General features: G+C 40.4%; 1 protein-coding gene across 2 annotated transcripts; it reads left to right on the forward strand.

Annotated features, from left to right (window-relative positions):
• The first annotated feature begins 16,880 nt into the window (after positions 1–16,880).
• FLRT2 (fibronectin leucine rich transmembrane protein 2) lies at positions 16,881–121,151 on the forward strand. Of its 2 annotated transcripts, none has more exons than XM_042943991.1 (2): positions 16,881–17,188; positions 110,798–121,151. In XM_042943991.1, the coding sequence occupies exon 2, from the start codon at positions 111,179–111,181 to the stop codon at positions 113,159–113,161; it is 1,983 nt and encodes a 660-aa protein (XP_042799925.1). In that variant the 5' UTR covers positions 16,881–17,188; positions 110,798–111,178; the 3' UTR covers positions 113,162–121,151. The 2 variants fall into 2 exon arrangements, with proteins under 2 accessions (XP_042799925.1, XP_042799924.1); XM_042943990.1 differs by lacking the exon at positions 16,881–17,188 and adding an exon at positions 20,620–20,686.
• The last annotated feature ends 23,028 nt before the right edge of the window (positions 121,152–144,179 follow it).

Here is a 144,179-nt window from a genome sequence, read left to right on the forward strand (position 1 = left end):
CAAGGAACATAAGCAGTACTCATGTCATATGTTTGTCACACATGCACCCGAAAGCAACTAGTTCAACATGGTTTACGTGATGGCTTTAAATATTCTTAGTTCATGCAATGTTCTTCAAAGGGAACCTCTTCTAAAACGTAAATAAACAGAACAGATAAAAACAACACTGTCTAAGTAAGGTATAGCAACTCCACTATTCTCCCTCTGGGTCTCCCTCCCCAGTGACGTAACTAACCGTGATAGCTTCTAGAGCTAATTAACCGGTTGAATAGATAAGGTCACAGATGCTAAGGGAGGCTATCTTCAGTAAAACACTTCTACCTTCTGAGGGAAAATACTTCTCGTTTTCTTTTCGATTCTTATTTATTTATTTATTTTTATTTGAGAGAGAGAGAACGAGCAGGGGAGAGAGTGAGAGAGAGAGAATCCCAAGCAGGTTCCATGCTCTTGTGGAGCCAGACATGGGACTCGATCTCAGGACCCTGGGATCATGACTTGAGCGGAAACCAAGAGTCGGACCCTCAACTGACTGAGCCGTGCAGGGACCCGTGTTTTATTTTATTTTCTAATTTAGTTCCTATTTTGTTCTTTATTAATATTCTGGAAACAATTTGAGAACTTCCACATTAATTCAGTTTTACCATTAAACTGGTAAATCAAATGGAGGGCTTTTCAGTTCACACCTAAACGTTAGGGGAAGAAGTTAGAGTTTACAGCTGAGGGAACCAATGGCTGTTGGGGAGTTCACTGGCAGCGGTAGTGGAAAGTGGAGAAAACCTAAGAGAAAGATGTCTCTGTGACAGGCAGAATCTGCAAACTCCTCTCCCTGGCAATTACCCTTGCTGAACCTTAGAGGTTTTGAGATTTATTTAATTACTGGGGAATGATTTCTTTGCAGCTCCAGTTGTTAACTTAATGGTTTTGTCCTGTAAACTCGCAGCAAAGTGCAGAGCAAGGGAACATATTTTAAAATGATATTTTGTCTTGGAATCAACAGAGGAGTACTGCAAGAATAATTTGTCACTTTGACAAGCTTCAGATAGCCAATGAAATTACCAGATACCTCTTTAAAAAATATTAGATCTAGAACAAAAGCAAACCAATACTCTGTAGTTGGACATTAATTGATGGGTTTTATCTGACACATACATACCATTCTTGACAACTAAAGCAACTTAGTGTTCTCTCTCTTCCAGTTTCTGTCAAATAAACTCTGAAGGATCACAGCTAGGAGAGCTTCCTATTCAGCTTTGCATCCCCAGAACCTCACGTGGATGTGTGATCATGTGTACGAAGTTCCCAGTTATTTGCCTAGCGAAAGGCACGGCTCTCTGAGTATCTAGATTATGTGCAATGGCAACAGGCATGTGACTTGTGAGAGACTTGAACAAAAAGAGGCTGAAAAACTTCAGTCTTCTTTTTGGAGGCCTTGTAAATATCTCGGGGGGGCATAAGATGTATGTTCAACTAGATGCAAAGTCTGGGGCACATGCAAACTATGCTTTCCGCCACTTTTCTCAGCAATGGGGCCACCAGCTGCTAGGAATGTGTTTCCCTCAGTACACTGGTACACGTAGCAAAGTTGACATGGGTAGGGTCATTGGGCTACATTAGAAATCCCAATGTATAGGTTAGAAACATATTAATAAGCATACCTTAAGCAGTGAATCTCTGAAAATGCCCCAGTGACTTGGGCAGATACTTCCTGACATAGGACTTTGACGTGTTATATTTTTTTGAGCTTTGTGTTTTGAACTATCTAAAATGTATTTCGGGCACTATGGCTATGAAATGTTGACGAGTTACAGTCTTGCTCACCTACTCTGGATTTGTTTCAGCCAAAGTAATAAGTTTTTACAACTAATTGTAAATATCACCTTTCAGTGGTTTTAATGAACCTAATAAAGAGATATGGTAATTTGCCTGCTCTCTGTAGACACTTAGCGGTGAGAAAATTAAATTAGGATTAAGCCATATTAACCCTCATTACTTAGAGTAATGGATATATTAATATAACTTAAGACAATAAAACATTGTTATATATGAATCTTCTGAAACTTTCAAAAAAACATATATGAGATTCTTTTTTAGCTATATTCTACATGTGATAGAATGGAAATTTTCCTTACACTTTGACAACGGTGAACCACCTTCAGGGGCACTTAGAGGGGTACTCTGGATAGACTTTGCCTCAGGCTAACAATATGCTTGGTAGAAAGCTGGCACCTTTTCTTTCATTTTTATTTTTAACCTAGGCCCTCTTTCATTAAAATAAACCATATATTTAAAGAGAAAAGTTGAAGGATTTGTTGTTAGACCTGTGTACTTATTTCCATGTGACAGTATAACCAGAGGGATCTTTTGAAGTTGATGAAAGTTTTAAAAATAGTAAGCCTTAGGATCTGCTTTTTGGAACATAAAAAATCCATGCATTTTACTTTACTTTCTGCACAATGGATTTTATTTCCTCTGGAAATGTAAAACACTAAATATTATATATATATATACATATATATATACATATATACTATATATATGTATATATATATTCTAAATAAACAGCTTGCAATTGTATTCTCCCAAGTTCTTTTTCTAAGCAAGTTAAACAAAACCTTATCCACATACATCTGGACGTACTCAGGGCTTGTCATGTTGGGATTAAGAACTTGGGATGGCATCAACCTTGCTGTCATTGGTTTTTGACATTTGTATCAATGCCCTCTTTTAAAATGGGGCGTTTAGACAGTTCGGGGAGGGGTTCTCGAGATCTAAAGCACGTTGACGTGACTCAATGTACATGAAAAGGAAATGTTTCATTGTGTTACGGTGGTTTCCATGCCAAAAGTTTCCAGACGCTGAAGACACTGACACCATGTTTTCCGAGAATGGGGGTTGGTGAAGTGGCACGAGGGAGGGGCATGGGCAGGATATCTGGATTTTAGATGCTAAAACCAATGAAAGGTTGAAGTTCCAAGCTGTATTTGCCAAGAATTTAAAAGTTACATCTTCTCCCATCGAGGGTCTCACTGTGATAGCCCAAGAGAAGCATGCCAAAAAGGAGGGGTGGAGGGATTTCCTTTACTCATAGCATATAATATCTCCCAAATGTCTTGCAGAAACCAATAATTAGGAGTTGCCAAAATATTTTCACATCACATCGTGGTGAAACTTCCCTGACTTCGTGTTCATCTGCAGAATATGAAGGATGGGAGCAAAGATGGAGTTGGAGACAGTAAGAAAAAAAGGCATGAGAGCCCTAGATCTTGAAGATAACAGAAGTGACATTATATGGGAAATTGGTAAAATTCCCATCTTGAATGAAGATAAATTATGGATGAAACCACTCCCACAAGGAAAGAAGTGGGATACAAAATATAACGAATGAAACTTGTCGAGGAGAAAAGGCAGATTCTTCACTCGTCTTATCTCTTAAGAATGAGATATTTCACCATCTGCTCCCCAAACAGTTATTTCATTTCACTCTGGATTTCTCCTTGGTCTCCTCCCTATGTTTCTCTGAATGTTCAGATTGGCTCTCTTCCTGTGAGTCACATCCTTTCTTTAAATGCTTCCATATTTACCCTCTCTCTCGGCAGCTTACGTGTGACTCTTTGTTAAGCATTTCAAAATATTACACGTTACTGCATCGTAATACATTGCCTGTATCTAGCACCTTTTATTCTTAGAACTCTGCAGTGTTCAAACAAATGCTGTCTTCCTGATTACTATGTTTTAAAAAGTGATCATTCATTTTACAGGTATAAAGCTGTGTCATAATTTGTAATAAAGATGGAACGACTAGCTCACCTTGATTCTACGCTGCTTAATCTAACTTGCGTTTGTACGGCCATTTAAAGATATCCTCCAGGTTATAATGTCTCCTCTTACTGCGTCATTGCCTTCTTCTACAATGTTCTGCATGATACATAAATACGTACACCTTTAACCAGGCTTAGGGTCATCCACTGTAGTTATCGCTCTCACATTGATTGAGCCAGAAACTTCCCTCTCCCTTCCTTCTAGGCAGTGACTAAACCTTTGCTATTTTACCTCATCAGCAACTTTATAGTTTTGAAAACTGTGGCCTGGGGGTCAATTCCTGACAGTTGCCTTGTTTTCTCAGTAGAGTTTTATTGGAACACACCCACACTCACGGGTTTACGTATTGTCTATGGCAGAGTAAAGTAGCGAAAGCACAAATTAGATGTTAAGCATGCCCCATTTAAAAAACCTTCAAAGACTCCTTTCTTTCCATATAAAGCTAAACTTTCTAACCACAACTTTCAAGCCCTATTACTGCCTATGTCCCTTCTCTTTCCCCCCTCCTCGACAATAGATATTCCAGGCAAGGCGGACATCTTTAAAGGTTTCTATAATATTCTGTACCCTACCAGAAAGGACTTTTGATTCCAAAAGTTAACGGCCTCTTCTATGCTTCTTAATACAATTTTCTGTGTCTCCTAACCTAGCACTTGCTACAATCACACTGTAGTTTCACTCACTTGGCTGAATCCTCTACAATAATCTACTTCTTGCTGACACATTTACTAGCATCATTTATAATGTCTGACATATGTAATATATCATAGAGTTTCATAAATAGTTAATTATGTAAACAATAAAACATAGATGCCATTTGTATACTGAGGGGGAAAAAAGTACTGAGTGTAATTTGTAAAAGTACAAAGAGAACAACCAAATTTAGACAGAGGTAGACAAGACCCCAAAGTGGTAGAAAGAATATGGATTTGTTGGGAAATTAGCTAAATTTGAGAAGGTTATATGGTATAGCTATGAGAAAGCATGATGCAATAACCACACATATTTACTAGACTACGATATGCTGGGACCAGGAAACATTTCCACTGCTTTGTCCATTATTATAAATATGTTGACATCATCATCATATCCATATTATCGTGTCATTAATGATTCGAACTTACCCTCTGCAATTAGTTATTTATTTATTTTTAATTTTTTTTTTTAACATTTATTTATTTTTGAGACAGAGAGAGACAGAGCATGAACGGGGGAGGGGCAGAGAGAGAGGGAGACACAGAATCAGAAGCAGGCTCCAGGCTCTGGGCCATCAGCCCAGAGCCTGACGCGGGGCTCGAACTCACGGACCGCAAGATCGTCACCTGAGCTGAAGTTGGACGCTCAACCGACTGAGCCACCAAGGCGCCCCACCCTCTGCAATTATTTAGATATGCATTTTGATTATTATTATTCTTGGTAATTGCTTAGTTTGAATCTTACTAGTTTGAAATACGTGGAAAATATTAGTGTGAGGGGAGAAAACCTTAAGAAGATAAAAGGAGAGACAGTAGGGTCAATGACGAATCTGAGGAAAATTACGGTTATAGGTATAAGAAATGCTTTATTATCCATAAACATTATATTAATTATGATCCATCATAAGTATGTTCAATAGCTTGGGTTGTTTATATACAGGCGGTTTTGGATTATCTCTGACCCATCCATATTCTCTTCCTCTGTAGATAAATGTCATCCTGCTATGAGACTCATAAAGTTTTCCATTCTATCTATACAGAAGGAAGATAGCTTGCTTTTATGTAAACGCCAACATTTGCCTTTATTAGACCAATGTCTAGCCATCAGAGTCATGGCTTTCCCTAAGGTGTAAATGAATTGAGGGGGGCAAAGGCAAGGAAAAAGCAGACAAGAAATTAATGTTTTTACTCAATTTACTGTGTCTAGAACTGCCCCCCCCCAAAAAAAAACCTTTGAAACTGGGAATTAAAATTACCTCCTTCAACTAAATTGTAACATTAATAATATTAAAGTATACATCTATATGTTTCTGTGCAAATTTCACCCTACAGCTATTTAAATGGTCATGTTTGCATTAATTCTGCTGGGATCTGTGCTATTGTTGCTAAAAAGAACTACATTCCAACTGATAGATATGCTTTAAAACATTTCCATGAAAGAAAGCATTAATGAAATATTGACAAATAAATAATAAAATATTTACAAATGAGAGGGTTTTACAGACTTTGGAAGCGACGTGTTACCAAAATATCAAAAGTTCTAGTGAATACCAAATGTACTCTGATCCATATCCCAAAGGTGGCCTGGCTTCTTAGCTGTCTCGAGTGGCCCATTCATACATAAAAAAGACTTTGCCAATGGGACATATAAATCTGTAAGCAATAACACTTGCCTTTTCATCTCACCCAAAGTATCCATAGGAAGGATTGTCAACAATCTTTTTCTAACTACAACTTTATGGCATTAGTTTCCAAAGGCAAAAAAAAAAAAAAAAAAAAAAGTGGAATATTATGGGATTCACATAAATGATTTGACTTATCCTGAGAAAGGAAATCCCCCCTACTGTTCTTAATGGTTATGTGACTGGGACAAGCCATGTTTGTACCTTTTGAATACATATCCCCTTACTCCTGCCTGGTGGGATCCAGAGTCACCCACTAAGCAGGGTTAACTAATGACTGAAATGAAATCCAGTCAGTTAAGAAAATCTCAAAGGCGTCCTGGAGTTAGGCTGGAAAGATGTCACTCATAGAAGGGCTGCACTTTATGCTTTTGCAATGTTTACAGAACCTCTAACACAATGGAACGTGATTAGTGAGGTTCTCCGAACTCCCGCCCAAGCACGGGACTTTGTACTTGTCATATCTGAAGATCAGCCCTTTATCACCCTCATAACAGAAGAAATGTAAAACAGAACCCGATCATTTCCGAGAGGAGTTACCCTGGTTTTCATCCTCAAGTAAGCTAAGGGGTTAAATATAGCAGACATTCACATTTTTTAATAAGAATGGCACTTTTGCTTAGGGAAATGCTTTTCTCCTAGATATTTCTACATTAACCATTTTATCCTATGCTTACAAAAAGATGTAAAGCAAGTTTGCCAGAAATTATTATCACCTCTGAGATGAGACATCTGGGGCCTAAGAAAATTGAGTGGCTTCCCTACATCTTCAACTAGGCCTGCTTTTATTCCAAATAGACAGCAACATGCTCTCATACTTAAACACACCCTATAAGGAATTGGCAAAGAACCTGGCTAATTAGCAATTTTTCTTAATATCTTCAAACCTGGTCTCTACTTTTTCCCTAAAGCCTGAGAGTCATGTTAAAAATGCAAAAAAAAAAAAAAAAAATGTGATTTTCCCTCTATGATCCAAGATTTTTCATTGTGTCAGCTCAAGACGTTGATCTCAACACTTTCCAAATTTTGTTTTCCTGTCCATTTGGAGTTCACACCTCATTAAAGGTTCTCACGCTCATCCCTCTTCCATCTGGGACACCGCTGGGAATGAGTGATGGACGGCTCACAGTAGATAGAGCCCCGCTTCCGACCTCCTTTCTTCTAGCAACAATTTCCGGAGGCCTTAAAAACAAGATCTTCCTGACTGTAGAAAGGTTATTAAAGAGCACATAAACTCGATTCCACCACACATCTAGTGGGCAAACTCCTGTTCGAGAAAAAATGAGTGCCGAATACCAACCAGGGCCGACTTTCCACTGAGCACAACTATGTGACTTGTCCTGAGGCTCCTCATGTGAGGATTATAAATCTGTAGCCTGGATCCTTTGATACTGTTGAAGGCAAATGTAGATTATTCTCCATAGACATTTTCATCAGCAGTACCCAGAGAAGCATGATGCCGTTCATCCCATGGTAAATAGACATGACATGCCCTTATTCTATTTTCTTCCTTTTTCTTGTCTGCTTGAGCTAATTTTTTTTTTCCAAGTAATCCTCCTAGTAAAATGACATGTTTATCCACTCCAGGCATGGTGGTAGAAACCATGGAGAAACACCTTTGGTGGTTTTGCTTTATTTATTTTCTGGTTGCCCATAGCTCTCGGGCTGTCATCATTTGAGAAAAAAAAAAAAAAAAAGACTCTTGATCTGAGCTCCTTGATGGACAAGATGTTGCCTTTATTATTATTTTTTTTTCCCTTTGGTAACTGATACTGTGTCTGACTTTCTTCTTCACCCATCTGTCTTATGCTTTCTTATTTAGCCAGAAAGAAAGAAAAATGTGACATCCTCACAAAATGATATTTATATTGCCCTAACTGGACATAAAGAAAAAAGATTCCTGATTGATGAATATCTAAAGAACTAAGCTGTTCAAAGGCTATGTTAAAATTATTGATAATTCTATTATCAAAAATAGATTTTTATTAATAAAACATTATGCTTCCTTGAGTCATAGTAAACAAATGTACTATGTGTTATAAAAATAGAAGAATCATTTGGCAGAGGAGTCTGGTGAGCAGAGAACTTAATACAAAAGCAAAGAATTTGTTTTCCCTTATTGATTCATAGACATTTTTTAAATGTTACTTATTTCCTCCAAAGAATGGAGTGGAAATGCTATGTCAACCTGTATTTTGTTTATTTTGTTTCTAAATTTTACGGATCTCATGAGTGGATTTAATCAGACTGCAAGTGACCTTTTTTTTTGAAAAAGTAGGTAATAAGAAGAATGTTTAGACTCACATATTAGTTTATTATTTCTGCTACTGGGCATATTCCTTATTCATTACTCCTAAGATACTTCAAGTCATTTTTATTGGTGATGTAAGGGGATCTAGGAAGAATATTACCAAGAAGAAATATTCATAGATGTTGACATCAATCCTTGTAGCTTTTAAAAAATAATTTTATTTAGACGTTTTGCATATCATATAATTCACTCCTTTAGAGTGTACAATTCAATTCTTACTTTTAGTAAATTTACCAAGCTATGCATACATCACCATGAATCAATTTTAAAACATTTTAATCACTGCATTATGAGCTTTTATGCACATTTACTGTAAATCTCTGTTCCCTCTTCCCCTGGCAGTTACTAATTTGCAATCTTCAAAAACTTTGCTACTTCTATAATTTCAATAAATTAAGTCACACAATATGTAGTCTCTTGAGCATAGCTTCTTTTATAGATCAAAATTATTTTGAGGTTCATCCATGCTTTAGCATGTATCCCTGCTTTGTTCAAATAGTAGTCCATTGCATGGATATACCACATTTTAGCTATACATTCACCAGCTGGTAGACATTTAGATTGTTTCCAGTTCGGGGCTATGATGAATAATGCTGCTAAGAGCATTCATATAGAAGTGTTTGTGTGGATGTATATTTTCATTTTCTTGGGTAGATATACCTAAGAATAGAATTTCTGGGTTATGTGATAAGTTGATGTTTAACTTTTTAAGAAGCATTCACACCAAACTGGCTGTACTATTTTATAATTTCATCATTAATGCATGTGGACTCCAATTTCTCTACTTTCTTACCAACACTGGGTATTTTCTGTTTTTTGTTTGTTTTTTTTTTTTTTTTTCTAGTATAACCATTCTACTAGGAGTTAAATGATATCTCACTGTGATTTTGTTTCCCTAATGATGTTGAGGCTTCCTTAGCTTTCACAGCCTTTCTTCTATAATTTTTAAGTCTGCCTGCTTAGGACAGACATGGGAGAAATACACAGCGTCTTTTAAGCAAACTGTCTTTTAATTTACAGATGTTTAGAAATAAATTTAAATAACATTGGTTTTATCCAAAATGATAAAAAAAAATATTGCCTGCTGATGAGAGAATTAAATGTACAGCAGATGTAGCTATACTATGGACAGGTTTCTGGAGATCTATTGTCTACTACCAGTTGCTTTTACTCCTTCTGTGACCTCTGACATGTGGGTGGAGGGCAGGGAGATATCAGACACAGTCATCCATTTGAGGAGGCTGTAAGGGATAAAGGCTCTACAAATGGAGGTATTTTAAAGGATGCCTTCTTGGGTCACCTGGGTGGCTTAGTTGGTTGAGCATCAGACTCTTGATTTTGGCTCAGGTCATGATCCCTGGGTTGTGGGATGGAGCCCCGCATGGAACTTGCTTGAGATTCTCTCTTTCTCTCTCTCTCCCTCTGCCCCTCTCCCCACCTGTGCATTCTCTCTCTCTCTCTCCCTCTGTCTCTAAAATAAAATAAAATAAAATAAATAAAATAAAATAAAAATAAAATAAACAATAAAGATAAATAAAGTTCATCTTGTTTCTCTACTAACTTTGATCTGTAACCCGTATTCTTGTATCTGCTGCACTTAATAATCGAACACGATTCCATTTACAAAGCACTGAAGTGAAAAGAACAGGAAACTATACTATATAAATGTGGAAATGCAGCAGAATTCCTAGAAATAAAAATAAACACAGAATCCAAGAACAGAATGATTCAGATATTTCCACAGTTTCATATTATGTTTGAAACTCCTTAGATATCTCTTCAGAACACCAAGGAAAATGGGAAAGCCTTTCAAAATCAAGTTTTTAATGCCTTCTTCAGGGAAAAGAACATCATGGCCTTTACCAACCTATAATCCAGACTTTGATCCACAATGGCCCCTCAGTGTTTAGGAAGAAGAATTTAATTCCTGCCCTTGATGAAAGAGTAAAATTCAAATGCTAATAAGTTCATATTCATAGTATATGACTTTCAGTTGTGTCAACAAAATATGGTACAAATGGAAACTTTCAAAGGCGAGGCAGAGTGACAGAGAAAGAGACACTCTCTGTGAGCAACTTCCTCTTTAATATTTTTATTATCAAGTTTTAGTAAGAAGTTAATTTTTCAAAAATGTTTCAAGGGGAAATGTGAAATCCAAATTATGCCAACTAAGGAAGCAAATGAGATGACCAAATCAAGCATGAAAATAACGTAACAATAAAATAAAAAAAAACATTAAAGAATCACTTGGAAAACTGTAGTTATTTCTATCAGCTAAGTGGGAGAAGCACGAAAGGAAATTGGCCAACAGCAATTTTTGTGGAATTTTCAATGATACAGTGAGAAGACAACTAAGAATTCCCTATGTTGTGGGACTTTATTGTTTAGGTCATTCAAAAGTTGGTTGAAGGACTGGTACCTGAAAGTATTGTTTGGAGCAACTTTACAGGGATCAAGCAACTCTGTATCTTTGAAGCTCTGAAACTTTGTGTAAAACAGGTTACCAGAAAAGCCAGAAATGGCAATACAAGTGAAACCCGTATCTTAAGATTATACAAAGTAAAATAGTTGTCCCATTAAATTATGTTATGTAAAACACAGTAATTACACATATTATAATAGCTTATTTCTTTAAGTTTATTTTGAGAGAGAGAGAGCTCGAGCCAGCATGAGTGGGGTAGGGGAAGAGAGAGCGAGAGAGAATCCCAAGCAGCATCCACAGCATGGGGTTCCAAGTCACAAACCATGCGATCGTGACCTGAGCCGAACCAAGAGTTGCATGCTTAGCCGACTGAGCCACCCAGGTGCCCCAATAACAGTTTATTTTGAGCTTCTAGATAACCCACTTCACTTACTGTTTATTAATTGACCCTAGAAGATAGTTTTGCTTTTCCTTATTGGAGAAAAGAGAAACCGAGGCTTTAGGCAGTTAAGTGGTTTCCCTGATAAAGCAGTAGATACTTGAAGTACCATCATCCAAGTCCAAGTTCAGACCTCCCGCCACTACACATAGCTTAACTGATGTAGTGTTTGTTCTTATAATAATAAGAGTCAGGCTTCAAAACTATCTCTGACCTTCTAAACCTTCTAAAGAATGTAATTTTAGTTTTCTAATATATCAGTAGACGGTGGGAAGTGTGTGTGTGTGTGTGTGTGTGTGTGTGTGTGTGTGAATACTTGTGCACACAGTGGGAAGTTATATATATTTATTATATATATTATATATATTCTAATTCAGAATATTTTATACTCATTGATTTAAGTATGTTTTCTCAGATTAAAATGGCGCTTTCTGGGGTGCCTGGGCGGCTCAGTCGGTGAAGCGCCCGACTTCACCTCAGGTCATGATCTCGAGGCTTGTGAATTCAAGCCCCGTGTTGGGCTCTGTGCTGACAGCTTGGAGCCTGGAGCCTGCTTTGGATTCTGTGTCTCCCTCTCTCTCTGCCCCTCCCTTGCTCATGTTCTGTCTCTCTCTGTCTGTCAATAATAAATAAACGTTAAAAAATTAAAAAAAAATAAAACGGTGTTTTCTTCTTCATCAGAACTGTAATCAGATACAGAAGGCTCGGTAACATTGTCTACAGTTGTAGTGTCCAGGTTTGAATAAATCTCTGGGTAGATTTTCCATCCCTTCTTGAAATGGCTTACATCTTTATACCAACTGTATACCCTTTTTAAAAAGGCATTTCCCTCACTTATTCTTCCCCAGTGCTGTTGGAGAAGGTTTGCTTCGAGTTTTTGCCAGCTTCCCTTCGGATTCGAGGAGCAACCACTTAACAAATGGCAGGTTTATGTACAAGGAAATCTCCATGGTTTAACATGCTTTTGTTTCCTGTCGGTATGTACCTTCTGTTTGTGTTCACGCATAATCGTCTTGTAACCTCCATGGAGAGGCAAAGAAACCAAGGCTTAGGGGAAATGGATATTCAAGCAATTACTTCTACACTGATTTTTTAGTTCTTGGCCCAAAGGGATGTCCAGGAGACAGGAGACTCCAGCTGGTACCTGGGGTTGCGGTATGCAGAAGGCTGGAAGTGAAAATAATGATGCAAAGTTCATATAAAATCAGTACATTAGCAAAAGGCCTTCCCTCTACAGAGACTCTGTTTCAGTGCAGTAAAGTACTTTGCATATACCTGAGTTGTTTTATTTACCTAATGAGTGTGTAATTATTTGTCAGTGTATCTCCAATGCACTGAAGTTTTGACAGAATAGAGACTAAATCTATTCATCAAAGTTTTGCTACATGTTTTGTGTTTTCTACAAATGTTTGTTGGATAAATGGGTGAACCATGAACTGTATTGTGCTGCTTCATAACCAGAAGAGTATGCGTTTTAGTGTCACAGATTCACATGAATCAAGCCAAACCCACAAAAAATGCTTCCGTGTGTTTTATTCCTGTGAGAGAAATGAAAAGTTACCTACCCACAGTGTGTTAACCATGGATTTCTTTACAGTGGCTCTCATCTTAGAAAAAAAGATCGGCTTTTGCTCTACCTGCTACAGAAGCTTATCCATGATGTCAGCAAGCATGTTTCAAGTGTTTACCAGAATAATAGAAATGTAACAGCAACTAAATTCTTTGAGTAATTAGACTAATTAAACTAGACATTTAGACTAATGTATAGACAAACTTGTTGTTTGCTATTGTCCCTTGGAGGGACAATGAAATGAACATCATACTGTCAGAAAACCATGAATGGAAAGGAGGGATAAGAGGTCACGGATGCCATCATTTTGTAGGAAAGTTGGAATTCACCAACCAGTTGTGGCAATGAGAAGCAAGAAGGTAGGAGACATTTAAGAAAAGAACGGGGTTTGGGGACTGGGTTTGGGGACTATAAACCCTGGAATAGTTGAAGATGGGTTTAAAATACATAGCCAAGAAGAGATAGTTGAACACTTTCCTGAGGATGTAGATAATACAGGAGGAATTTCCTGAGAGATTATTCCTGGGTGAACTCAATATCTGGGGTGTTTATGAATTGCACTAAATGCTTATTTTGTGCTTTTAAAAATTCTAAATTCATGAAGGTCAGCAGGACTTGTGACTCACTTCCAAAGCACAGAGTATGGAAAAGGACAAATAGTTTGTATAGTGGAGAAACCTTGCACACGATACGTTAGAGAGTGATGATGTTATCGTGAGTGACGTCATGCTGATATCATGCACCACCTGCTACGATGAGATGAGAACAATAGTCCACCTCCCTGGTATTTTTCTTTCCCTGAACCCAGAACTAGAGTTAAATCAGACAAACCTGAACTGAAAGACAAAATACCCTGCCATTATTCTTCAAAACTCCCAGGGTCATCAAAAACAAGGAAAAATGGAGGAATTGTCACACAGAACAGGAGATACGATGACTAAGGCTATGTGGTATCCTAGATGGGATCTGTTACCTCCTGTGTTTTGACAAACGTTCCAGGGTAATGTAAGATGATAACATTAGAGGAAACTGTTCAGGTTGATGTAACTTTCCAATGTTTTGAAGGCTGGGACTGCGTGATGTAATGATAATATTGTTGGCAACACTGAATAACAGCTGAACTTTCTAAAGCATTTTCACATGCACCGACTCATACTGTGACCATACAGAGAGTCTGGTAGAACAGGTATTTTTATGGCCATTTTATTAACGAGTAAACAGTGGCTCAGAGCCGAGCTTACCCGGTATCAAAATTTTCAGTGCCTTGGGCTTAAACCATGATCTTATAAACCCAAATCCTGTGTTAGCTTTACTTCCTCAAAGTATTAGAAACACAGGCCAAAGTACATGTGCGTGTGTAGATGGGGGTGGGTACAAATAAACGGAGGGCGACCTAAAAGATTTGAAATGGCAGTCAAATTTCAATAGAGGTAAAAACCCCACTGAGGATCAAAGTCCAAACAAAAAGGAATGAGCTGATTTTTTTTTTTTTGACTTTCACAGATGTGCTTTTTCTTTCTCTACTCTTGTACCCTTTTATATTAGTGATAGTTTCTTAATAAAAATAAAGTGACCTCAAAATCCCGGTTTTGTGAGGCTGCTAACTTATTACACTCTGGAGCCCCCGGACCACTTTGACTACTTTTTTCCTTCCTCTGGCTCCTGCAGCACATATTTCTAAAGCTGATGTAGGGGTCACGTGGTTAAGAAACTCGTTGCACTTATTCTGTTCATACATTGGATGTGATTTTTTTTTGTACTTAATTTTCCTCACCCCCATTGCAATCGTCACATCAATAGTCTTTAGTAAGGAGCACATCCAGAGGATATTGTTTCCTTACCATTTATTTAGTTTTTATTTTTTAGGGTTTATTTATGAGAGAGAGAGAGGGACACTGCTAGTGGGTGAGGGGCAGAGAGAGGGGGGGGACACAGAATCCTAAAGAGGCTACAGGCTCCCAGCTGTCAGCACAGAGCTGGGTGCAGGTCTCGACCTCTCAAACCCTTGAGTGGGGGCTTAACTGACTGAACCACCCAGGCATCCCTATTTCCTTATAACTTATAAACAGCGATAATCTATAATACAAATTCTGTACACCTGCAGCTACCTTGTCTCACATTTTCAGTCTTCCTCATTTTCTGGCAGCACAAATGACAAGGTAAAACCTGTGCAGAGTTCCCTCTTCTTTTAAACCAAAATGTATTCTTAAAGATGAAATAATTATACTGTTATGTCAGGTTAAGGTTTCAGAGACAGAAGCTTATGTGGATACTCCTGTACACTTATGCACACCAAGATGAGTATTTGAAAGCAGGTAGATGAGTTATTTGTGCTAAAATGTGGTCTTCCCTGTGGATTCTGCCGCTTGACAAGCTCTCCCTAGGCTTTGCTGCCCCCTTGGCAAACTGAAAGGATTTACAGCGAAATTCTGCACCAAGCCGGCTGGAAACTGTTCCCATTTCCTCCCTGGGTCGGCCTCTCTCCGGAGGCGTTTGGAATGGCTATTACAGATTCCCATTGGTTTGGGGAGGGTGCAGAGAAAACTTAGAACATCCATCCTGTGGAGAGACACTTTTTTTTTCTTTTAAAAATAACTCCGTTTTCGCAAGAACCACGTGTTACCCTCTAAGTGATTTTTAAAGAACTTTTTCTTCTTTCTTTCTTTCTTTCTTTCTTTCTTTCTTTCGTCCAGAATGGAGATGCAGAAAAAGGGAATCTGTTGAAAATTGTCTGAGTTTGCGCCGTGGGTGACGTTCTGGCTCATTTGGGTGTGACGGTGACAGCGGAGGCGGCTGGCTGTCAGTTTCTCTTGTCTAGACTTCCATTCCCCCTCCAGGAGATGACTTACTTCCAACTCCAGTTAACTTCTTGGGAGTCCGGAACACTTAGACAAAGATGCTTACAAAACGCAAAGCATCTGGGTGGCCAAGGCTGAGCCTCCTGTATTCTCTCTCTCTCTCTCTCTCTCTCTCTCTCTCTCTCTCTCTCTCTCCCTCCCTTATTTTTTAAGAATTCATTCATTCATTCATTCATTCATTCTGCTTCCACAGGAGCCCGGGAAATATTGTCAATCCAAATCTAGGTACTTAAAGCTGACCTACTGTTTTCAATGTTGGTACGCAGATATATTTTCTGCATCATCTTTCTTGTCTGTGTTTCCCTTGTTTATTCCGTCCTAAGGCGCGCTCTCTCCCTTCCATCAGCCCATTCACATCTTAAACTCCCTCAGACTCGCCCCCTACCCCATCCTCCCGTGTCTTGGTCTTATTTGAATATGTGGTCGTCTGCTGTGGCTGACACTGGGTGAGTGGGTGGGAGACAGCTCTCCCTGCGTTTTCATTTGGATTTCGCGTGGGTGGGTGGGGACCCTCCACCATTCGTCTCGCACACGCAAGAACAGTTATAAGCTAGAATTAGAATGAGCGGCGAGTTCCACGTCTTCAAAGCGCCGCTAGGAAAGGAAATAATGCGGCGGGGGGCGGGGGCGCGGGAGGGAGGGAGGAAGAAACAGAGGAATAAAACCCAACTTTGCTGGCAACTTCAATACATCTGGTAACTGGAGGCAAAAAAATAGATTCCGAGGGCTGGGTCTGGTCCGGATGAAACGCTAGGGCTCCTTCCCATGCCGGGGCCGGGCGCTGGAAGCCTGCCACTGGCGTCTTGCCACGCGAGTGCCCGCTGGAAACGCACGTGAACAAAGCTCTGGCCCCGCGAGCCGCCGCCTGCGGTTTCCGAGTCGATTCCAGCTTCTCCAGGGAGTGCAGGGCGCACACAGGGTTAAATTAGTTCCCTCCCCAGTAGGAGGGAGAGGAGGGGGAGGGGGGACGCAGCCTCCGGTCTCAGGCTGGGTACCTTGTAGTTAGTTGTACGGACGAAACCTGTCGCTGTCACTTGTGAGTTGGGCATCTTCCATTGTCGCCGCAGAAGAACCAGCGCCTGGAGGTATCGGCGGCGGCCGCAATCCCCGCGCCAAGGCGCTGCGCTGCTTCCGCCCGGGGTGCGTCTCCAGCCCTCGGTTCCGGGTGCGAAGCAGCTGCGAGGCGGCCGCACCGCGCCCGCCGCGGTGTCCACCCCGAGCAGGGATCAGGTTGGCCGTTCTCAACGATGGGCAGGAGGGACCTTGGCGGTGACCCCTAAAACAATACCATGCCCCGGGAGCCCCGCTGCTGCCGCGCCAGCTTCTTCCCTTTCCACCTCCCCGACCCTGTCGGATTCGGATGAGCCCTCTGCGAGGAGACACGGCGGCCAGGTAAAGAGACAGAGGTGCCAGGTGGAGTTTCCAGCAACTTCCAGGGCTGCTGCTAAGCGGCTGCGCGGGGGGGTGGGGGGGTGGGGGGGATACGTGTATTTTTTGAACCAGCGCAGGGGTGGTCATCGGGATGGGATGTTTTGGGTTTTTTGTTTTTGTTTTTCCTCCAGAGAGAGCACAGGCTGCTTAACTCTCCCCCCGACTTTAGGGAGGTCTATTTGCAGGTAGAATTCACCTCCTTTAAAGAGTTTTGTAACTGAGCTCTGGGTCAAACGCAAATTTGCTAGTTTGCTAGGAGGATCCATCCCCAATTGGGGGTTCTCCAGCCATTAAGCTTGCTGGAATCCAGCTTCTCACTTCCCCCGAATGAATACGCTAACTTCTAGGAGTAACACCCCCTACTCCGCCACCCCCGCGCCCGCTCCATCTGCTGATAATGTCACCGCTGTTATCGAGCGGCTGCATCCAAAGCCGGTAGCCCGCCTCCTGCCCGAAACCCGGGACTGATTCCTGGCTAAACGCACGCGGAGGAGGTGCCTTTCCCTTCGAGGTGCATTTCCCTTCGACTTGGGGAGAAGGTTACTTTCTTCCAAAACCAAGTCTTTCTCCAGCTCTGCTGCTCTTCGGTGGCCCAGCTCTGAGCTCGGCCAGCGCGTCTTCCTGGCGCGCCAGTGGGGGCGGTGAAGGCTCAGGGAGCACACCAGGCTGAACCCGGGTTGCGTTCTCTGAGCCGCGAGCGTGGGACGCGGAGAGCCGGCGGAACACGCCACCCCGCACCCCGTGGCGCTAAGTGCGGGGGCCAGGCGGCGGCGAGGAGGGCGGGAGCAGAGCCTCGCCAGCTGCCACCGTGTCCCCGCGCGGGTCCTGCGCAGCCTGGGAAGATCCCTCCGCCGCGCTGACCAGTGTCGGGCTCGGCTCCGTGCCTTCAGCGCCGGCGCGGTCACTTCTCATTTCTAATCAGGCCCAAGATCAAGGTTGCCAGTTGAGGTCGGGGCATTAACCGGGGGCATTAAGAATCGGGGAGCAGGGTGATTGGGGCCGACTGGACTCTTACTAGATGCCCGGGAAACTCCTGGATCGCATGGGGCTCCAGCCAGCGGCAGCTGCTGGTGGAGATGGAGGCCACCACGGCTGTCCTCGCTGGCGCCTTGGTCCTGGAACCTCCCAGCAAGATGGCACTCTGTCTGTCCTAGTCCAGTTAACTCCCCCAGCCGTGCCCCCTCCTCCCGTGGATATTTGTTAGTCACACACTGAGTCTGGGGAGAGGAGCGGTTATGTAGATGTGAATCAAAGTATTTTCCTGACCACTTTGCATAACGCAACAGGAGCAGCGACCCGCGGGCACAAACCCAGGTCGTGTGTGCGTGTGTGTGTGCGCGCGTGTGAGCGCGTGTGCCAGCGTGCGTCTCGGGCGTGCGTCTGGGTGGATCCGTGCGTGGCTTGTGCTTAGGAGGCAAATGGGGCGTTTCTCTAAGTCGTCTTAACACGGCTAAGGCACTCAGATAAGTGAAGGCGGTAGACACAACAGGGATGAGAAGGAAATGGAAACAATTGGGAAAGTGGTGCCAAGTGACTCAGGCTTTGAACTGAGGACGGGGAAATCCTCCCGAGCCCGTCGCGGCCACCGCCCCTGCCCCACTCTCGGTCCGCGACAGCCCGTGGATCCCCAGGGAGTTGGTCCTGCGCTAGTTTCAAGCTTGCTGTTTGCTTCTCGCGTGGCCCCACCGACGGCGCCTCTCCGCGCAACCCCACGCTTGGCGCGAGCTCGCTCTCCCTCTTCTGTTCGCATTCAGCCTCTCTCCAGACTTGTTAAAACATGACAGCAACTTACTGGAGCCAGGAGGAGCGACGATGAAACGAGAGCAGAAAACCAGAACCTTTTAAAATATGTTTTCCAAGAAAGAGACGTGCACCTGGTTTTCTTACATTACTCTTTAACCTTTGCAGAGAGATTGCTAAGTGGAAACGTCGCCTGTATACAAATCAGGCTCTTTTTGCTGTCAAGTCTTTTTTCTGAACCTTTGAGGCTGAATTCAGTTGTCCGTGGTAATCTACGGGGAAAGTGAACACCCCTTTTTCCCAGCAGCCAGAGTGAAGGGAGAAAATAGGTGTTCAAAATAATCATGTTAAACTTCGGATTATTTTTCCAATTAAAGTTATTTGATAAGGTCCGGGATCTGGGAATTAACGGGGGATGGGGATGGGGGTGGGGGCGCAAATCACCAGGGTTGCCTTCATTTGAAATAACGCCATCTTGGTTGTGAGACTTGTTATATTTTTACCCTCTAATCTCACGTTTCGATCATTTCTCCGAGTCTAAGTAATAGATCCTCTGCCTTGCAAGTACATCGCAGGCGGGCGGGTGGGGGGGGAATCGACTTTCAGCGCTCAGACGGTGGCATTATCCCTGAGAGTTGGGGGGTGGGAGGGGGTGCAGGCTAGGGAGAGAGGAGAAGGCATGCTCGGTCCGGGTGGCATCCACGGTGTTGGCCCAGACGCCCTGCAACTCTCTTCAGGGAGGAGAGGGTTAAAAGCCGAGTGCGACTTTGCCTCTTGGAAAGCTTAGGGTTGCAGCCGCGCCTCCCAAGCATTCTTTAAACCAGAAATGTGGGAGGGACTCCGAAAGGGAGGGAGTAAAGGAGGGGGGCAGAGAAAGAGGACTCGAGGAGGGGAGCGCGCCAGAGCGCGGGGGACGGAGGGAGAGGAGGAGCGCGGGAGCGGCGGAGGCGATCCCGCGAATTCATTACTGTAAACATCTCCCGGGGGTGTCAGGAGGGGTGGGGGTGGGGGCCGCGGCGTCTACATTAGCCGGGCCGCGTCCGAGCGTGGCAGCAGTGAGGTCGGAGCAGCCTCGGGACCCACACCGGGGCCGGCGCCGCACTTGGAGCGAGCCCCGCGCCCGCCCCCGCGCAGCCCCGCGCTGCGCCCGGGTCCGGGGCTCTGAGCGGTCAGCTCCGGGGCGTCCGGGGCGCGCACGCCCGCCTCTCGGGCCGCCCCCCGAGGTCCTCCGCTTCCGCGGAGCGCCGGCGCTGCGGGGCCTCTTTCCGCTGCCTTCCCCGCTCGCCCTCTTCTTTCGGGACTCGTGGCGCGGTCGAGGCGGAGAGGGGGAGGCGGAGGAGGACCGGAGGCGGGGGCCGCGGCGGCGGCGGGAGCCGAGAGAAAGTGGCATGCCCGAACCCTGGAGGCGGAGGTGGCGGAGGAAGGGGGAAGACGATGCCGCGGCTCCGTAGGGGAGAAAGGCGAGAGCGAGCGAGGCGAGCGAGGCGAGCGGGGCGCCCGGGCTCCGGCCGGCTGCGGGGAGGCGCGCGCCGCTCTGAGGCTCCGGCCTCCGCACCCCCGAGCCCCGACGCTGCGGGCGACAGGGCTGGGCTTCGGCAGCCGCCACCGTCGCCGCCTCCGCCACCCGGAGGACCGAGCAAAAGTTTGGATCTGGGGGAGGACGCGGCGCTGAGCGAGATTACCACCGGGGCTGGAAGGAGACCTCGAGAACCTTCGCAGGTAATGCGCACCCCCAACCCTCTGCTTCCGTGCCCGGCCGCTGGGCTTCTGCGCCTTTGCTGACGCTGGCCAGACAGATCTGACTGAAAGTAAGAGGGAAGCGAAGTTGGAGATCCCGGGGATGGGCACCAAGCGCGGCGAGATCTACAGTCAGGTTAGAGGGACCCGCGGCGCTTCTCTGCCCCCGGTGGGCAGCTGTGCGGGGAGGCGAAGCTCCCCCTGGGGATGGAGGAGAACCCTCGGCCCCAGCTGGGGCCTCTTTTCGTAGCTCGTTGGCAATTGAGAATGTGGATTGGGGGGCTTTTAGTATTCTTCAATCCGGGGGAATGATGCATGGATTGCTAATTCCCACCCTCACCTTCACCCTCTCGCTCTCTCAGCCTTATTTAGCGTCTTTTAAACATGATAGGAGCCCACTCCCATTCGCCCACTCCGTTTAGCTGGTGCAGGAAAGCAAATCTGGGCGCGCGTGTGTGTGTGTGTGTGTGTGTGTGTGTGAGAGAGAGAGAGAGAGAGAGAGAGAGACAGAGAGAGAGACAGAGAGACAGAGAGAGGGAAAGAGAGAGAGAGAGCGCGGGAGGGAGGAGGAGAGAAATTCAAGGAAAGGGAAAAATTCTACCTTTCCCCCCTTTGACATCCTCGGATCTTTCCCTTCCTCCCTCCTTCCATTCACCTTCTGGCGTCATAAAATAAAAACTTTAGAAGTCACATTTTTATTGCAGGCTGATAAGAAAAGCATTAACCATTGACGACGTGAGTTTGCAGTGTTTGTAGTGTGTGTGTGTGTGTGCGTGTGCGTGTGTGTGTGTGTGTGTGTGTGTTGGGGGGGGTAGTGGTGTTGCGGAGAGGCCGGTTTTTCCGTGGTGGCCTGATGCGCCATGGTGTGTGGGGGGGGTGAGTGTTAGAGTGTGTGCACTTGGGGAGGGGGTGGGGGGTGTGCAGCGGAGAGAATATGGTCACGTTTCCCAGAACATCAGCCTTACTTAAGCTAACTAAGAAAAGAGCTCCTGCTTTTCCCTCAGAGAGCTACAGAAAGATTCCAGCCCCAACTCTCCAACCTCCCCTTTCCCCCCTGTTGAGTTTTGAGTTTCAAAGCAGCTCCTCCTTTACTGCTGCCACCATCACTATTGGGATCATTATTTATTCACCTGGAAGCTCATCTTGACTCCTCTTGTAAATGGAAATCAGTCTCCAAGACCTTTTGATTAATTTTAGTGGAAGGAATCTCTTGTAAAGCTTACAGTAAGCTAATCAAGTGCAAGGCGCAAATCCGTGTAAATGCTCACGCGGGAGTGCAAGGTGCTGATTAGGTTTCTTCACATGCTGCATTTGCTATGCAAAGCCCCATCTAAATGGGAGCTATTGCTTCCCACTCAGCTGGGAGGCTCTTAAATCACACAGCATCTCAGGGAGCTTTGGGGCATGTCCCCTTGCTCACAGGCTGATTGCTAAATGTATTATGTCTAACTTCTCCTAGCCAAAAGCTAATATGTAGGCTAGCTTCCATATAGGAACCCATATTGCCTGTGGACTTAAGTGATATGACCTTCTTAAGTCTCCAGTGAAAGGATCCCCCAACCATTTTGAGGTAATAGAATGCAGGTTGGCGTTTGTCCGGGGATGTATTTAGTTGTTGCAGTATGAACGTAAAATTTTAGGTCAGTATTTAAAGGGTGAGAACTGGACTTTTTTTCTTTTTTATCACTAAGCAATATGCAGCAGATTCATAAGATCGACAGGCCACCATATTAGAAGAGAATAAATCTTTGGGGAATACACATGCCATGAAAAGTTGCCCGTTCCCCATGATGCTATTGTTCTTCCAAATATAACTTTTCTTCCTCTCCTCTTCAAAAGCCCCAAACAGGATAGGGTTAAACCATTTAAGAATTTTTAATGATCATCTATGGCAGTGCAACACCATACTGTCATGTTGAATTGCCAGTATGTGAGTGGAGGAGGTTGGAAGACGAAATTTCAAGCATTATTCAATGTCTCTGCCAGTAGGTACAAGAAATCGTAAAAAGAATTGGGCTAGCTGTGTAGCAGAACCTATTACAAATACAAACCTAGCATGGAAAGAATGCTGGGTTTTGTTTGTTTGTTTGTTTGTTTGTTTGTCTTAATGCCCATGTCTGAACACTTCAGTAGTTTCATTGCAGTTTTAGAAATTCCCGGGGGAATTTCTTCTTTAACAGAAGAAAGTAGATTCCCAAATGACACCATGCTGGGCTGTCTTGAGGTTCCCTAGGCAGTCATGGTTTTTCTCCCCCCTATGCTAGGTTTCAGATGATGTGATCTTATCCGAGTTTGACTTTGACCGGCTGGATCTAATTTGAACCTCCTCTGATGCCTGTTACATTTATATTCTGGCCTGCTGGAGAGTTTGATTTAGGATTTAGACATATCTCCCTGAAGCAACCTTATATCTTCCCAGTTTGAAGCTGTGGTTTCAAGAAAGGCTCAAGTATGTACGTCCAGAAGCTTTATTCTGTAGAGACTCAGTGTGAACATCTGATCCAGTTTGACTCCTTGGTCTTGTAGCCTACAAGGAAGAATTCCCGCTTCTGCAATGAGCAGTGTCTGAAGTTAAAAAATAGCAAAGGGTGTGTGTGTGGGGGGAGGGGTCTCGGTTTTGCTCACTATTTAGAAGATTCAAAAAAGGTCAAGGTGATGCAGTTTTATTTCTATTCAGGTCAGACCTTTCTGGATAATCATCTTTTGGTATTTTTACTTTAATTTCAATTCAAGTTCATTTTTCACTAGATTACTTTAATAACTTTGTGGTTTCTGCCATGGTGATTCAAATTCAGTCCATTAGTGACCTCTATCTGTGAGAAGTGAATACTCATTGTTTTTCTTTCTTCTCATCAGTCTGCAGATTATGTAGGGGAAAAAACCCAAAGGCTCTGTAGTTCTTTCGGAATATTTAGATTTCCGAGCCTGATTTTTCTAATACGGAGTTCAGTATGGGTAATGATATTTAACAACAGTAATAAAATGTTACAGGCTAATAGGCTACTAAATGGTTATTCCATATAGCATCGACAGTCTGATCAATATAAATAAAATACCAGTGCTATCCACTGCCAGTAAAAAGATTGTACAGTCAGGTAGACTAATGTTTTGAGACTCACAATGCTGCTGGATGTAAGTGAAATTTTATTGCCCCTAAGTGCTTACATAACAAGGGAAGCTTGAGACAGGCTCAGAACATATATGTGATAACTAGACTTCGTGGTAGCAGTGTGTGTATGTCTTTAAATTCAGCTGTGCTTCTGCTGTGAACTTATGGGACAGATCAAGGACAGGCGAGGTGGGATGTGAGAAGGGTGTCTATAAACAGATGGTCTTTTAAGGAGACTTTTAAAATCTGATTCCTAATCCCAGCTTTGTCTTCTGAGGGTTTTGAAATTGAAATTTCAATTTGAGTTGATTATTCTAAATGGTAATTGAAGACAAAGTTTACTGAATTTCTTAGGTGGGTGGATACCATTATCTGACATTTTCCAGATGGTTTTTGATGGAGTGGTATTCAGGGATATGGAATTTTTAGGAGGTTTTCTTTCTTTTCCCTTGGGCAGGTTTTACGCAAAAGACATTTTTAAAGACATTATTATTATTATTATTATTATTATACAACCATTATAATACCCTAGCCAACTTTCTTTCTTTTCCCCGCCTTCCAAATGCTTTGCTTTTTAAAAGTTACATATTTTTTTTTTCTAGAACTACATGTTGGGGATAGGAATATGACTCCAGTATCTTTTTACTCTTTTCAGCAACGTGAACTCCAATTAAGTATCTGTTTATAGTAAAACACATACACACACTCACCTACACATCAAGAACCCTTTTAAGACAGAGATTCTTTTCAAGGTTTTAAATATGGTTCTTTTTAAAGAGCTATGACACAAATATTGTAATAAAAATATCCTGTGTTCCGATGAATACAGAGACTTATTTCAGTAGCATGGAACAGTAAAACACTGTATTAGCAAAATAATCAGTGGTATTTTCAGTACATGGTCAAAATCTGTTAGAACCTTCATGGGTTTTTTTTTTTTTCTTTCTTTCTTGGCGAATTTCACATCTACTGGTCTTTTTTGGTTTTCTTTGATTCCTTCTACTGAGGCCCTTTGAAGTGATTCAAAATTAAACAGTAGCTACTTTTTTTTAGGGAAATTCATCATGGTATATTCAGGATTCCAGAAGAGTTAATGATGCAGAAAAAGTCCTGTAAAACATCTTTCTAAAAGAAGTCCTTCTCTTGTGGGCTTCCCACTTACTGGCCTCCTGTACCATTTGCAGTGAATTGGAACTCCGTTATTTATTTATTTTTCAAATACCACCTCTAACTTAATTTAATGTGGGATGTGTTTCTGCAGAAGCATGCAGCACCATGTGTCTCGAGTCTCCTGAACAAAGCAGTGTCGTTTTTATGGATCTGTAATAAGGGAAAGTCAAAGAAAATATCCTTGTATACTTTGGGAAGTCAAAAGGCCACATTCACGATTCTCAAACACTGGTCAGTTATTCTGCTGATGCTTAATAAGGCCACACGTTTTCCGGCAGTTTAGTGGTTAAAGACCTCAGTCATTTTTTTTTTAAGCATTCACAAAGTAAATCTCTGGTCCTCCTACCCGTTAGGTGCTCATTAGAGCTGAGCAGTTTTTCTCACTTTCTTCCCTGGTTGCTTTTTAGGGAATGTGCAGGAAACTTGGCAAAAGTTCCTCTGTCCCCTTCAGTTCACAGGTCATGTGTTATATTTCAGTTCTCTTTATTAGAGCTTTCAAGACACAGATAAAAGAATCTTCTATCTGAACCTTTTAAGAACCTGAGGGCTTTTGGATTTAAACCCACCAAAAAATATCAGGTCTCAAAGTTCATAGAACCTATTAGGTCCTTGGAATATCGAAACCCCCTTCAACAAAGAGTACAAGAACAGTGGCTCCTAAAGTCTGTTCACAAATATAGTGCCCACTGAAGTCAACAGAGGTCATGAGCTGAATGGAAAACATTAGACTCATATCAGTCCCGAAATAGGTCCATGTGCTGGTGTCACTCTTATCCCCAGCTGCCTAGGGGCGTCACTTTCATGAAAATCCAGTGTCAAAATAGCCTCTGTGATAGTTTCCTTTCCCACTTTGCTCCAGAACTTGGACTCAAGTATTTTGAAGAAGGAAATAATGCAGGGAATTCTAATACTCCTCATAGATAGAGGGAGGTGAACGTTACGGAAGTAGGTTGGAGAAGCATTTGACATAGAGGTTCCAGAAAATTCTGTCTAGGCTCCGAGGGATGAAATTGATTCATACCTAGCCTTTCCCCCTCTTCTTGTACCTTTTCCAATTATCACATGCGGGATTTTATTGCTCACAACTGCCTCTGTGAGTTGGTCTGAGAAAGCCCTATTAGTCAATTGTCTCACTGGATGATGGGAACCAGAAACAAGTAGAAGGCTACGTAAGTCTGCATAGAGTTCCCCTTGAGATCCTTTGGCTTTGCACAAAATGATGAACGTTACATTTTATCCCATAGATGTTGAATTCTCCAGATACAGTTTATAAGTTTCTTCCTTTACCAACCTAACCGAAACGATTAGAGTTGGATTTTTTTATAAAAATAGTAACAATTATTTCAATCACATAAATATTTAGATGTAAAAAAATAGCATTTCTTGTCTCTCCACCATTATATTAAATACAAGTTTTCCTGTTATGGATGGCTTTAATTTTATGATGTAGGCCTTGTGATTTGGGACCTTAACTGTGGTGGGGAGTGAGCGGTAGGGAGATTGTTGTGGAGGAAAGAAAATATATGTCTATATAAAGAAAACCTGTATTCTCATGTCAGCACACTCCTTTCTACATTATGACTTTGGACAAATTACTTAATCTGCTGGAGACTTAATTTCCTTTCTGCAGAGTTCCACAGGGTTGGTGCAGGGTCAGATGAGATTAATGTGTGGGAAAATACCATGATAATCATACAGTGTTATAGTTCCATAAAGGCGCATTATTCAAGTTGATAACATTTACCTATGCAAGACTGTCATATGCCAGGATAGTTCTAGGTCTTATATTAAGACAGTGTCCTGCCTTCCAGGAGCTTTGGTTTCTGTGAATGCCATGAGATATCTATCACCCAAGCAGTAAAGTGTCAGTAAAGTGTCCACATCATTTTTTCCTTTCATTTAATGGTGCATTTTCTTCTTTTGTGAGTTTTCTCTGTTTTGATGCAAGTATTCTTTTCAAGAATCAAGGGTAATTATGGTGAGATCTGTGTAAGGGCCAAGCTTCCCATCCTTGAGGTTGGCTTAATGTTAGAAACTAAATTTATCACAAATGGATTCCACTGAGGATCTTTTGGGAAGAAACCGTTAACATTCCCCGCAGTAAGGCCGTTTCTCTTCTTGGGTGCATTTATACTTCAGTCATCCAAGTTACCTTTTGCAAAACACAAGTCATTAGTAGAATATATGATGGTGTTGGGGCACCTGGGCGGCTTAGTTGGTTAAGCACCTGACTTTGGGCTCGGGTCATGGTCTTGTGGTTCTTGAGTTCGAGCCCCGTGTCAGGCTCTGTGCTGACAGCTCAGAGCCTGGAGCCTGCTTCAGATTCTGTCTGTCTGTCTCTCTCTCTCTGCCCCTCCCATGCTCACGCTCTGTGTTTCTCTGTCTCTCAAAAATGAGTAAACATTAAAACATTTATATATATATATATATATATATATATATATATATATATATATATATGATGGTGTTTAAAACTTTGGTTTTGCAACATGAGGCAGGCTGGTGAAAAGCCTGCCTTTTTGGTAGAGCAAACCTAGTGAGCTCATTACCAATGAGTGGAAAGACTTGATTTATTAAGATACCAAATTACTCTCCAAAGGTTGGCCTTATTTTGACATTGTTAGTATCACAAAACCCTTGTGGGACAGTTTTTTGCAACTTATTTTTCCATAGTGTTTTTCAGTTGTGTTTTTATAACTGTCACATCTGAGACATTTTAATTTTAAATGTTTCAAGAGTTAGCGTGTTTATTTTACTTTCCTGATTTGTATACATGTAGGACCTTGTAAAGGTGAATTTGTAATCATTTTATGGTTGCTTAATTGAAGCTTGCAGAAAACACATGCATATGGGAAGTGTATTTATAAAATGTATGGTTAGGTTGTGATTCTTGATCAGAAGAATGTTTTTATCAGTCATTTGGACTTATGACAATCTGTATTTAATAATGTTCTTTTCAGTTTCTGACTTACAGTTTGCCAAAGTTCTGACACTGCCTTCCTTTTTCTTTTTCTTTCTTTCTTTCTTTCTTTTTTTTTAACTGATGAGTATTTTAGCAGTACGTTGTAAAGTACCTGGCCATATAACTATATTTTTACATGACAAATTACCTTTGTAGTTTGGCAAAATTAATCTGAGTGCTTTCTGTTCTGGCGGTGCTGAGTGACACAATAATAACATTTGAAGAAGGAAAATGTTTGCAACTACTCTGAAGAGTTCTGCTAATAAAACAAGAAGAATCTGGAGGTATATGTGTGGGAAGTTAGAAATGCACAAACAAATCTAAGTCTTAGATACCATGGGGAGGGTGTACTATTACATTCTTAAGCTTGGTGGTGCTAATCTAGCCCATATGTCCCCAACAGAATGGAATAATGAGATAGCCCAAGTTATTTTTAATTGGACATTTTCTTTTCCAAATGGGTCCTAAGGAAACTCTAAATAAAGAGAAGCACAAAATGCAATGAGGGGACATATTTTTGTGTGAATGGCTTGGTACTCATGAAGGAGATATGATTCTTTTAGAGACAGAAGGTATGCACCAGATGATAAAGCTTTTCCATTCATCCAGGAGGTGACTTTTAGCATTTACTGTATGCCGGCCATAGAGTAGGACTGGAGAGGCAAGCAATGATGCAGGAGGATCCCTGTCCTTGAGGTTGCCTAGGCTGGGGAGGAGAGAGGGAGACACAAAACCTAATTGCATTATACTTCTACATGACCGAAGATTAGTCAACCCTAAGAAATGTGCCAGGAATACACAGTATTAATGAAAACCATGGACAGATTTTTCAACATCTTTAATTTTTTTTAATGTTTATTTGTTTTTGAGAGAGAGAGAGAGACAAAGTGTGAGCAGGAGAGCGGCAGAGACAGAGGGAGACACAGAATCCGAAGCAGGCTCCAGGCTCTGGGCTGTCAGCACAGACCCCAACGTGGGGCTTGAACTCTTGAGCCGCAAGATCATGACCTGAGCTGAAGTCGGATGCTTAACCGACTGAGCCACCCAGGAGCCCCTTCAATGTCTTTTAATCTTTATGTCTAGTATAAAATGGGAGAAAACATTTTCTACTCACCGAGCTGTTCTTCTGAGAGGGTTGAGATAATTATATAAAATGTCCCCCTGTGTGGCACACAGTAGAGGCTTAATAGATGCTGACTGCAGATCCTTCTCTCTCCAAAATGATGATTATTCCACTATGTTACTTTTCCCCTTCTACAAATATCTTTGCCATTTCTCTGGAATCCCAAAAAAAGGCGTTTGACCCCTTGAGCCGATTCACCAACAAGATACAGCTTCTTCTGCAAAATAAAATCTCAGTAGTATGCGTGTAACAGAGCATGAAAAGGACAGCAAAGGAAATAAGCACTTCACACGGTGGCAGAATGAGCTCATAGCTAGTGGTGTATCTCACAGTCGGCTGGTGTCATAGGGGTCGGAGAAGGGAGGGGAACAGAAACGACGACACTTTCGTCTGAGTTCTGGGGAATCAGAAAGTGGTGTCAACCGGGGCTTGTCGAACTTGTGGTTTTGCTGTTATGGTTGTGGATGTTGTTGTTATCGTTGTTCATTGAAAGCACAGGCTTTGGCACTCGAAGAGTGCTTCTCCACGCAGCCCCCTTCACCTCCATGCACCCTTCCGGGGTGGCCAATGCCTGCAGCTTGCAACAAAGTCCTGCGTCCAGACTGTGACACTGGGCTTAGTGAGCTACGGTTAGTAGGTCTTTGCCAATGTACAGAGATTTTTATCCGGATGAATTTTAAACACTTGCTTCACACAATTCATCTCACACATGACTCTTGGCAGAGTCCTGAGAGTATTTTATCGTAGAAGATTAACACGCAAATTATTGTTAGGTTTATATGATGCTTAGTTTGTACTTATAGAATGATTGTACCTTGCTGGTATAATGACAGATGCATGAATCAGAATGATGCTAGTGGATTATCAGTTTAATGTGGAACTATTGCTTCCAGAAAGTAATTTCCAGTGAAATTAAGCAAAGGGGCTTCTAACTGCTTCCATGGGAGATATTCTGAACAAATATAGTGCTCAAGGTCACTGGTCAAAATACACAATGCTGGGGTTATTTTTCATTTATCACCGTAATTGAATGTATGTATAGTATAAGTTTGGCTTTCTACTCAACCATTAAAATTTAGGTGTTTCCCCCCAGTATAAATCTATAAGTTTATTGCTGTAGGAAATTATAGTTAACAAGATGTTAAGCATGTCCCAGACTTCCAAGTCCTGAAGTGCAGAAGCTTTTCCTGGGAAGATCACATAATATATAATGTGGTATATATACATATAATTAATCAAATTGGAGAAGAGAGAAGCAGGCACTAGAGCATAAGGTGTCCACATCTTGGTAAGTAGCTTCTGAACCAAACGTTCTACCCGGCGTAAAACAATAAGACCTTGTTTTGCTACTTTAGAACATGTAAGAGAGATTAACATTCTTTGGAAAGTAGTTTAAAATTTTTCTTTGACTCAAATAGGTAAGGAACAAGTCCAATAGTGCTGACAGCAGTGGAATTTAAAACTCAAGTCTAATAATCTCTGAGTCCCCAAGGAATGCAAGGCAGACATCCGTTCTAGTCACGGGCTTGTAACTGGGGATTTGACAAAGGTTGAATCCTTACCGTGTGCCAAACACCATGCTGTTTTGGCATTTGGGATATTCTTTCAAAGAAGACTTCATCCTTGCTCATCAAGAAATATGATGGGTTGGCCTAGAGATGCCCTTTGCCAAACTTGACTCATCCGTCTTAATTAACTGGAGAAGTTGGTTAAAAATCCAGGTTCCCGGGCCTTAGGCCTGGAGATTCCGATTTGTTAAGCCTGTGAGAAGCCTGGGGATATGGATGCCCAAAGACTCATGGAATTGGAATTTACTGACCTACATAATTTTTTTAGGATTTTTTTTTCTGACCCAAGATCCAGTAGTTTTAGAATCATCTGGTTTATAGTCATGTGTGAATTTCCATCAGTAATTTTTCTGTGTATTTTGTCACAAAGAAAATACTGCTTGATTTAACCCAACTATTCTAGGAAAGAACCTTCAGAGGGCCAGACGCCCGGGCTGGCTTCTCTCTTGGTGGCCACAGGCTCCGTATGATGCCTCCAGCTTCCATCCATGTTGCCTCAACTATTACACTGTACTGTTTTTGGTATCCCTGCAATTACCCTCCTAAAAACCAAATGACATTACTTCGATCATCTACCACTTGGATTCCCTGTCCGTCTGGATAAAGCCCATCTAAGCTTGTTGTCATAACATGTGAGATCCATGAAATCTGCATCTCAAACCATTATTCAGGCCTCATTCTCAAGCGCCCATCTCCTGCACCCACCTTTGTGATAAGGAATGGCCTCTTGAGCCTTTCCCGTACTGTTTATCCTTTATGTGGAATATTACCTCCTCGCTCTCCATTTGGCAAACTCATTTCCTTTAAGACCCACACAAATGTCACCTTCCCTCCCAGTCAAAATTACTCACTCCTTCCTCTGAGCTACTACAGCATTTTGTTTGTACCTTTATTATTTCCCTGTTCATGTTGTGTTGTAGTGTGTCTGTTCTAATGTCAGTCTTTCCCATTAGATTCCAAGAACCTTGGCTCATTCATTCCGTCTCCCTAGTGCTAACAATCATGCCCAAAGCACCTGGTTCTGCAGAAATGTAATTGAATGAATAAATGCATGATTGTGCTGGCCAATCCTGGAAGACAAGAAGATTCATAATCTAATGATAGGAATGGCTTCCTCAGAAGTGCATTTTCATTCCCATAGACTGGTTGCCCAATGGGGACAAAATACAATGCCCACCTTTCTACCTCACTCTAAGCAAGTTTGTCAGGCAAATGCCTGCTGGTTAACCCAACCCTGATCAGCATCAAGCACTCCAGACCACACGTGAGGCAATTCAGATGCCACACTGGAAGATCTGTTTAAAGAAGAAATAATTCCACTTGATGATCTATCTTTCTTGGCACTGAGTAAAACCATCAGTTAAGTAGATGTGCACGCAGATGTGGTTAACCATAGAATGAGAACTTAACTCATACCATTAACTTTGTGTATCTTTCTTGGCTTAATTAAAGAGAGCGAAGCAAAGAACTTGTGAAAATTTTGTGCATTTGTACTCTCATTTTTTTGCCCTTTGCTTTTATTTTGTTGATTTTATCTCAGGCACATGATTTCCTGATGGAGATATCTGAGGAGCCAGGGCTCTCCAGAGAGGAGAAAAGAAGACCTGAAATCATAACTCCTTAATCACTCTGTCTCCACAAAGCAGGATCCACCTTAGTGTTCATGACGTGCACGTGAAGAACATTTGAAGGTTACGATAAATTCTAAACTTTCCAGGTTTAATGTGGTCATGATGGTGACAGACGTTGGACTCTCAGTCCTTCTGCTTAGGCAAAAGATCATTCAAACAATACCTTGCTACTTTTCAAGGTGAATTATCAACTGATGGGCAGAGGTGACTCTCATGCATGTGGGCTTGGTGAGTGCAAAGTTTCAGCAACATTTCTGATGCCTAAGTAGGTGGAAGATGGTGGAGCATAGTTTGATATGCTCCCACCTTAACTTGACCCTTGATTCCCTCGGGGCTGTCTGTATGCTGGCAGTGCTTTCAGTGCCAATAGGAAATACACAGAATGACACCTGAGTTGATTTTTGATAAGCCACTATGCTTTAATACTAGAGGCTTCGAACATCATCCTAGAAGAGCTTATAATGTTAACTTATGGGACTGTTTAGAAACAATATGCTCTTCTCATTCTTGAATCACACTTAGTATTAGCAAGGCCATATTGTCATCAGGGGATTAGGCATCACCATAATAATAATAATAAACAACAGCAATATATAAAAGTATGGATCATAGACGAGGTTTATTTAGAGTATGCTTATGAAGTTCATGTATATTATCACACTGAAATCTTCATGAAACCCTATGAATACGTTCTGTTGAGTAATACTGCTAATAACCCAATTTGACACCACAAGAAACTAGAGTAGAGAAAATTGCCTTAGGTTGTTTAACTTATTTCGTAGCTATTATCTTTATAGGATAGGTGAGCACTGAGTAATTTCCAAAATCAACATTAAATTTGTTTTTTTCCATGCCTTAAAAATCAAATTCAGAGGTGATGACTCATTGTCCAGTAGGGAATCTGTGATGTAACTTTCTGTATATGATTTTTTTTTAATGGGTAACTATTTAAGAAATCATTCTTTGCTCTTTGCCTGTTTTTTGAGTGAAAATGGTTGTTGGGTTTCTCAAGGTATTTCTGTAAAATGGGAAGAGAGAAGACTCGCTAGTTTGAAAATAAAGTATGGCAACTCTCATCCCATTTTCTGTATTAATGCAAGTCTATAGATAAATGCTTGATTGTGGGGTACATGTTTTACGGAGAACACTTTCCATTCTTTTCTTTACCAGCACTAATAATAAATAGTTAAATGAATTGATTTGAGAGTCACCTCCTTTTCCCTGTGGAGGTGATAATGGACAATAGAATGACCAGAGGGCAGATAATACCGTGAAGCCAGTGGCCCCTGAGAGAGCCTGGAAATAGTGGAGAATTGACTGTGTTATAAATAGGTCAGATTCTCTCCTTTTCTAGATCTATGTAATTGCTCAGCCAGTAGACTATATTGGGTGAAAAAACGAGACAGAGATGGGCTGGAAAGGGCTGCTCTACACTGATGATTTGAAAATAAGCGCTTGAAAGTCTTCACCCTGTTGAATGACATTTGGCCATCTCTCCCTTTGTGCATTTTGTACCGATGCACTGATCTCTGCCTATAGCAAAATTGTGTTTTCTGAATTCAGGGATCGTAGTGAAGACCTTCCAAATAACTGTCCTTGCCAGGTCCATGTAAATATTATCCATGCTGCCTTAATTCTTTAATTTCCACTCCTTAATTCCTTCGTTCCCCTTTAGACAGGGTCTAGCTGTCTCCTGGTGTTTCTGGGTTCTTCTGTCACCGTATGCCTACTATCTGTCATGAGGCAGCTCTGGATGAGTGGCATACTTGAGTCAGTATTCTTGAATCACACTGAGTATTAGCAAGGCCGTGTTGTCAGTGACCTGAGTTAATCTAGATGAGCTCATTGATGGAGTTATGAAAGCAGGATCTGCCCAGGCACGGGAGCAGTTTAGTGAATGGCCCCATAGCCAGCCAAGCTCCATACCACATGAAAACACCAGTTCTGTTTGGCCCTTCAGGGAATTCTGTGGTGTTTCTTTCTGCAGCAGTCTGAATTTGGCTGAATTGGGCAGAGCCAAAATATTTGCTATCTACAGTTTGCAACCGAGAGATGATCAGGCCACGTGAAAGAAACCTAAACATACTAGCGTCGCCCCTGCCAGTAGTGACTGCCTGGTTTGTCTGGACCATACGCTTCTGGAACAGATGAGCCTGTGACCCCGTGTCACTCTTCCCTCTCCACTCTGAGTGCTGACCCGATTGGTTTTCTCCTGGACTTCAGGGTGGGTATGTGTCAGCATGAGCTCGTTGTTCGCAACTGAGTCCCAACAGAGAACTTAATTCATATTTCTTTGTTAAGCAAGTTATGCTGTCTAGAGCCACGATTTTGAGCCATATTTGATTACTCCTTTTATTTCATTTTCAACTGTTCTATCTCTAGTTTTATGCATCTTTTAAAAATGCTGTCCATCTTCCCCTTTCACTTTGGTTCCCTTGTGGCCCCCGTATGTCTTTCCTACCCTGACCTTCCCACCCTAGTTACCTTAGTCTTCCTCATTCCAGGGCTGACGACATTACTTTTCATTATTTACAAGGTCAAGCCTAAACTTCTTAGCTTGATACTCAAGGCTGTTCCTTCTGTAGCTCTCCCTAATCTTCCCAAGGAAAGTTTATCTTCTCTTCTGAACTAAATTTAGAGTATGGCCTTACTTTTATCTTTATGGTAGTCTTACTGTGGTGTACATTTTTACCAAGTGCTTTGTCTCCACTATCTGTGAGCTCATCTAGCGCAAAGATCATGCCCAATAAATGTTTGAGGAGCTAAACTGAACTCAGGTAACTGACCCCAACCACTGCTGTGAAATTTGCACACGGCACAAGTCCGTGTCTCCCTCTATACTGCTTCCCATCAGATTTTAAATATGGAAAAAATTAATAGTGACAAAGTTTGCACAGATAACTCTTACATTTTTGAGTTTTAAAGTTATATAATGGAATAAGCTCCCTTTGTTCCCTTAGTGGAATTTTTTGTCAAAGCAGTGTACTCTTGCTTTGAAAACAGGAAGGTAGAACATTCCAACAACATCATGAACCCTCTGTTTATATTTGCGAAACCTGTAGTCTTTCCAGGCCTTGAGGCAAGAGCAAATAGACATAATCAGAGGCATTAGAACTTGATTATGTTGAATTGGATTCTTATAACTGAGGCTTGATAGCCAAAATTAGTGGTGTGGTAGTTTATACTGAAAGAGATGTTTGCGTTATTGCAAAACCATAGACTTCAGCTTGCTGGAATCTTTGACGGCATCTGGATGTTTTGAAAAAATACAGCAATCACATGCTTTTTATTATCTCTATAATTGTGTTCTTTTTACAAGGGAGCTGCATAAAGACATAGGGTTGGGGGTAATGCAAGGCCATGACGTTTGGATTCAGATTTGAATCCTGGTCCTGCCTCAGCCAACTAGGGTAACTAGAGGTTGTTCGTTCTTTCTTTTCCTTCCTTCCTTCCTTCCTTCCTTCCTTCCTTTCTTTCTTCTTTCTTTCTTTCTTTCTTTCTTTCTTTCTTTCTTTCTTTCTTTCATCTTTTGGGTCTACTTTCTCAGTGTTTAAATAGAGGAAAAATAATATGCACGCATCTCATAGGATCACCATGGCAAATCGATTCGTGATGCTTGATACATATCAAGTACTAGTCAGCATTAGCGCTCTTCCCCTTTGCCCTCTGACTTGAAATAATATGAATTCTGTGGCTTATAAATGGCAATTTTTTTCCTACATGGACAAGACAATTCTTCAGTCCTGTGTCACTTTTCCCCAAAGGATCTCTGTAGGGACACAGTTCCTCCTACTCAGTTTCTCCATATCACTATTTATTTCTAGGGTCCAGAAGAGGATACAATACCCCAGAAATAGCCATTACTCTGTCTCAGTTAGGATACTCACTGCTGAAAAACTCTTAAAATCACTTATTTTTATGGGAAAAAATCTTTCCAGCAGTCTCATCGCCTCAAAAGCAGTGGGTATCCTGGATTATTAGAAAGGAATTATCCAAAGAAAGTGCTCTTAAAAACAACTGCCTGCAGAGGAGTCTGGCTTATCAACAGGCAAAAAAGGAATTTTTCTATTAAATTTCAGCTTGTCACTACAAACCTGAAAATAGCAACAGTCATAATATATTCTTTGGGGACAGTGCTGTGAATGTTCACCACTAGGTGAAATTCTCAAGTAAGAGCTTCTAAGAATGAACATGAACCGTTCGAGAACCCTAGGGAATGGCTATTAGGAAACAGGTAAACAACAAAATGGAAGCCATGACAAAGAGAAGCAAACAAGGCAAATTAAGTAAATAATTTCATTGCAGACCACACTGTGGAAAATACGATGTGATAGAGACACAGTTCATTTAGCCTGAATGACCAATGTAATTATAACTGAATAATGAATATTTTTTTTCTTTCTCTGCATAATATTAGTGTCACACTACCATTATGAAGGTGTTTTTCATATGAACACATCACAGCTATGCAAAATTATATTTATTGACTCCTTTTTGGGGAAAAATCAGGGTCCTGTTAGCCTTTACTTAGATTTCAGTTTAAAGGCTTATCCATAGTCTGGAAACACAGTGTTAGAAGATAAAGAAAGATCTACACTATACAACATGAATGTTTTGGTTTTGGCTTTTGGTTTTTTGTTTGTTTGTTTGTTTTTACTTTTAACAAACAGATACTGGAACTTACCCTTGATTATGCTTTTCTTTGTATGGAGATATTGATCTCCTTATGTAAAATATTCTGTAAATCTGGAAGGGGTTTATGGGAAAACTATCGATAGCATTCCCTTTGTTAGTGATGAAAATAACAAGAATAATTATCTTGATGGTTTTAGCTTAAGTTTGGTCTTTTCATGATAAGCATGGAAAGAAGCTGAATTGCCATTGCCCCTCCTGTTCCGTGTTTCTGTATTTCTCAGTCATTCGCATAATTTCTATGAAAATGGATAGCAAATATATTCCTGAAAAAAAAAACAACAAGTATTCAGATAATTCTTTGTCTTTAAGTGGTGGAGAGATTAGTAAATAATGAGATCCAGAGGAAATCTCTAATTTCATTTAACTGGTAGTTTGAGTTTGAATCTGACTCCACCCTTTTCCCAGAACTTCTCTCTTCAAAATTAAGAGCATGTTACTCAGCATTCAAGAAGAATGAAACCTTGCCATTTGCAATGACATGGATGGGGCTAGAACGTATTGTGCTAAGTGAAATAAGTCAACAAGAGAAAGAAATACCATATGATTTCACTCATATGTAGAATTTAAGAACAAAACAGATGAACATAGGGGGAGGGGGCAGGGAGGGAACAGAAGAGATGGACGCAAACCATAAGAAACTGTTAATGATAGAGAACAAACAGGGTTGACGGAATGAGGGGGAGTGGGGGATGGGCTGGATGGGTGCCGGTACGAAGGAGGGTACTTGTTGTGATGAGCACTGGGTGCTGAATCACTGAATTCTACTCCTGAAACTCATATTGACCTGTAGGTTAACTCGCTAAAATTTAAGTACAACTTTAAAATGAAAATAAAAATTAAGAGCACGTTGCAGATGGAGAAGTGGGAGTTGGTATCTGTGAAATGTGTGAATATGACCCTCAGACCGCAGTTGAAGTGATATAAAGAATAGGATGGGGTGGGGCGCCTGGGCAGCTCAGTCTGTTAAGCGTCCGGCTCTTGATTTCAGCTCAGGTCATGATCTCATGGTGGGGGGATCTAGCCCCCCGTGGGGCTCTGCACTGACCCACTGACCGTATGGAGCTTGCTTGGGATTCTCTCTCTCTCTCTCTCTCTCTCTCTCTCCCTCTTTCTGCCCCTCCCCACTCACATGCACAGCTGCACTCTAAATCAATCAATCAATCAACAAACGTTAAAAAAACTAACAGAAAATTTAAAAAAAAGAATAGGATTATTTGGAAAAGTTAGGAAATGGGGTCAGAGAGACAGAAGCTTAAGAAACACCCCAGCAAGTCACTGGTAGGGATAACCTCCAAGAATTTCTTTTTCTGTGTGCAGTAGCTCTTACCCTTCCCCAAGGGATGGTTATTGGGAATGGATAAAAATGTGAAATGTTTGTTTTTTTTCATGTTGTTCCATCATTTAACTCTGTAGAGCCCAAGTGACAGCAGCAGTAGTTCCGGTGTCACCTCCACTGGTCTTGTTTAATGGGAATGGATGGGAAGGGCAGTTCCCTGTGGTCACGGGCATATCCAAGAATGACCCCACATAGAGGGAACCTCAGGTACAGTGTGGTCATTCATTGTTGGAATTAGGTGGGCCTGAGTTTGAATCCCAGCTCTACTATTAACTAACTGTGACCTTTGGGGCAAAGTATACATTTTATCCAAGTCTCTTCTGTAAACTGCACACATTAATATTTTTTAGAGTTATTATTAAATGATGTAAGAGATGAAAAGTATCATACATAATGGGATCTTAGTATATTGCTGTTAGTTTTATGTGTTGGGCTAATCACCACTGTATCCTAAGATGGATGGATAGATGCATGGGATGGATGAATATGTAGAGAGGTTCTGCCCTGAAATGTCTAAAAGATTCATTTTAGTTAAGATCGCAGTGGGCCTTACTGGTATACCTGAAGATTTAATTTAATTGTTGCTGGAGGGAAATTATGGTATGAAGTGAGAAACTTGAATATGGGACTCATTCTTCATAATCCTTTTCATTTTTGTAGCTCAAGTTTCTTTTATTCCTTAAAGCTTTCGTTTTGGTTTTGCTTTCTGGTCTCCTGCAGTAGGTAGGGCGTATGTAATTATCCCTTTCTCAGATAATCCCGGAGAGAAAAATGAAATGCTGAAGGGCATGTCCCTGTGTTTTGTGTACCTATAGTCATCCTATAAACAGTTGATGCCGTGGATTGAATTGGATTGGCAGTGTGAGATACCCAGAAAATCATTCAGTTGGTGGCCAGAAAGTCTGAGTTTTAGTTCTGCCCTAAAAAAATCTTTGATGTCTGTCAGATTGCTCAACTTTCTTGGACCTCAGTTTCTTCATCTGTTCTCCACTGGCAAGTTCCAGTAATTGTGTAATTATCAGAATCTGAGGAGCTAGCATTAGAGATTCGGAGCTTGGCTCTGAATTTTGTCTGCTTGGGCTTGTAGCTGCCTTCCCTACTTCACAGCTTTGGCACCTTGGCAAGGTATGTAATCCAAATAAGCTTCACTTTTCTCACCAGTGCAGTGGCAAGAGCCTTTAAATAAAAACCTCCTTAAAGAGTTGCCTTAGGATGAAACGAGGTCATACGTGGAGAGTGTTTAGCATAGTACCTGGTGCAGTTATGTGCTCTATAAATATTAACAAGTTTTCCAGCATGGCTTATTAAAAAAAAAATGATATGGAAAGTTTCTCTGATGTTTTGAAAGAGCAGCAGACATTAATGTGTCCCCTCATTACGCACCCAGCAGCTTAGGTCATGCCCTTCAAAGCTACCAAGGGCAGATGATCACAGAAGAACATCTCACAGACTTCTTCAAAGAGAGATAGAGTCCCTCTAGCTCCCTCTAGGAGCTCAGTAAATGTTTGACAATGCTAATGCTGATGATTGTCAGAGCATGGAGTTTCCTGGTGCAGACAGGTAAGACACAGGGACCTTTTGGCTTAAGGCAGGATTTGGAAGGCTGATTATGGAACCTTTGGTGTGAGGGAGCTATTCCAGTAATCCTTCCAGAAAGAGGCCTAAACTGCTGTAACTAACAAGTCAGGTCTCTCTTGTATCTGACATTTCTGCCATGCATTAAGTTTCTGGAAATTTACCAGCCTCACCTCCCAGATCTAGTTTCAGAAGACTGCAGAGGTAATGGCATTTTTTGATGCCAGGTTCAAGATGTGACTCTCACGTTTATTTTTAACTATGGGAGTTTCGCAAATTAAAGACTTTCAGGCTCAACACACACCGCAAATAAGGCTGAGAATACTTAGAGAGCAGCCACCTTCCACCTGTTGGCTCTTTTCTTTTGCTTCAAGTAAGGTCGTACGAGTGTCTGCCTTAGTCATTGTTATGAAATGCACACCCGCTCTCCTTCGCAGCCTTCAGACAGAGGAAAAGGATGCAATGGATAATGCGGTATAAAAGTTTATTGGCCAAGAAACATGCGATCAGGACAGAATGTGATGATCAAATTTCCTTAGAATGCAAACAGAGTATTTAGTAGTGGCCAACTTTTAAATACTTGCCCCCAATATTCCACATGCCCCCCCCCCCCTCTCTTTTTCTTTCTCCTTCTCTCGGTGATACTACTGGGATCATGTATGGGTTCTTTTTCCTTGTTGAACTCCTTGGAACGACAGCTGTCTATGTCATATTTTATCCCCAGTTCCATACTGATCAGGTAAAAAAGTTAGTGATTCAACACATATTTGTGGAAAGAAAAGAAGGAATCAGAGGAGGAGAGAAGGAAAGATAAAGAGGGGGGAAAAAGGGGAAGATTTCAAATTCCCTCCAACAGGCGATCATAAATAATTTTGTTGGTGGTGGTGTTTCTGCACTGTGATTTTGGAAAATGACAGAGCCTTTTTGTGTTATTGAGGAAATAGAATAACAGATGACTTTTGGAGTACAGTGAAACTCAGCTCTGTGTGCTTGACACCGTTATCCAAATTACTGTACAAACAGAATAGATTCAGCTTTATGTTCATTAGCTTGTAAGATACGGCATATACTTTTTAACATGAGTTTGAAGTTTAAATTGGAAAGAAAATCTCATCTAGGGCAGAAAGTCAAGTTTCACTTCTCTTTCCATTCTCAGGTAGAACAAAGGGGAACACGTTTTATTTTATTTTTCAAAGCACTTATTTATTAAATGACTTCATTATGCTCTGCAAGACACTACATATATGTAAGTTTAAAAAGGATGCATGACTGGGCCAGCAATCAGCAGCTATTTATAAAAGTCCCAAATACCAGAAAGTTCCAAGTACCAGTTTAGTGGTCTTGAGGGATTTAGTAAACGGTCATCTTACAAAAAAAATTTAAAAAAATTACTGCAGAAGACAAGCATTTGTCAGTGAGTGGTCACAGGCTACAAATACTCTTTCTACAAAATGGAAGTATTATGTGCTTCATTCCCTGAAATATTAGTCGAGCTAAGAAACACAGTCCAGGTGGGGCGCCTGGGTAGCTCAGTCGGTTGAGCGTCTGACTTCGGCTCAGGTCATGATCTCGCAGCTTGTGAGTTCGAACCCCTCGTCAGGTTCTGTGCTGACAGCTCAGAGCCTGGAGGCTGGAGCCTGGAGCCTGTTCCGGGATTCTGTGTCTCCCTCTCTCTCTGCCCCTCCCCCGCTCATGCTCTATCTCTCTCTCTCTCTGTCAAAAATAAATAAACATTAAAAAAATATATATATAAAAGAAAAGAAATACAGTCCAGGAGGCACCTGAGTGGCTCAGTTGGTTAAAGGTCCGACTCTTGGTTTAGGCTCAGGCCATGATCTCATGGTTTGTGGGTTCAAGCCCCATGTCGTGAGTATGCAGCCACTTGGGATTCTCTCTCTCTCTCTCTCTCTCTCTCTCTCTCTCTGCCCCTCCCCTGCCCGTGTGTTCTCTCTCCCTCTCTCTTTCTCAAAATAAAGAAACTTCACAATTAAAAAAAAAAGAAATACGGTCCAGGATGTACAACATGTTCATTTTTTTTTTTTTCGAAGCTGGCCAGTGGCATACACATAACTCTCGGTCCTATCAGACCACATCTTTGCCGCTTGAATGCTTATTTTGAATGGTCCACACCCCCCCCCCCTTAACTGAAAGCTGACATTCCAATTAAAGCTGACAATGACTTCAACTCACTTAATAGAGCTGAGAATCCCTCCCTCTTCATATTGGGATATTTCTTCTTGATCCATTGTTTGTAAAATTTAATTCATTGACTTTGACCAAAGTAGTTAGCGTTGTCAGTAGGAGTGTAGTGTTACGGAGTGTTGGGGTTATGTTTTTGTAGCCATTTCTTTCTGAATGTAAAAACAGAGAGCTGCTGCTGTGAATTTCAATAAATTTGGCCTGGTTAGAACAGAACGGTATCATGACAGGATGCTGGTAAGGTGATCCTAAGGTTCTTTTCCCCTAAAGGCGGCTTGCTGAATGAGAGTCAGAGATGGCACTCTGTCATGAGCCAGCCTCACACGCCCTCACCCCCTGGGTATACATCACACCCCGCAGAAGGCACTGATATGAATTAAAGACCTATGACATCATCTAATAATGCCTGCCTAATGGAGAGAGGTATCATTCTGGTAATGTAATTTTGGTCCTTAGACACTTGCAAGTTAGAAATTTGATATCATTCTTCATGCAAAAGCTGTCTTTATTGAAAGGTAGAATTAGGAAATTTACAGGTGGCAAGGTACTGAAGGCTTTTCACATCAAATTTTACAGTCGATTCAGATCCTGATACAAGGGGCTGAAGGAGGCTGGAAGCCCTCATAATCTTGCTGGGCCTTCAGAGAGGCAGTAGTCACTGTGTCAGAATATGCCCAGATTCCTGTAAGATTATGCACAGATCGGCCATGGAAGTATTTCTCCTCTATGTAAAAATCTTAAAATGAATCTGGCAGTGAGAAAAGAAAATGGGAAGAAAACCAAATAGTGAAAACTAGAAAACAAATAACTGTTATAACTTTTAATGATTAGAGGAAGAAAATGAGCATTCAAATGTATACATGTTTCTATTTTCTAGCAGTGAGATGGTAATACAGTATGGGTAGAAGGGATGTAAGTAAGAAATTTGCTGTGAAGTTGATACATTCAGTCTTATGAATGTAGATATTTTATACTTTTAAGATCTTAAGATGGTTTTAACTGGAATATCCAGATGATTCTCTTAAAATTAAATCAAAGCATGAGTACCAGGCTGTGCAGTCTGGACATTTAAAATGTCTTGAAAGTTTGGTATTCTAGAGATAATTGTATAAATTTTATCTGCAATATTTACCAGTTTGAGAGAATGCCCACTGGGCTGTTGAAAATTAAGCACATGGGAGTATGTGCAGGGCACCGTCATCTCATTGGTAGGAGCTTTATTTGAGATATTCACCTTACCTTTTGACAAGTTCTATCCTGCATCCCAACACCCCGTGGGACTTTATTCATAAAACACAAAACAAAACAACAACAACAACAAAAACAGGTGATAACATTCATTTGGGAAAAGGTTTTAACTTGGAAAATGGAATTGTAGCCTGAGCTTGGCCTGAGAACCACACATTCCTTGGAAGGAACCTAGTTTCAACCCAGTGAGTCTGCACACGCTTTTCCCTGCAGGGGTACAACTGTACCTGGAAAGAGTTGTAGAAAATGGGTAAGCTGGTCCTAGAGCCAGACTCCTCGGGTTCAGATCCCATCTCTTCCTTGGTGCTCAGTTGCTCTAGACAAGTTATCGTGTCTCTGCACCTGAGTTTTCTTATCTACAACACAGAGATATTATCTACCTTATAAAGTTGTTGAGAAGATTTAATGAGTTGATGGTGCAGTCTGCTCAGAACCAGCGTGGCAGGTAGTCTGTGCACGTCATGTATTAGCTATTTCTATTAACTATAAAGAGTGCTTTTCTAGCACAATTTCTGTCCCGTTTGTCATCAACTAGTAAACGACTTTGTGAACGTTTCTTGCTTTCTGAGTGATAAACCTAAAAAAACATAGGCCCCGTTACTCAACTGGAAGCTAAAGTCATGATTAATTTATAGTGTTCTCTTTTAAAGCTTTTTTTTAATTAGATAGCTACATTATTAGTTTGCAGATACCTTGAGACCAGAGTGCATAGCATATTCGTTTTGTAAAACATCCACGGCTCCTAACCAAGTGTTGAATGAAGTGATGAACAAATCTGCTTGAACTGCTTTTTCCCTACATTTATAGTGTGAATATTACAGTTTGTGAATGGAATACCCAGATTTTTCGAAAGGAGACAGACCACGTGAGGTACCTACACAGGCCCAGAGATTATAAAAACAAAAGCAAACAAAAAAAGACACTTCTCACAACTGCTTTTTGTAAAGGATCATGTCATATTAGAAAGAAAATGGTGATTGCACCGATAGTTAATCTGGGACCCTTTTTAGGATGTAAAGCAGGTAATGGGCATCTCTAAAAAGTGTTTCTTATGATGTTCTAAGCATAGGTCATAAGAATAAGGAACCCTCTGTGTGGTCTGTTTGCTCTTGGAATACTTATGTCCTGCACACGTATGTGTTTTCATCTGGGTTATGAAATTGTCATTTGGTAAACAAAACCAGAGGCAGAGGGCTCTCATTTGCCCCCAGAGTTATAGTCTGCTTTACCAGGGGATTTGCGTTTCCACCCTGCAACATTTATCCTTGCTTCAAAATTAATTTAAAAAAAAAACAAGTAAATGAAAACAAACCGAGAAAACAAAGTGGATAGGTTGTGGGGGGAGAATCAGAGTCACAGGGAGGTGCTTAGCTGATTTTAATGAGAAGCAAAGCAATGGCCAATGTTCCTGGATAAATGTCGATATGCATTATTAAGTGAAACAGTGGTAAAATATAGACTGTCAGAAGCATTTTTCTTCTGGAGACATGGGGAGAATTGAAATGCACTTTCAAAGGAGACGTCTCTTTCAGTGTTTCTTCAATCATTTTCTGTTTGAAGCTTTAATTACAGTGCTTCTCGCTACCTAATGCTTTCAGTTTAAAATCACATCGCAGAGGAGAGGGGAAGACACGGTTGCTCAGACGAACAGCAGCCGTAACATCAGCATCGAGATGTTTATTCACCGGGGTCTTCCCCCTATGTGATTCCTTCAGAGATCAACATTTCGTTTTGGGAATGCTTTTGTATCACGCCTGTAGGACACAATGTGTCTTTAGAGTAATTGCTATGATATTGCTATTGCCAGAGCAGGTAATAACTTCCAGGAAATAACGTTTCCCAAAATAAAGGAGCTGGCTAGCTCCATGGTCTTCTCCAGGTTTGGCAGTGTGGGTGGCTAGTGGCTTCCGAAGAGTTTAGTGTCCTAATCAAAGAAACCTGTATTTAAAATATAGTCCTAGATCTAGATATGGAACATATAAGCATATACATACGTATAGATCTATATCTCTACACATGTATGCATGCGTATATACATACACTTATAACTGTCATCGTTACTCATGCTGAAGAGTTTGTTACTCAGCCTAGTCGATACATATTCTTTGAACACATGCTCAGCTTAGGGGTGCCGAGGGGCAGAAGACTGAGCCTCTGTCTCTCAAATTACTCGTGGCCTGGGGGTGGAAAGATACGTGAGGAAATATCATTGTGTTGGTTAGCAGGGTGTATGCAGCGGCTTGACAGCCAAGTAAAAATGAGCCTCATTTCCCCTGTGGGATGCTGAGAAGGCTCCAGAAGGAAGTGACCTTTGCGCTGGTCTTTGAGGAAGGAATTAGCTAAGCAGATAAGCAGTGAAAGGTCTATCAGGAGCAGTAGGTGATCAATTTGGGGCTAAATGGACATCAAAAAGAGTGTGAATTCTTTTGTTACCAAATAGTTTAGATGTTCTCTGAATGCACTGTTCTCACTGTCCAGAGGGAAGGGAGTCACGGAGCCAAACCACAGTTGCTTGTAGTAAGGACTGTATGTGATAGGCGATATGTGTATATATACATGTATATGGGATACATAAGGCCCTTTATAAAGCTCGTTTACATTTTATTTCATTTTTACCTCGTAGCAGTTCAACAAGATAGATGAGTAGGATCATTATTTTTTCAGGTAAGGAAAGGGAGGCTTTCCAGAAATGGTGTCCCTTGCAAAAGGTCACATGGTTCAGTTTCCCTCCGGCGACGTTCCTGGACTCACCCCTGGAACCGAGTCGGCACTGCCCTTCCCATCCTGAGGGTGGATGGTGGGTTAGATTCCAGGGTTCCAGTACCCAGGATCCCCCACGTCAACAGCATTTAGTCGGTGGCTTTCCATAATCATTGGTCACTAATGATGCACAAGTAGTTAGCGGTAGTCAGTGCACCTGCTTGGTCACTATGACTTCACGTGAAATTGGCAAGACTTTTTATCTGTTTCAGGAAGCCCATAGGATTTGAGCAAAAATGTTGACTTTCTCACAGTTCTGCCAGGTCGGCTTCCCTTCTCCTGCCAGGAGCTCAAACAAACCTCTTACTGCTGCAGGCTTATTTCCGTACTTCAAAGTATTTCTGCCAGACAGACCTTGCCTGTTCTACCTCTGACTCTTCAGGGATGGGTAGGTTCATTTGTTTGTTGGCTTGTTTGTTTGTTTGTTTATAAATTATTACTTATTTACTACCTGGGAGGCGTATACCCACCTGGGAGGAGCAGTTTTGATTTTCCTCATTTGTACAGGGTTGACAGTGTGACCATATAACTAACGGAAACTGGTCCAGAATCAGGAAGTAATGAGCAGAAAAATCCCTTAACCTATAAAAATTAGAAGTGATGTCATACAGCAAAGGACCGCCTCCTCCTAAAGACAGTCTTCCCATGTAGCATCCATTCTATGCAACAAGGAATTTGTAACGGCTAAAAAAGAAAATGTTGCTCGTAAGCAGAAAGTTGAAAGATGCTATATGTGCCAATGTGACTAGGCTGCTTGATTTTGGATTCTGTGATGCTTGTGAGAAATAAAAAAAAAAAATGCAGAGGATGTGAGGGCGATCTGGCTGCGACATCTGTCACCCATTGATCGCCAGGGTTGATTCGGCTGATCTGGCTGGCTAGGCGGGTGTCCCCTTCCTCCCTCACCGCTCCATGTGCGTCCCTCCCAAAGCTGCACGCTCAGTCGAAGAGGACGACCTTCCCCGATAGAGGAGGACCATTCTTCGGTCAAGGGTATACGAGTAGCTGCGCTCCCCTGTTAGAACCTCCAAACAAGCTCTCAAGGTCCATTTGTAGGAGAACGTAGGGTAGTCAAGCTGCCAAGACTCCAGACACATCCAAATGAGGCGCTGCATATGGCAGTCTGCCTTTCTTAAAAAAAAAAAAATGAAGAGTATTCTTTTCTTTTTTCCCTACAATTAAGATCTTTTTGACTAAGAAAAAAATGCAGAAGAGCAATTACTCCGTTACTTTAATTACTCTCCTAATTATAACGATAACCTTGTCACATTATCATAATTCCCCAAACAGAAAATGCAGGCTCCAAATTGCACCAATATTTGTTAATTTTACCTTGTTAACGGCTCACTGTCAGTGCGTGCAGCACTAAAAATGTTCCCATTACCTTTCAGCAGCAGGGTGTCTATTTTCTTCTCGCTCTCTTTCTCTCTCTGTCTCTCTTTTTTGCCTCTGAAAATGACGTTGCATGCTGTAGAACATGTTTGTGTTCCGCCACCCCATGATACGAACACAGCTTTTAAACTCCTCCTCGCAGCTTCCAAAACTATCTGCCGAGCAGTCTGTCATTCTCCCCTGGCTGCTTGATGGTGACAGAGAGCTGGGCACATATCTGGAGAGGGGAGATCCCAGCCTGGGGTGGGGGTGGGGGGCGGGAAAGGAGCTATTTATCAAGGTATCTTACAGTCTCAGTTTATGTTGTTGTAAAATGCTACCCTGAATGTTCTGTGAGATTGTATCTGCTAGAAATTTGTCAGCCATCGTCAACATGCAGTAAGGAATAAGGACATGCATTCTTCCAGCCAACTTAAAATAGTCTGCATTTCTTTGCCCTCATTTTCAAAGACACCGACAACCAGGGACACTTGCTTGATGGTGCCATCTGTTAGATCGTGAACAGTGCAGCATGAGTGCTGGGATTCTACTAGAACGCTCCCAGAACCCTGGCAGGTAGACATCAAGGCATCCTAATGCATGAGTCTTGCCCACGTGCAAATCCTCCCTCCATTATTACAGCAGATGATATTGCTGACGTCCGATCAAGTCGCAGAATGACTGTTTGGTTTATAATGAAAATGTAAGGGTGAGACAAAATAGAATCATACCAGAAGCCTTCCCAAGTGGAATGGTAAATCTCCCTTATATTAAGATGTGTGATAATGTAGCCCTGAGAATCATTAGTTCTTTAGACAGCCCGGGCCTTTGGTAAAATTAAGACATCGGTTTGGTCATTATTATGATTGCCTTTGCATTTTCTTGTTGTCCTCCTTTAGTGCCCCGAAACTTCCAGAGCTCCCCATCCTGACTTCTATGGGACATTTTACTCACCGTATTTTTTTTTTTTTCTGTCCTCAAGCTCCTACCGATAAAACTAGTCTCAAGATGAGCTGGAAACTCATTCTGACCACAGTGAATATAACTGCCATCAGTACTAAAGGTTACTTTTTTGAAAGTATTTACATTTTTGCTTTTGTTTCCCTTGCCTCCGGAGACATGTCTAGTAAGAAGTTGCTGCATTTTCAAACTGTGAGTAAAGCCTTGGGCTAAATGCAAGCAGTTTCTGAAATGGAATGTTTGGCAGCCCTGGAACAGCTAATGGGGAAGAGTGTTCATGGGAGGAAGGATGCCATTTTCTTCTGGAAGTTCACTATACACTTGGTTGGCTTCTGAATAACCCATCTGACTCACTCAGGTTTTCAAAAGAATATTTTGTGTCACATAGACTCAGACACTTCTCAAATTCAAACCCAAAGTAATTGGAATGTTATATAAAACAAAGTTAAGTTTTTTCATGATTCCCATATTTGACAGGGAGGATGTCTGGCAGCGTGTACTGAGAAGACCAAGTTTGAGTGCAGTCTCTATCACCCCTTGGGTTTGAGGACCTAACGCAGGTTGTTTGATTTTCTAGAAGTGCAGTCCCCAGCTCTGTTAACTGAGGTTCATAACAGCCACTCATAGACTTGTTCTGAAGATCACGTGAGATGGTATAATATCGCGGAGAGAGGGGGAGAGTAAATAGGCGTGAAACACAGGTACCTATAGCTGGTTCCAGCTTGACCCACTGCTCTAGTCTTTTCTTTTTTAATCTAGATACATGATCTCTAATTTGTTTCATGTCATGAAGACGATGATGCTCAATGGGCATCAGTTATTTTCCTGTTCTTTAGAACATTCTTCAGGCAACAGCACTTCACTAACAGGAGAAAATGCCATCACATGATTGCATCATATTCTTCAAAATGAAGTCTCTTGATGGTTGAACGGTATAAACAACAAGGAACATAATTGGTCAGAATGACCCAGGGGAAACAACCCAATGAAATTAAACAAAGGAAATTTTATACTGTGAGGAAAAATCAATGGGTTGTAACAGAACCCTGAGTGAGGAGACAAAGCTCTTGAATCCCAGAGACCTAGAGGCAATTGAAAAGCCTAGAGCCTGGGGCTCTTGTTTTACTTTTCCAAGACTGTTATAACACTGTTCAATATAAAGATACATCATAAATCAATATGCTTTAATCTATATTTTCTCACATAAAATCAGACGCGCAGAAGCATCTAAAGCACATGCACTCCTTAAAAGGAAAGAGACACGTCATTTTTTGAGAATTACAGTTTTGTAGACTCTGTGCTGCCCTACGGAATTCAACCATTACAGAAGACTGATAAAGATGAATTGTCATGGTTATGCCCAAATAACATCCCAGCAGTTACTTCTGTCACCAGGGCCACCCAACCAGGAAGTGATGACACTGGGATGGCTCCAGTTTCATCTGACTCCAAAGTGTATGCTATTTAAACAAATACACTGAATGACCCCCACCCCCCAGCTCCCACCTTTTGTGACTGACTTGGTTCAGATCTTCTGTAATATCCAGACCTCAGTACTTAACATGACTTTAGAAAAGAAACACAAAAACAGAGAGGACTTCTCTCGCAAAACAACGTGAAATGTCAAACATCCTAAGTGGAGAGTATGGATGTGTCTGGTATTTGTAAGTAACTTACTAGATGACTCTTGACTGTAAATCTCAGCGAAGATACTGGAGTTGAAAAGGAGATGGGTTGACACATGTAAGAATCTTAGCATAAAACAGCCCTCAAAACAAAGTAGTGCAACACGTGGCACTTGAATAGACATCCAGAAGTCAGGGCTTCTTCCAGAAGAGGATCTTTATCAAAGCAAGTAAAGGATAGGCGGGAGGGTCTGCTGTTCAGTGGATCTGTTTTCAATATTTACATGGCAGAAAACCAAAGTGACACATGGCTACACCTACTCTTCTCTGCCTATACATGGAGAATATTGTAGCCAACTGGCATTTTTTTTCCCCCATGTCTCACTCACTGAATAGATTTGGCCAATGACTATGCATAACTTGAGTTGGATGGATAGGTTTAGAAACTTCATTGAAGTTTTTAAACTCTTACGGTGAGTAGCAATTTGTAAATGTTAGAAGTAACACTGGTTTCCCTCATTTAATACAAATGGGTTATCTTAGAAAGATAGAAGATAATCAAAAATGGAACCAACAATATCCATCACTAACAACCTGAACTGGAAACATATTTAGGTAATGAAAAGCCTAAATCGTCACATCTCCACTGGGTCAACCAAGACCACTCCAAATGCATTTATGGAGGATCTATGTGAAGATATTTTGTCTTTGGCAAAAAGAGCTGATTTTCTGAGTGTGCCATTGGACTCACAGATAATACAGAAATAAAGTATTTGGAAATAAGGTTCTGTCACTTTTGTATGTATTTTGTAGACGGTAGAAAACCATTTTCTATGTCTTTTGTAGACATAGGTAACATTATTACAGAAAAATATGACTCTACCTATCATGATTGAAACAAAGGATATGTAATTTAATATAATGGCTCTTAAACCCTTCAGCTCTGCATCGTCCTGCAGACCCGCTTCTTCATCTGTATGGTGAGGATTATAATAGTGCTGATTTCAAAGGACTTGTTTTTTTGTAGTGATCAGATGTAAGACTGTATCTAAAAGTGATTTGTAAGTAGAAGAGTACTATTCATGTGCGAGTCCTAGTGGTGATTATTATTCTGATTCTACTGGATAGTTCATGCATTAAGCCATGTTTCATGTGGCCTGTCTTGTCATAAGAGGTTTGTATAGTAATACCCAATTTAAACCTATTTCCTTTGGTTCACTAATTTACTGTCTCATATTTCCTGTATAACTGTGAGTTATTTCACATATGTAATCCTGGCCTTGCCAAAAAGCAAACAATTAATTTTATAATTCAATCAAGCCTTGAAGATTTTCAAGTATTGCTTCCTCAATATTAAGGAGAATTTTCAAACTCCTGAATTGATGGAGTTCCACCTAATTTATATAATATTAAAAGGAAAGCTGTTGAATCTGTACTGGTCATTTCATAGTAAGAAAGAGATGGGAAATTCATCATGCGATCACTGGTTTTATCTTATGTCTGCCCTCCTGTTTCTATGACAGCAAGAAAAGAGTAGTAGAGTTACGAACTATACCGATTGTAGAAACAGAATTGATAGGTTACTATATACAAAAGTCAAGGTACAAAGCCATAGAAATCCTAGAGTTTTTTGTTTGTTTGTTTGTTTGTTTGTTTTTAAAAACTCTACCCCCAACATGAGGCTCAAACTCACTATCCCAATAAAAAATTGCACGATCTACTGACTGAGCCAGACAGGTGTCACTCTAGAGTTCTATTGTTTTTTTTTTAATTTGTTTATGTTTATTTATTTTTGAGAGAGAGACAGAGACAGAATGTGCCTGGGGGAGGGGCAAAGAGAGAGAGGGAGACACAGAATCCAAAGCAGGCTTAGAGTTTTATTTTATTTATTTATTTTTTTTTTATTTTTTTTTAACGTTTATTTATTTTTGGGACAGAGAGAGACAGAGCATGAATGGGGGAGGGGCAGAGAGAGAGGGAGACACAGAATCGGAAGCAGGCTCCAGTCTCCGAGCCATCAGCCCAGAGCCTGACGCGGGGCTCGAACTCACGGACCGTGAGATCATGATCTGAGCTGAAGTCGGATGCTTAACCGACTGAGCCACCCAGGCGCCCCTAGAGTTTTATTTTAAATGAGTCTTACGTGTCTGTCATTTCTATTCCTTTAAAGGATCTTAGGAAAATGTGAATGAAATATCTTACGTTAAGAATTTCCTTTTTGGTTTGTTTCTGGGTTTTATTTTTTGGGGGGTTAGGCAGGATAAGGATAATGACAATCTTCCTGGTCCAAATGACATGCAGTCTGGGGTGTCATATATTGTTTTTGCATAGGAAGAGTGATATTAATATCTTCAGTATGTATGGAGTCATAAAAATAGCTTTTGTCATGATATCTCTTGTGTGCTGTTACTTTTCTCATAAGAAATCTGTCACATTCATTTTAAGTTACAATGTGGATATGAGACAACTAGATACTGTAGTTGTTTTAATGGGCTGGGTGTAAAAATGATGACGTTTATGGAGCTATCCAGAATATTTTGTAGCATCTGGAACCCCACTAGTTTCTTAATCTTATTAGTAGGAATATTACCAGCTCTCCAGTACCTGCATGACTAATGACCAAGTTTATTTATTTTTCTAAATGTTCAAATATTTGAGGAACCAAATCCATGGGGATTTATTAAGAGGTATATGCTTGAGAGTTCCTGTGGTCAGGTTATTGGTTTCAAAATACAGGTTGTTAGCTTTTAAAAAGAGTTGCTATTTTAGGTTGTCATGCTTAAAAGACACTTGGAAATCGCATAAAAAAGACTCCTACATTGAAAGAACTGTTGCAAGTCATGAGGGAAAATGTGCTTGACATCACACTGATGTATGCGTACCTATTGAATTCATGGGTCCTTGGGAAGGTTTAGAACCTGTAATGGAATTTATTACAAAATGCCAACCAACAGGCCAGATCTTAGGGGGAAAAAAGTCACTGCTTGTGGAGTGCTTTTAATAGAGGATGAGAATAAGCAAAATGCAATTTTGCAATTTTTATAAGATTGCCCCCAACCTCCAACCATTAGAATAAGAAAAATGGGTCTTGGCCCTCTGGCAAATCTAGGCCACGCTGATAGGTGACCTAGTGTAGAAAAACCACAAAAGGAGAGACATTTACAAATGCTACTATGCCAGTAGTTTTCTGATGAATTATCCCGATTATTCATACAGTGGGGACTGGAGGACAAGGTACGGTCTAACTGGATAGAGATTCTCTTTCATATTGGCACTTGCCTAATTCTCTCTGGTTGAAGGCCTTAAAGAGAGCACATGAGCCAGCAATAGTTTCTAGATGTGTTAACGTGGGGGAAAGGTCAGTGTTGTGGACTGAAGTACCATGGTGAGCCACGCGTTCATGGGTCAGGGCAGATGGTATTCACTGGATGATGGCTGGGTCTAATTGTAGAAATTTACAAGGGAAACTTTCATTGAGAGATCAAAATAACAGATTATTATTGCATTCAAGACTGGAATCAGACTTTGCCCTCTAAGAATAAAATGGCTTTGTCAAGGAATCCAGGGGATCATCTTGATTTTTTCAACCTGTAAGATAACACTTGGTAAATTTTCAAGGCTAATCCTAAAGGAGCCATTCTTACCACTCAAAGAGTGTGTGTGTGTGTGTGTGTGTGTGTGTGTGTGTGTGTGTGCACGCGCCCGTGCGCGTGTGTGCACGTGCTTAAGAAGGATAGGAATCTCGGCTTCTATTTAGGTGACAGCATTTTGGAAAATGCAGTGTTTGGTATTACTCAGTAGTTGATCCAAATACTTTTGGTAGAATACACAGGATTTATATTCCTGGCCTAGTTGAAGGGAAAGAAAATGTCATCTGGTGGCTGAAAAATAATCTCAGTGTTGGGTCCTATCAAATATTTGGCATGAATAAAAAGAAACATATCCCTCCCCTGTATCAGCTTCTAAGGAGTGAAGCAAGCATAACTACTTTTCGGTTTGGTCATTTGTGAATTAGTCATGATGAAGAAAACAGTCTGTTTCTGCCAGATGAAGGGTAATACAGTGGAAAACTTTCAAACAGTATAATATTTGTGTTGTGACTAAAAAGTAATGAAAATAGTTTCCACCGGTTACACAGAATTTCTTGTGATTCAACCAGTGTCATTGAGAGTTCGAGGAAGGACACATCGATTGGAACATATTTAAATGAAAAATGTGATGAGACCTGTGCTCAGGAGTCTTTTTTCTTTCTTCCCCAAGGCAGCTGGGCCAGGAAAGATGTGTGTGCTAACACAGCCCTAAATTGGGAGCAGGACTGTGGATTCGAGCTTTACAGAAGTGGTTAGAACCATCCGGTTCAGCTGCTACATTGACATGTCCACGCAGAACACTGTAGGCACCCGGGCACTGTTGTGAACACAGTATTCCCATCACTAGCTTGGTGCCTGCATATAATAGAAACTCCAAAAGTATTTAGAACCTCTAAGCTTCCTTCCAGACTTTTCCCACTAGTCCAAAATGGCGCTTTCTAGGAAAACGGGGACTGTCTTTATACATTGTGTGTTTTTGCCCTATTGCTATATTGTATGGATTAAGAGCGTGAATTCTGGAGCCAGATAGTCTGGACTCAGACCTCAACTCTGCCATTTTCTTACGTAGGAGACTGGACAAGTTCCTTTACCACTCTGCCTCAGTCTCTTGGGTACAACGCACATAATTACATATGTACTCCTGTTGCGAGGTTGTAAGGATTGAATGAGTTAGTATCTGCACAGGGCCTAGAATGGAGCCTAGAACAGAGTAAGTAACTTGATAAGTGAATTTTACTTTCCTGTAGAGATCAGAGGAATGTTTATCTTGCTTAACTTCTATGAACAGCATGGGTTACCCTTCTCCCAGCAGGTGAGTCACAGAAGGCTTGTACAGAGCCACTAAGTGAGGAGTCTGACAACTTATTTCGAAATTACCCCTGTTCTCCTTGTGGTTGATCTCTTGAGAATTTGGCTTCTTTCTTGTTTCATAATGGGACAAATGAAGAGAAGATAATAAAAGCAGAAGCATGTTGAGTTGGGGGAAGGAAGTGCCAGGGTAAGAACACGGACCTTTGAGGTAAGACACGTGGCTTTGTTCTAGTTCTGTCGTAGGCTAGTCACTCAGTTTCTCACTCAGTAGGAATGTCTCTGCCCTGCTTGGGCAATCAAAAGAATTATTGTAAGAATAATTCTTACAGTGTTCTTCAGTGTTCACTGAAATTAAAAGATGATTGGAAAACCTTAATTACCATGTGTGAGGCACTAATACACCAAGATAATGGTCATTGCTAGGTATATCTCCAAACGAATTTAACTTTCTTTGTGTTATATAATGTAAAGGGGGATTTTCCTTAAGAAATGTGCTCATATTCGGGGAGCTTGGAGTATGTCTGGACCAGAGGGGTACAAAAATGGTGGTTGAGCATCACAGTCGGTTAACCAGCTGTTGGTTTTGTTTTGTTTTGCTGTTGTTTGTTTTTTGGGTTTTTTTGTTTTGGTTTGGTTTTTGTCTTTTCTTTATTTCCATGAACCTCATCTGGGAACCAGGTGTCCCAATCCTGCCTCCCGCACCTCGCCATAATGAGGACACCTCACTGTGGAACCCCACCTTGCCTACTCTCTCCTCCTATTCTTGGGATCCTTACCTTTCTCTTGTCAGTTACGTAATCTTTTGAAACTCAGTTTCCTGATCTGTAAAATGGTGCAGGCTTTACTGACTTCGGAGGTTAATGGACATGGTATGTATATGCCTGGCATATATTAGCCACTTCTCTCTGCCTCTCATTCTCTTAAAGATTTGTAGGTCAGTCTCTCTTTTATCTCAGAAATTCCAACTATCATACTAACTGATCAGTTAACCCTTTCATGATAAATAGTTAGCATTTAAATATTTTTTAGCATTTATTCATTTTTGAGAGAGAGAGAGAGACAGAGTGTGAGAAAGGGAGGGCGAGAGAGAGAGGGAGACACAGAATCTGAAGCAGGTTCCAGGCTCCGAGCTGTCAGCACAGAGCCTGATGCGGGGCTTGAACACATGGAAAGCAAGAGATCATGACCCGAGCTGAAGTCGGACACTTAATTGACTGAGCCACCCAGGCGCCCCAATAGTTAACATTTTAACAGTAATTTACTGGCAACTACACTCCTTCCCTGAAAAAGAAGGACTGCATGATGATGGACTTTTGGGGCACTGTAGCAAAGTAGCGAAGACTCTTTGGGGAAAAAAGAGGGCACTTTAGCCTCTACTGGTGATTACCATTTTGCTTTTGAGCACTTCTTTAGGATTTCTAGAAAGAAAAGAACCCTGTCTGCTCAAAGCAGCTCTGTCATTGCCACAGATTCTTGGCAGCTGACCATGTATTGTTAAGGCTACCAGTGTCGATACAGGTTTCCTTCTTCCAGTCTGGGATGGAGTAAAGGGGAAATTTGAGCTCCTCTGGTTCCCTGGGCTGACCAGAACATGATAGCAGGATACTTTCTCCAAGTGGGAGTGTGGAACCCAGTGTGGAGTTCTCTGGGCTGGGACCATGGAACCAGGGCAGGGCAAGGACAGTTTGGGCAAGAGATCATTTCCTGCACCAAATACCACACTGGGATGCATTCAACTTGGCCCGTAGGGATGAACATTAGAGACAAGGAAACATTAGGAGCCAGGACCCTGTGAGTCCTTTAGAGTTCTAATAAAAGTCTGCAGACACTCACAGTAAGAAATGTATTTTAAGAATTTCAGACGAAGCTTATTTTGTCCCCAAGCCCTCTGGTCACCATGGCTTGTTTTGTTTTTTTATCAGAGCTACCGAAAAATACATTTATCTTGCTAAACACTGATGAGCCAATGGCAGAATACCAATCCTGAAGTAATGGTATTAAAACATTCTCTTTCGGTGCTTTTGGAGGGATTTTACATTAGCAATAAAAATGATCACAAATGCTGCCATTACCAAGATGTTTTCTCCTAAAAGTTTTGGTCGGTTCAATTTTGGGATCATGCTCATTAAATGTGACAGTGAATCTTAGCGGCTTTTATAAGATGTCGGTATGTCCATTTCATCTGCCACAGTATTCTCTAAACAGGCTTTCTCCGAATGGGCTTATCATATTTCAACGTAAGAAAAACATCCAAGAACAGAAACTGACAAGCTGCCTTTACACAAAATAGCACTCTTTGTCTCTACCATCCCCCTTCTCTGGCTTCTGGTATTGACAGCCATCACCCAAGAGGGGGAAGTTGCCACTTGGACACGTAAATTAGACCTTGGCTCCTTTAAAGATGTTCTCTTGTTCTTTTGCCAAGTTTGCATTGACCATTAAAGGTGAAAGCCCTTGGTTTTCATGGGTTTCAAGTTTCAACTCTAGATTAGAATCTATGTGAGGATGTTCTAAATAACTCAGTAGATATGAAAATTGAACATACAATGATTCAACTCCTTTTTTTTTTGTTTTAGCCATTAGGATTCATAGTTGTACTTCCTTACCTCAACCTGACCACAGTATTGGAAGCAGCTAAATGAATTCACATTTAGAGGTCAATTATTTTTTAAAACACTGCATAGATGGGCTTTAACTTGTACACTTAATGAAGGACCAAAGAGTGGAGTGTATGGTTTTAATGAATTCTTTCTGTTTGTGTTTTCCCTTAAATTCTCATTATTTCTTTGAGAACAACTCTGGTAACTTAATATATCCCGTTTTACTTTTTTTTTTCTTCAGTACACTGTATACTGAATTAAGAGTTTAGGTTTTAAAGCATTGTTTCCTCAAGTGTGTAAGACCTGTCTCTAGAGAAAGTGTCCGTTTAGGTTTCTCGGTGGTATTGTCTTTGTGTGATTGTGAGGCAGTAATGGGGCCTGGTGACATTCATAAGGATTTGGAACCCAGAGATTTTCTTCATCTGTTTTGCTCAAGCTTGAGTGGTTTAAAAGATATACTTTATTTCAGTATGGGACGCTATCTGCTAATGTTTTTTTTCTCCAAAAGAGTACATCATTTTAAGAGTCTACCATGGTGTTGGCTTAGGGTTGGCCATAACGTTTTTATATTTGGATCTGCTGTAATATTTTTTAATATTCTAAAATCTCTTTAAATGGAAATCATCACACTCTTGTGTATTAGTTTCAGAAACGTTAGCAAACTAGAAACATAAAGAATGTTATGGGATAGGGAGAATATTACATTATTAGGTGAGCAGAGAGTGCATATTGTGACATTTTCATTTAATGGTGCCTAACTGGCAGTTTAAGAGTATAATCCAATGGGTGGGCTGGTTAATGTGGGTATAACAAAGGAAAATAGTTTGTCTAGACTCTGAGCTCTTCCCTTTCACTGACATGTCCAAATCCTGTCTAAAGATTGATGCCAAAGAAGGGAATCAAAGATAACCATTATTTGTCTGGTACTTCAGTAACTTTCTTACCATGGTGGAATGGGACGTGAGTAATAAGATAGCAGAGTAGCAAGGTGGGCTGAGGCAAGTCCACTGAGACAGAACTATAGTGGGACTCTCCTTCTCTGACTCTGCATTTCACGTCTGAAGAATACAGTTAGCACCTTCTTTCTTTATCAAATGTGTCTTGATTGGGCTTGCCAAAGCTGTTAATGGCCCCTGTTTCCCATGGTATAAACCATTTGTCAAGAGACACCATTGTTTTATAGTCAGTGAAACGGAAATGTGTGTGTGTGTGTGTGTGTGTGTGTGTGTGTGTGTGTGTGTGTTGGGGAGGGAGGCATTAGTGCCAACTTACTAAGATTATATATACTTTACAATCAATCTTGTCTAAGCAACCCCAGACATTTTTGGGTGGCATCTTGAAAATGATCTCTGTTATTATCTGACGGTGGTATGGTAGTGAGCCAAACAATAAAATCTTGAGAACCATGGGCCTAAATAGCCATGGTCATAGGGTGCCTGGGTGGCTCAGTCGATTAAGCGTATGTCCTTGGTTTTGGCTCAGGTCATGATCTAATGGTTCTTGAATTCGAGCCCAGCATGGAGCTTTGCACTGACAGTGTGGGGTCTGCTTGGGATTCTCTCTCTCCCTCTCCCTGCCCCTCCCCTGCTTGCACTGTGTCTCTTTCAAAAATAAATAGCAATAGCAATGGTTCGTCTTTTGTGCCAAGCATTCAGTGCTATAATGACATGGGTAATGTACTATCTTTCTAGAAGTCATCACTGGGCCCTGTGTTTTCTCTTTTTTGCAGCTTTACTTGTATCAGAAACCTAGGATTTTCTCTTCTCTGCTTATCTAAGTCCCACGTCGCTTCAGAGTGAATCTCAAGTGGCTTATCTTCATGATGAACTCCTGGGGTTTCTTCAACTCATGGTGGTTCCCTTTTCCTTGGAGCTCATAGGTGTTATCAGTTATACAACTTCTCTCATAATTCATCAGCTATCCATCAACTGCCATTTTTACTTTTATGTTGTCCTTTTGTTGTAGTTATTTTGCTGTTATTTTCATTAACTTCTCAAGCAGGTACAGTTATCTCCTTAACCAAGACATCGAGAGCAGGGCAATATGTCTTAGAATTTTTTGTATTATCATCATTAATTAATCAGGTCCAATATTCATGGCAGGGGTTATCAAGCATGTATTGGCTAATTGATTATAAGACAATTATATGCAGACAGTAAGTAGGCCTTGATATTCTTTTCCTGCTCATTTGTCCTCCACTTAGCTAGGTACAGAGTTAGTTCAAAACTAAGAACAGTAAAACCTTGGATTGTGAGTAACTTGTTCCGGGAATATTCCGCAAGACGAGCAAACATTTCTAATAAAATTTAGCTTGATAAATGAGCAATGTCTTGCAATATGAGTAGTACATGATGCCGAACATCACATGGTCACAACTGAGCCAATGTTTTTTCTCTCTCTCTCACTGCGGGATTGTGGTTGATTGTCTCCCATACTTGGATGCTCGGTCTAGGCCACAGTGTTTGGCAGAAACCAGTGACTTTTCAGAACGTGGGAAGGTGCCCCCAACTGGCACTAGTGTATTTTATGTCACTTCAAAGTACCTATGGACAGTCCTTTGCTTTTCCATTCAAGAGTAAGCTTAGGAATGCTTAGCTTCATTCTAGGTCAGGCTACCTGCAGATATAGACCCTCTCCTCTGCTGCTTTATTGCCAATTACATTAAATACAGTACTTGGCAAGTTTATTAATACTGTACTGTAGTCAATATCCATGCCAGTGTATAAAGTGACCCCCATGCGGAAAAAGATTCCATTGAGCCAATAGATAACAATGATTCTACTAGTGATAGTGAAAGTCGTCCTACACAATAACACTGCTCTCTTGTCACCCTCACACCAGCCATGAAGGCTTTCAAAGATAAATGCAGATTAATTTGTTTATTTTTCTTTATATTTTGCATTTTCTTTATTATTTTGTACTGTACTGCAGTATTGTAATTATTTTTATATGAATATTTTTGGGTTGCGGAACGAATCATCTGAGTTTCCATTATTTCTTTTGGGGAAATTCGCTTTGATATACAAGTGCTTTGGATTACAAGCGTGTTTACAGAATGAATTATGCTCGCAAAGCTTTTACTGCACTAGCAAATACATGGCGACCCAATGGGCTCAGAGGAACACACGCTCTTGCTTCTCATTCTTACCATTTAGTGAGCCGTGTGGCCTTCCATGTGGTAGGTACTTCACACATACTGATTTATTTCATCCTCATGGTAGTTTTTGTAATTACATGCTGGTATTTACGTTTTGCCAATGACTAAGGGGCTCAGAGGGTTTGAATAACCTGCCCCAGATCTCATGGGCAGTCAAGGTAGAACTTGGATTTAAACAGAGGTCTGAGCAACTCTCAAGAGAGTCTTTATCGCTACTTTCCACTCTACTGAAGTTCTATTAACTATAGACCATGCTTCAGTTTTAACTCCCCAGTTCTTGGCCACTCTTACAACTGATTAGACATACTTTCTATGTTAAAATCTTCTCATGGCTGAGCCATGCCTTTGGACATTTGAAGTTCAGAGTTAGCAACCTAAAATTGTCAGATATAGTCCATGGAAGGCAAATTCTCATCGATTTTAAATGGAGGGCTAAATTGTAAATGGAGGAGTTACATTAAATGGTTAGAATATCACAGAGAAGAAAGTCTGCTGACAGCAAGAGAAGGAAACACTTTCTCCTCCCTCATTTCTACCACAGATGCAATATACACGCATGCACGCATGCATCACGCACACACACACACCCCATATCCTTGGAAGCAAAAAGTAATTGAGTTTTATATTCAGTAAAGTGCAATTAGATTTTTCTTTACTCACTTTTAATGCTATGTTAACATTTACCGATACAATGAAGAAACAGCTTACATCTGTTGAGATAATTCCTGATTCAAATGTGGATTTCTTTATGCTATATTGTGATTGGACACTTACTTTGTAGCTAAGGAGTTTACACATTAGCTAAGGATAGAAAAATGTCTCAGCTCCTTCTGTTGGGTGTGCCAACTCTTTCAGCTGTTCAAGCCAGGATGTAAGGAAGAATTGTTTAGAAATGACAGCATGGGGTGAGTTCTGGCATTAGGTGTCAGAGATGCTATTCTCGGCCGTGATTCCGGATCGCGAATTTTGAGTGAGTGATTTTTCCCTCAGCATCTTCCTCTGAGTAGTGAAGAAGTGGTCCATGATAATATTTCATTAACCAGTATTTGGGTATACATGATCTCCTTTGGACATTCTCACATTAACACTTAAGATTTCAGACATCTGACCCCCCTCTAAAGGCTGAATGGAGTGATTTGAGCCATCAGAGAAATCAAACTTACTGTGTCTTCCTCATTTCCTTTTATTAGTCTGGGTTAAAACAGTCTTTCTCAAATATGTGTGTATCCAGACTCTCCCACAAGCAGGTAAACACAGTGCTGTTTGTCCCATAGGGGAAATAATCTGTAAGGGAGTCTCAGGAGTCAGCATTTTCGAAGGCCTTCTTAGGAAATCACAAAGCATGGTAATGATTTGCACCATTCACCGGTTCAAAAATAGTTCATTCAAAATTAGGTCTTGACTGATCATAAGCCTAATAGATTCGATACATAAAAATACAGCCTGCCCAATTAAATTCAAAGTTTTGATAAACAGTGAATGTATATGTATAAATATATGCATATATAAAATTGCATACATGTGTCCTATGCTCTGTTTGTATCTTATTTTATTTTACCTGGCAGCCTTTCATGTGACAGAAACCTAACACTTGGGTGTTTCACAAGTGTTAATACTAGGAAGTCAGAAAGGATCCTGACACAAAAAGGCTATGTGGAGACTTTGGTACTGTCTGTTAACTTGTATCTTGATCCTTTTGAGAGCGTTATATTAGAAAGAAATTTGAAGATGCCTTTTTTATCTTTTATTCCTTTCTTTGCCTTTATGCTGCATTTTGCCATTGTTGAATTCACTTTTATTTCTTAAATAAATTGGAGGGTTTTTTTGTTTTTTTTTAGAGTGCAGGGGAATTTAGCCACATGGCTCCTATTAAGCCATCACTTCATGTGGAAATTTGTTCCAGTGCTTCTCATGTGGGTACCAACCACCTTCTCCCTAAATCACGGAGCTCTATTTTGATGTGAGGCTTATGAGGAACCTAAGAGTTCCCTGTTGACTAATTTGTTGTCTTCCCAAATAGTTATTCTTCCAAATGGAATATTTTCCTCTGTCATTGAGTTGCATCTCTTTAGTCTCTTTTGGAAAAAAATTTTACCCAGGACATGCTGTTTACGATAGGCAACAAAGGCAGCGGCCATCATTCGAGAGGAGACCGGGTCATTGCCAACACCACTAGGATTCATTTAGGTTGAAATTGATCTCTGGGTACCGCCCACCCTTATTATAGACTGACTCAGCAGGAAAGGCCTGTAGTCATTGGGTAAGCAAATATTTTCATTTTGGTTTTTATTTAATAAATTATCGGGCGTGGTTTTCCATGCACTTAATGGACACACTTGTCTTGTGAAGATGACAGAGACTCGCACAGAGTCTGTACTAGGTGGTTGTGATTACCAAGGAAATAGTTCAGCTTCTCGGACCCAACCTGATTATCACCCTGAAAGTTATTCCCAAGCGTTGCTCCTGAGCTTTTCCCATGTCACCGAGATCTCGAAACCTGAACCCAAATCTTCCCCCACAAGTCCTTGTGTGTGAAAAGGGCCCGATGTTATATTGCAGGTAAATATTGAATGTGTATATCTGATACTTCCAGATGCCTTTGAATGGAGTGCAGGTGGGTGGGACAAGGGACTTTGTGACCTGCAACCCTATTTCTCATTTTCTGGGGCTGTTGATAATTTGATTAGATCTTCAAACTCAAAAAATACCTATCAGTACCCCTGTCTCCCCCTCAAAACATTGTTTTAGAATGGATTAAGGGGTCCTGCAGTTCAAGGAAGAAAAGATGAATGCCTCCAAATTGACTCACTTTTTTTTTTTTTTTTTTTAAGTTAGGTTGGAACTAGAGAAATGAGATAGTTCTCTGCTTTGGGACAGGCACATCGGCCTCCCCAGTGGCACTCTCATGCAAAGGGCAGCTAACGGTAGTAATGAGAGAGGAGCAGTTTGGATTCCCAAGTCCCCCAACCAACATTGCTTACAGCAAGTGTTGAAAACCATGCCTCGGACTGTCCTTCTCCCTGTGGGGCAAAGCATTAATGAAGAGGCCAGAGGCAGCAATGTCCAGCCCCTCTGGGAGGTGCAGACAGTGAGCGTGTGCACGAGAGGAGACAGAATGGGGGCCTGCCTTTGTTCTACCTCAGCCCCCTTCCAGTCGTAGTTCCCCCATTCAGTGCCTTGGCTTCCGAGTGTCAAATTGTTGATCTGTAAAGAAGTGATAATACTACCTTCTTGGCTGGGCTATCCAGAAGATTAAAGCAAGTAATATATGTTAAGTGCTTAGCACAATGTCTGGGAGAGACATGGCTTTTTAAGGAGTTCAGTAAACCTTAATTCCCTCCTGCCTGTAAAACTCCATTTGGGAGGGTATATCTAGGATACTTATTGTGTTAACTCTTTAAGAGATTATTCACAACCTTGCTTATTTATTGTCTGCACTCTCTCTGATTAATAACCTACTATTGAGTTCACCAGTGACCAACGGAGATAAAATGATCTTTCTCTCCTCACAATTTGTGTCGTATTTGAAATTCAGGTCATCAGAAGCAGTCTCAGAAACTCATGACCAAACCCGCAGTTATTTGGGTTTCCTTCAGATTCACTGCTATTTTTTTTTTAATTACATGTGTTTTCCTATTTTCCTTTCAGGACAAGAGCTACGTATTTTCATCACCATGGTTATCTTCTGATGCTTTAAAGTATTTGCCTGTTTTCCTCTATTTGGGCATAGAGGCAGGGACGTTGTACTTTGTCTAAAAGTATTTACTGTCTCCAAAGGGTAGACAGAGTAACTTAAATTTATAAAGTGCTAAAACATTATCATTATTTTGTGTTTGGTGCTTGCAAACTCAGAACTTTACATGTTGGGAAGAGCTTTCAACACCTTCTTTCCCTCCTTTGAAAAATAATCAACATATTGCCTCTAGCATTCTTTCAAGGAAAGCCAAAAATTGTGTTTTCTGATTTCTGAGCATATAATTTTTATAGCAATGGCAGTACAAACTGCTTGTACCTTTTGGGGGTAACTTAACAATACATTGTCTTTTTTTGTTAACAAACTCATTCAGATTTAGAGCTCTTCATATTAAAACCAATTACTTGCTTGATGGTAGATATATTCCATTACATTGGAGAAAGGGCATTATAGATACACCTTGGAGGCATTCCAGATCCCCAAGAGCATTCATCTACTGTGCTAAGAAGGGAGCAAACATTCTGATGGCCAGCCCAAGTCCTTGACATGAAAGTCATGATGAGCACATGGTTTGTATTTCTGTTTAGAAAAAGTGAAAAGCCAGTTCTGCCCATGATCTTAAATATTATTACTCCTCTAAGTGTAGCTCCGGCCATTGGTCAGCGAACTCTGCCACCCTTGTTAAAACAAAATGGAATTTCAAATCTCACAATAAACAAGGAAGAGAAGATGGGTGCCTCCAAATTGACTCACCTTGTAATGGATTGCCACTTGTATTTTTCATTTTGGGTTGGCAAATCTGAGGCTCGTGGGATTCCATTGTGGGTGACCCCATTTAAATAATTATTCAAAGGCTTTCAAATCGTATCATTCTGATGCTTGCATTTGCTGTTGGAGTAGAAAACTACAAAGCTGAATCAATTTTTTAAAATTTATTTTTGTATTTTGTCAGTATGTATAAAAATGGAGGATAGGAAGGGAAATGATTCATTTTAAATGACGTATGAATCCATTTTCTCCTGCAGTGCTGTTACAGAACTCCTGTTGACATTAAGGAGAGGTGAGTGCATCATGAGGAGGAGAATTCTAGTTACTAGCCTAGTGCTGCTATCATTAAAAGGAGGTGCATGGATTTTTATTAATTCCCTGCATCCGTGACCCCCTTGGATATTCTGCTTTCTAGGCACTATGCTCGTTGTTGGTCATCTTCTTAGCCTCCGAGGACCATGCTCTGCCTTCGATATGTGTGTTCTGCTTCCTCTACTGTGGATAGGACTTGAGCCAGAAGGTCAAGGACAGACTTGGGACTTTATTCAGCAAACAACAATCACTGCCTTTACAGAGTTTGTCAAGCTCTGAGTTGAGGAGGAAAGAGCCAGATATTTTTAATATTGCCTGGGGTGCTGCTCTTTTTATTGTCAACCATGCACAAAAGGACATCCAGTCTGTTGTTGTTTTTAATACATAGACCCCCCTCCCTTTTTTTTTTCTCTATTTCTACGTATAACCATTCAGAAAGCCGCTAAACATTCCAGAGTGGCACTTTTGCTGACTCGTGCCAACACAAAAATCACAGGGGCACTTTGTTGACTAGGTGGCATAAAAACATATTGCAAAGATCATTATCAGATGAGAACATCTTTATATAACCATTTTGAATAATAATGGCAGCAGTAGCAATGCTAACTGATGGATGATAAACCAAGAATCCATGGCCAAGTGGCTGTCTCTAAGAAGTCACCTTGCAAATCAGAGGCCAAGTGGTGGGAAGGATGCATTGGCCTCCTACCTAGGGCTGACGCTGCCCAAGAAAATAGAGGCCATAGCAGAGTAGGGAAGCTGAGGGTTGGGGAATGCTAACAAACCTTGGTTTTTGGTTATTTCATGTATTGGCTTTATGTAGCTCAATGTAGGAGCACTTTTATAAGAAGAGTATTCCTTCCAATTGTAGACTCATACAAAGTCACAGATAGCTCTGTTGGAGGGTGAAACACCCCGTCAGGTGGTAAAAGGGGTAAGCTGAGTCTAACTGAAATCTAGATGGCTGTCTATGCTCCTTCAACCCACACGGGCACTTCAAAACCTGGAACCATCTTATAAACCTGGGAAATATCTGTGCAGCAGAAACACATCACTTCCGGTTGAAAAACCTTCCATCTTCTGGTCCTCCCAGAAGCTCTGATAGGAATCAGCTTTTGGAAAGCATTTTGAATTCTTTATTTGAGTTGACTGGCATCTGCAGTGAATCTCCACTCGTATTCTAGTCTCCCTTAGCAGAAGAGCCTTCTTCCAGATGGCCCCGATGGGTCTCATGCCCCCCTTCCTCTCAGAGCCCTCTTTGAAGTGCAGTGGTTGGTGGGAGTGAGAAGCCAGAGGGGAGGAGTGGGAGCCAGCTGAAATTCATGCTGCCTGGTGGGCTTACAGGTTTCTCCTTCCCTCTCTCTTTTTTAATGTATATATGATTTTGATTTTGAAATGTTTGCCTTCTCTGGATGAAAGTAAGAGAGAGTTGGTCTGGTTTTAAAGAACACACCCAGGGCCATCCTGTTTATGCATAGCTGATGGTGACAAGCAGCTGCCACCAAAGCCATCAGTGCCAGGATTAGGAAATTGGGTGTGTACTTCTTTTATTTATGCTTGAATTATTGGGGGTAGGGGGTGGCTAAGGGTTGGGACGTTTCAGGAAATTTATAACTGCATTCTGATGCTCTCTCTTCCCTAGTATCTCATTTTCCAGCTACCTGGAGAAAACTGCTTTACCTCTCAGAACCTCAGTATTCTGTATCTGTAAAATGGAAATCAAACTCTTGGCTCATAGGGCTGTTTGGAAGATTAAAGGACACAGTCTTTTAAAGCCCTTTGCATAGTTTCTGGTTTATCGTAACTACTCAAGAACCTGAATCCCTTGTCATTATCGGGACCATGTTTACAGTGCAGCGAGTTTTTACTGAATCTGTATAGAGATCTAGAGGGCAAGAACTGACAGGGTCTTCCTTAAAAGCAACACCATTGGAATAATAACGAATACTCTTGGGAGGATATATGCCAATAATCCAGATGAGGGGAGTGGTCATTCGATGCCTAGGCTATTGGAATTTCTTTACATGAGTAGTTCTCAAAAGGGGGTGCTTGGGTCATTTGTAGATTTGTCCTTGAACACTCAGTATAGACTGCTTTGGTTGTCTCAGTTGTGTCACTCAGATGTGCATCTTGTCTTTCTTTCTGTTTTTAGTTGTTTGGATTTCTCCCAAAGTATTTGTGGCTAAAATTCCTTTTGGACTCTGAGCTGCCTTTTTTACATAAGCCTTGGAATGGAGTCAATAGAATGTCAAGATGCCAGGCACATTCAGCTTAATAGCAGGTGGGTGTCTGCCGGTCAGTGTGCCTGATTTGCCTGACAGTAGCAAATTTAGGCCAGAATTAATGAGCCAGAGAAGGTGCCGTTGGTGTTGCAGGATTTCTGCAGAGTTTCCAGAAGTCATTTTGTTTTCTCCTCCTGATGCGATCACGCGTGCTGAAGAAATTCAGGTTCACGTACGCACCCTTGTGCGTGAGTGGTGTGTGCGCATACGTTTACCGTGACATCGAGCCGACTTGTTCTTGGAAAATAACCTTGACACACAAACCTCAAAATCTGGCTCATAAACCTCAGGAGAGTTGAGTTGAAGGTAACCGTTTGTCTCCGTCTTTTTAGTGGTCAAGGCGAAGAAAACACGCAAACGCTGAGTAAATCGCTGAGGTTTTGGTTTACACGTCCTAGGACACATTCCTGTTGTATGAAGAGCAATGTCAGAAAACAACAGGTCAGCGGAAGGGAGATCCCCTGGGGGAAGGGAATGGAGTCACAAGCCAGGGACTACTGTGTTCCAATCTTACTTCTGCTGTTTAGAGGATGTTTAACATTGAAAATACCACCTGCCTTTTCACTTTCTTTTCCTCAGGGTCTTTACTTAGGTATCAGGGAGTAGAAAAAGACTAAATATGGAAATGCAAGGGAAGTTGTCGGTGTGCCTCATAGCTACTTCCTCAGCGGTGGCTTTCTAGCTCATCTGTAGAGAGAGAAGAACACAGAGATGGTTCTAGTTTCTTCCCTGTTGATGTTTTAGTTGGTCCTTTTTTCTTACTCTGTGTCTGGCATCAGGCTTTCTCTTGTTTCAGCTTTGATTTCAGATAGACACTCGACTCTGGAACGTATGCTTTCTAATCGTTGGCCACGATGCCCTTTAAATTCCTGTGACCTCCCACGGCGCGATGATATTAAATATCCTGATCTAGATTTGGGCAGAGGATGAATAAAATGGAAATGAGGTTTATGCAAATGAGCTTCCCATTTGTTTGGAGACGGTCCGGAGGCTGCTGTGGCAGTCATGGAGTATTCCAGGATTCTAGAACAGAGCAAGCAGTGCTCTGAATGACAAGCCCGAGGCTTCACGTGGCTCATTACAGGATGCCACCTACCCCAGAGAAGACTGGCCTCTATATTTAGTGGTCAAAGAAAGGAAAACAATAGTTTGACTGTACCATTCAGCCCTAATTTAAACAGTTTAGAAAATTCTACCACGTCTCCACTTCTCGGAACAAATTGATGGTTGTTCCCTTCCTTTGGTTCAAAGCCCCAGTCCTCATGGACGTCTATAGTGATGAGTGCAGCACGTTAGCACTGGAAGATTTCCATTTTCTTCTGGAATAAGAGGTTAAATTCTCCCTGTGCAATAGCCATAAAGTTTGCTATGTGGTATCTATTATTTTTAAATTTATAGAAATAGATTTTAATAATAAAGTTATTTATTTTTATTCAGGAAAAAAGTGTGTGTATTTCTCGGGGCTATGAAGATAGTGCCCAAAGTTGCTTTGCCATATTTCACCGGAATGAAAAAGAGATCTAATATTTGGGGTTATTTTGCAGTGTTATTTCTGAATATTATTCTATCCACAATTAGGACGTGTGACAACAATGATTCTGTCATCACATTTCAGCTTGGGTCATAGCCTTTGAAGGGATGAAGCCCGGGCTGTGGATGACAGCTGTACCTGCAAACGTGGATGCGATCTGGCATTAATGTATGCGTTTCCCTACAGTGAGGGGCACGGTTCTCTTTTTGTGGTGTTCCTACTTTACCCTGGCTGTTCTTTTGTTGGAGGTTCGCAAATGGAGAGCATCATCAGTGCAGTTTGTCGGTGGAAAAATTAAAGGCTTTGGAGGAAGAGCTAATTTTAAATATTTACTTGACTATTAATTTTTTCTGAGTCTCTGTTTCCATGTCTCTAAAAGCTGTACATAAGAAGTCTTTCTGGAACGTTCTTAGGAAGTTTAAATGAGAGGATATTTATAGTGAGCAGTACCTCTAACAGTGGAAGATATTTACTTACTAACAGCTGTCACCCCATACCCTGTATGATATACCAGGCGCAAGATATGCTCCGGTCCTATTATATATGCAGGCTGGTGGTAAGGCAAAATGAATGGAGTTTTGATATGATTCTGTTCAGCAGCCAGATGAGCATTAGTTTGATGTAATCTGTTCTTACAATTACATGATGTGTGTGTGGAGGGAGGGGGAGCGGGTTGGTAATCATGGTTTGTTTGAATTCAGGAGCCTCTATGAAAGTGATAGAAAGCTTGAGTTGGGGAAACTAAGAAAGAAGTAGAAATGATTTGTCCAGTTACTCTGGGAGATCATTTTCAGCCCCACTCATTGATTTTCCTTTGTACTTAGGGTTTGTTTTTTTTTTTTGTTTTTTTTTTTTTTGAGACAGTAGAGCCAAGTGGCTATGAAGTGTAGAATCAGGCCAGTCTGGGTTGCAGTTCTGACATTTATTGGTGTTCCGCTTCGGTAAGTTGCTTACCCGCTGTGGGCTCAGTTTCTTCATTGGTATAATCGCAGTAACTAGAGAACCGACCTCATAAGGCTACTGTACGGATTAAATGAAGACATCTGGAATAAGGTGTCTGGCACATAGTTAGGCACCCAATAGATACAACATAGCGACTTACCATGATGTGTATAAAGGGGATGATAGTTCGATCATATGCCGTCGTTGTGTGGATTACAGGAGATACTCGTGCACGGATTTGTCCTCTAAGAAAGTGCTCAGTATGTCTAGCCGTTTTTATTACCAACTCAGGATGAAAGCACCTAATGTTGAGAGATGTTAAGTAGTGACTGTGGAAAAGGACGTCATTTCGTAGGGTTCCGTATATGTTAGACGTACGTTAATTTTTGTTGTATATTTCTACTGTATTCCTATATTCTGTATAATTTTTTTCAGAATAAAAATTGCTCATTGTTTCACCGAACCACGTTGTGGGTGAAAGCTAAGCTTCCTGCCCACCCCCGCCCCCTGCACTTATCGAAAATTAGAAAGCCATCTGAGAGGAAAGAACCTAGAGAAAATTCCTGTGTGAGGAGTGAGATTGTCCTTGTGAAGGGTTAGGTCTCTAAGACTTGTATGCAGAAACTCATTGAGAAATAATCTCTGTTAAGATGCTGAAAATTATGGGAGGGAGGGAGGGGGATCCAATCCTGACAGTGAGATTGCCTCTCCTAACATTTCCAAAAATAAATACTTCTGGAAAATTTGTTTCTGTAAGATAAATTAATTTTAATTTATACAATTTTTGTACTGTGCTATAATACTTAAAGTAGTGGAGGTAATGAGAAATATGTATATAATATATATATATATATATTATATATATATATATATGTATATATATAAAGTGCACCCGTTTTGTTAAATCAGAAATTAAGGAAACACTTTTGACCCATTCAAAATCTCACTGTTGGCTAAAGTGGAATGGGCAGATTTCCCAAATAGTAGCTTCAAGGAATTAATCCATTGAGTGACTGATGGGCACTCTTTACCATGAGCAGAAGTCAAATGTGGGTTAAAGCAATGAATTTTGGGAGCAGAAAACTTGCAATGGAGTAGCTCCAGATATACCCAGAATAAGGCAGTGGATGCCATAGGGAGAAGCTGCGAGCACACTCCAGAGCGCCTACGGGATGAAGTCAAGATCAGACTGCAGGTCCACTTAAAGGGTATTGCTTCCAGGCATTGTGCAAAGATGAAAATCTAACTTCCTTTACCAGGCGGGAGCACTGCATGCTGATTGCAGTGCTCTGGAGGGAGTGAATGCAGGAACCTCCTGAAAATCAAGGGGAAAAAGGAGGAGGGGGCCTTTCTTAAGCTAATCAGAATCTGACAATGGCTAGAAGGATGTTTTAAGAATAGGCGGTGATTGGCCGAGGTGTTTTGTTATTGATTGGCTCCTGCGATGCACTGGACTGTCTTTATCCCTGTGATAGGATTTATTTATTTATCCCTCAGAGAATATGGGCTCCCCCATTCTCCGGAACCTGGGAGCTTTCAGTCTAGGGAAGGCTCCACAACTCAGCTGCTCTCCTCTTAATCTCTATTTAAGCCACAGTGAACTAGGGCTCCGTAGCTACTTGCCTCGCCAAACGGAAGAGCTGATTAGTATTTGCACAGGACTAGGAAATGTCTTTTATGAATGGGATGTGCACGTACCAGGATGTACAGTATTGACTGGGAGCACTGCACTTATATCCTTGTTTAAATAGTTAGCAGAAGCCGTTACATGGAAAAAAAAAAAAAAAGGAAAGTGCTGAAGCATTTAAAGAGAAAAATGTGGAGGCCAATTAAAGCCACGAAAGGCCTTGTGAATCGTGCGTTCCTTCTGTATTCGTGTGCAGGAGTAGACACGGAGGGCCCAGGTTGGGTGACTGGACTCAGTCAGGCTTGGAGGTTCTTCCTTAGCCATTTCTGCAGCTCTTTCTTCCCTTCCTGTCTTTCAGGACATGACAATATGCCCTCCAGAGCCACAGAGGACAGACGTTCTCCTCTGGGCTCCTGTGGCCACTTCTCTGCTCACATGGCAGGCCTGCCTGGCCTCCGCAGAGAATGACTTCCTGTGCGGTGGCTGGCCGCAGGTGCCAGCCGACACAGGGTGCTGAGTGGCACTGAGAGCTGCTTTATGAGCCCTGCAGAGGCGGTGTGCATGTCTGCAGCTGCGTGTCTGTGACAATACTGGCGTGTTCGGGCATCGCTGGCCCTACCTTCGTCAGGCCTTCTGTGTGGGAGCTATATGAGGCTTTTGTACCCCCACTTACTTGTCATTGCAAACGGGGCATCATCCAAAAAGCATGCAAGGCGGGGCTGGCAGGGGGGGCCTGGGAGAGGCAATGAATAAAAATACAAGAGGGCTGAGGAAAGGCAAGAGACAGGGGAGGGCTTCTGTGGCATGGTGAAAGAATATTTAACTTAGAACCAGGAAATGTGGTTGGCCTTCTACCACAGCTGCTGACTGGCCGTGTGACCTTGAACCCTGGTTTCTTTATTTGGAAGATGGTGGTCTAATCTTGCAGCTACCTGCAAGGTGGAGGTGAGATTAAGGGAGATATAATGCTTGTGGCGTCATCTGTCATCAGCACTCAATAAGTGTCTCCAGTCCCTAAGCCTTTCAAAGCCATCCCTCTGCAGGTTTGAGTTGAGTATCTCCCCTCTGGGTTGAAAGAGCAAGATTGCTTGCTCAAATGTTTTATTCCCCATAACTAGTCTTTTTCAGATTTGGTTCATCCCAGACTATCATTTTTCTGGACAGTATTTTACATTGTTGGCTAATACTGCCTTCCCCACTCAAAGGGGGCTCGGTAATGTTCAGTTATAGGAAAAGTACTAAACTTATCCTTATTTTGAAAACCACGAAACTTATTTCTGGTCACAAATATAAGGCAGAATTTATTTGCAAATAAATAAACCTGAAGTTAAAGAGTAAAGTAACCAAAAATAGTAATCTCAGTATAAAGAATCTGTGTGTGTGTGTGTGTATATGTGTGTGTGTGTGTGTTATACAGGAGAGTATACATATATGTGTTGGGTATTTTATTAGGTATTATTTTACTTAATGTGTTATTTAGAGTTCTAGATTCTGCAGAATAAAGTTTGTGGAGATTAAGGATGGGTGAATTTTATTTTCTTCATATTATATATATCTAAATCATAAGAGATTGGACAATGCCATCTGGCCTTGGACTCTGTGACAGGGTTTAGGTGAAGAGCTGGGAAACAAAGATGAGGTGTTGCATTTTCTTTTCTTTTTGTCTCCTAGCTTATTGAGGAATAATTGGCAAATAGAATTGTATATACATTTTCCTTTCTTTTTTCTATTTTTATTTCTCTTAGGCAGAGAGAGAGAAAGAGAGAGAGAGAAAGTTAGAGAATCTCAAGTTGTGAGAATTTCAGCCCTCTTGTATCTTTATTCAAGCAGGCTCCATGGAGCTGGACCTGAGGCTCGATCTTACGACCTTGAGATCATGACCAGAACTGAAATCAAGAGTTGGATGCTTAACCGACTGAGCCATCCAGGCACTCCTACATTTTCCTTTTTTAATGTTCTTCAAGAGTGCCATTGCTTCAGCTTTGCTGTTAGTCAGCAATAATGATAGCAAATACTTTTATATCATTTATCTCCTTGGCATTGGTTCTATTTGCCATATATATATGTAAGCACACATGCATATATAAAATACATATATACACACATATATACACACATATACATGCACAAACATACAAAATATATGACTTATGTAATTCTTTTTATAGAAGAGGTAAATGAGGCACAGAGAGGTTAAGTAACTTGCCCACAAGTCACACAGCCAGTGGAGCCAGGCTTCAATCACAGGGGGCTGTGTGACTTGAGCTTCTAGCAACTTCACTGACTTCATTGACAATGCTGGTGTAAGAAATCATGCTCGTTTAATGGGCATAAAGTTTCCTTACTGCAAGGTGAATAAGTTCTAGAGATCTGCTGTATAACATTGTGCCTATAGTTATAGTACAGTATTGTATACTTAACATTTTGTTAGAAGAGTAGATCTCATTCATTGTTCTTACCACAATAAAATGAAATTAAAAAAGAAAAGAAAAGAAACAATGCCTCAGACTGGTGTTTCATAATCCTGATAAATTCCCCCTCTACTGAGGTGTCAATTCTTCCACAGTTTAGGAGTTGAAAATATGGTGTTTTGTTATTTTTTTTCAAGATAAAAAGTGAAATATAAAAAGGGATCCTGGTTTAAATTTTTTTAAGCAATTGAAGTTAAAACACCAGCCAGGCAAATTCTCCTGGGCCTAGTAGACACGGAATCAATTGAGGAATGATCTTGTCATTTGTATAATGGGGCCATGATATTTCTCAAAGTCAGAAGGAAGAAGTTCACATCCAAAATGTCAACACAGGAAGGTAAGCTGGTTCTCATGGAATTTAGGTGAATCAAAGTAATTTCCACATAGCTTGTAAATGTTAAAAATAGTAGAGATTTTTTTTTTTTTTGTAATTTTTGGAGTTGCCTTCCCTTTATAAATCAGTATTATCCAGTTTAGCTATCAGGGAATCTCACTATTTTATATTACTAATATCTGACTTGATATTTGGCCTTTGGTTATGTCTTAGGTAAGGTGTTATAATTTCCAGTTTTCCCATCAAGTGAGGAAACTCACTTTTACAGTTTTCAAAATGATATTAAAAAAAAACATTTCTATTCTTCCAGCATTTCAGAATATGGGCAGAAGTAGATTTTAAAAACTGCTTGGTAATCCAGTTTGTAGATGGCTAAGGAATGGAAAAAAAAAAAGCAGAGCTCATCTCGGTCACTCTAATTGATACTGACAACAGACACCATTTCCAAAGAATTCTTGTGGAAGAGCTACTCCTGCTGTCCAAGACTTCCCTGATTTGTTTTGTTTGCTCATTTGATGTGCAATCTTGTGGTTTCTGGCCTCCTTCACCATCTAAAGCAGAAAAACATATTCGATTCTCAGGCTGTTGTAATTGGAACTTGCTCTTCAACTTCTAACTGTTTCAACAAATGGAAGGACTTGACTGTGGAATTTTTTTTTCCTTTTTAAGTGAACAGTTTGCTGTTGCTCAGACCCTACCACAGGTTCAACAGGCAAATGAAAACTATTTCTTCAGATGTGGTCACCCTTGACAGTTCGAAAGAACATAATTAAAACGCTTCAAGACTTGAAATAAAAACTCATCCTTGGAATGAGAGCTCATATTCCAAAGATGATATTAAAATGATATTAAGCTTTCATATTCTCCTTTTAGTCTAAAATTTCCCTGATTAAACACTACCCACAAGGCTGTCTTGTCTTCAACAGCCTTATAGTAAGAGTTCTGGAACCCTTGCTTGGTGAATGATGAGGAAGTGTTCTGGGATGCTGCTTTTATTTGAGCTTCCTTTTTTATTTTTGGTGATGCAATTAGATTGAAATATTCTGGAATGAACCAAACTTGACAATGTGAGTACTGAATTTTATTTTTTATACTATTACAACTTAAAATGAGCGATTATTCTTGTGGCCTCTTATATTTTCCTTTTCCATCTTCTTGTGTTAAGTGAAAAACACAGGCACTATTACCAATAAAAATTATTTAAAGAAATACTTATGAGGCAATCAGCATTCCAGTAGCTGGACGAAGTGCTTTGCTTGGATTATGTCTTACAATATCCTTACCCACCTTTCAAGGAAGGTTCTGTTGTATTATTATCAGCATTATGCAGATAAAGAGACCTGGGCTTCCAAAAGGTCAATAACTTGTTCAGGGTCATGTCACTGGTTCAGAGTTTCTTCACGGCAGTGTATCGACAGTTTGAATTGAATAGCTCTTTGTTGTGGGGTCCGTTGGGCATCCATGGACTCCACCCACTGAATGCCAGTAGCACTTCCAGTCATGACTATTAAAAATGTTCAGGGGCACCTGAATGGCTCAGTCAGTTAAGCATCTGACTCTTGATCTCAGTTCAGCATGGTCTCATGGTTGGTGAGTTCAAGCCCCACATCAGGCTCCACACAGACAGTACGGAGCCTACTTGGCTTTTCTCTCTTTTCCTCTCTCATGCCCCTCCCCTGGTCATGTGCTCTCTCTCTCTCTCTCTCTCTGTCTCTCTCTCTCTCTTTCTCTCTCCCAAAATTAATAAATAAACTTAAAAAGAAATGTCTACAACATTGCCAAATATCCACCAGGGAGGGGGGCAAAATGGCCCCTGTTGAGAACACTGGTTATGGGGCCTAGCTTGGGAATGTCTTAGGGGATCCCCTTCCTCTAAAATCCCACACTGCATTGCTTTTCTCTGTCCATATAGCAAATAGCTACAGCTCTTAGTTCTTCTTGCCTCTTTCTCTCCCCTGCCCTTTCTTTTCTCTGAACTTAGAGTTTTAGCCCATAGTCAATGGTCAATAATGTCTGCGCGTTCATCTCAATGATGGGCTAAAAGTGCAGTGATAAACACCCTCCTATTCTCTTTGTGGGTGTAGTCAGTTAAAATGGCGTAGATGTCTGCACATTGGGAAAGGAATAGCGCACACAAAGCAGCATGCATGAAGAAACATACAGTAAGCATTTTTTTTTAATTGCTCATCTGTCTTGCCTTGCTCAGTGTGTGCTTGGGTGATGCAGTAGTCTTGTGTTCATGAGGTTGACTTCTAATCACTGTGTCCTATGAATAGCTGAGTGGCCTTTTGCGTTTCTTAATTTTTTGTGGTTTTGATGAAATGAGAACCACCCTTGTATCGTGGTGCCTCTTACTGTGACTTTAGAGAGCGGTGTGATGTTAACTGCTGAACACTTTGAAAAGAATCCCGAGACATCCAATTTGTTGAAAAGTAAATCATTATTCAGGGGGATTGATTTTTAAGATGGTATGATATATTTCTTAGTCATCACTATATAAAGTAGAAGAAAGCAAGGAGGTAGCAACACAAGTCTCTCCCAAGCTATCCTCAGGCTGGTTTCGGTATTCTCAGGAGTAGTCACCTTTTCAGACTTTATAGTCACTGAGGATTTGGACAAACATCATTTTGAATTTTTAAAAATTTTTAATGTTTATTTCTCTTAGAGAGAGAGAGAGAGAGAGTGCAAGTAGGGGAGGGGCAGAGAGAAAGACACACACAGAATCAGAATCAGGCTCCAGGCTCTGAGCTGTCAACACAGAGCTCAACATGGGGCTCAAACTCATGAACCGCCAGATCACGACCTGAGCTGAAGTCAGATGCTCAACCAACTGAGCCACCCAGGTGCCCCAGACCGATATCATTTTGGGAGAATGGAATGAAAGCACCCATTGGTCTTCATGTTGGTGTCATCTGTCCATTTCCCAGAAGCTGAGGACATATCTGACCTTCTTCCAGTCTAAGTGTGTTTGAAGTGCATTGTCCTATGGGAATTCATTTTCTGTGGAAAGTCTGCAGTGGGAAGCATTTGAACTCTGAAAATCTGAAGATGCACACGCAGGGGAAGGACCACAGTCCTGTACGTTGCTTGGGGAAGTTATGGAGCAGGTTCCCATCAGCACTTGAAATGTAATTTAGGTGAATGCTTAGGTGATCAGAAACCTCATCCCCTTCGGCCTGCAAAATCACCATCCAATTGTTCTTGCCAATTAGCATAGACAAGAACTGAGGATTAAACAAATCTTTATATATCTAGGTTAGTAGACAACTAAATGGTTCCTCTTAATTGCTTTTGATTTACTGAGTGACAGGTGTACATGAATGGTTAACTTATAAATGAGATTCAGTTTTGTCTCCTAAGTATATAGCAGTTTTATTGCTTAATAAATATTTCTTGAGCTAAACCCCGACTCTTATGGATGTGAGGAATAAAGAGGCATTATGCTTACATAGAATGCTATATAAATTTAATATGCATTCATCTTATTGTTTTAAACACATAGAGCAGTCAAGAAATGAATGACTCACTCCACTAAATTGAAATAACAAAGTAAATTACAAATTGATTTTTTTAAGTGTCAAATTAAATATTTGTCTACATAAGTAGTTGATTTCACCCTGCCTGAGATGGGTCATTAAAATAGATGCAACAGGAAGAAAACAATAATCTTTTATGAGATTTTTTTTTAAGAAAACACGTGATAGGAAAAAGATGGCTTTCTTATTTCTTAATGTTAATCAATATATTCTGTGATGATGGAAGAGAAAATAGAAAAGAAAGGAAATGACTCTAGAGAAGGAAGGAGGCAGCTCCTCCTTTGTTCTGCCTTTTTACATCCCAATGGCCACATCCCCACTTTTCTCCCACTCTGGTAGCCGTGGGGTTACAAATTGTGGGACACACAGCAAATAGTGACCTTCACCCTCCCTTCCTCCTTTAACAGGAAAGAAAACTGACACACACTTTCTCCTTTGGTGATGAAAGTGTATCAACTCAGAATAAATGGGCAAAGAAGTGCAAAGAAGTATTGGCATTACTCTCAGTGACAAACTGACCACATGACTTCTGCACCTGTTCATGTAGAATGCCATGCCGAGGGCAGTGGGGGATCCAGACGTGGAGAATATTCTGCATTGCCGGTTCCATGAGCTCAGGGCTTTCTTTGTAGTCAATCCATAATATTTTAAAATCACATTAATATTTTGCATAATATTTTCAAATCAGTGGAAAGAAAATACACAAAATATATCTTCATCTCCTGTATGTACTACATCTCAATTCACATCTGATACGGGTACCATTTTTTTCCCCAGTATGCTATATCGTCGCCACTGGGTGACACTACGATTCATTAGGGAAATTTAGGTTAACATCTGGAAAAAGGAGAAAAAGATGATTTGATTAGATGTCTACATAAAATACCAAGATTAACTTTTCATTTCTTCGGGCATAGCTTTCAAATGGTTAACTAAAGATTTTTTTAGACTTTTCTTAAAACTTCTAAGTTTTTCTCTGATGCCTGTGGGCTCTACTCTGTGTTGCTTTTGTAATTCCATGAAGCTAACAGCTGCCTCTTCCTTATGATATTCAGACTCTGTTTCTGTACCTCATCACCTGGCTGCATGGCGAGTAGGTTAATATAAGGTTTACCAAATCTTTCATGTGATTTTTTTAAAAAATAGAATTGGAACCCTATTGATTTGATAAGATTGAGACATGTTGAGCCAGAATCAGTGGGTTCCAGGAGAATTTTAAATATGTCCTATACTTTCTGGAGATTAGAAATATTGAAGGGATATTGTTGAATATTTATAGTCTATCTGGAAACCAGTTAATAATGTTTTATAGATTTTGGACTCTTTATACCATTGCCAAACTTTATTTCTTTTGGTCATTTAGCATTATGATTTTTTTTTTTTGAGAGAGAGAGAGAGCTTGCATATGTGCATGCACACAAGTCAGGGAGGACAGAGAGGGAGAGAGAGAATCCCAAGCAGGCCCCACACCTTCAGCACTGAGCCCAGTGCTGGGCTTGAGCTTATGAATCACAAGATCATGACCTGAGCTGAAGTCAGACTCTTAATTGACTGAGCCACCTGGGCACCCCTATTTAGCATTATTTACATGTCTCTTGGTTACCTTTTTTCCCCCTCTTGAGTTGAGATTATTATAGACCTGGCTCTAGCATTACAGGTACTCAGTATCTGATTTCTAAAAATTATATTTTAAAAATTTCTATTCATCTTATGTCCTTGGGATCCCATCATTTCTCTGCTTATTTAGAATACTCAGGCCACAAATATCTCTTAATAATTTGTTTCAAATTTATCTAAAAACAATATTCATTAATACAAAGCTTATAATATTTAAATATTATTTACATTATATGAAGCAAACATGTGATTAAAGTTTTAACTGATAGTAGTTGACCATACTTATTCTTTACCTAAAACGATTAGCCAAAATTTGTATTTTCAACAGTAATGAGGTTTTAAGCCCACTCAAATTGTGGTCTTCTGAATATTTTAATGAATTGGCTCTAGACCTAAGCAACTCAATCTACTTTGTCAAGAAAATTCATATCGCAGTTGATAGATCCAGATAATCTGGCAGCCATGTGAAACAGCCTAAACTCTGTCCTGACATAACCAAGATGAGCCTCTTCCTATGGCGGAAAACATGAAGCTCGGACTGGTGGGAAGAGACACACAGAGCTGTAAGCCCTCCCTGAAACATCAGCCCCACCGTCTGATACCCACTAGCATGGCTTCCTTCCACTGAACCTCCGGAAGATAAGAATACACTTTAAAATATAAATTTGTCTTAATTAAGGGCGCCAACTCTTGATTTGGGCTCAGGTCATGATCTCACTGTCATGAGCTGGAATCCCACATCGGGCTGTGCACTTAGCATGGAGCCTGCTTGGGATTCTCTCTCTCCCTCTCTCTGCCCTCTCTCTCTCTCTCTCTCTCTCTCTCAAAATAAATAAATAAACATTAAACAATTATCTTGATTAGAAAGGGTCTCTTAATACTCTAGAGCCCTTAAAACGGGATGAAGTTGGTTTCTAATTTAGAATAAGAGTAAACCCAGGAAAGGAGAGGCCAGTTGTAACACCATCTGACCCACAGGGACAGAAAGAAGTAATAGAAATTCCACAGACACACCGCGTGTATGTCAAGAAGCAGAGACTTGACCCTAAGGAAAGTTACAAGTCTGTAAAAGAAAGTGACGCTCTAGGAGGAAATTAGAAATGTCGGTCAAGACTGAGTGACTGCTGATGGGTGCAAGGGTCTTGCTCAGGTCCTACATATATCTGAAGTTTGCTTCAGGGAAGGGAGTAAGCCATGATTACTACAGTTGCAGGAGTCTGGGCATTTGTGTTTGTGCATGGAACGTATGCACATGTGTGTCTTTTGAGTATGGTGATGTGTGCCTGAGCAGAGCTTCATTGAACTGTTTCCCCTGGTATCCTTGTGCCCGGTTCCCTCCTGCCTGAAGGTCTCAGCTCAGATGTCCTGTTTAAAATGCACCCACTCAGCCCTTTGCCACACACCCTAAACTCCTCTTACTGCTGTAGGTGCTCAATAAGCAGGAATGTTCTCCCTGAGCACGGAAAGAAGTTTGGCTTCCAGAGTTGTGCCAATCTCCCGTCATTTCCAGTTGAGGAACGTACATGAGGCTTTTAAGTTTTGGTACTTGTAAGTCTTTTTTCTATTTACATTTCATATAATCCTGAAAGAACTGAAGTTTTCTTACTAGTTCCACACACACCCACATTAACTTAAGTTAATAGGAGATGCGTGTGATAGAATGACCCTGGGTTTTGGAACTCATATAATCCTAGGTTCAAGAGTTGATGGTTATAATCTCTGCAAATTTGAGCACATCATTTCATTTTTCTTAAATTTAGTTGTTCTTTTTTTTTTTTAATCTCAAAATTGGGTTAATAGTAATGACCTACAAGAGATTTGTGAGGATTAGTGGTAAGATGTAAGAAAAAGATGCCTGACAAGGTGCTTGGCATTAAGAACATGCTCAGTAGTTGGTAGGGACACGTTTTGAATATATGTATGTATGCTTATTTATTTTATATTTGTGTATATGCACGTGGCTATGTGAAATCATGGATTTCAAAGATACGGAAGAAAGAACCCTTTGAAGTCTATATGAAAAGAGCTTAGGAATTAATGTCCTTCTTTTATCCAAGGTATAAGTGCCTACCATGTTCAAAGAGCACCAATAGGATTAATATTCAGAATTTTCTTTGAAGTCCTAATACAGAAGGGCCTGGAAATGAAACCCATAGCTATTTCTATAGGGGGATAACTTCTTAATACCAAGCAGCAGGCCCAGCGGGAAAACTAGGCCATTTCTGGTTCACTGCATTTTCCTGTCTTCACATATATATTCTCTCGGTGCCATGAAGAAGGTTTAGAGGGCTTCAGTTGACTGGCAAGAGGTGAGCACGTTCCTTACTTGGTGGGTCACTTAGAGTCAACTTCTACAAATCTCCTAAGGGCGGGTTGGGAGGCCTTTGAGAATTCTTCCCTTGGGGTTGGGCTCATGTTCATTGATCTTTGGACCGGCTTTAGGGCTGCATCTCTCAGGAAATTACAGTTCATTTTTCTGACTATTCAGGAAGGACCTTTTAAAATACCAGTGTCCAACAAACAAACTGTCTCTCCCTGCACGGGTCAGGGAGATGGCTTCTCACCCAGGGGCCAGGAAACAGGCTCCTCTGAACTCATGCAGTTGTTTGTTTTCATGTGTTATCTCTTCTTCCAGATCTGGAGAATGACACAGAACCTGGCCTCACGGATTTAGGTGGGATCCATTAAAGAATCACCCCCCACCCCCTCATCTTCACAAGAGAGTTAAAATGAATGAAGCATTTCTGTAAACATGAAAACAGTTGGACAGGCCCTTTTCATGTAGTTCTTCTTTTTTCTCTTTTTGAGATGCTGTAGCACATTTGCTATTTGTTGTGCTTATGTCTTGTAGAATCGTGGACCAAACGAGATTAGACACAAACGCAAGACAGGATTTTTTTTAAAGTAACTTCTTCTTTTTCTTTTTTTTTCTTTTTCTTTTCTTTTTTTTTTTCCTTTTTTTTTTTTTTTTTTTTTTCCCAATATGGAAAGAAGACTTCAACGTGAGAATTTAGTTTTTGGAAATTTCCAATGTGCAAATTAGATAACAGAATTACAGATTTAGACCTTCTGAAGAAACTGAACCCATCATCTTTTGAAAGCCATTTTTTAAAAAAACATTTTCACTATTTAAACTCTTCCTGCCTATCACTATGGCACCTGGGAGAATTTGGATGTTTCATAGACCAGCAGTTACCATGCGACTGCACAGATCAGAACACGCTAACTGTGCCTTGCTGGTTATGTGATGTGTTGACTTTCAATTGATTTTAAGCACACTTTAAATGGTAATGAGAATGCTGAGCTGGGAGATAGCATATGGCTTTAACGATTTGATTCTAAGAAAGCAAGCAAACATTTAAAAAATGATAGAGTTTCATGATAGCGAAAGTCAAGGTGAAATCTGAGTGTTTGAATGACAGAAATTATTTCTTCCCTCTCTATTATTTTCAGCCGCGCCTGTATTTTATTGTGTTAATATGAAAAATAAAGAGGAAAATCAGAATTTGCTATCGAAGTTTAGATCAAATTAAACGTGACATAAGCCTTGGCTCAAAAGGTATGACTCCTTTGGTGCTTTTGAACTCAAATCACCCTTTCAAGCAAAATTTAATATGAAGAGTCAATTAAAATATAATAAGGAAAAATGTAGTTCAAGGAGCTGGAAAATGAGAGAAGATGTGTCAGGGTGTGAAAGAAAAATGAAGAGAAATATTAGCTATTTAGGCATGAACTACTTTTGTATATATGTAAGTGCTCAGTACATATTCTCTTATTAGCTGATAGAAATATGTGAGTAAATGAGATAAGCCACTTGGAGATATTTTTTTTTTTCTTCGTCAGGAAAAACATCACAGTGTCATTATGAAGTTAGTTTTCTTTATTTGTTCTACTGGATTTTACTGCCAGCCATTCCCAGCTAAATAACAAAAGTCTGTGAGGTTATTTATTTATTTTTTTTCCCCTTAACCTTCTCTATGTTGATACTGGAAATAAAATGCAGTCGGTTTTTAAGATTTTGGGGGGGCTTTAAGCAACTTGTGAGAAGTCCCGTCTGCTCACAGAGGCAGCATGTTTCTCTACAGTTCATGCATTTCTACTTCTGCAGAAAGCTAAAGATATTGGTGAATTCTACAGCAGACGTGTGGCTTAAAATTATATACCGATAGGATGTTACAGCTGAGCGGGATCTCAGCGATGATATACTCCGGTGGTGTTTTTTTTTTTTTTTTACACAAACAGAAGTGACTTATTTACAGCCACAAATATAATTTCTGCAGTTGGGACATAACCCTTTGATCTCCTCTGGTTTAGACTCACATTAGTAGCTTTGTATTGCTAGTATTTCACTGTAGTGGTTTCACTTGAAACTGTTACTCTCGTTACTTCATATAGAACAATTTATATCCAACGATGAAAATAATGATTCCCATTTATTGAGTCCTTGGTCCATTCAGGCCACTTGCTCGATAAAGACTTTGCATGGATCCCCTCATTTAATCTTGACACCCACGTTGTAAGGAATTTTTGGATTAGAGGAGTTAAATGGTTTGCTTCTCAGCTCTGAGCTCTGCTCATTAATGGCAGAGAAGGTGTCTGGACACACAAGTCTGTCTGGCTGTATTTATTCATCCTTGAACTAAACATGTTTCCTAATTTAGTTAAATCATTCTGTTGGAATTCTAAACTTCCTTAGATTTTCAAGTGAGTTTAGATGGCAGTGTATAAACGATACTTATCAGAAGCCAGGTACCGGAAGCAGATTCGGGAACCCGTCTTCTCTGTGACTCTCATCATCACACTATATTCATTCTATTTATTGTAGGGCTCGGCTTCTGATGGTAACATTCAGATGCTCTGAGAAATTCTTTAAATCTCAAAGCTAATTTTCAGTTGGACCCAACAGGTGGCACTCCATCCCTGGGACTCATGGGATGTTTAAGCTGAAAGAGACCTGAGGCATTGTAAAAACCTTCTTCCTGTTATGGTTTTAATACTCAAGAAGAGAAATGAAATAACTTTCCTCAAGGCCACATATGTAGTTAGTAACAACACTGAGACAAAGAGCCAGGTCGCTACAATCCATGGCTATACCTCTGTCTGCTATTCAGACAGGCTTTCTTGAAAACTAATGTTGAGGGGCGCCTAGATGGCTCAGTAGGTTAAGTGTCTGACCTCAACAGAGGTCATGATCTCGTGGTTCGTGAGTTCGAGCCCCGTGTTGGGGCTCCGTGCTGACAGCTCACAGCCTGGAGCTTGTTTCAGATTCGGTGTCTTCCTCTCTTTCTGCCCATCCACAGCTTGCACTCTGTCTCTATCACTCTCAAAAATAAATAAACATTAAAAAAAATGGAAATAAAGAGTAGTGTCGAGTAACGAATTTAATCATCTACAACATATTTTATGCAGCTATGAATTAGGATGAAAGAAGGGAAATGATTTTTTGTTTGTTTTAAATTCAGATGGCAAATGCGACCAGATTTTGGCTGCATGAAACACTCTTGACTCAATAAGCTAAAAATATCTTCCAATGTCAGAGATGGCTATGTTCTGGCTGTTTCATCCCTAGAACATGCTCAAGAATCGTACTAATAAACAGCCTCAAGTTGCTGGCTACACTGGTACAACACGTTGCTATTCCTAATTTTTAAAGTAACTCTGTAAGGTAGGTATCACTATCCCTGTTTACTGGGAGAAAACCATGATTCACTGAAGTTAAATGATTTTCCCCATGCCATATAGCTAGTCGTTAGAATATTCAGAACTTGAACACTGGTTTCTCTAGCTATGAAGTTTACACGTTTCCCTCTGTAGCACATTGGCCTAACAAAATTGAAGCTAATTAACGTTGAAGAATTATCAAGCACATCTAACAATGCCACTCACAACAAAATCAATTCCTCCTTCCTAAATTGCGCCTTAGACACTCGGTTAACGCATTCATTCATCTATCCTTTCTTTATTTCATCGGCGAGTTAACACCTGCCTGTGTATTTTACAAGTGAGGAAACCAGGTCATGGCAAGATTAAGTCATTTCCCCAAGGTCACACAGCCAGAAAGTAGCAAATCTGGGATTTCAATTCGAGACCCAGATAAAAAGATAGGCTGTAACTGGCTATGAAAATTTTTAAGTGACAATATCCTCACAAGCAGTAGATACAAATTTTTGAGTGGCGTCACACAATGATACCCCCAGGAAACTCATGTAAGTAATTGAGAGCGGCTAGAAAGGAGATGCTGGGGACAAGGAGATGTGGGACAAAGTGTAGTTTTATTTAGCTCATTATGGGGGAAGCAGCCATCATATGAAGAAGCACTTATAAAGGAAGATCTGGCCTCACCAGTGCCTCATTTGGGTGGTAAGTTTGGAAGAAGGAGGACGAGTGATGGCCACTACTGTGGAGTCACTGAGGGAATGTCACTGTCACCGGTTAAATTGGAGAAGTCAGAAGAAGAGCTTTGAGAGACCGGTTTGAAATTCTGGCTGGATGTACGGCTGTTAACGTCCATAGGGCTGGAAATCAGATCAGATGGATCAATGTTGGAACTGGGTTGAAGATTCGGAATCCAGCTTTATACTATTAAAGCAGGAGCACTTAATTGTGTGTTGAAGAGAAGGTGCATGAGGATTGAATTATAAGGATGGTCCACCTATTTAAATTTTTTTTAATGTTTATTTATTTTTGACAGAGAGAGAGACAGAGCATGAGCAGGGGAGGGGCAGAGAGAGAGGGAGACACAGAATCTGAAGCAGGATCCAGGCTCCGAGCCTTCAGCACAGAGCCTGACGCAGGGCTCGAACCCAAGAACCGCGAGGTCATGACCTGAGCCAAAGACCTGGCTCAACCGAGGGCCTGAGCCACCCAGGCGCCCCAAGGATGGTCCACATTTAGAGGCTGGGAGTCAAACGGATGTGGTCAGAAAAGTAAGAGGAAGACTAACTAGCAGGATATCAGAGAAACTGATGGAAATGGAGAGTTTAGGGAAAGGAAACATGATCAGGAGTAGCAAGCTTCGTGGAGAAGTCAAGGTAAAGGACAACTGAAGGAGAGCAGTAGATTTTATATTTGGAAATCGTACTGTGGACTTTAAGAAAAATGTTTATGTATTTATTTTGAGAGAGACAGAGCCGGGGAGGAGCAGAGAGAGAAGAGTGACAGAATCCCAAGCAGGCCCCACGCTGTCAGCACAGAGCCCGACGTCAGGCTCCATCCCATGATCCGGGAGATGGTGACCTGAGCTGAAACCAAGAGTCCAGCGCTTAACTAACTGAGCCACCCAGGCACCCCCCCCCCCCCAGTGTGGACTTTTTAGAGAGAAGTTTCGAATCATGTAAGCTGGATCATAAGGAGCCAGAGGGTAGGATATAGAGATGACATGATGTATGTAAATGCAAAGAGAAAGGCAAAGCGAGAGCTTTGGGATTGAGTATCGGGAAAGAGGTTTTGAATAGTGAAGACCTGATCAGCTTTGTTAGCAGAGAAGATCTGGTTGGAGGGGAAACCTTCATCTTAACATCTGGCTGCATAGTATCACCCACTCCAGGTACTTAGTAGATGTTTGTGGAATATTGTCACTTAGTCTTTTATAAAGCCAGAAAGATGGATACTACCCTCATTTTATTTATTAAACGCGTGATGAAATCAAACAAACAAATGGGAGCCATGACCTCTAGTTGGCAGGAGGGAGCGGAGGAAGTTGGATGGAGAGCACAGGGTTAAGTTCAGAAAGAAGAAGGTTCGCTCACGGCCGGGCAGGGGCTACAGCTCCTGAAGGCAGTGAAGATGCAGGTACAGAGACCGGTGCGCTGAAGGGAGCATAGGATGAGATTTAAAGGACGCAAAACGTGAAAGAGACCACCTGCAGAATGTACCCAAGGCAGGCAGTAAACTGGCAGTCCAAACCCATCAGGGGAAGGTTGAACTCACCACGGACCCACAGACCATTGTCGAGCCATTTTGTCAGCATTGCTTACAAGCCCCTTTGAACTTTAAATGACACAGCGTGATCCTAATAAAGAGGTCCTGGAGCACAGCCAGGCTGCCAAGACGAAAATTATGCCCAACATCACCAATTCCCCCAGAGAGACTGCAGGCCCCTGGATAATAGAGGACAGCAGGCTGTCCTCGCAGCTGGTTAATGGCAAGCTGCAGTGGATGGGTGGCCTGGGGAGAAAAGCCCTAAAGATCTTTCCACCCCAAAGGAAACAGCATAGCTTTAGCATCAGAGCACTTGGGTTTCACCCCCAGCTCTGCTACCCACGACTTCGATAAGGGTGAACAGATCCCTGGAACTGCCTGAGCCTCAGTTTTGCCATTTGTAAAATGGCCCAGTGACAAGACTTGCCTCATTAGACGTGGGACGATCAAATGACATGTATGGGAGAGTGCTTTGTAAATGGCAAATTCTATGCAAATATTATCTCTTTAATGGTTTTCATTATTGTTGGTAAAGCTGCAAAGGTGTGGATGGCTAAGAAACAGCACTAGCAGAAAGATTACCCTGTATCTGAGTCCTATACCTGGAGTACAGTACTCAGAAATGCACTTGTCCATGGGTCCACCATGAAAGGTTCTGCATACCCTGTACAGGTGGTTGCTTCTAGAAGTCGAGTAGAAGACTTTGACAAATAATACTGCTTCTTGGTCTGTATGGAGGAAAGCCTCTTTTCAAAATAGACTCATGAGTTTCTTAACCATATCTAAAATTTACCATTAAATACGTATTCGTAGTAAAGAGTAGAGAAGTGTATTTTGTGGGTATATATTTGCATATATATATATATATATATATATATACACACACACACACACATATTCTGTAAATGCATGTAAAATTTTACATGCATGTTTACACAAAATTACATATACAGCTACTTTATTTTCTTTGCTCTAGCCTATAAAGCTGTCTTTTGAAATGATGATACATTTATTTCAGTTTCTCAAAGTAACCGTCTTGCTGTAACAACCTTGCAGTGGTCCCTGTGCTCAGATTTAGAGTTACCACTGCAGAATCGTTCCTGCTACGCTCTTGGCTCTTCTCTGGGCCCAGCTCCTCTACTGGAAGGCAACGTGACGCTTCCGATTTCATTAAAGCACCCTGTAGCTCAGAGAACAAATTGGAGAAATCAGGGTTGATTACATTCTGTGCTCTCTTTGTCTTCATCAGGATCTGTTCAAAGCCAAGTTAGAGTTTTCAAAGTGAGCGTAGCTTAAGGGGGCTCTACATTCAGTACAGAAAACTGATTTGGTAAAAAAAAAAAAAAAAAAAAAAAAAAAAAAAAAAAAATACTCCAGTTATTATGAAAAGTGAAATGGAAAGAGTGAGTGTAATTTTGCTTTAAGAACCCTGCCTTAACATCAATGCCTTCATTCACCCTGTAGGGGAATGGATCTGGCAACTTATTTATCAGGAAACGAGTTGCTACAATGTCATAAATGGATGGCATATCCTTTGATGTGTGAGAATTCTGCGTGGGGACCCTTCATTCCTGCTGAACATGAAACTAATAACCATTTGGAAGATATATTGTAGAGAAAAAATATGCCATAACCCCAGATGAATGGTCATCTCTCTTCTTGGATTTATTTTGGGGAGCCAGGCAGGGGGGTCTTGAGGTGATTTTCTTCTTTACTACTGGATGAGGAGTTGGAAATGAAGTTAGTCTCAAACGCCACTTCCCTTCCAAGTCCTTCAGATATTCCCAAATATCCCCCCTCTTTCTTTTCAGCCTGGATATAATTTTGTTGATACCTCTATTTATGGCATTTATGACCTTCTGCCTTCAATTATTCATTTATCCATCTTCTTTGCCTTCTTTTCTCCTAAGTAACGTGCAGGCAAGGACTTGAACTGATTTATTTCTGAATTCCCTGAAGGCACTCAGTACAGAGCTCTTCACTTAGCTCGCTCACTTGGTAGCTGCTGAAGCTATTCCAATGAGGTAAACCCCAGAGAACAGGAGATAGAGACCTCTTTGCTTGTGTCTGTAGGGAAGACGAAAGTTGAGGTTCTGGGCATCGATTATTAACAGAAAAAAAAAAGGCTTCTGTCATTAATGCTTTCTAGAATAATCGCATTGACTGAATAACTGATAAGCTCAAAACCAGCATATGAAGAATGACCCTGTCTTATTGTTCATTGATGAGTGACTTCTGCTTGAGGACAAGATAAGGGCAGATAAATACCTTCTGATAGAAGATGAAGGGGTTCTCTCTTTATTTTTTCTTCTCTTTTCTTTTTGTCAGATCTTGGCAGGTAATTGAGACCTGGATTAAGAATGGAGAAAAGGTCAGAGATGAACATTGTACAGATTTCTGGGTAACGAAAAAAGTGACTGCACTGCTTTTGATGGGGACGTGTTGGCTGTGTTAAAATATACCGCTTTTGTTCATGCTCACATCATTGCTTTCTTTAATATTATTTCTGTGAACTCAGGAATTTCAACAGTTCTCTTACCTAAATTAATACTACCCAGTTTTACTGGATTTTAAAAACATTAATGGGGAGTTTTTGTTTTATCATTGTTAATTTGGGGGGATGACATGGGATGAAAAACTGTCACCTATTTTAACATTGGAAAGGAAGGAATTCTGATAGAAGTGATTCCAGCTCCTTCTGTAAAGATATGTGTGACACCAGGCCTAGAAAAGTTAATTGGCATGCCTGTAATTTTTTTTTTAATGTTTATTTATTTGAGAGAGAGAGAGAGAGAGAGAGAGAGAGAGAGAGAGCGCAGGGGAGGGGCAGAGACAGAGGAAAACACAGATTCCAAAGAAGTAGGCTCCAGGCTCTGAGCTGTCAGCACAGAGCCTGACGCGGGCCCGGACTCATGAACTGGGACATCATGACCTGAGCCTGAGTTGGATGCTTAATCGACGGAGCCACCTAGGCGCCCAACTGACATGCCTGTATTAGCAGAACATTCGGGAGTAAAATCAGGATCTCAGAAATCTTACCCAAGTCTTCCTTCAGTTATACTTTATTTCACGTTTTCCACCCTGTTCCTCTGTGGCCTGGTAATCTTCTCTAATGTGCATAGTTATTTACCCAGCTAAATTGTAAACTTTTCAAGGACTTGGATCGCATCTTTGACTTCTTTTCACCTTGCACAACCAAGCCTCCACTTTTGAACATTATTATGCACATGAGGTCACACTTCAAGGATTAATGATGGCTGTGGGCAGTATTTGTTTGTACAAATTGCTGTGGATGAAGAAATTGAGAGTTGGAAACCTCCACCAAAGGAAAAAAAAATCAGAAGCAAGATAAATAAGCCTAAGGATTGTCTTTAAAACTGAGGACGATTTCTTTTTTGTTCTTATTGTTTTTTTTAAGTGGACTAATGGCAGAGGAAATAAAAAGATGCAGATAAACTAAATCGCTCTAAACCGCTGCAGTTCAGCACACTGCTAGAGAAATACCTTCAAAGAGGGCTTAGAAAATGGGAAAGAAATTAGTCTTTCCTGCTGCCTGTGTGCGCAGAGGGGCGGCCCACGGGGATTAGGAAAGAAAATGGGAAGACCACAGTGGCCGTCCCAGCCTCATCTGGCTGTCAGGGCCCATTAGTGAAGACGGGACGCTTTGACACGGAGGGTTCAGAATCATCACAGGTCACAAAGACACCACTAAGAATTCATAACCCTTTTGGAGCCTAACTGCAGTGCACCTGATAAATAATTCAGGGAGTCAGAAGTGCCTGGGTGCGGAAGACTCTAAGTGTGCTTTTTCATCTTCTTTAATAACATCCAAGACTTTCCATCTATTAGATTAAATTTGCACTCCCTCTTTCTCTCATCTCCCTTCCTCCCTCCCTCCTCTTTCTTTCTTTCTTTCTTTCTTTCTTTCTTTCTTTCTTTCTTTCTTTCTTTCTTTTTCTTCTTTCTTTTTCTCTTTCTTTCTTTCTTTCATTCTTCCTTTCACCTCCCTCCCTCCCTCCCTCCTTCCTTCCCTTTCTTCCTTCTTTTCTTTCATCCTTCCTTCCTTCCTTCCTTCCTTCCTTCCTTCCTTCCTTTCTCTCCCCCCCCCCATATATGTCTCTCTCTCTCTCTTTTATTGTCAAGAAATGTCATTTAGGGAGCCCAGTGGTTTGTTTTCTCTTAGCTATATTTTGCCTTTGCTAACTCACAACAGTAGGTGGAAATAAGGAGCATTATTTCTTTTGGTAATGGTAGCTGTCTCCGTTGGATGGTGCTCCTCGGTTTTGCTTAAGTTTTTGCCTCAATAAAATAGGTTACGGGTTTCCAGGTTTTAGGGCCGATAGAACTGCGAGACGCATTTGAAAATGGACATAGTATACAAGTTGTCTATATCAGGTACACTAGGGGAAGTTTAATTAAGTTTAATTAAGAAAGCATTAAAATATTTAATAATAATTTATACACACACACACACACACACACACACAAACATTTAAATGAACAATAATTTGCCAGTCTTTTCATGTAGGGCCCGGGGTTCCATCTGCTTATGGAACTTATTGGATTCCTGTTTTCTTCCCCAAATGCATCAACTCTGATTTCCAGTTTGCTTTCTTATAGTGCACTTAAAACATTTAGGCACGAGGAGAGTAATCTGAGTGCAAAATCATCACAGAGTTTTAAGATTCTGCTCTCTCCATATTTGTCTTCCCTAATGTGCCAGCAACTTTAACTGACTTGATATTGAATAAAAAAAACCCTGTTTTTATAAACTATTCAACCATGTTTTCATATGAGTAACTCCCTTTTCGTACTTCTGTTTTATTGCTTTATAGAATCTTTATTCTCGTGTAACTACAGTACAAAAGCACCCCTAGCATAATATGGTTGGGAATTCTTGGTAGGCATAGAGCTCGAAAGTCAAGAGTGTGTATATAGATGCTAGACGAACACTGAGCCGCCACTAACATCCTCTGTGCCACTGTCGCAGTCAGTGAGGGTACAAATCATCTTCGGGTATGTTGATAAAATCTAATATTGGTAAGGAACTTTCTGCTACACGTATCCCAGCTACTATATATCTAAGATGCGTAACACTCAGAAAATTAAACGTTTAACATCTCAATACCTACATCGTTAGAATGGCAATATAATAATAATAGTTATCACATAGGGTTGCCGCGAGAATTAAATGAGTTGACAGATCTCAAGCCTGTGACCGTGTGCACTTCACAGTTTTACAAGGCACTCAGCACATGCTAGCTATTATTATTCTTATTTCCATGCTTGGTATTCTTACTTCCAATCTATAGAAGTATTTCTCAAACTTTTTTTTTTATTGCCCTCCCCTGAAAAGTTGCCTAGATTTTTTCTTTTCCTAAAGACCCCCTTCCCTCCTGACATTTTAATACTGCAGACATTCAGTATGTCTGTTTGTGTAGTGTGGCCACTGGAAAGTCCATAAACTATCATAATATCTAAGGATTTCTTCTCCTTTTTTTCCAAGAACCAGTTTGTACCTGCCTTGGGGATACTGTCCCCCTTGTCAAGAATGCATGACCTATTGTGTTTCAGGTGATTGCACTCCCCCTCTACCCAAGGCAGTGGGGCGCTGTGTTAGAGTGGGCGTGGCTCAGGACATGGCTGAGCAAGTTGACCTGAGAGTCATGCTCACTTCCCCGCTGGATGTCCCCCTCCCTGAGACAGACACTTAGATTTGGGAACTGTTGATACAGACAACCCTGTAAGGAATTGAAGCACGTCAATGATTTTTAGAGTCTGAGAGAGCAATTATAGTTAGACAACATACTTTTCTTAATGACCTCTTAGTAGCTTTCATTTTTTTTTTTATTAATGGATTATTATCGAAGGTATGAAGTTGTTATTCATTTGCCTGAAAAGTAGGGGGGGGGGGGGTGGATTCTTGAAACTGCTAGGGCTATGACCATGGCACTTGAGAAAAGGTTTTCAGCTCCAAGAGTGAGAAATGCTTAAGGCCTAGAAGCTGAGATTAGGTTCAGAAGGAGGTCCAGAGTGGAGGTCCAGAAGGAAGACCTTCCAGCGGTACGGAAACTCAAATCGCTTTGCAGTCCTGCTCTGAGAGTGAGACGTAAGTGAGCTCTTTCTTTCCTTCTTTCTTTCTTTCTTTTCTTTTCTTTTTTAAACATTTATTTATTTTTGAAAGACAGAGAGAGACAGAGTGTGGGGGGCGGGGTGCGGAGAGACAAAGAGGGAGACAAAGAATCCAAAGCAGGATCCAGGCTCCAAGCTTTCAGCACAGAGGCCGACTCAAGGCTCAAACTCACGGACCGCGAGATCATGACCTGAGCAGAAGCTGGACGCTTAACTGACTGAGCCACCCAGGCACCCCTAGCGAGCTGTTTCTTAATCACCTCAGTTTACAATAGACTCTGGCATATCTTTCTTTTCTGCTATGTGGTGAACTACTGTTGTAAGGTATCTCTCTGTTAGTCTACTGGAGCTGCCATAACAAAGTTCCACACACTGGGTGGCTGAAACCATAGAAATTTCTTTTCTCACAATCCTGGAGGCTGGAGGTCTGAAATCAAGATGTCAGCAGGATTCTAAAGCCCCTCTCTTCAGCTTGTAGGTGGTCATTTTCTCTCTGTGTTCTCACATGGTTCTTCTGTGTGTCTCTGAGTCCTGATGGCCTCTTCTTATAAGGACACCAGTCATAAGGGATTAGGGCCACGCTAATGACGTAATTTTAACGTAGGTATATCTTTGGAGTCTCTGTCTCCAGAGGTGGTCACATTCTGTGGTTCATGGGGCTATGACTTTAACACATGAGTTTTGTGGGACACAACTGAGTTCATGATAATCCACTACCTGTCGTGTGTGGACATTCAGCAGTGAATTAATGAATGAACGGATGGATGAATGAATGAATGGGTTAATGAATGAATTTTTATTTTATTTTTGGCCATGTTTGAATTAGGAATTCTGTTCGTTCTTGTGAGTTATTAGTAAGTTTCTTAAAATGTTTATATTTTTATCTCTTTCACCCTGAAAGAGATAAAATTCCACGGCGGTGTTTCTATTTTTTCAGTAGCTGTGCACAGTTGCTCTCTCCATGGTGACACTTCCTCTTATCACCTGAAGGGCCACTGTCACCAGCAGCACTGCCCTAGACATTTGTGGGGCCCTGTGCAAGAGTTGGAGAGGGAGGCCCACCTCAGATTTAATCCCTTGAAAGTTATAAATCTTAACAATTTTTTTTTTAATGTTTATTTATTTTTGAGACAGAGAGAGACAGAGCATGAATGGGGGAGGGTCAGAGAGAGGGAGACACAGAATCTGAAACAGGCTCCAGGCTCTGAGCTGTCAGCACAGAGCCCGATGCGGGGCTCGAACTCAAGGACCGCGAGATCGTGACCTGAGCCGAAGTCGGCGCTCAACCGACTGAGCCACCCAGGTGCCCCTAACAAATTGTTTAAAAAGTGTATACAGTTCTCCTAGGTGACTGATCTGTCTTTTAGAGTGGCCTGGAAGGCCAGCCAGGTTTGACTTAAGAAGTCTCACACTCCCCCACATTCTGCATGGAAAATGGCGGTGCAGAGAAAACTGGTAGCAACCCTTTTCTCTTCCCTCAGGGGCTGTATCCTGAGCCCCAAGGGACCTTGGGCACACACACAAGCTCTGCATTTCCCCCACCGAGACAAATCGGCCTGGAGGTGCCATAACCCTGGGAAGACAGATGCAGCTGAGAAGCCTGTCAAGGTTCTGGGAGAAGGTTTCTGCAACCTGGGTACTCAGAGCATAGCCTAGAAAGGGCTATATAGGCTCTGGACGGTCATGGCCTGTAGCCCTGTGCACACCATGCCCCTGGTGGGAGGGTGCAGGGTGCACGTCTTGAGGGTGATGCTGTGGTCAGTGGTCAGTCTCAGTTCTTTGAGGAGCCTTGGTTTTGAAATTATTCCCATGCTCTGACTTCCCTGAAGAGGGAGCAAGAGAGGGGACAAAACAGTCTGAGGAAACATTAAGGTCAGGGCTTAGCCACATCCAAAGGAGGCTAATGGAGGGGGGGTTGTTGCACCTGAGAATCAATCCCTCCATTAAGTCCTGATCATAAATCTCCAGCTTCTGGCCTCGCAAGTCCCACGAAAGACGGACTCATTCTTTGTAAAGAGATTTGGGTCTAGAAAGTGTGAGCAGATTTCCAGTGGAAGCTGACAATGCCTGGGTTCCTGCACCCTCACCCTGAGTGGGGTCCACCCTTGCCTGAGGGGAGCAAAGCAGCAACCCCAGCACCCTCTTCAGGTGAGACAGAACAGCCTCCATGGAATGATGCGCCCCCGCCTCACCCTGGACAGCACTGGCAACTTTTTTGTCACTAGGGTCACTAAAAGCCACTTTTTCAAATTATCTAGGGTTATTTGCCTGGCTGTGCTCCTAGCTTCAGAAAACCAAATAAATAAATACATAAAAAGCCAGTGCTTTTCCTCACCACGTAGAATAATTTATAGTAGGGACCAATTTACTTGCTAGGGAACAGCAGGTAGTTTGTGCCTTTCCCAGTGAAGGGGACATATGCTAAGCAGGGTGGCTGGCTTCAGTGCTGAGGATAGAAGGGGAGAGACCCTTCTAATTAATTATGTGGCTGTCTTTCCCCAGCATGGGTACCTCACTTTGTCTTTTAAGTTCTTGTTTAGTCAAAGCTGTATTTCTTTTATTTATTTATTATTTATACTTCATCTATTTCCAAAGAGAATTTGAGACAGCTGAAAAATGGTGGAGGGGGGGTGGCGGATTTGTCCTGAAGCAGGGCATTTAAAGAGAAAATTCTTTTTTTTTTTATTTTTTTTTATTTTTTTTTATTTTTTAATATATGAAATTTACTGTCAAATTGGTTTCCATACAACACCCAGTGCTCATCCCAAAAGGTGCCCTCCTCAATACCCATCACCCACCCTGCCCTCCCTCCCACCCCCCATCAACCCTCAGTTTGTTCTTAGTTTTTAACAGTCTCTTATGCTTTGGCTCTCTCCCACTCTAACCTCTTTTTTTTTTTTTTTCCTTCCCCTCCCCCATGGGTTTCTGTTATGTTTCTCAGGATCCACATAAGAGTGAAACCATATGGTATCTGTCTTTCTAAAGAGAAAATTCTGACAGAAGAAGTACGGAGCTTACTTTGCCTCACCGAGCCCCTCTTCTCCATCACATTTTCTGTTCTACTTTATCCCTTCCCCCAAACTTCTTTCAGCTTTTTGCTGTAGAGATTCAGGTTGTCTCTTTTGATCCTTACCTTCTCTCACTGTACCCTCCCTGTTTTAGTCTATTTAATTGTAGGCTTCCCATTGCCCTGAGAATAAAATCCAAAAGGCTTGCTAAAGCCATGAGACTTTTTGTGACCAGGCTCATCAGTGGCCCTCTGTTCACTCCACTCCTCACCAGATGCCAGCCACATTGGTCTTGTAGTTCTGGGAAGAGGTCAGGCTCTTCCTCCATTGATCTTTGCTCCTGCCTTTACTATGACCAGAGTGTTGTTAGCCTCTCTCTTCTCATGGGCTGTCCTCCCTTTTCCCAGATGCCCCATTCATTACAACTCCTCATTCTTTGGGAATCCCATTCTGCAAAATGTCATCCATGACCTCCATATCTAAACCTACACCTATCACCCACAGTGATATTCTCTGTCACCCTTCTTTCTTTCATTCATGACATTGCTCACTATCTTAGCATTTCTAGTCTCATGTTTATAGTATTTTTTTCTTTTCTTCTTCTTGACTGTATTTTTCATCTTTGTATCACAAAGATCCCACACTCACTATGTGCCAGACACATAGTAAGTAACCGCTCAACAATCGTTTGATGAATGAATGAGTGACAAACACTAGCTCTAGGAAAAGGTCAGATATCCTTTACTTGGTTTAGAATGTTTGCCAAGAATGTTTGGATTTCTAGAGAGAGTAGCATTCTAATCCAAAGGAATTGGTTTATATTTATAAAATTTTAAGCATCAGGGACCTGGTGAGGAAAGGTTTTTGAGGAAACCACATCACGTTAAGTGGGTGCCCACTCAAAGTGTGTTTTTCTTTGACCTATTTCTTGAATGTTTTGTCTCAGAGAGCAGACCTGCCATTTAAGATGTAATACTTTAGAAGATAAGCCTCGTTAGAACAATCATGGTATTCCCAAGGGTCTGGGGGGGGGGGGCACATTTTAGTCAAGTATGAGAGTGTAACTAAGGAAGCAATGAGTAATCTGATCTAATTCCATACATATGATGTGTTGAGACTCATCAGTCTCAATGTTTTAAATTTGCTTTATCATCCCAAACATCCTGTTACTCTCTAATACTTGAGTTTGTAATTTTACTTAGAAGTGAAGATTGGAACTCTATCTTGTACAACTATCAAGTAACTAAGACAAAGATGAAAAAACAGCCCAAACTGTCTTCTCACGTGATGTGTGGGTTAGAGTTACTGGGACCATCATTTAGCTGTGTTGCTTCCCTCTGGTGGCAGCTTTGTGTACATAGGCTTGGTGGGCAAGCACTGGGTCAGACTGTAGTTTGCTTTTCCTGAAGGAAGGAAGGAAGGAAGGAAGGAAGGAAGGAAGGAAGGAAGGAAGGAAGGAAGGGGAAGGGAAGGGAAGGGAAGGGAAGGGAAGAGAAGGAAGAAGTCATCATGAAGGAAGGAAGGAAGGAAGGAAGGAAGGAAGGAAGGAAGGGGAAGGGGAAGGGGAAGGGAAAGGAAGGGAAGGGAAGGGAAGGGAAGGGAAGGGAAGGGAAGGGAAGGAAAGGAAGAAGTCATCATGTTCTCCTGGTATATGTGTGTGTGTGTGTGTGTGTGTGTGTGTGTGTGTGTGTGTATGTGTTTGCGGTGGGGAAGGCACTGTTTTTAAACAGAATTAAGTGATTGAAAATGATTGACAGCATGTGATTAAGAAAAGACAAACTTTTCTGCACTTTGGATAAAGTTTGAAGTCTGCAGTGTTCACAAATGAAAGCAGTGCTCTGACTGTGTATAATAAACCTGTAAAAGATCTGCTCATATGTTTTAATTCCCCTTTGTTTGGAAAACATATCTTAAGATTCATTCAAATGAGAAAAGCTGCCAGTGTCGATTTTTTAAAGATAGCTTTTAAAATCTGCTGTGCATTTTTAATATTTTCCTTTGAATTATTCCTTTTCTGCAGTGTGAAACTTACACTGGACACAGTACCAATGGTTCTCATCTGGGGCTTAATTTTAAGTCTTGGAAATCACTTGATTTTATCCCATATCTGATCATGCTGCAGGGGTCGGGGAGGATGCCCTTGAGAAAAGGAGACGGTCAAGGAAAGGAAATAATCATTCTTCTTTTGTTTCTTTTCCCCTCTCATCGCTCAAATCCAGAAATACCCCCCTGAACATAGCCTGACACTTCAGCGTGACAGGTGTTCTGAAGATGAGAAGGTGCAACGTAAAAACCATTTATTCAGTGAAGAAGTTTTGCACCATTTACATTCAGAGCCATCCCTATGATACCGAAATAGGCTTGTGCGATGAATTTTTCATTTTTTTAAACTCAAAACCAGATAACTCACCTGCAAATACACACTATGTAATTTCATTTCATGTGCCTAATCAATATCACTGACGGAAATCTGTATTCTCCTTGTGAAGGAGACAAGGTTTTCTGTTTCATTATGCATATTACATATGTGGTGCAATATTTCGGTGGGAAAATGGGTCATGTTTACATTTTTGGATTCAGTTTATTTTTTTCATGAGCTTTTTTATAGCTTTCAAAGTTCCCGGCCTATTTTGTATGAATTGTAACTATGAGGAATGGTAAAGGGGTAAGCAATTAAAGCACAGTTGAACTGTCGCACTGAAATTTGTGTAAACATATATAAGCAGTTGGCATTATTTGAGCAGAAACATGTATTTTTTTTGTTTTATTTTATTTTATTTTTTTGCAGTAGACCATAACGACTTCCCTGAATTCGGGTCAGAGTCATAGAACCTGAAGTATTAGGTATCTAAGGTGATCATCATGCCTTTCATCAAACCAAGTTTGTAATAATGGGCCAGACTGACCCCATTTCAGTTGATAAGAGCACAGAATTTGATATTGTGTTACAAAACAAGTATAGTGCTATGATAATTACAGTTACTTTCTAGTTGCATGATTTATGCCTTTTATTAAGGTCGTCTAGTTTCTTTGTATTTGAAGACTATTCATCCGTCTCTCTGTCTATCCCTCAATCTCTCTGGGTAGGTTGGTATTACTTAAAAACTTTGAAGCCGTTTCTGAAATATTATCTTGGCGATTTCTTATGAGACCTCAGACTGAAGATGTCAACGAGGTTTTACAGCCTGCCTCTTCAAACAAAGTGATCATCTGAAGGTCGTTCTTTGATTCATCATTTATTCTATAGACCCTTCTTGAATGTCTGCCATGTGCTGTTGTAGGTCCTGGGGAAACAAGAGTAAGCAAAAGGTGTCTGAACTCTGCCTGTGTGAAGCTTACAGGGAGGCAAGACATGGGTTGCTTCTAGCAAGGCTTTGCAACTCATGACTGAGTTCAAACTCTGTCCTTGTCTTCTATCTGCTGATGGGTCTTGGAGAAGGTCCATCACTTGGAGCCCTGTTCCCTCTGTGGGAGTAGTAACAGTACCAAAGTATTGCTTTATTATGAGTCAGTGAATGTAAGTTTCTTAAAAAGTCTGAAATTGCAAATGCTAAGTTAGAAATGCTCTTAAAACACTTAATAGGTAAATCAGGTGGGTGTTTGCTTGTACAGGTCAGGAGCTAAGAAGACAGAAGGTTTTAGACTAGTCTTTTCGATTTACAACCCCAGGGCTGATTGTTGACATCAGTGAGACACGCTTGTGTGAAAGCAGGAGCAGGAAACAGTGTAGAATGTGAAGATGGGTGGGAGGTGAGAAAACAGAGATATCAATTATGGACTATTCTTTCTAGAGGTTTGGATCAAAGTCAGGAGAGAAATAGGGCAACAGCTGGAGGGAGGATATGGAGTCAAAGAGATGTTTTTGGTGGAAAATATCAGAAATATGATTGACAGCAGGTCCAGTCTGAGACAGAAAGGTTGCATACACAGGGAAGGAGCACATAGAGTTACATTCTAGAGAAGCCTGCAGGGCAAGGGCTCCACAGGAGAGATAGAGTCGTCAACCACTAAGGAAAAGAAAGTGGGTGCAGACACAGATCAGCTCAGATGTTTGGCAACAGAAAGACATGGGAGATCCTGTCTGATGCCTTCTGCTCATCTTCAGATGAAAGTCAGGTTGTCTACTGAAAGGGAGAGAAGTTAGGGAATCTAAAGGAGAGTTGAAGACTGAAGCCTTCTTTGAGGAGAATGAGAGACAAGTTTTCCAGAGAAGTTTAACAGTGTTCCTCAATTTGGTGCAGTCTCACTGTAGGCTGGTGATTTCTTGTTTAAGGTAGACCTCATCTGTGCTATTAGGTGACTTTCTCTGGCGAGAACCTGAAACTCGGGCAGGCACAGGGGAGATTGGGCTTGTGATTGGGTGCTTTGTTTGCTTGATTGGTGCAATGAAAGAACAGAGGGAAAGAGAACTCTGGGTGTTGGCAGAAGGATTTTTGAAGTGACAGATTATACACCCTAAGCCAATAAGGAGGAGAATATAGTGGGAAGAGCACCAATTTTTTCTGTTCTTTTCTTTCTTTCTTTCTTTCTTTCTTTCTTTCTTTCTTTCTTTCTTTCTATCACAAAAACTGAGCTGGGATTCTATGGCTAGGATTTGCTATTATTTGAACTTGAGTAAGTCACTGACTTCTCCAACCTTGTTTCCTCATTTGTAAATTCAGGATAATTATGACTTATTTCTCATCGCTCTGTATTTCACACTACTAACAGTGGTTAACACTCAATGGGTATTTGAATAGTTAGCTGAATTTAAACTCAAGTTGGAAATGTACCAAAGCCTAAGAGTACATACAGTGATTATAGTTATTTGCTTATTTCTTCTGTTGAATTACCAAGGACTGTATAAAAACAAGTTCAAATCTCTTGTTCTATCCCAACATAGCTTGCCTCTCAAAAAAAAAGGGGGGTGAGGGGAGGAGGGAAGAAAAGAAGATGACTTCTCATTTCCTCCCCCTCACCCCACTCCAGATGAATGCTGGCAGAGTGCCTTTGGGGATATGACTGGCTGGAAGACAGCTTGGAAAGGGACATAAGTATTCAGAGTGAGCCCTGCATGTTTGGATCATAGGGCAGAAGATACAAGAAATATTTCAAACTTTATTTTTTAATATATTTTAAGTGTTTATTTATATCTGAGAGAGAGAAATAGAGAGATAGTGCATGAGCAGGGGAGGGGCAGAGAGAGACAGCGACGGAATCTGAAACAGGCTTCAGGCTCTGAGCTGTCAGCACAGACCCCAACACAGGGCTCGAACTCATGAGCCCAAGTTGGATGCTTAACCAACTGAGCCACCCAGGCGCCCCAGAAAACTTTCAGAATTTCTGGAGTTAGGTGTTCCAATGGGATTGCTTAGGAACAATCTCTTGCAGGAAAAACAAAAAACAAAAAACGCTGATCTAGCAAGATCTTTCATAAAATTACTCTATGTTAGATTACTGATCTCACTTTCTACAGATTTTTTCCCTTAGAATTGAAGGAATTCTTGACACGTATCATCCCGAGTGATTAGTATACATAAGGTGGCCGTGTGTTGGGTAGTTAGGGACTAGCTTTATTCCTTCAACAGCTTTTCCCACGGTGGCCCCACATGAAGACCTTCTCAAGCTGTAGAATGTGGTGACAGCCAACTTGAGATTCTTTGAGATAAAGTAGGCACGGAAGCTTTGCTGTCTGTTTTGCTCCCATCCTATCAGTAGTCATCAAGTCCTTTAGACACCTCCAGTCCTTGGCACCTCGATACTGCTCATCAGCTGAGCTGCAGCTTGGTTTCCTACTCCTGGAGTCCTGGACTCACATGGGGAGAACAGACACTGCGTTCCCTGGCATAATTACTCTGTATTTATGCACCAGTCCAGCTTAGAGGTTTTACTCACTTCAGATGCCAGGCTACTGATAGCTTTGTATTTTTAAGCAGTGGGAGAGGCTTTAGTTTTTGCATGTTGGCTTTAATACCATCGTAACTAACACCAGTCATCAAATCATACCAGTATCTCGTATTTTCTTATGGAAATTTTATAATGCCATCCTCTGTTCATACCATCAATATGGCTTCAACCAAATGCCTTCATCTCTGTAGACTTCATTTGAGGTTCATATACATATCTCCTAAGGGTTGTTTTGGGATTACATGAAATAAAACATATTAAAATGCTTTTGGAATTGTAAAGAGCTTCATGCAAAGAGTTACTTGATCTGACATAAACTGATACTCAAACACAGGGGCTCTGTCATAGATATATTTCTAGTAACTAGTTCTCTGCCTGGCAGGGAGTAAGGTGCTCCCCATGTGTTTGCTGGGCTGTACTTGGTGCTGATCAGACCACATGAATCTTGTCTTCTTTTATGGGCAGCACATACCAAGAAATGGAGGCATCAGCATTGCTAAGATTGTGAAGCAAATGAAAGAAATGAAACATTGACATAGGAAAGATCTGAGAGACCCAGTAAATGTCTCTGCATATTTGCAGTGTTGATACATGGGAAGATGTATGTGTGTATCTCCAAAAGAAAGAACTATGATCAATGAATGAAAAAGGAAAGTGAAATGTCATGGATTCCAAAGAACCAACTCTTTACTCAATTAGGGACAGAAACTCCCAGTTCAGGAGGTTGTGTGTTATGGTTGCTGTTTTCATGTTATTTTATTTTCTTAAGTTTATTTATTTTTGAGAGAGAGGGTGCAGGAGAGGGGCAGAGAGTAGGGGGAGAAAGAATCCCAGGCAGGTTCTGCACCATCAGCATGGAGCCCAACGTGGGACTTAAACCCATGAACTGTGAGGTCATGACCCAAGCTGAAACCAAGAGTCTGACACTTAACTGAATGAGCCACCCAGGCACTCCTATTGTTGTTTTTTAAAGCTAAAAATGGGAATAGCCAAAGCATGATGAGTGTGTGTGTATATTAGATATTAGATAACACTTGAAATGATTTACAGCTCTACAAAAAGTAGGAGAGAGTAAAACTGCCATTTTCTCCATTTGACAAGTGAGTTAACTGGGGCCAAGGGAGGTGAAATGTTGTGCCTGAGTTAGCACAGCTGGCAAGGAAGAAAGCTATCCGGGTCACATATCCCCAGAGCCCAACACAGTTCGTTGAGTGCCTACTTGGGACTCTTAGTTGCTTTATATTCATTATCTCTAGTCTTCCCGACAACATTGTGAGCATGGCTTAATATCCTCTCTTGAGATGTGTAGAGTGAGATTGAGAGAGTTCAAGTCAGGTCTCCATCATCATGCTTTTGAAGTGTGGCTGAGCTGAGGTCAAAGCCAAATTCTGACTTACCCCAAACCCTTTGTTCTTGTCATGCCACCACACCTACAGTTCCACCTCTTACAAGCCAATTTGATCCAAAAAAGAGAAAAATCAGTTGCCTCGATGCCTTGAAAACAATTCCCAGTAGCGGTATCTGGGTGGTTGAACTCAAAAGTAAATGATCATCAGATCCACCTGGGGAATATTGACGAAAGACAATGAACATCCTTCTTTGAAGGCCTATTAAACCCCACATCTGCAGGGTGGTACCGAGAAACCCTCTTTTTTCATCATCTTCCCGTAGTGTTTTTGATGGGAAAATCTGGAGCAAATGATGGGAAAAATCCATGTCAGAGATAAAAACATGAAACCAGCTATTTTCTAGGCCTGAAACATGAGGTACTCAGTATATATTTGTTTGACCAAATGAATGGATGTATGAATGAATGAACTACCTCTTTTGGAAATGGATTGAAAAATATATAGATGTGGGTTTTAGAGGGCTCCATCCTTTATGGACCCTACTTCTATCTTTATTGGTACTGTCTCAATAAAATTCTTCTCTATTAGTGTCTGTTCACCACTGAGTTTAAAAACCATGAAGGCTAGGGGCACCTGGGTGGCTCAGTGAGTTGAGCGTCTGACTTCAGCTCAGGTCATGATCTTATGGCTCATGAGTTCGGACCCACGTCAGGCTTTGTGTTGACAGCTGGGAGCCTGGAGCCTGCTTTGGATTTTGTGTCTCCCTCTCTCTGCCCCTCCCCCACTCACACTCTGTCTCTGTCTCTCTCTCTCAAAAATAAACATTAAAACAAAAACCAAACAAACAAGCAGACAAAAAAACATGGAGGCCAGTCTTGCATCCAGACATGCAGATTTTAATGGACCCAAGGAATGGTCAGTGGAAGCTCCCCAGTGGATGAGGAACAGAGAATGGCAGTAATGAATTTGCCCTCAAAGTTTATGTATTTGGGTTTTTAACATTGGTTGTGTGTTCTCAACTTATTATTTGAACCAACTGCATTGGAAACCACATGGGGACAACTCTTCAAATGTGTTAGAGAATTTTATGCTTGCTGGGAGAATAGCTCTTTTTTTTTGGACGGGGGGGGGCTCCAACTTTAATGTTTTAAATCCTAGACTGACTGGAGCCAGGAAATTGTCTACTGTTTACCTAAAGTGTTTCCTTTCTTTCCTTCCTTCTCTCTTCTCCTCTGTCTCTCCCTCTTCCTTTCTTTCTTTCTCTTTGTTTTGGCAAAGAAAAATATTTGTCTATTGAGAAACTTCAAGGAGCTTGGTTGAGGATCAGTGAAGGAGATGGAAAAATTGTTTCAAGTTAGGGGGTGGCTATTGTTTTATTTTTCCCCACATTCCTCTGCTAATCCCCACATCTTGCCCAGCTAACTATAGCATTCTGACTGTTGTGAGAGCAGTATTTATAACCTATCTTCAGGAATGTGGAAATGTGCACAAGATCTATAAATGGCTTTAGTGTTTCCAGATTGTAACAGAGACATTTGTAGTATAGTTAGGCCTATCGATTCTGCACCTGTGTGTCTGATTTCAAGCACAAATTGCCTAATTCCAGAAGTGCTAAGTCCCCGGTACCCCGGGAAATTTTGCAGAGAATCTCTCTTCAGGTCAGCTTTCTCATTCACACCAGTTCCTTTACTGCACTGTCTTGTCACAATCCAGCCAATGCTAAGACCATTAAGATTTTATTAGGTTTGTCTTGGTGTCACTATATTATGCAATCGGCAGTGCCTATTGACAACTCTTATTTTCTGTACTATGATTTTTATAGTCTGAGTTTATTAAGCGCTCCTGGAATACAGGCTCCTGGAATTAATTAAAAAAAAAATCTTCCTAGGCAACACTGGGAGAGAAACACTTTGCTGAAAGCTTTAACATGATTTATGTGCTTTGAGTCTCAGTTCCTATGAAAAGAGTTGAATTAAGGTAAAGTAGCCTAGAATAACTGCTGCTCTTACTGTCAGCTTTACCAGACTGGCAGGGCCAGGGTCTTGATGTCTCCAAAGAGCATTTGTTGCCTGTTGATTTACACTCAGTCTTTTGAAACTGTGTTTGCTACTTTCAGTGAAAATTCTTCTTTTTCCTTAGCACCTTCCACTAAACCGTTCTTCATAATCGCTAGTTTCCTGGAAAGGAAGCATACTCAGTGTGGTATTCAAATAAATAGGAAAGGGGGAAACATTGCCCTTAGTATTTGAAACGCCTCTTGTAAAAGCAAAAACTTTTATTCCTAATATTTAGAGACTTATAAATGGAAATGGCTAATGACCTGGAAACATGGGCTTGTTTCTTACCTTCTGGAAACTAGACTATCTCAGGGAGAAGTAGGCAGAGTTGGGGAAGGTGCCTTGCCATCCAAGTTTTGTTCCTTCTCTTAGCTGGGCTGAGTTTTACCTCTTGATCCACCTTACAACCTGCTTGGTTCCTTGTGCAGAACTTTTTGAATCTCTTCCCTCTCTTGTACCTTTTTATCCTTCAGATCATTACATAGACAGTCTTTGTCCTGCAACATTTTTCCTGATTCCCCAAGGACTAGGTGAGAGCTCCTTACACAGTACCCTAAGTTTAGAACTCCTTATACAGTACTGTAATTCCCTGCTTATTCATTTCTCTCCCCTGACTTAATCAAGCTCATGAAGCCAAAACCTACATCGCTTCCGCCTAAGAGTGTGTCTTCATTCTAATGCCCAGGCCAATAAATATTGGTTGAATAAATGAATGAAAACCATGCTGCATTTTCATGGTTTGTTTTTTTTTTTTTTTTTTTTTTTGGTGTCCATGGCAAGAAGAATTTTTAGGTTCTGTTTATTAGAAACCTATGTTTGATTTCTTCTATAAAATTAGAATAATAATGCTAACCTTCTAAGGTACTTGTAAGATGGTGTAGGTCAGTGATTCTCAATTGGGGGTGATTTAGTCACCCCAGGAGACATATATTTGACAAGTCCTGGAGACATTTTTGGATGTTCACGGAAGCTCCACCACAGAATCATCTGGCCCAAAATATCAGTAGTGCTGAGGTTGAGAAGTCCTGGAGTATACAAAAATGCATAGAACTTGAAAGGTTCAAAGCGATTTTATTTTGCTCTATACGTTGGAGTTCACCTCTTTGGACAACCTAAATATTAATAATTACACAGAGAATAATAGTTTATATTTATTATGTTCTTGTAGGTATCAGGCAACATAAAAGCTTTTCACAAATACTATCTTATTTAATTCTCTCAAGAATACTATGAGATAAGAACTATTATTATTGTCATTTTTCAGGCGAGGAAAGGAAGGCATAGAGTTTAAGATCCTGCAGCTACTCTGTGTCAGAGGTGGGATGAAAAGTCAGGGGCTATGCTCTTGACCATTATACTGTACTGCCTTCTCTATGGATGGAGTCTCCAGCTTAAGGTCTAAAAGGATTTCTGCCCTCAGTATTCGGTAGGAATTCACACTGAAAATATGGAGGAAATTTTAGCCTATTTAATGAAAAAAAAATGTCATCATTGCCTACATGTTTGTAATTTTACACTTGCACTAATTTGAACAAAGATACAGTATACGGGCTGACATAATATAGGCTGTCGTTGATCCAAGGATTACAACAAATCTATTTGATGTAAGTTTGTGGGATTCCGAAGAAGCTCAAAGAAAACCCTGAGAGTTTGTTTTCATTTAGAATTGAACTTGTCATAGCTGATCAACACATGGTGATCTCGATGGGACTTTTCTCCTCTTAAGGTGGATAAGCAGTGACAGTTTGCCCCATGTAATCCTATTAGGAGATTTCTTCGGGACCACATCCTCTTCTTGCATAATTATAAAAGAACCACTCGTAAGGAGAGTTCAGAGGCCAGAGAGCAAAGCCTGGGGCAAAGGATTGGCTGATGGGGCTTTTACTGTTCTTACAGAAGACACAGTTCAGGCAAGTGGAAAATCTACAATTTGAAAACACGATGGTGTCCTGGTCTGTACTGAGTACTTTGCTAAGCTCCCAGTGATTATTAACTTTGAGGCTGTTAGCTGAGGAACTTTCCAAATAAATTCTGCCATCTTCAAGTATCGGCTAATTGTTTCCAGGGCCTTAAAACTTAGACTGTAAACTCAGTTAAGAAACATCTATTCTCTTTATTTAGGAACTTAGAACCCTGGGGTAGGTGGTTTTCTATCTTAGGAAATTATTGTGTGCTACTATCACATGTTGAAGATACTTGTGGAATGCTAAAAAATGTGTTAGGTTCTATCCTTTGGTCTCACTTTCCTGCCTCCTGTGAAGATCAGATGCTAATAACACCAAACAAATATTTATTCTTTTTTTTTTATTTTTTTTTAATGTTTATTCATTTTTGAGACAGAGAGAGACAGAGCATGAATGGGGGAAGGTCAGAGAGAGAGGGAGACACAGAATCTGAAACAGGCTCCAGGCTCTGAGCTGTCAGCACAGAGCCCGACGCGGGGCTCGAACTCACGGACCGCGAGATCATGACCTGACTGAAGTCGGCTGCTTAACCAACTGAGCCACCCAGGCGCCCCACAAATATTTATTCTTAAATAAATCATGTTTTGTAAAAGTGGCTCCCCTGATCACAAGTAACTTTGCAAGCTCCTACAGGGCATTAGTGCCTGTCATGCAGACATACATTTTCAAGGGTCTGTTGAGGCCAAGTAACACATATGGTATAACCATTGCACTACTCCACCTCCAAGATGTCATTTATACATAAGATGTCATTTGAGACTGTCTCCGGGGACGAAAGTGATGAGTATGCCTTATGCTTTCACTCTTCTTGAAGAGTCATTGGGCATCTTCTTCCATTTATTTTATATTTAATAAATTAAAATATTCGAATGGTTAAATGTTACTATGTTTAGGGCAATGCCTCTCAAATTTTAACGTGCACACCCAGGTTCTTGCTAACGTGCAGATTCTGCCTTTCAAACAATTTCCCAGCTCAAGCTCATGCTACTGGACCAAGATCACACTTGAATAGCTAGCTATTAGGGACCATTGAGATGGCTTAAAAATTTGAAATCTGAGCTTAAGGATGATGTCAGGCTGATGGCATTAAACTAATTTTCCTTATACTATCCTTGGCTGTATTATAAATAAATTATTCTTTAAGTATATAGGGAGATTTTTGCTGGGTTGGAGGGATGGCTCCTGTCTAGTGGCAAAACATATATTTATTTGTACGTTTTAACAAAGTAAATAATGTTTGATTTTTAATAAAGTATCATATCTCGATCTGTTTTGGCGTGGAGAAAACTCCCTATATCTCCCCTTCCCTTTTTAAGGTTTTTGAACAACAAAACATGAATTTTACTGTTTCAGGTCATCAGTGGCATTTTTTTAGGTGGTTCACAATTCTTTTTAAGTTGTAGAACAAATTTACAATATCCTTGACAGTTAAACAGCATTTGCGGTGTGGTTTTTTTTTTTCTTTTTTAATTATGTTTCTAAAGATAGCTAAGGGAACAATTTCAAATAGTTCCTCTGTGCTTCTAGATATGAGTTGTTTCAATTTCTGTCTTTTGGTGAGAATTAAGAAACTCATAGCTTGCCATGTCCTGTCATGTTGGCTTATTTTGTAAGGAAATAAAATCTGGCACCTTTCAATTATCTGCTTTACCTCTCTGATCTAAAAACAGATGGAACACATTGTAGAGCAGGGAGGCATGATTACTATCCATGTATTGCCTTGACTTCCCCAACTGGGTCTTCTATCATTTCAAAGTGTGCTAAAGGTCTTTCTTTAAAGCGGGAAAAAAGGGGTGTCCGGGTGGCTAAATTGATTAAGCATCTAACTCCTGATGTCAGCTCAGGTCTTAATCCCAGAGTCATGAGTTCAAGCCCGGTACTGCTCTCCACTCTGGACGTGGAACCTACAAAAAAAAAAAAAAAAAAAAAAAAAAAGGTAGAAATAAACACAGATGGGAGGAAGGGGGTGGTGTTGAAAAATACCTTATTCCCAATCATGAGTGTGGCAACTCTCAAATCTGTACCTGGAGGTCCCGAAAGAGGGAATAAATACGCATGTTATCATGAACTGGAGTTTGGTCCTTCTCCTTAGTACCTTGAGGGTAAGCTGTTTTGATGGAAGACAAAGGTGAGGAGAGACGAAAAATGGGGAAGAAAAAAAAATCTCTCTGCCTTCACGCGTGCTTCTGTGCATTGTGTTTATTCCTCTTCCTTACGGCATTAGATCAAAAGGACACATCTTTTTAAATGACCGCAGCCGTGCCTATTTTGCATGTAGAAAAGGCTTCACGTTTCTTCTCTCAAGTGGTGTTAGGTACTCAGTCATTTGTTTCATCTTGAAAGAAGATGTGACCAGTTGGATTTGTAGGTAACCATCATTATTGATTCAGTGGATTCAGCAGTGTGCCTTTTGTGCCCTTTCTATTTGGATATTCAAACAGATATTTAAGAGACGGTACTGATTGGGTTGTTGAAGATAAGGTAATTGAATCGTGTTCCTTTGTTGAATACCTTTTCAACTAAATTATTGCTGCTTAAAACATCATTTAACGCCAACTCTGTGGCCCTGGCCATTTGGTTCTGGCCATAGTGTTCTTAAAAGGCAGCTAGTAACCAGAACTTCATCCATCACTATCCTAAACTGACTTTTTTCTCTCTACTTTCCTCTAACAGAGTGCAGATTGAGCTTAACCAAGAAGTTCATAGTCTGATCAACACTGACCTGATCTACAACATCAGAAGGGAGTTCTGCCTGCCCAGTTGGGCCTCTGTTGACTGCAGATAACTTGGCTTCACTCATTGCCTGTGTGGAAAATTCTCCCTATTGATTTTTTTTTGTTTTTTTTTGTTTTTTTGTTTTTGCACATGGAGGACAGTAACAAAGACAGCAACACAGGCTGATAAGAGCAGAGATCACAGAATTCTCTTATTACAGGTCCTTGGGACTTTTCCTCTAGTTGGAGTTCTGGACTTTAACAGAGCCCTTTCCAGTCATTTTGGTTTTGTTTCTTGTTACTTTCCTACCACCTTGTATTTTGTTTCCGTACTTCAGAAATGGGCCTACAGACCACACAGTGGCCCAGCCGTGGGGCTTTTTTCCTGAAGTCTTGGCTTCTTATTTCCCTGGGGCTCTACTCACAAATGTCAAAAACCTTGGCGTGCCCTAGCGTGTGCCGCTGCGACAGGAACTTTGTCTACTGTAATGAGCGAAGCTTGACCTCAGTGCCTCTTGGGATCCCGGAGGGCGTAACCGTACTCTACCTCCACAACAACCAAATTAATAATGCTGGATTTCCCGCAGAACTGCACAACGTACGGTCGGTGCACACGGTCTACCTTTATGGCAACCAACTGGATGAATTCCCCATGAACCTTCCCAAGAACGTCAGAGTCCTCCATTTGCAGGAAAACAACATTCAGACCATTTCGCGGGCTGCTCTCGCCCAGCTCTTGAAGCTCGAAGAGCTTCACCTGGATGACAACTCGATATCCACGGTGGGGGTGGAAGATGGGGCCTTCCGGGAGGCTGTGAGCCTCAAACTGTTGTTCCTGTCCAAGAATCACCTGAGCAGCGTGCCCGTTGGGCTTCCTGTGGATTTGCAAGAGCTGAGAGTGGATGAAAATCGCATCGCTGTCATATCAGACATGGCCTTTCAGAACCTCACGAGCTTAGAGCGTCTGATCGTGGATGGGAACCTCCTGACTAACAAGGGCATTGCCGAGGGCACCTTCAGTCATCTCACCAAGCTCAAGGAATTTTCCATTGTTCGGAATTCACTCTCCCACCCCCCTCCTGATCTCCCAGGTACACATCTGATCAGGCTCTACCTGCAGGACAACCAGATCAACCACATCCCTTTGACAGCCTTCTCAAATCTGCGCAAGCTGGAACGCCTGGACATATCCAACAATCAACTGCGCGTGTTGACTCAAGGGGTCTTTGATAATCTCTCCAACCTGAAGCAGCTCACCGCTCGGAATAACCCCTGGTTTTGTGACTGCAGTATTAAGTGGGTCACGGAATGGCTCAAATACATCCCTTCATCTCTCAACGTGCGAGGTTTCATGTGCCAAGGGCCCGAGCAAGTCCGGGGGATGGCTGTCAGGGAGCTGAATATGAATCTTTTGTCATGCCCCACCACGACCCCTGGGCTGCCCGTCTTTACCCCAGCTCCAAGTACAGCCTCGCCAACGACCCAGCCTTCCACGCTCTCTGTCCCAACCCCTAGCAGAAGCTACATGCCTCTGACTCCCACCACAGCCAAACTTCCCACGATCCCCGACTGGGATGGCAGAGAAAGAGTGACCCCGCCTATTTCTGAACGGATCCAACTCTCTATCCATTTTGTGAATGACACGTCCATCCAAGTCAGCTGGCTCTCTCTCTTTACCGTGATGGCATACAAACTCACGTGGGTGAAAATGGGCCACAGTTTAGTAGGGGGCATTGTTCAGGAACGCATAGTCAGCGGTGAGAAACAGCACTTGAGCCTGGTTAATTTAGAGCCCAGATCCACCTATCGGATTTGTTTAGTGCCACTGGATGCTTTTAACTACCGAGCTGTGGAAGATACCATTTGTTCCGAGGCCACCACCCACGCCTCATATTTGAACAATGGCAGCAACACGGCTTCCAGCCACGAGCAGACGACTTCCCGCAGCATGGGCTCCCCTTTTCTGCTGGCGGGCCTGATCGGGGGCGCGGTGATATTTGTGCTCGTGGTCTTGCTCAGCGTCTTTTGCTGGCACATGCACAAAAAGGGGCGCTACACCTCCCAGAAGTGGAAATACAACCGAGGGCGGCGGAAAGACGACTACTGCGAGGCGGGCACCAAGAAAGACAATTCCATCCTGGAGATGACAGAAACCAGCTTTCAGATCGTCTCCTTAAATAACGATCAGCTCCTTAAAGGAGATTTCAGACTGCAGCCCCTTTATACCCCAAACGGGGGCATTAATTACACGGACTGCCATATCCCCAACAACATGCGATACTGTAACAGCAGTGTGCCAGACCTGGAGCACTGCCACACGTGACAGCCAGAGGTCCAGCGTTATAAAGGCGGACAGTAAGACTCTGGAGAACACACACACGTGTGTGCACCGAAAGACACACGAATTACATTTGATAAATGTTGCCCAGATGCATTTGTGCATTTGCATACTCTGTAATTTATACGGTGTACTATATAATGGGATTTAAAGAAAAAAGTGCTATCTTTTCTATTTCAAGTTAATGACAAACAGTTTTGTAACTCTTTGCTTTTTAAATCTTAAAAAAAAAAATAGTTGCTGAAGTACTGTACAGGGTTGTACCATGAGAACCCAATGCCAAGGCTAAGGAGTGATTCTTCCTCATGATGCACATTCACCATTTTACTGTTGAAGCTGTCAGAATAAATTCCTTTCTTATGGTTGGTGGTCAGATGAAAAGGCACATGGAAACGGACTCATCAGGGTAGGCTACACAACATGGGGAAAACAAGGAACGGCCCAGATAGATATCTTTATGCTATTTCTATACTTCCTGGTGTGGAAGGAAAGTTAAAAATTTCAAAGTAGAAGAAGGGAGGTAGTTACCCTGATTTGACCCAAAGCAGGAAATCTAGAAAGCATCACGAGGAAGCCCATTCCTGTAAGATAAGTTAACCGAACCCGGCAGAATCCAGAAAATGATGTGGGCTTTGAAAAGAACTTCAAACCCGGGGGTTGGCTTTCTGACTGGGAGCTTAAAAATCACCCCTCACGCCTCCCTGATCCTATGTGATAACAGAGTTAGAGACCTGAGTCTGATTCCGGCCATCTTCAGGGACAGATAGGATGTTCCAGCAAGAAAACTCCCTTTAAAAGTGTTACTATTCAAATTATATGTCAGGTTGAATCACATTCAACAGAGATATATTCTAGAATACTTTTTTAGAAGAGGCTAATAAAATAACGGGAAGAATTATATTGAATGGAATTATTTTTGATAATGAGAATTATTTGGGTAGATTCACCGCAGCTATGTCAACATGATATTTAGACCAACAAGAGATCAGTGTTTGGAATATACTAAACTTGTTATTTAAAAACTATTGGTACCATTTAGACAAAAGCAAGTGATCTGTGATTCTGCTACACTTCATCAAACGACTTTGTTAGTATCATGTTGAAATAGCTTGAATTAATACCTTTATCCCCTTGCAAATTTGTCTTCCAATCACCTCACCTATATTTTCGTAACTAGCCGTTTATGCTAGATTTTTCCCCCCCACTCTGCTTAAACTTTGAAAGAGAAAATGAGATCCCAGTCTCGGGTCCACAAAATATCCATATATACTTATACCCTTTAAAATGTATACTAATTTTCTCTGCTGATAATTCTATAAGGACGTATCAAAGCTGGCTGAAATAATGTATTTTTTTAAAGCAATACTGAGTTTCCACCTTGGACCGATGTTCATCCTATTCCACTTTTGAAATTTCATTTATTCCCTTTCAGTCTTGGATGTCCCTCTTCTTTCAGAATTGTGGAGGGATGATCTATCTTACATTAGTAGGATCACATGGAACAAGTCAGAGAGCACAGGCTCCTTCCCCTAATCTTGGCAGAGTGGGCAAAGAGCAGAGGGCATAGAGAAGAGAGGGATGTCTGTGCTTAATTCTAGATATTTTCAAAGCAATGCCCATTTTCACAAAGTATGTATAACTCACTCCTTTTCATCCCGTAGATGTAGAAGGGCTATCGATCACCTACATTAACTAAAAAAACACACCATTGGAAAATTCCTTTTAAAATCAAATTCTGCCCTGTGTTGTGGATTTCCTTTACCACTGGCCATTTTTTAGGGACCTGTGAAATTGACGTCACACTCATTTTGGCTTTCTCTCTCGCTCTTTCTCTGTCTCTCACTTTTAACAAAATAGAACTGTGATGTGTCTTCTTTGTAAGAGTTTAGGTATAAAACGCTATGCAAGTTTTTCTTTATAGTAAGAGCTTTATTTTCTTTAATAACGTACCCCCCAACTTATATGTTTTAATCTCCCTTGTCCTTCAGAATAAGCAGAACATATAACTGAAGTTATAATGTTGTAGAGGCAAGAATCGAAACGGCAGTCAGTTGAACTGAAATTAGCTGTTAATTAATTTGAATTAATTCTAAAGTGACTTAGGTTTCCATATGAGTTTATTAGCTAGCAAAATCTGGCTGTTGCTTGTTGAAAGCTAATTCCACACAGCAAAGGGACAAGACAGTCTGTGAAGGTGATCAGTGTTAACAGTAAGCCATCTACTATTCAGGACAATGACATGGGGTTGTGTGTATTTAAACGGATAATTCCCTTCCACTGTTGTCTTCTCCTTGGCTGTGTAGATAAAACTATGTGTTCACATTATGGTACTTTGACTTTTGAGGGTTTTTTTTTTCTCTTTTATCCACAAAATAATCATGCTCATTTATTTATATTGTGTATTTAACCCCCAGCATCATATTTGGCTGCTGAAACATTTTAGTTTCGAGCCAAGACTGATGTTGGAAAGGTTTCTATGATGTCTTGTGGGATTCAAAGAATTATTTGGGGCTTGAGTGGTACAATGAAGTCCTAGTCATGTGAAGGGGCCTCTGCTAAAAGACGTTCCTGAAGAGATAGAACCTAGTTGCAGTCTTTGCTTTGATCTTGCGCACAGTATGACGGAGGCTGCTAAAAATAAGATCAGTGTCTCGTTTGTCATAGCATACCTGGGGCTCTCACGCCAGGATAGGAAGCCCATCACGGAATTTGTAATGTCTTGCGTGTCTTAGGAAAACTGCGGAATAACCAACCGTCAGTGTTGGCTTAGGCTTTGATTGGCATCTTCAGTCGCGGGAAGTGTGTTTTGCTGAAACATCTACCCTCTAATGGAGCCTCTCTTGCTGCCATTGTTATGTACTTTGAGATTAGCCAAGAGTCACAGTTGAAGATGCAGGCCAGGACCATGAACCAACAAGACATACACCCTGGCTTATAGAATTTGATGCTGTTTGACCAAACAGGCTGATTTCAGATAACACACGGCCACTTTCAGAGCTAGGCAACTGTCACTGTGCAGAGGAAATTCTAAGAGTAAAGGGTGTAGCCGTGATCACACAGATGTTATTGATCGTTATGCATTTCCAGGGTTGTCATTAATACCTGCTTGTTGTGGGGAGATGTGTTTGAACAGGGAGAGGCTCTGTGCTCCCCTCAAAACTGTCAAATACATTAGCAGTTCATCACAACGGATGGCCACAGGCAGAGACAAAAAGTGTGTTTCCCTGCCAGGTTTCCTTGTATGAGAAGTGGAAAAGATTCTATCCCCTGAGAAATAATGCGATTTCTAATTACCTGGATGTCTGTTGGAAATATATAAGATATGTTCCCCAAGGTTTAAAAAAACGAACAAACTGTGTTGCTGTATTGTGACCAGTCTGGCAAAAAATATTAATGAAGTCGCTAATTTTAAGGCTCCGTTTCCTACCAGTGCCGATCATGATGGTCTTAGTCACTTCCCAAGATCATAACTTAACTTCCCCACGTGGAGAACCAGCTCTGCATGCGGTGAGCAGAACACCCAATGCAAGCAAAAGTTACAGGGAACGGCTGAGGCAGATCACCTTTTGACAGTGAACTGGTTAGTTTTCATCAATTTCTTTGTTTACAGCATTTTTCTCTACCCTACAACAAGGAGACATTGAGTTTTACTTTAGAACAAGAACAGTTTTGCGCATGATTTACCTTTCCAGCTTCATGGGAGTGCAAAGCAATTTCTTTGTGCCGCAAAGGGCAATACAAATACAAAACAAACAAACAAACAACTCTCCTAATTCTTACTCTTGTCAAAACTGACCTGATGCTCTTTTTTAAAAAGTCAAAATACTAATGAAGAAAGCTATGGCTTACATCCTTCTCTGATTTCTACATCAGGGCCATAAGACAATTGACCACTGGGGGATGCTTGTCACAGAATGTGGGGAGAAAGTTTTGTCCATGTATGATACTGTTGTTACAACAAACCAATCAGATTCTTTTGCTATAGTTTTCATTTTTCTTTTTCTAGAGGCACATCATCCACCAGAAGAGCACAAAGCAAGGCCATCATAACAGACATTTTTAAACTAGTATGCAACACACACGTACGTGCACACACACACACAAACACGCACACTGAGGCATTTATGAAGATGTCCATGGGATATAAGATTTATAACTTTTTGAGGCAAGGTGAAGGCGTCACCACTGTCTGTCCCTCTAAGACCAGTATATATTCACCAAAAGTTAATCCCAATGGTTTGTTATTGTTTGAACCACATGTTGATTTCCTTCTGGTTTATGTTTAGTGTGTTCTCATAACAAGGGACTGCAAGGGGCTGGAAGATTCTGCATCGCACGTCCTCTGAGACCTACCATGCCGCACACCTTGTTAACTACAAACTTCACTCTACACTATACAGTACCTTGTTGATATATTCAGTAAAGGCTTATTTTAAAAGAAAACCACATTTTGTTTATCTGAGTAAGTTCATTGGGTTATAGCCAACACTTGCATTGTTAATGTGAAAGAGAAATTGTTAATGTGGAAGGCTTCCTGATGATGCATGAGGGTGGCAGGAATAAAGGAGGTGATAGGATTTTTCCTTTTCTCCTACCTTGAAGACAACTTCTGTTTTTAAAGCCATTTAACCTTTTTTGTGTGTGTGAGGGGTTTATATGAAATCTTCATGTTCTTTGCTACTTCCCGACTAACTTGTGTGTTTGTCTGCATATCTTTTCAGTATACACCATACATCACGAATATTGTTTTGTATTTGTGAAATCTGTATTGCTTAGGATAGAGATAAATACGAATGTAGTAATCCAATCAGAAGAGCCCCCCCCCCATTTCATAACATACACTATTGGTTTTAAAATGTCAATTTTTCTTAAGAATTCCCATGGTACATTTCTACTTCAGATTTGTTTATAGCTCATGCACCCATACTTCTAATGAGCACTCATGAAAATGTATCTATTCACGTGCTCCAGTTCAACTCGGATTATTCTCACGATTTTGCCAGACCCCTTTCCTCTAACTCTTTAATAATGTATTTGACAGAGATTAAATCAGGAAACAAAATCACGACACTTCAGTTAACTAGTATTAATTATTTGTAGAATCTATGTTGGAAAATTAAGTATGCAAGACAGTGGTCACTGGTGATTTATATTACACTTGGGAGATTTTGTGCCAAGTACTGTCCATGCAACTCTCAGTCACTTTTACCAAGAATTGCAGACCTTATTCTGTGAAGACCAGACCCTTAGTCAAGGAATAAAATTCGTTAAAAAAAAAAAAGTTTATTACAAGTCAGCATTTGGCTGACTTCAGAAGTTTTGTAGAAGAATAAAATACAGTCTTAGGCAAGTCAAGCACATCTTCTACTTCCCTGTGTTCCTGAAGAAATCTGTCTGTTCACCCAAAGTATTTATTTTTCATGTACCTTCTAAAGAATTCTATGTTAGGTTCTTTTGGGGATTCAGAGAAAAATATGACTCTACCACTAAGGAGCTCACAGATTGTGCAAGAAGCTTGTTTTCGAACACATTCCGGAGTCTCAGAGCCCATGTAATAATTTTACATTCTCTCAACCTCAACAGAGTATCTAAGGTGACGAAAGAAATAGACGTACTTCTTGATACATTTGATGATGCATTTGTTGTATATATTAGACGATCTTGGTGTTTAATAGATGACGCAAAGTGATGGTGCGTTGATGAAATTAGAATTGAATTTGAATCAAATTTTCAAACATATACTAAGTAATTGAACATTTAGGAATTGTGTTTGGTAATTAGACATGCAACTTTAAATTTCCGCTGGGCACCAGAATATAAATTAATCTAAAACAATAAAGAATGGCACCTGACAATTCTTGAGCACCAATGTAATGCCACATTTAGAATGCTTTGATACATGTGGTCACATTTTGTCTTCAACTACGTAAGGTGTTTCATCTTAGCTTTTCAGCATGTAAAACTTCCCAAGAAGTATAGCGATTCGTCCCTGATCATAAAACCTGTGAATGGCAGAGTCGGGCGTTAACCCCAAACGTGATTCTTAGACTCTTAAGTACTTTCTTGCCTCTTAAATTGACTAGCTTTGAGATGGACTAGCCTTCAGGACAACTTCTTTGTCAACAGTTAAAATTTGTGATGATCGAGATATCACAACGTCACTCTGAGGACACATATATTAATTATTGTTTGTGGCAAATCAAGGAAACATTCTAAAAACCTAAAAATATTTGTCTTTCAAATCCCATTCCTGGTTTTTTTTTTTTAGAGAAATTCTGTGTTTGTTATTATTGGGTGGCTGCACATTTATCTGACTTGAAAGCTTCAGATGGAATCAAGATATGCCTACACCCACGGGGTGAGCTGAAAACTATTAAAAGGACTTGAGTGAGGTTATTTTTAGTAATGAGTTTGTTTCTTACTTGAGAGGTTGCTCAAAGTATTTTGTAGATCCTGCTGAAGATGCTCATATGTCAGAATCTATTAGGGCCTTAGCAAACTGGCTCCTGGATTTACAATTATTTTTCATAGCACAAATAGAAAATGTGCGCTTTAGAGGATTTTGTAGGAGCTTTGTTTTTATTAGTTATATGGAAAGTTAAGGATAAAGCATTTGTAATGGTACACTCTAAAAACAGAGGTCTTTTTAGCACACACACACACACACACACACACACACACACCAACTGATGAACCCGTTTGCCCATTTTCTTGGTGTGAAGTCTAAACTAAATGAAAAATTCATTACGTCCTTAAGGAGATTCTTGTCATTTCTGTGACATAATCAACGTCCATATTGGGTTAATCTATTCCTAAGCAAATATCAAATTATGCTGGTTCAGATTCTGCTAAACTCCCTGGTTTGGGTAGGATGGGCCTGTGTTAGTTTAGTTTTGTTTTCATTTAGCAACTATTTGATGAAGCCTGGTAAGTTTTGGTGCTGAATAAGATTGCTTTCCGGGACAGCCAACTTGGCATCATCAGAAATCTTTCCTGAAAGTTATGGTGCTCAACACATGGGCCACGTTTTTCCTGTCTCTTTGCCTCCTTTGAGCGCTCGCACTCTTACATTTAAGGAATCATACAGCAGTTCTTACAACACTTACATGCTTTCTCAAATGTTTTTTCTCCTCTCCGTTTCCTAACTCTGACATGGTTAAGACCCTTCCTGTATTCTCTAGTCCACCTGCATCTTTCCTACACACCGTGGGACAAGGTATAATAGTCTATAAATAATGCCCGATTGTGACAAGGCATTACCATGATTTTAAGAGAGATTTCAAGCTCTTTGTATGACATAATGTGTCATATATACATTACTCCCTGGCATTCCTTACTAGTATGTCCTCCTCATTCATTATGTTCTCTGGACTAGATAGATACTTGAAATCAACCAACAGTCTATCTCTAAGAAATGTCAACTCCTCTATACTGCTGTAGTTTTGCTCGACATTTTTTATCCTATGACATTCACTTTCTCCTTTGCTTGGTGAACTGTTCCTTCTTCAAGATATGACTCAAGTGGCCCCCACCTTTGGGAAGCTTCTCAAATCACATCTGTCAACTATCTGACTCCTCTGTACAGTTAATATAACTTCAAAATACTTTTCTTTATGGCATCTATATTTTGTGGGTTTTCATGGGTATGTTTCATGCCTATATTTTAACCCCCCGGAGACAGCGGACAGACTCTGCCAATTTTTGTATCTCATCCAGTGATGAGTAAGTACAGTGTCCAGCCCTGGGCAGGTGTCTCGTACATGCTTTTGGGTAAAATGTGAACAGAGCACATGGGACAATGAAGTGATGTCAGGTGTCCCCAAACAGCAGCAGCTCAAATAACAGCTACCCTGTCAACCTCCTACGGCTGGATGACTTTCTTAAAAGCCTCCGAATGATCGGTGGAATTCTGGATATGCAGAATTAGACTTGCTCAGAAGCTACGATATGAATTTTACAAGAAACAAAACATACATTTCCTAAAAAAATCTTTTGTTTACCCATGACTATTTTTAGAGAAATTTTGTTTTCGTGATTATTTGTTGATCACACATTTATCTGATTTGAAAACTTTATTATGAAATCAGGATATGTTTATACCTACAAGGAAGGCTGAGAGAACTATTCAAATGATTTGAAGAACATCCTTTTTATATTTTACAGAAAACCCCAAAACTCTGAGCCAACTTGCAAAAAGGCATATAAAGACATATCTTAAAGAATTGTCTTACCAGATGTCATCATCATGAGAAATACACAAAGTATGGATAGACATAAAGTCCAAGTAAAACATTTTGACACTTTGCTAGGCATGATGAACTTTTCACGTGTAAAAAAGTAGATTAGTTTTTTGTTTCCATCAGCAATATCAAAAGGGACAGTCGATATTCACTGTGTCATATCTTATACCTAAAATATGGCATGTATCATTTAGAGGTCCACATTGTATTATCTTGATTATTTGCTCTACAAATAAATAGTTCTCTTCTAGAAATGATATTCCCATAAAGAAGGATGCAGTGGAGGTGGTAGTTATTAAAACCTCAAACTTGAAACAGGCTGACTTATTTTGGAAACCTGTCTCTGCCAATTGGCTTTGTTAATAACTTATACTTTATGGTCCTCAGTTTCCTTTACCTGAAATGGAGACAGTGAAGTCCAACACATATGGGGGTTGCCAGAAGTGCAGGTATGTAGAGCAGTTAACAGTTTGCCAGACTCGGCAAGCATTGAATAAATGGCATTGGACACGATATATTTTCAGACAGACCTCTTTCACAAGCACAGAGTGGCATATTGCCCACTTTATATGAAGACACCCAAGTTCATGAGTATTAAGATCAGCATTATACAAGAGTCATGTATTCAAAGGTAATTAGCATCCCAAATTTCACATAATTGTGTACAACCATTATCAATACAGTCCAACAGGGAGTTTTCCATTTTTTCTACTTTTTTTTTTTTTACTGGAAAAGTTAGGGAAAGTGAGGCACCATAAGGTAGCACAGAACAATACCAGGTCCTCTGTCTCATGATGGGTGGGACCATTGAGCATCACTGTTGAAAGGAAAAAGAATAGACTTCTCTGTAGTGTAGCTAACATATTTCCTCTCTGATCTTCAGAATACACATACATGTGATTATTGCTAAAAATTAGCACAGAAGTATCAAATGTGCTCTGAGAATGAGTGTTCAGAAGACATTGGGAAATTAAAACTAAAAAAAAGCAAGATAATAACTTTCTGCTCAAAAATCTATAATGTTAAATGACATGGTTTTATTTCGTTTTACTATAACCAACCATAGGATCTATACCGGCACTTGGCTGGCAGATAGCGGGGCTGGTAACAACCAAACGGAAGAGCATGTTAATGGTTCTGCAGTGTAGATGTGACAGTCTACCATCTGTCACCCAGTTACTTTTTGCAATCAATGCCATTCTTCATTTTGTAATCTCGTTGTAACTAAGAGGCATACGTCCTCTTTGAATAGGTCATGTTCTTTTTTCCTTGGGTGCATGGTAATTGATAGTAGTGAAAACAGGCTCAAAACAGGTCACTCATTTGGACTCTATGTTAGCGTTATTTTCCTTTTATCCTGCCTTTTCTTGTTTAATAAAGGCAGAAGGTTAGCCATTCAGATGCTAAGGGAAAAATGCTTTCTCTTCTAGTCCTTGGCTGCAGAGTTTAATTGGTTTCGGGGCAGCTATTCGGCAGGGAGAAGCCAATATTGGCATTCCCCTGGTCTATAGCCAATTTCTCTTCTCTTTGGGCTGGTGTCTGTTTTGATAGCTTGCCTCCCGGCTTTTTCTGTTGTTAACTTTTTACATATTGACTCTTACTAGTTGGAATACAGTGTGATCCACTAGTGGATCTTGAATAAGAGGGAACCATTTGCTTTGTAATGGAGGCCAATCACCTCTGACAGAAAGCAGCAGTTTCTATACAGCCTATTGTATGGGGCTTACTGAACATGATGAACCTCTCTGATTCTGAGTTCAAATCTGTCCAGAGTTTTCCTTGCTCCATTCCATGGGCCTTGAGTGTATTTATGCTTCTATTTCCTCATTGGTCCTTGAGGTTATTACAATAATTACCTCAGCAGCAACAATACAGCAAGGTGCCTGGCACACACTAAAGTGTTCAATGTCAGGCGCTTTCTGAAAACATGGGGAATTAATATCCACAAAGTTGGATTACACACCTTGGATCTCCTTTGGATCATGGGTCAGACCATTCATCTCTCTGGCCTCTTTCTTCTAGTAGAGAGCATAAGACTTTGGTTGATTTCTTAAGTTCTTTTGGACTCTCAATTCTGTTTCACTCTTGTCAATTTTCCATGAAGCTTAGCTATAGTGAATTGGGCTGATTTATGCCATGTGTTTTCATGAGTTTCCGGAAGATATGTATGGGAGAGAAAACAGGGAGCATGCAAAAATTCCATTTCATTGACTTTATTACAAAGACTAGCATGTCCCCCATTAGTTACAGCAACAGTAAACTCAATATGTTTGGAAAGCATCATGCACAAGTATGAAAAGAGCCTTGGAATCACAAAGAGCTCCCACTTGATACCTGTGTGTTATTAATGTTCCTAAACCTTATTTTCCTCATATGTGAAATAGGGTAACAGTACTTGTGAAGAGTCAATGAGATAATTTATGTCAAGTGTTCGGTGCAGTAACAGATTCATTCAAGCTCATCATGGCTGAAAAATGACAAATGAATAGAAAGAGAAGCAAGTGGAAACAAAGCTCATTCTTATTAACTCAATTATCTTTCCCTCAAAAGAGAGAAATTCAAACTATGTTACTAAGTAGACATATTTATAAAATACTTTATTTCGATAAAAAATTATTAAAGATAGATTTCCCTACAATAAAACTTGTATAAAACAAGATTGTTTCTTAAAATACTGAGTGCATCTTCTATCTTTGTAAGCCTTTTATGTAATAGCTATTAAACTTTAAATATTCAACAGAAAAGAAATTATGATAATACCCAGGAAAATGCTGAATGATAAATGTACTTTATTTTTGATGAAATAGAACAGATTTTAACACTGACTGTGCCACTTCTTATCTTTGAACCCTGAAAAAATATACAATTGTGGTCTTAAAAATAAAGAAAGAGTTTTTAGAACAATTAGAAAATACTTCTTTCCAGGGCCTTCAATACATTTATAAAGCCATGGCTTACCAGATAACAAAGGATGTTAATTTGAAAATATTTACCTTAAAGTGGTTGCCTAAGAATCCCAGCCAGTAAGCAATAGCTTTAATTGATCACATCATACATCTGAATTTAATAATGAAACATTGCTTTATTAAGGATGTTTATATAATGCAGCCTTTCCAATAATTTATACCATCTAATGATGGATATTTTAAATAAATAGCTTGTAGCTATGTACTTAGAAAGTGATCCTTGGGACTCAGATCGAGGTATCATTATCTGTTCACTTCTTTTACAAGCTCACTTATTCATTATGTCCTTGTTATGGAATTTTTAAAAGTTTGTTACTTCTATGAAAAGAATTTAGTAAAATGTAACCAAGTTAATACAATAATTATTTTCGAAAGTTAGTTAAGCCTTATGCTACCTCTGTAAAGGACCAAAATCGCATTTTAAAGGAATTTATCAAAGCAAATATGACAAAATTACTTAATAGTATTTTTTTCCAAACATTAAAATTCTGCCTGGCAGTTTAAGAACTTACAAGTAAATCAAAGATGAAGTCATCTGAGGGAAAAGTACGTAATTGTTAATCAATTTTGCACAGTGAAGGAAATTCAAAACTTCAGAGATATGCTTTTGAAATAATTTATTTTAACAAAGGTTGCGTTAATGAAAGAATTACTACAAAGTGAGTCTATTGTAGCGTAACCTGAAAGCCAGTGCAAGCCAGTGCAACTGGAAAAGTAAACAACAAACAAACCAGCATAGGGAAGAAAGATAGAAAATGTTTACATAAAATTACCATGTTAATGGACAAAAAGCCCCCATCAAAAACAAAATGAAACACACACACACACACACACACACACACACAAAGTTTTACAGAGCAGTGATTAAAGTATGGGCAAATAAATTGGGGTGTGAAATGCATTTTTAGGGAAAAACACACAATGTGTTTCGTAGGTACATGAATCAGCACACTTACATATACAAATCATTTGTGGCATGGGTACAAGATAATCAGGCTTAGTTTAGAAAATGTAATAAAAAAGAAACATCGAGACCAAGAAGTTATCAAAAGAATTAACAGTTTAAAATATTAACCATCCAGGGGCGCCTGGGTGGCTCAGTCGGTTGAGCGTCCAACTTCGGCTCAGGTCATGATCTCGCGGTTCGTGGGTTCGAGCCCCGCGTCAGGCTCTATGCTGATGGCTTGGAGCCTGAAGCCTACTTCAGATTCTGTGTGTGTGTGTGTGTGTGTGTGTGTGTGTGTGTGTGTGTGTATGTGCGTGTCTGCCCCTCTCCTGCTTGCACTCTGTCTCTCTCTCAAAAATAAATAAACATTTAGGGGAAAAAATATTAACCATTCAAGTACTAGAAATTTGAACTGCTCTTATTAAAAGTTATTTGAGAATCCACAGCATATATGATGGTGGAAATTGCAATGGTTTTAGAGTTCAAATATTGGCTCATTGACTTACCAGCTGTGTCCCTAGCCAAATAATTAACCACTTTAATATTTGGTATCTTATATCTAAAGTGCTATAATAAAAAAAACCCCTATCATTGTGTTGGCGTGAGAATTCATTTAAAGTTACCAGCACAGTACCTTGTACCTAGTGATCGCTCAGCTATGTTAATCCCATCCAACTTCTTTCTGTCATTTCCTGTCTCTTTCCTTTTCTATCACCCCTCATAGAACAAAATGCTGTCTTGTGCTCCTGTAATGAATACAGACACCCCACGGTCTGTTCTTTCATGAGATCCTAGATAGAGACAGGTACTATCTCATGCGACCAGGAGTGACAGAGCTTTGAGTGTGGATCCACCCATCCACATTTCAACCAGGCATGCTCATGTATTGCTTGATTTAAATTAAGTTTTAAAACGTGGTCATTGCCTTTTGAGCTTCTGTGGGTGTCTGTGGGAGAGCAGATGGGCATGCACTTTTGCAAACTTTTCATGATGTAGTCTCCCCACATTAGCAACAACAGAGTTAACCATACGTACCTATGTAACTGTGCCAAAAAGGAAAACAAAACAAACAAACAAAAACCTTAGGGGCACCTGGGTGGCTCAGTCAGACTCTTGATTTTGGCTCAGGTCATGACCTCAAGGTTTGTGGGATCAAGCCCCATGTCGGGCTCTGTGCCAACTGCGTGGAGCCTGCTTAGGATTCTCTCTCTCCCTCTCTCTCTCTGCCCCTGCCCATCTCACGCACGTGCAAGTGTGCATACTCTCTCTCTCTCTCAAAATAAATCAATAAACTTGATTAAAATTTTTTTAAAGCTTAAATTCCCTGTGGCTCTTACTCTTTGCTCTGTCATCCTTCACTTTGTTTGAAATTCCCACCAGTTTCTTCATTCCTCTGATTCCAGGCATCCTCGCCAAATGGGTACAGGTTACCTAGGTTTTCAAGATGTAGAATGTATACTAGCCATTATGATGGGGGCTGGGCATATGTGTCTTACCCAAATATAGCAATTACCAGTAGAGGGTGGGACAAAAGACAACGGAGTATGGTTGGAAAAAGGAGAAATGGCAGAGTTTGGAGCACAGGCCACTAGGATGGACAGCCACTGAATGGGATCCCAAATTTGGGGGCAGCATTAAGGAGGGCAAAGGTCACCTGTGTGTTTGGCATTCCATGAAGTGCACTGCTGCTGTTAGTAGAAAGCTTGAGGCTGAAGAGAGCGTATTCGCTGAGCTTCTTCCTTCTTTCCATGGTCGCCAACCTTCCCTGATGACTGGTAGTCACCTGGGTTCACAAATGGGCTGCAGGTTCACCTGAGATTTCATCACCAGTTCACCTCTCCCTCTACGCTGTCCTTCCTCCTCATGCATCCCTTTCACTCATGTCAGTTGAAAGAGCCTTCTCTAATAAGCCTCTTGTGCTCTAGTCTGTGTGCAAGTCTGATTCCCTGAGAAACCAACCCACCACGGCCTGCTTCACACTTCTGCTCAGGGCTAAATGTCACTAGATGTAGGACTATAATCACATGAAGGGGTATGACTGAACCCAAAGGTGTCCCCTATTTATTGAACAATGTGAAATAAAATTAACTTCACATTATAACCTCTGACCATTTAGTTCTGTGAATTTGAATGACGTACATCAACGTGTACTCACGAGGTCCAACTTTGATTGCATGTTTATGGCAAACCTAGTGAGTTAATCAATATTGAACCTTTCTCCGTCTCTGATGATTGTCAAATTTCTAAGAAAATAGCTCTAATATACCTTAAACATAAAAATTTAAGAAAAACACACAAGGTACCAAAAAAAACCCCAAAAGAACAGTTAACATTCAATTCCTTGAAGCCACATGAAACCAAAGTTTATCAACTCTATATGAAAAGAAAAAGATATATGGAAAAGGCAATCGAAATGCTTGGTGTGTTAGTCTAACTAAATCCAACTCTGTCTGCTTGATGCACGGCAGAGGTAATCACTGAGAAATCCCACGTATGGCAGGAAAGGGTCTATTGGAGAGGCGGCCAGAGAAAGAGACAGGAGGGCAAGTCTGAAACCCACCTCCCAGAAGGAAGAGAGGCAGAGAAATTTAAAGGCAAAGGAAAAAGATGGGGTAAAAATTTGCAGCTGCATTTATTAGTATGCAGCTGAGATCAGTCCCATTGACCCTTTGGTTACTGGTTTCATGAGAACAAGTGTTTTCTGTGGATAGACAGAAACTAAAGCAAACTGAAAAGAATTTCCAGAGCAGGCGGTCTCTACTCTGTAACAAATGTTTTCTCATGATCCAATTATTTCAACCATACCTGCAAAATCCCAGGAATTTTCTCAGTCATTGGCTGAATGCTGGGAACATGGGTGACTCTCACTCACTTTGGCCCAGTTTCCTTCTTTCAGACATAATGCCACTTGACAAATGCAGCTATCTGGATGGCAAGTTGTTTATGAGCACATCTTCTCCTTATGTGGACAAAATCTTGATGGGAATAAAAGAGTTGAATTCTTTTTGGAGTAGTTTATGGTTTAGAATAAGCAGGGTTTTTTTTTTTTAATGTTTATCTGTTTTGAGAAAAGAGAGAGAAGTTGAGAGGTAGAGAGAGGAAATCCCAAGCTGGCTTCACGCTGTCAGGCTCAGAGCCCAATGCAGGGCTTGATCCCACAAACTTTGAGATTATGACCTGAACCAAAATCAAGAGTCGGAAGTTTAACCAACTGAGCCACCCAGGTGCCCTGAGAATGAGCAGCTTTTCTTGAAAGCAGTTGCCCACATGGGCAAGCAGAGGATAAGCACTAAAGGCTATCAGGTATTCTAGGCTCCAAATTTACTTTCTATAGATGCAAGTAGAATTCTGGGACTCCAGCAGAAATCCTAAGACTTCTGATTTTACTTTCTGCTACTGACTTTTTTAATATGCCCAAGGAGTGGTAGCAATGAATGATTTGTCTCAACCCTATTGGAGGGCTGCTGAATTTTCTCTTATGATTTTGGCTAGGATTAGAGTGCTTAACAGAATTTATACTTAGAAACTTTTTTGCTATCCTTATATGCATCTCCCATTTCAGAGATGCCATAACTGAAGCCCCCTGAGAGAATTACTCCATCCGTAAGTGATGGAGTCAGCTCTGACGCTTTGAAACACAGGGCTTAGGATTTCAAATCAGGTGTTTCCCCTCACTGCATTTCGCTACTTTACTAGTGAGTTTTCTTGCAGTTATTATTATTACCTAATGACCTAACTAGTGCTGATGCTGCGATGAGCCTGTGGTAGGCCATTCTGAAGATTAATCCAAAGAGATCTGGAAATAACCAGTCTGAGCACTTTATTCCCCAAACTGTATATTTTACAAGGTAGTCAGTGGATTAATGACCCAACCATCCTGCTGACTACATTTCGAATCATGCAATTACAGATTTTAATGCAGATCATGACCCAGCTTTCCTTGGCAAGTAAAATTGAGTCACCAAAGTATATATACCACATATTAGACATCTTGAGAATTGTTTTGGTATTTTCTTTAATCTTTGGAAAAGCCATTGGGGCCTTCTTTAAGAAGCAAATTAGAAGAGACAGAATTCATTAATAATAATAATAAGGAGACTTAGTTCTCTTTATAAAACCTCTGCCATTACACAACAACTTGCTGCCATAAATTTCCTACTTTTTAATAAATGTGCCTTGTGAATATTACTGAGTCTATATACATGTGCTAGATTCTTACTGGTCTCTCTCTGTCTTTTCTGTTGGAGTCTGGCATCTCTGCAAAGAACTTCAAGTCCCTTGATTAAAAGACAGCAAAGTTCTCAAGGAACCTGGTGAACATATCTTGAGAAACCACCTCCTGTTCTCTCTCACATATGGCTTCAGAGAATAAGTGGGGACATTCCTAAAATATAGATCCTACCTTAGGGTTCTCCATAGCATAGCTGAGTACCTGTGTGGAAATCCTGACCTGGCTTTTTACTCACCACGTGACCTTGGGCAAGTTGTTTAAACTGTAGCCATCATTTCCCCATAGATTTGGTATAAGTTCTAAATGAGTTTAAATGCATATAAGGCACATCCTATATCCAGTTCTCCATAATGTGGGTAGTTATATTATATTATAATTATATTATATTATATCCCACCTGTAGTACACTTGGTCTATGACTTATTTGTAGTGCCTTGCTATCCTGATAATAAAACATTTCTGCTCAAACTAAATAAAGCAAAAGTGAAACTAATGACAGGGCTTTGCAAAGCATAGTACCCCCCACAGATAAAAAGCAGGGAATGTAGTATATAATGCTGAGGTGCATGGTGTAAGAGTTAACCTTTTTGACAAAGCCCTTAGGTATGGCTGATTGGTATTTGTCATTCCTAATATCTTTTATATACTTTTTTTTTCCTGGAAGAAATCTAGCACATGTATAGGACACCCCTGCATGCAGGGTTCTAGATGTCAGTTGGGCTTTGCAAATTACATGCACACGTGCAAAATTTCCAAGATAATCGTGGAGTGGAGGCTATCTGCCTATTAATATGTGGGTTTAGGTATAGAGGCAGTCACACAAGGTAGCTATAATCAGTGTCCCAATGCCTGAGGTCAAGAGCCAATAGCAAGAGAGCCCTGATTTCTAGATAAAGGCTACAGTAAAATGTTATTGCATACAATAGTTTAAGGGGTGGCCCCAGACTTCTCCCTTAGCCATTTCTTGCTCTTCTTCTGGGGCTAGTGTCAGCCTCTATAAACAATAGATTTTTTTTAAGTCACCTTTTAAATAGGAAATAGAAGGAAGAATTTTTGCATGGCGACATGGAAATAGTTTAAAAATAGTGTTTTTTCCGAATGTTGGTAGATCATGGTTTGTTACAATGAAGCCTTGAACTGAAGATATTAAAGAAAATAACCGTTAAGCTGTCCAAAAATTATGCACATTTAATATATTGTGCACACCTAATACTTGTATTAAATCCTCTCCTGTTTAAAATACTGGAATCATTTCTATCTCTTGCATTTTATTCTTGTTGGATGAAGTATTTGGAACGCAAACTGGTTGCAATTCTATTTACTCAAAGATATAAATTTGGTATTGGTTACCTAACCTGGTTGTGAAAGAAGAGACAATTCTATCACTGTGTAATGGAACATTAGCAATTCTTGGCTTGCAGTGGAAAAAAAAAAATCAGCTACTGAAATTATTACCTGAGGTCACTTAGAATGAAATACCTATTAAAGCCAAAGTTTTGGTGAGCTATGTGATTTCTTCAATAGAATTTTATGATAGGAATATAAATATAATAATTGTGGGGTAGGCTAGCTCCTTATGACTGGACTGAAATGTGTAGAGAAAGAAAACAGCTCAGCGTTTTAGATACTTTGCTCAAGGCAAGTCAGAGGCCCAGAAAGCATCCATGACTACTCCCCACAGTCTTTTGTATCTTGTAGCTGCAGGGCTGCTGTTGGCAAAAAAAAAAAAAAAAAAAAAAAAAAAAAAGAAAGAAAGAAAAAAGAAAAAGAAAGAAAAAGTGCACAGTGTCAGATCTTGTTTATTGCTGAATTATAATGTGGGCTGAATCACAGCCTCACCAGGTCTCCTCTGTAAAAGTTACGGCATTGATTGGGAAAGATGGAGAACCTGGAAAATTCAGATGGAAATATTAGGTGGATATAGATTAATGTTACTATACTGATTGTCCAAATCCAATGAAACCTCCTTGCCAGTAGAAGCCCATTATCCCTGTTGTAAAAGGTCAGTTTTTCCTGACTTGGGGAACTAACTTGCCTGAGGTAACTCATGTATAAGGAATGCCATTTTTCCTCATTGCTTGTCCTTGCCACTTTACTGCTCTCAGACCTAGAGTTAGAGTCAGTTCCCAGGGTGTTAGAAGAGGCCAAAGGGTGAACCAGGAGGAAAAGGCTAAAACATGGGGAAAATGTCGTTTTTTTTTTTTTTAATTTTTATCAGTTGAAACCTGGGGAATATGTGTGGCAATAGATTTGAAGGAAGTTTCACCAGATGAGAAAGATCATAAACACATTGGTTGAAATTAACCAATATGTGTGCACCCACTAGAATCTGCATCTAATGTGCTTTCCCAAGCAGCTCAGAGTGATTCTAACTGTCTACTGGATTGGTTGCCTAAAACCTGGACTCAATAATGGCTCACACAAAATGAAGGTGAGATGCAAGGAATCTTTGGTATGTGGTAAAATCTGCAACTTGGGAGCATATGAACAGAGGAGTGATTTATCATCTGATTCACTTTACTTCTAATTATGTCTCCTACGAGAGTCCAAAGGGTATTTATTTCAGTGAGGCATTTAGCAATACATTGATGAAGCTGTCCTATCTTGGACAGAAATGATACCGCCCTTGAAATGGGTTCTATGTTTAAGTGGGAATGATGGAATCCTGGAGTAAGAGAGGTCAAATGACAGAACTTATTACCAGGTATAGGGTGGACATGATTATAATAGGCATCAAGAGTAAAGTAGTACAAATATGGCTTACCCATTTTCTAGGAGTGGATATTTATTGTAACTTCATGAATAAAATAGATGTCCAGCCAACTTAACTCATATTACATTGTACAACTGAAGAAATGACCCAGGTATGACAAATGAGAGCCTGGCTTTAATTATGACAATGGAGTGTCATAGCCACTTACCAAGAGTTACCCAGAGTCAAGTTGTAGGGATAGTGATTTCCACGTTATCCCCATTTCACTTGCTTCTTTCACCCAGAAGAGGTTGGCTCTATTTTGGAGAATGGCAGATCTAAGTTTAATCAAGTGGTGACTTCAGTTGCTATGGTTGTAGACAATATGGTCTTTATTGGAAAAAATCAGCTGAGCTGTGACATCTTGATTTCAGCTATTAACCTAGAAATGGTCATAAAATACCTCTTTGTTTTATCTCAATAAGCAAAGACACCAAACTGGTTTGCTTTCACGTTAAGTAACATTTCTCATGGTGATCTCATGCATCCCTTCCAGGGGCCTTGACTGTTTCACCATACTAGAAGATGTCACACAGTTCTGCCATTTAATGACATCAAGTGACTGAAATTGGAGAGCTATGAATATATGATATCCTAGCCAACTTTGTAATTTACATACATGCTGCAAGGTAGGAGAAAACACCTCATGAAAATTCAGGATCTACCATCTTTTTCCTATTTCTGAAAATTCAGGGAGACATGTCTGAATACCCCTTCCAAAGAAACAGGCCCACTTCTCGGTGGGCTTCTGGATGTTTGAAAGCAAAAAAAAAATACTAATTTTGGATGTGCTATTACAATATCTTTACCAAGTAATTGCTAAGGCTGTGAATTTTGTTTGTTCCAGAAGAAGAGGAGACTCTCTACCTCATCCAGGCTAAACTGCAAGCTGTTCCCTATGCCACTTGGTCATAATGATGCAGCAAATTCAATGGTGTCTAAAGTGGTTGAAGCAAATGGCCTTGTCGTTTGGAAAATCTTGCAAATCTGATAGGAGATGAATAATGTAGACCTTTTGGGTATTGAAACAAAATCAGGTTTTTTTCCTGATATTGATTATTAATATCCTTTTGTGAAAAAGAGTCTACTTTGCTAATAGATGCTAAGACAGGCCAAACACTTGACCATTGGACCCCCAAGTGGCCATGCAACCATAGCTATCATTCTTAAAATGAACTAACCATAAAGTTGAGCTTGGGCAACAAAAAACCTACGTGAAATAGAAATGGTATATATAAGATTGGCTCAGTGCTCAAAATTGTTGTTTGAACAATTGTTTACCCTACCAATGGATTATGTGTTTGTGCATTGCCACTTCTTTAACCTATGCTTATTCCCCAGAAAAGCTATAGAGATGAGAAACCTTCCAGGTGGGCAGATCACTGAGTAGTGCATGTGCTTGTTCACTCTGCTTGGAAATGAAGGTTGCCAGACATATGAATACAATTTGGAAGACTGGTAATAAGGAGATCTAGGAAAGAGGTATGTGGAAGGACCTTTTAGAACTGGTAGAGTCCATGTGGATATTAATGTCCCATAATTCTCTTCTGAAGCCATTCCCAGCTGAAGAACCTCTCAATAATTGTGTGAATACAATGACTCATTATAAGAATGTCAATAAGTTACTTTCAATAGCCACTTCCCCTCGCTTGCTCAGTAGATTCATGAATTAAAAATTAACAACAGCAAGAATATAGGTTAAAACATAGATTCAACAACATGGCTTATTTGGTTCAGTTCAATATCAGTATCCATATCAGTATCAATATCCAAGCTGCCAATCGCAGAGACAAATGCTGACACTCTCACACATCACCATTCACTAGGGGGACCAGCAATCTATCGGATGACAGGTAATGTCACTGGACCCCTTCCATTATGGAAAGGGCAAATATTTATCCAAATTGGAATAGACAATTCTGGATATGGATTTGCCTTTTTTGTGGCCATGCCTCTGTATCTGTTGACTTATTTAATGGGACATTATCAGAGTGACCCACACAATACTGTTTTGGGGAAATGCATTCATTTATGATACAAAGGTTGAAAAAATGGACTCAAGTCAATAGGATTCACTTGTGTTATCATATGCCACAAGCTGCCTGAAGCAACTGGCTTTTTAAAACAGTATAATGTACTATTGAAGACTCAGTTATAGCATCACTTGGGAGAAGATACCATGGGGGGATGAGGGCACAGTGTTTCAGAATAAGAAATGTGATCTGAATTAGTGACCAATACATGGTACATTTTTATTGTTAAATGCCATGTGGGAATTACCTTAAGCTATCCCAGAGGTCATTGAATACAAAGAGGCTCACAGACTAAACTAAGATGCCCAAATCTTACACGACTAACTCAATTTAAAACACATGACAGGGGTGCATGGGTGGCTCAGTCAGTTGAGCCTCTGACTCTTGATTTTGGCTCAGGTCATGTTCCCAGTGTCGTGGGATCGAGCCCACATCTGGCTTCACACTCAGTGTGGAGCCTGCTCGGAATTCTCTTTCTTCTCTCTCTCTACCCATCTCCTACTCATGCTTTCTCTCACTCTCTCTCAAAATAAATAAATTTAAAAAAGAACATGACAGAAAGTAAGGGGAAAGAGCTGAGATCAGTTAACACTATTCTTAAAATAAGGTGCAAGTGAGCTTAAGGTCTAAGGAAGGGTCTCTAATAGATAGAAGTACTCTGGGGCTAACTTACCCTACCCAAGAAGCACAGGGCCATGCCTAACTGGCAAAAGCAGTAGACCGCCAATTGTTGCACTAACAGCTATGTATTTCATTTGCATTTATGAGAGACAGGACACATTGGTTCAGGATTGGTTTCACAAATGTGTGGCTAATCCTCAACCCCATAAATTTGAGTACCTCATACGCTTTATGTACTTTTAGTGTGTCAGGAGTATTTTGTGCCTCAGGTACCTCATGTATATTTAGCATATCATGAATATTAGGTGGATTTTGGTCTTCCCATATCTTTATATCTATGTTCAGCACACAGAAGACATACTTGTTTATCGATATTTAACATGGCTAACATAGCTCATAGGTTACTAACTTTATAACACATCTTATGAGTTTTTTTTTGTGTGTGTCAGTAATAGACAGCAGAATTGAATGCTTTCTAACAATAGAACATATATAAATCATGAAAAGTATATGTCTGGAAACCAAGCTATGGAACTGAGAGAGGAGACATTTATATTTCATCTAGAGATGACTCAGAATATTTACCTTTCTATTCACATGACCTTGAGCTGCAATAGTTTCAAGATCTTTGCACTCAAAGGAAGACTGCTTCTCTTCCAAGAAGACACACACCAGTGATTCCTGTGAATTCTAAGATTAACATTGGATAATTTGGTCTTCCCATGCCACTTAACCAATAGTTGGAGAAGTTAACTGCATTGGCTGGCACAACTGATCCTGATTATCAAGGAAAAATAGAGTTGTTTCTACACAGATAAGGAGATGTATATTGGAGCCTAGGAAATTCTATAGGATCACCTTTTTGGTCAAAATTTAAATGGAAGAGAAACTTAACAGAAACCCATGGGAGAGGGGAAGGAAAAAAAAAAAAAAAGAGGTTAGAGTGGGAGAGAGCCAAAGCATAAGAGACTCTTAAAAACTGAGAACAAACTGAGGGTTGATGGGGGGTGGGAGGGATGGAGGGTGGGTGATGGGTATTGAGGAGGGCACCTGTTGGGATGAGCACTGGGTGTTGTATGGAAACCAATTTGACAATAAATGTCATATATTGAAAAAATAAATAAATAAAAATAAATGGAAGACCATACCAACCCAGTAGAGGCAGAACCATCAACAATAAAGACCACTCAAGAATCTGGCAAAACAAACAAACAAACAAAAACACCTGACCAATTTCAGTACTGGGAGAGGTACTCAAAAGTAAAGGTAATGGGATTGGGATAAACTGTCATCAACATCTGTGATCTTGTGACCAGTTGCAGAATAAGGAATAAGGAATTCATAATCCTTCCTCTTTTCTTCCTTGCCCTGTTATGTATGTACTGACTTTCCTTTTTACCTTCTTTTCCCTCTACAATTTTATATACACTATGATGTTTGTAATTTGGTCCTCCAGTTACAGACTATTAAGACTGTAGCTGACAGATGATGACAGCCCAGCTATGGCCGCAGTGACAAATACATTTGGGGAGAAATACAAATATTTCTATTTGTATAAAGAATGCTGGTGCATATATATTAGGCAGGTGCATATTGAAGTCCCCCCACCCCGCCCCTTTTTAAAGTAGAAGTTGCAGGCCTTGAGTTGCCAAAGAGCGTATAGGATACAGTCAATTGGCACTCAGCATCGTTCTCACATCCTTCTGGGTGTTGTCCTGTATTAAAGAAGCTGCAGGCCTAAAAAGGCATTTCCAACCCCCCTGTTGCTAGTGGTGTAGATGGAAATTAGGTAACACCATCAGATGTACCTTTTTGAAAGGCAAACTGAGGCAGAGGCCATGCTTATGCTGCTGTTTCAGTTAGCAAATTCACTGAGACCTGAGTGCAAAGAGCAGCTGAGATAGGATAGTTGCAGGACTGAGCAGCAGTTTTCCTAATTCCCAGAGAACAATCACTTAGATGTGTTCTAGAACTTACTGTGATTACTTGCATTGGCGGTCCCCTTTTTCTGCTCCTTCAATTCTCCCTACAATTTTCCATCTACCTATTTTTTTTTTTTTTTCCTAAATACCTAGGGTAAGTTTTATTTCTTGAACCGTATCTCTGACTAGATATCGGTATTCAGTTGTGTCTACCTCCTTACCTACCCCTGGAACTGCATCAAGGACACCGGCTTCAGTGGTCATCTGTCTGTGTGATTGTGTGTTTCACGACTATCTCCTGTTTCATCACAAGATCCATGAAAGTAGAGACAACAGTTGTTTTGGTCAGAACTTAGCACAATGCTTCGTACTGTAAGCAGAACCAGAAAAGGCAGACAGACAATAGTGAAAGTGGCGAAAACAGATTTTATTTAGAAACTATTGCAACCAGGGAAAAGAGAGCTCAGTGTAGAAGTGGCTTCAACTGTGAACACAGCAAGGACGGGGCGGGGGAATTTATAGGGGGTGGATTTATAGCCAAGGAGTTAAGTGAGTTGTCAGTAATGGACAGTTAACTATGAGGAAATGTCAAGGGCAGGGGGAGTCTTGTTTAACAGAGTTAGGATTCATCCTTTCCACAGGCCAAGGTCATCACATATCAAATGTGGAAGATTCTCACAACATGACCTAGCAGGACACTTGCTACAAGTGGGCTAGGCAGGCTCGAGGCTGAGGCCTCATTGAAACGAGGGCTCAGAAGAAACTGTCTGAAGTTTAGTCAAGGAGAGAGACTATCACACGTAGTGGGACTTAAAAAACAACAACTTTGAATGCATAGATTTGAAACCATGTGTAAGCGGGTACAAAGTTTGTAGATTTTTTTTCTTTTTTTTTCCAAGTTTTAAAAAAGTTAATTCCAGAATAGAAAGAAAGTGAGCATACAGTGTTATATTAGTTTCAGGTGTACAAAACTGACTCAACAATTCCATACGCTACTGCGTGCTCGTCATGATGAGTGTACTCTTTAATCGGCATTGCCTAATTCACCCATTCCCCACCCACCAGTAATTTACCCACACCCATGTAGAGTAGTTTGCCACAGACAGTGCTCCAGAACTAATGTGGGCAGATATTCCACATCTCTGGGGAATTTTGATACTGTCCCCCGTCATTATGCCACTACCTCAATGTGACTTAAGATTGTCTTGAAGTCTGGCTCCAGGATCAGAGCTGTAAATGTATGCATTTTAAACATGATGTTAAGAATCTGAAAATGTACTAATTATTAATTTTCTATTCTACAGTTTCCTCCAGAAAGCTCCAAAGTATTTATTTTGGGTAACTATTTATTTGAGCAGAAATCACTTGACCCAAATTTTGATGATTTAATAGCTCATTGAAAGAACTAGCCTGAAGCAGATAACAAAATCTGTTGCAAATGCGCTAACTCCTATTCGCATCCGTTGGTCTTTTGGTTTATGTGCTTTAATAATTTGAAAAACAAGAGGATAATCAGGAGCCAAGATAGATATGTGTGTCTTGAGGCAGAACTTAATTCAAAATTGTACAAAATATTTTGTCAGATGAACTCCTTAACCACATTTGTTATCAGTGGCACAAAATACATTGGATTAAGTTTTTGAATAATGTGCAAGGATGGTGTCACATTGATCCTAACAAACAAGAAGCTCGGGATCGCAACCAGAGCTCTGTTTCTATCACACTAGTTTTAGGTAAAAGATTTTAAGATGAATTCTTTCAAAATGGAGTATCTGATTGTATCTGCACTTTTCATCATTATAAAATTTAATGAACTTAATATCACTGACATGTTGGGGTCATCTTTGAAGTCTTTGATTATCTTTATTTGAATTTTGTCAATAATTTCTGAGAAGAAACCATTTTTTGGGCAAAGGCAATGAGTTCCTGCTTTTAATATACATCTATACACATAGAGAACGCTTTCTCATATTCTGAGGAGGAGTGTAGAGTTTCTGTCCTAGTTGATTGTACAACTTATTGCTTTGTTATCTTTTTTGTGTACTATTTTATATTTTTTATGGGGAAATCACTATTATTTACCCACACAGAAAAATAAAGACAGCAATAAGAAGAACATTCATATACCCACCAACTACCCTTGTCTGATCTTAATATTATTCTACATTTACTTCAGGTCTTGCATTTATTTAAAAAATATATACAAATATAGTTGAAGCCTTTGTGTCTCTTATCTATCACACTAGTCTCTTTTACTTTCTCAAATACTTACTATGTTCACATGAATCAATAAACAGTGTATAGTGTTGTTTTACATGTTTTAAATATACACCTAAATGGTTTCAACGTCTATGAATCATTCTCTATCTTGCTTTTTTGTACTCAGTATCATGTTTGTGAAATGTACCTATAGTGTTTTAACCCATTCATTCTCAATACGGTATAATATTTTATCATATAAATATATCATTTTACAAATAATATAATATGAGAATTTAACTTTTACGTTAGCATGCTGATGAACATTTAAGTCATTTTACATTTTACATTTTAGGATCACAGAATCTTCACTGAACATACTTTTAATAGCTTATATATGAGAGTTCTTGGTCATATATATCTAAGATTTGAATTGCTAGATTGAACATTCAATTTTCATTTGTAGCTCTACCTGATATTACCAAATTGTTCTCCAAAGTGTTTGTACAAATTTTAATTATCACCAGTTATACATGAGAGTTCTCATTTCCACACCCTTGCTATTTCCTATTGTAAAACATTTAAATGTTTGTCTATTTTAGGAAAGGAAACAGCATTGTTCTGATTTGAATTTGCATTTCCCTGATTCTTCTGGTGTTTAAGCTTCTTTTCATTTATTTATTTTTTTTATCCGTTTGGAAATTTGGTTAATTTTTCCCTTATCGGTTCAAGTCCTCTATATATGCTAAATAGTAATTGTTAGCTTGTTATATTGTCTGCAATCATTTTAAACATTATTTTTCTTAATACAAGACTACAAATTTTTCTCTAAGTATGAGTTTCACCATCTCTCTCAACTTTTCGTGTGTAAGTTTAACATTCAGCTCTAGAATCTAGTTCTGATTCAATTGATGTAACTTCTTTGATCCATAAATTATTTGGAATGTCTCCAGGATCTATTTGTTTTATAGATATATATCTTTAATTACTTATTCCTAATTATTTTCATTTAAGTTGAGAATATGACCTGAAAATATCCATTCTTTGGTATTATGATTTGTTTTATGGCTTAGTAGAATTTGGTCATTGCTTGAAACGAGTGTTTTTTCCCTAATTGTTATTTATGGAATTCTATGTAACATTAGATTGAGCTAAGATTGCCTCATTTTATCTTTTCAACTTTTTGTTTTTACCTGCTTGTTTGATGAATTATTGAGGTAAATTTTTAAATGATTGTGCATGTGGCAATTTGTCAATTGTGTCATGTGTTGACTCTATGTTATTAAATGGGTAGATTTTAAACTAGTTCTATGTTTTCGTTAACTTATTCCTTGTATAAATATGTCTGACCCATTTCATTTCTCAGAGGGACATTTCACTTTATTGCCTTAGACTCTATTTTGTTGTTATCATGGTTACACTAACTTTATTTAGGCTGATATTTTCTTGTTGTGGTTTTTTTCCCCTTATTTTTAGCCTCTGTCCTTATCCTTAAACTGTCTCTTAAGAGGAAGTTCCCTCCCGCAACTGATTTGGAAGATGCATATTCTATTTTTATTTTTTTAAAAAGTGGTTTCCTGACAATCACAGCAAGCCTGTTTGAGTTAAAGTCCAAATGAATCAATGGTTTCTTATTTCTCCTGAATAATGAGAGGACTTTCAAACATGTTACTGTCCTTCATCCATGCCTATTTACATATGCTGGGAGCTCACATACGCATACATCTGAAAAAAGACTTTTCTATTAAATAGGGGCTTCAAAACAACACGAAGAAAATCATCCAGATTATATAAGTCTCATTAAATGAACTGTTTAAGAGTAAAGCAATGAACAAAGAACATCCAATATTTCTTAGGAAGGAAAATAAAGTATTATTAGAAGTATGTTTCATGTTGCTGAAGATTCTTTCATAAACATATTATTTAAAGTCATTAGAATTCTGTTTTTAGCACAGAAGACGTTTTCAGCACAGAAGATATTTTAATGATTTGTGCTAATATATTGTTTGGAAAATCTCTAAATAACACTGCTAGTTTTTGTTTTGTTTTGTTTGTTTGTTTTTTTGATATGCAGTAGCATTTACACTAAGGAGCATTTTTTTTTATAACTGTTTAGGAAAGACTTCTGTTCCCTGACGTGCTTCCTCTTCACTGAAGAATACCCAAGATAGCAAGTTTTCTTTTTTTTTTTTTTTAAGTTTTTTAACATTTTTTTATTTTATTTTTTGAGGGACAGAGACAGAGCACGAGCGGGAGAGGGGCAGAGAGAAAGGGAGACACAGAGTCCAAAGCGGGCTCCAGGTTCGGAGCTCTCAGCACAGAACCCAATGCAGACTCGAACCCATGGACTGTGAGATCAAGACCTGAGCCGAAGTCGGACCGTCAGAGCCTGGAGCCACTCACACACCCCGCAAGCTTTCTTTGAGAAGCAATGTGCATTTTCCACCTTGGGGTGGGTTTTACTTTTGTTTTTTGGTTACAGAAAATATTTTCTGAGAATTTTATTCTTGAGTTGAGTTTTTCATTTGATAAGCAAACAAAAAAGACATCTTTATTTTTAGACGAATTATCCCTTATGAAAATATAGAACTTTCAGACAATCAAAACAAATGAGTGTGCCTTTTATTAGGCTACAACTTAAACATAATCTTCCTCTATTAGTGAGCCAATTGCACAATTTGAACCTCTGGCTTTTTGTTTATGTTAAGTTATATCAAATGAAGTTGCTCAAAATGAGTATATCACAACTAATAAGTATAAAAATACTGTTAGTGACTTACAAAAACGTAGAAGTTATCAACGAGTTTGCTTTATTTGAACCGTTTTTGGTTTTCAAATTTCCCCCACTCCTTTTAATAAAGGAAAGAAAAGAAATCTAAGTTTCAGTCATTAATCCACATAATAATATCCTAAAATCATTTCACTCTGAGTTGTAGAACTTTGATCCCTTTGATTTGTTCTGCTTGAGGAATGTCATATTCTATGCTGTGAATGGAAGTTCCCTTTAACCACATGAGAACTAGGAGAAAGTCAAGGTTTGAACCCAAGGCAGCTAATACACAATGGCTGGGATGATGGTCATTACCTACAACAAGGAAGGCAGAAAGTAAGTTCCAGACATTTACAATGATGCATCAGAACTCAAAACACATTTAAAAACAAAACAAACAAAAACCAAAAAAAAAAAAAAAAAAATCAACTGGTGATCCATTTGAGGGTTTATGTAATTAGGCTAAAGCTATTTCCAGTCACCTATTACAAATGAAATGTTTTAAGCAAAGTCAAAAAAGAAAGAAAAAAAAAAAAAACACTTTAAAAAGCAACCCCAGACACAGAATAGTTTTTTCTAAGGAACAGATGTAACTTGGAAAGATACCAACTTCGTCATCCTAGATGACAAATCTCCTGGTGGCATCAATGGAGTGCCATTTGGCTAGTCAGCCCTGGGTGAAGAATATCCGGAGGTTCTATGTTCAGCCACTGAGGATGCTCCATTAAGTCATTTAAGCCAAACTTCCAAGCAAGTGATCTCCAGAATCTCAATTTAACTGTATCTTTTAGCGGTTTAAGGGAAATCTCTGGCAAAGCTAAAACTGCTTCTGCTAGGGGACCTATTAGTATTCTCCACAGTGCTACTCAAACTCACTGCCTTTTCCTAGAAGCACATGAAAGAAACTCGGAACCAGTATACTGTATTCCCCTCACCAAAGCCACCTTGGAGAGAACGTGCCCTGAGATCCGGAGACGTGGCAGCCACAGAGTTACTTTGATTGAGTAACTTAACCTTTGTCCTCATCTAAGTGCCACTCCTGGCCTGTGTTGCGGGGACATTTTGAGAAGAAGTCCATGTGTATGAACTTTTCGCTGGGTGTTGCTATTAGAGAGACATCGTCAGGACAAAACTGAGTAGCCGCCTAAGAAATGAATGAAGAAAACAGAAAAAATGATGCCCATTTTTCTTTTAAAGTAAATTACGAAGAAGCTGTACCTTTGTTTTTGATGATACTAAGAAGGTGCGATTTTACAATTTTATCTCCTATCAGTGTCATTTTACATGAACTGATTTAGTGTTACTTATCTTGTTTTTCAAAGTTATTGGATGACAATCAGAATAATTTCTCTTAATCTGAGAGATGTTAAAAGAAAAACTGGTTGGCAAAAGGACTTTGACATTCATGTCTGTGCCAAATATTGTCTAGTTCAGTTTCTGGTGGAATGACTGAAATGAAGAGACCGGCCTTCTTGCCTGTGCTCTTTCTGTGAATAATAGCACAGATTTGAGATGGCTATGAAAATGTCATGTATTAATTTGTAAATAACTTTCTCTATGTAATTGTAATATATATTAATTGTGGAAAATCTAAGAAAACACATGAAATATAAAATAAAAATTACTCATATATTCTCATCGCCCAGAGCTACCAAATGTCACCATTTTCATATCTGTACGTGTATTCTTCTTTAAAAAAATAAAATCCGGATAATCCAATCTAAACAGATCTGAATCCTACTTAAGCAACTTATATTTATAAATTTACTTTTTGAATATACTATTCCATCTTATTGAGGCACTAACCTTTATTTAGCCAGTGGTCCAATGAAGAAGGATACTCAGATTAAATTTTTTTCAGTAATATATTTAAAGTAACATGAACATCTTCGTGCTTGTACACTTTGAATAATTGGGAAAATTAGGCAAAGGTCTGAATACGTTTAAGCTTTTATTTCATATAATCACATTCTTTCAATAGTTTGTACCAAGTTACAGATTTACCTGCAGTGTATAAAGACCCCCGTTTTCTGCTAGCCCCGCTAACACATTGCTAATGTAACAAGGTTGGAGCCGTCGCTGATGTCTTCTTGGTAAAATCATAAAACAGACTCCAACCAGATGTTGAAATAACACCTGGCTATTAACAACAGTTAAACAAATTGAAGAAGCATCTTTAAATTCAATCCTGAAAGCTCTTCCTCAACATTTGAAAAGCTTGAGGCAACAGAAGAAGAAAGAATGCATTAATTTGAACCTAGGGGTCCATATGCTGTCTACAAATCAGACCCATTAGCTTTGCTTACCTTATGGTTTGGCTATC

Source organism: Panthera leo, chromosome B3 (assembly GCF_018350215.1).
Source record: "Panthera leo isolate Ple1 chromosome B3, P.leo_Ple1_pat1.1, whole genome shotgun sequence".
NCBI lineage: Eukaryota > Metazoa > Chordata > Mammalia > Carnivora > Felidae > Panthera > Panthera leo.

Excerpts from the sequence above, each read along its gene's own strand:
- FLRT2 (XM_042943991.1), top strand. The coding sequence starts at position 111,179 with ATGGGCCTACAGACCACACAGTGGCCCAGCCGTGGGGCTTTTTTCCTG.